The following is a 144,179-nucleotide window of genomic DNA, read 5'->3' on the forward strand; positions in this document are numbered from 1 at the left end:
ACTGTAAATTAAATCCCTGAGGTTTGGACCTCTGGATGGACGGACGGACGGACGGACGGACAGTCTTGGGCTCTGGGAGCATGTGACCAGCATTCTTCCTCATCTAGAGACATTTTAGAGACTAGAAATAATCAATTTATGAATTAACAAACTGTTAGCTGCAGCGCTGTTTGATCCGTCTTTGGACACGACACCTTCAGTCGGGCTGCACTGTAAGAAAACAGACCCTCTGTTGACTGGATGTCCTGGAATCAAGGCCGACAGACAAGAGCAATGGATCCTCCTCGTGTAATTTAATTACATAATCCTCGGGTAAGTTCTAAAATGAATTTCCCATTTGGAGATCAACTGAGTATTAAACTAAATTAAACTAAAATGTAATCAAGCCTCAATGTCACGCAGTTAAATTTAGAAGCACAGTGAGAATGAGAGTTCTCCCTGAACGTTGGGGTCATTGATCAGACACTAACTTTCAATGAGAAGTCAGAGAGCATTTTCACGAGAGCCAATCAGAGATCGTGTTTAATGAGTCTGAAGAGTTAGCCAACACATACTTGAAAATGGCATACAGGAGCCAGGCGGAAAGCATTTTATCATTTAATATAACAGCTTGGTACTCGAGCGCAAAGAGCAAAAACAAACTCTTGAAAACAGTTAACGCTGCAGGGAAGCTGACTGAAAGCCTCGACAACTACTTAGCAATGCATCTGACAGTGCTGGGCACAGAACAGCTAAACATAACGGCAGACACCGCACACCCACTGCACCCACTGCACCCTCTACACCCTCTACACCCACTGCACCCACTGCACCCACTGCACCCTCTACACCCTCTACACCCACTGCACCCACTGCACCCACTACACCCAGAGCCTGAACCGCTCCCGAATGGTCGTCAATTCGGGGTCCCAAGGGCCAGCCGGAGCATATACAAGAAGCCATTTACTCCCTCGGCCACACGGACACTGAACACCGAATGGATGCATCAGGGAACACGCGTTACTTTCTGTAACCTCTCCGCTGCCACCTGCACGTTCGCAGCATTGTATGTTTTTAATGGTGCTTTGTGCTGCGTGCAGCGTGTACTTCTGGGAGAAGCCAAAAAAGATGCTCAGTCCCTCCACGAAGACGTCCGGCTTCTTCCTTTGTACACATGATGGTCTGTTCACCTTCTGCCCAAAACCAGTCCCGCATTAACACCGTACAGACAGAGCGATTCTTCCATGTGCAGTATATAACAAGGTCACAGAGACTGGATGTTCCTGTTCCCTCTTCGTGTGCATCGAATGAAGCGATCATCAACCAAGCCAGCCAGGAAAAAAAAAAAAAAGGCTCTCTGCTATCAGGAATGTGTTCACCTTCAATCATTCAGCCTGCAGAGGAGGACAGTGTTTCTCAGTAAACGTGGCTTTTGTGTTGTTTTAAAATCAGCCCGCTGAGCTTCAAGTCAGCTCCTTTTTAGCCTTCATTCATTTGGTTCTGCAGAACAAAGATCTGCTGGAGAACATCCTCACATCCACACGGCCTCACATCAGCTGCAATCACGCACCGGGGGTTGATCGCCTCGCTAAAAGGTGTCTGTTGATTTATCTGACAGCCCACTGCTTCAAAGAGCGACAGAGCGTCCTGTTGTCACTGAGAGGGTTTACACCGAGCCACACCACGTTCATAAGATGTGCTGTCCGACCGCATCGGAAGTCAAGAGCATTTCTAGTTTTTCCAAACAGCCACGCTCAAAGAGAGAGAGGAGATGTGACGTCGTATTCCTCGTATTGTTTAAATGAGAAGTTATAGAAACGGTTGTGTGATGAATGGAAAAAAACAGAGCCCAGAGCCACTGGGCCTGAGCGATTCAACCACCCAACAAGCATCGTTTCATTATCCATCCATCGCTCAGTTATTCTTTTAATTCATCGTCTAACTTATGAGCCAGTTATCAAAAATACAGTCAAGCAATTTGCTGTCACTTAATTTGACTGATGGCTGTTCATCACTGGGCTCAGCAAGTCGAGCTTAAACGGCAGATTTCTCATTCACCAGCTTTCATTGCTGGTCTGTAATTCAAACTGATGATCCTGTTTATGCCACATCTCCACCTCTTTGGCTGTTAACGCTCCCGAGAGTTTTCATTGGTCAGGAGGCAGCCAGAGAGCATGTTGGGAGGAGAACGTGATGAATTGAAGAGACAAATTCTGACAGACTGAGGACTAAATGTCACCAGAGACAACAGGAGACGTGACCTTTAGTGAAGAGGGGACGGTCGGCAGACTGCTGGCATGACCGGAATGACAAAGGACGCACGCTGAGACGCACGTGAACACGCACATATTCAGACGCACGGCGACTCTCATTAATGCACACACACACACACACACACACACACACACACACACACACACACACACACACACGGAGCGATGTCCTTTAACTACACAAGAGAACAAATGAAAAGTCTATTTCATTATGGAGTCATGAGGTGCTTTTAATATTACTGCCTCGAGCTGCTCGTTTACGGTAAAAATCGATCCGTCCCAAACTGGTCCATCCTGAGATTACTGATTCTACGACTGTTCGCTGACATCACGCATTTATCGAACTTTAAAAAAACTTGACTTTTAAACAGTGGGTTTCCTTGACCTTTAAATATAATTACAACGTAACACAGACTTATTTAATATAAGATGTATTATAGTGTCACTTTTATGTGGTACATAAAATGTGAGCAAGGATTGCTGAAATGTGATTCTGTCGTCCTTTTTGGTTGCTCCAAGCACCCGTACCGCAACAGCGCAGATGCATGCTTTTGCACATGGAGGCTGGTTTGACAACACCTGTCTTTGGGAGGTGAAACTTGAAGTTCAACATTTATGCCCAATAGAGTACAAAGCATTGTTGGAACAAAGTACTTAAAAGCACTGGCCGACTGCATACAGTGAAATCACACAGTATTTGGGCCATGACACATTCTGTTATCAGCAGATACTGTGATAGTGACGCTGTGTCAGCCTGTGCTGCAGTTTCACTTCTCGCTCCTTTTGGGGGCTTTCTGTCTTCAGCCAGTAAACTGTGTTTACAATCCCGCACTGTTCTAAATCTGTAAAACTGTGAGTTAAACCTCTGTGAGTCCCCTGTTCATCGATCAAACACCCTGAAACTTTTAACAGAGACTGTTTTATTTTAAATTCTGCGCTGGAAGAAAGACAAAACAGTGAGACAGTGACTGGAAACATAAAGCCAGGGGTGTGGAGAGATGGTTCGAGAACATAAACGTTAATGTACTACAGTAGCCAAGACTTCAATACTGCAGTATTAGTGACAGGACTGACTGAAATCCTTTTAAGTGCTGCTGTGTCATCAAACTGATATCCTTTCACGTGTGGGACTGGAGTATTTGACAGTTTCTGTTTTCATGTTTTTAGATTGCAAAGTGCATATGAATGGCCTCATAACAGCTTAGCAGATGCTAAGACGGGCAAAGGATTGTGGGATTGTTATGGGAGATGAGAACGTGGCACTGAGATATTTTCTCTATTGTCGATTGGAAACCTTTCAGGGGGCAAAGAAGCCATAATGTCAAACATCAGCATAAGGAGCAGCGCGTGAGTAACATGAGACAAAGTTCTCCTGCAGGCTGCCTGCATCCTGACACGAGCTGTCAGTCGCTCTGGCTCGGCTGCTCATGCCTGAAATGTTTGTTGGCGGGGCTGATTATGGAGCGCTTCATAGCCTGGCTCTAGTGGCTGGCCCTGACTGATGGGGCTGCTAGCGGAGCCTGTCTGGGTCTAACTACCTCTGTTGACCTTTGAGAGAGGCAGAGTGCAGCCAGCATCTGTCACAGCAGCAGCAGGTAAGTTAGCCTCTCTCTGAGTCACATGTGTGGATGTTATACGCAACGATGCTGCAGGCGTTTATAAGATTCTGTGCTGTTGTGTGGAGGTTAGTAATGTATGCCTGCATCTGCAAGTGTAAACAAGGTAAAGCATGCATAAGAATTAAACAGCTATAAGAAAAACGTCCACAGACTGATCACTGTTCAGTGCCACCTACAGACGCTCAGTTGCCGGCTGCGGCATAAAATGACTGATGAGGTGACACCAGCGCTGCTCAATTGATGCTCCTCAAGCTTATCTTCAACATGAGAAATAAGCACAGCGACAGAGAGAATGTCATCCAAGGACACGGAGATAAAGGGCTAACTCAAAATCTCTCATTTTAAATTCTAGAAATCTATTTCAGGTGTCAGTAGACGTACTTCCAAACAGCGGATGTAGAGCTGAACTGGTACTTTCTGCAGTAAGAAGTACCAGCAGCATCTTTCCTGACCGAACAGACCAGGAGATGAATCGAATCCGGAGTCGTATGGTTAATGCTAAACATGCAAACCTATAAATACTGAACTGATCCACGTTGCAAAGAGAGAAACATCTTAGATCTCAGCATGAAACTTTAATTCGATGTCGGACTCTTCTCGCAAAGTCGAATCCAAGCATTCAGAATCCATCATCTAAATGAAGACGTGTCAGTCAAACGGTAACAAAGAGAGACACAAAAAACTGTCTGCAAAGAGAAAAGAGATTGTGTCAAGCTGTCACTCCCTTTAAATGTTATTTTGTATGTGATTCTCAACAAGAGAGAACATCATCCTGAATTTGCTGAAATGTTCCCAAAGGTTTTGTCTTTGACGCTGTCAGAAAGTGCAGTAACTTTGTCCTCGCTGAACTGAGATCAGTAGTTTTAACTTCATTTTTTGATTTCTCCTGCTCTCGTTTGTGCCATGAAAATGAACTAATGTACCTGCTGTCTGACATCTGCTCTCTCCTGCAGGTAACAACTGTGTTTTCGTTGGTTTGTTTTGATTTCTCCACGTCTGTCATGCATTCTAAATTGAATGCAATGGACAAATTGCTTTGTGGAGCCTTGAAATGCTTTAGTATTATCATCATTTTCCCTTCATGTCAATAAAGCGACGGCAAAAGAGAGAATAGACGGGGGGAGAGAGATTCATTAATTAATTTTCTTTGCTCTGCTTGCTGCCTGGCTGATGGATAAGGCAGTTCCCTGGCTGTATTTCTTTCAAACAACAACTAAGATGTTGTGCGGGAGGCTGTGAGGGCTGACACAATCTGTCAAACAACCTTTTATTTTTAACTATTTTCCTTAACCACGGAGAATAAAAGTAAACAAAGAAAACAAACATACGGGACATGGATGGAAAATAAATACGAAGATTGAACGACGTTCCCTCTCCTCGGGCTTAGTCGAGCTCTGCTCAACAAGCCACTATGTAAACACAGATATCTGCTCCCACCAGTGGATCCCTCATACAGTACACACACAGATATACAACCAAGACATAAAGAGGCAAGCAGCACACACACACACGCACACACACACACAGCCAGCAGGGCCTCGCCCACGCGCTGAGCAAACCGTCCACTTCATGAATATCAATACAAAACGTACAGGGCCACCTGCTGTACACAATACAAAGGCCATTTGCAAGGGAAAAGATGAGGAGCAGAGCCGCCGTGGAGTTCCTGACGACACACAGCGTGTCAGCAGCAGACCAAACCAAGCAACACCACATTACTCACCCTCCATTCCACTCAGACGTCCACGAGAGCCACCAACACGCGAGCAGGGCTGCTTCTCCTTTTCAGCAAAAGTGTCTTTGGCAAAGACGCAGCCAAAGTGAGATTCTGTCCCTCGTCCACCAGAAGTCCAGACTATGTCTCCAGTGGCTGTCCACATCCATGCAGCAGGCTCAGCAGCGGCTAGCTGTCTTTCACAGAGCACATTTACGAGTGGGGGGGCCCCCGGTCTGCTTTGTTTTTCTTGATTGGCCGCTGTCTGTGAGTGACAGCAGGCCGACACAATTGTCAGCCGGCTCTGTCCTGCTCTCCCGCTTGTAACCCAGCAGAAGAAGTACAGGAGGGGGGGTCTGTAGACACCGGTGCAGCCAATCAATAACATGGATTTTAATGAAAGGGGGCGGGAGCAAGTGCTCCTTAGCCTCCTCCTGCAGAGGTAACCATGACAACCCCTAAATGACCCTACAGCAGAATGGATGAAGCAGTGTCGGTGCAGATTTACAGATAGCCAAAGCTCAGGATTATTGTAGTGGAAATATTCTTTATTCGTCCGCAGAGCTTTCCGAGGAATCCGTCCTGCTTTTACGCAGCAGCTTGTTTGACGTTACACACATTAGCTCTACAATCAGCCCAGTATGGCTCCAGTCTTCCATATGGCCACTGACCGGCTTCAATGGGGTAATTGGGGCTTAAGTGCCTTGCTCTACAGCCCCTCAGCAGCAGTTGTTAGGGGAGGCTGAATCATTGTCATTAACTTTCACTGGACACAGAATTTCCCACTTGAGCCACTGATTAGATCCAGTGACCCTCTGGTCACAGGACACGTCCTTTCCATCTTTCTCCAGCCTGCTGACGTACTAGAGAGGGACGACGGAGGAGAGTCCAGTGAAATTAAATGGCTGACAAGGTTAGCCGCAGCTCTATGCTAGTGTTTCAACATGATGATGACAAATGCGGTGATTTCCTCTACGCGATCCCACTGAACCGATTCAATTATCACTGCGCTTCCTTGAAGATCAACCATGAAGAATTATCAGTCTTCAACCAACGGCCTCGTAATGAACCCTGTTCCTCCAGCGCACGAGCAACAATACCATTAACTAGAGCTGAGAGCACCTTTCTGATCATGAGGAGGATGCCAATTCACATTTTACAGTCCAATCAGGAATCAGAGGAGAGAGTGAAATGTTTCTTTTGTTTTTGATGGCAGGGCTCCCTTAAAGCTAAGAGATGTTAATTAATTGTGAGATTGATCATTACCCTGTTGTCAAATGTGAGATTTTCCCAGCATGTGCCAGTGACGAGTGTTTAAATCCAGGTGTGTACATTGAAAACTACACTAGAACACAGGCAGTGGCACAGCTGCTGCATTAACAGCTGATCGGTGGTTCAAACCGGACTCAGGACGTTAAAGGTGATGGATGTAATGACGTTTAGTGGACGGTCGGAGCCCAAGTGGCAGTGTGGAGTGGAGTGTTTCTCATTTGTGGCCTCGGTGGGAAGCAGCCCCGCTGAAATTCCAGAAATGGTTGTCCTATGCTTAATATGTTGAGCTTCTCAGAAATATTTAACAATTTCCACTGCAAGCGTGGTGAGCGTGCTGAGGCTGAGTTAAAGAGCCACGGAATGACCTCACCTCCCCTGGTTCTGGCCGAGCCTACGATCATTAAAACTCACGAGTCTGAGGTCTGTTGCTGTTGGCACGGCCCGCGGACCACGGACGTTATGGATGGCGGCAGCTAATGGCCTGGGAGCTGGTCCTGTTTGCTGAAGACTTTCACGACCAGCCTCGGGTCCGTATATGGAGATTCTGAATGGCAGTAAAATGACTGTAGATGACGTAAAAACGTTTCCAGGTTTTTCTATTAAATAGCTCAGATCTTGTTTGAACACTGGTGGTTGGATTGATTCTGCAGCACTGAACAGCCATGGATGATCGAGGCAAGAGACCACCTTCAGAACTGACCAACAAAACAATGACAACAATTATGAATCATGAAACAACACGAATGAAGCCCCAGCGCTGCTTCACTGTTCTTACAGTGACAAACAACGATGGTTTAAGGAAGCCTTGGGCAGAAATAATCCTCTTGTAAAGCAGCAGATAAACACTGTTCATGTCTTCTTGAGGACCTGATGGTCAGCTCAAGGATACATAAACCTAAGGTTCCTCTGAATCTGTGCAGTCATTTTAAGATGTGGAATGTTTATTATTACACAGTAAAGGCAAAAGGAAAAAATGTTTGCTGCAGTCAAACCTGGTGTAACTCCCAATTAATCATATTTTCAATGAATTTGGCAATAAATAAAAAACTGTGCAAAGCGACACCTTCCTTTTGGTGGATGCTTTCAAGAACATGCCACACAGAGCTGATATCTTTACCTCCAGTCAGAATGGAAACCCTGATCTGAGCAGCGGAGGTGACTGAGCCAGGTTTAAGTTTGCTCTCTTAAAATGCAATAACGCATGTGTAACAGAGCGCACAGCTTTCTGGACAGAGGCTTCCAGCTCTTTCATGTGTTGGGTGAGGATTCAGGGTCAGAGGTCATGATCCATGAGAATACATTAGTGTCTCTGAAGATCCTTTATCTAAATTAAGCCTCATTCTTGGCTAGTTCAACTTCCAGCCACTATATGAGCTCAAGAGACAAAAATAGCAGAAGTCAGCAGTTACCACAGAAACCCGATCGCTCTGCCGTTTTGCCGTTCTTACGGGGTTACCACAGCAACAGAGATAACTGGTTGCTGATAACTGAGTGCTGGTTGGCTTTCATCAAATGGCCATTTTCTGTAAGCACCTTATCCTGCTCATGGGCACCGACAGAGGAATACAACACGCAACCTGGAGCCACCTCAGCAAGTCTGCTCAAAGCCCATCAGTGGCTGATCACTGCATGGAAAGACGATGTGATCTCGCCAGGCAACAGGCAAAATAATATCCAGATGAAAAAAAAACAAAACATCGTGTCCGCTGATGAAAGAGCACTTACACAACGTTTGAGCGATATGACGACGGTATGGCCCGCAGCAATCCTCCCACAATCAAAACATGCCTCCATTTGCCAATTGCGTTCGCCTGAGCTCATCCTTATCAGAAGGCATACTGCTGGTGTTCTCACATTAATCTTACACAGGAATAGCCTGGTCTCCAGTTGGTGTAGAGTTCAGGTTTCTGCCAGATGTTGATCAGTGTCACTCTATTTCAGGTTATGGACACCGTAGAGGACTTTCAACATCCTCATTGATTTTGAATTTGCACTGCATCACACATGCAATGGTGCACATTACAGATCACTTATGCTCCAAACTGCGAATGTGCTCACACCAGATGATCAGGAAGTAAAGGTTTCACATACATAATGATGTAACTGATATAATCCTGCTGACGTCAGGACCTGTAATCACACAGGGAGTCACGCAAACCAGTGCAGATCAGTATTAATAATATGCAACGCAGCATGGTCATGGATTAATATGGACTGAGAAAAAGACAAGAGGAAAAACTGTTCATTACCTCTATAGAACAGGAGAAATATGACAAATACAGCAGTACTAGTTACAAGCTACAGAAGAGATAAAGGTAAACCTCCAATGCCGACATTTACTGCAGGACAGGAACTCAACTCTCCCTGCATTGTTATCGAATTCACACAGCCTGGCCAGCTCGCCTCGCTGCAAACTCCTATTTCCCAGACTTATGGGAGTCTTTGTTCTGTCATTTCATGGCATCTCCCTATTGCTACCTCCCTCATAAAACGTCCAAAAATACTTCAAATACGTCAGACGCACACAGTGAGTAAACGAATGTGGCTCAGGCACGAGCAGGGCGATGTGCTCTGATCAACAAACCATCAAATTAACAAGCCCTCTGAAGGAAAACCTTGAGTCTTCATTCATGTGTAGTGCTTTTTGAAGTGTGCTTAGACAGCTTACAATGCATGCTCCCTACATAAATGGCCAGTGTGCAATCATATACTCCGATCTGTGGTAGCAAAATAAACAAAGGAAGGAACTACAAGCTACGTTTCCATTCCAACAGCACTATAGGACCCCAATGGACCCCTCAACCTCAGCTTCTAAGAACTTATTAAACTGATCGTAATACTAACAGAAAGAGTGCTATGTCACCGTTGGTCCCTTCAGTTCACATCAATGGTAATAAGATCGTTGTTCCTCCAAGACAGGTTGACATCAGGCGATCAATAGCCCCGAGGCTGCAGGACTGATTGAATGGGCTGAGGTGCATCTTATTTAACTGCAAGTCACTGGTTTGAATCCGACCTTGAAGTTTTTGTAATAAGTTATTCACTTCCCCTCTCTCCTACTTTTTGTCACTGTTTGTTGTGTACTAATGATAAAGTTTAAATGACTTTAAAAGAAAAAAATCAATACCCCTTCAGGCAGGAATATAATGTTGTACCACCCAGGCAACTGCAAGTACTGACCTCCATTTCGAGAAAGTGCAGACTTATTTGCAGCTACTGAATCATCCACTTTTTCCTCATAACGTCTTATAACAGTCAGGCCAAAGGAGAGAGAGCAAGACAGAACGCGGTCGCCATTTACCGAAACCTCTGCTGAACTGGTTTGCTGAAAAGAGAGATGGGGGCAGGGAGGCGACAGCTGATGAGGTCAAACGTCTAGAAACGAGCTCTGTATATGTGTGTAACCAGGTAATTGCATTAACCCAGAAGTGTGTGCAGAGGATGATGTTTCTGCTCACACTGGTGTCACTGAGGTGCGTTTCAGTCCGGCTGGCTGTTGAAACAGAAGGAAATGACACGAGGGGCTGCTTTTTAAAGGCAGAATGAGCAGGATTTTCCTAAAAAAATATGGACTCATACAAAAGTAATCCCTCTAATTCATTACTTATGAGCCATGAGCAGTGTGTGGCAGTGTCTCTGTCTGCAGAGACTCTGCTCCCTGCCTGTATCTTCTTATTTTGCTGTGTTCGGGACATTTCTGGGCTTCAGCCTGTGGGCGGTGGGTGTGTAGCCCCCAGCCAATAACAGCAGGCACATCCAGATCGTCAGCTCGTCAGCAGAATCCAAGAGGAAGCGACTGTGTGCGCTTCTGGTGTGTTAGAGGCGGGGAGGAGAGGCCAACTTCGAATGTCGTGTTTATAACATCCAGTCCTGATTCACTTAATAATGCCTACAAAGACATCGCTTCCAAAGGCCTGAATAAAAGCTTCGTTTTAGGCCATTCAGTATCGCTGAAATAGAAAAACACTAAAGGTCGTGCTGGTCTGTCATCCATGGACTTTGGTTTTTGCAAGCACCACATTTAGTCTGTCATACTGTATCGACGTTTCACTTTGTTAAAACGGTAAAAAAACAAGGACGGGTCTGTTGATTGAGGATGATCAGTAGATATGTTTGGGGAACATATCTTAAGTGGATCAAACTCTCCTCTGTGTGCTGTCAGATCTGTGGTCGATATACGCAAACAGGATTTGCATTGTTTTGTCTTTGGTTGTACTGAAGAGGACAAACACGTTGGGAGTGATTTTCGTAGTTTTCCACTCCCTCTACCATCTGCCAATATGAGAAAAGGGGAACAGAGTCGTCCCTGCTCGATGCCAGGAAGCAATTCGGCACATTTCCCACCGAACCTGAACGCTGACCAACGATGTCGAGCGCAGCGCAGAGGTTGATAGAGGCTGACAATTTTTTTTCTCCGCCGACAGTTTGGCAGCAGAACATTCACAGTAATTACGCTAATGTCTCAGAAGTAATGTGGTTATGGCTTATTTTAAGACACTATGATAGAGGCAAATTTTTAGACTTTTAGATGATTGTATTATCCACAGTGCTGCAGAGCGAGGCCGAGCAGAAGGGCAGTGCTTGGGAACACCAGCCGTGAGTGCGAGCGCTCGCCAGGTTTTTGTTACTCTCAGTCTGGATATACTTGAGACTAAAGTTGGCTTATTAAAATCTGACGGTCCTGAGGTACAGGTTCAATGTCTTTCTCAATGAAACATAGTCTGCAGTGGTGGACCTGTGACCAGTGGGATTGTGATGACAGCAAAATATCAAGATTTGGATCATTGCTTTGGAAAAATCTTATTAAAAAAATAATTTAAGTTTCATATATTATGAAAAAAAAAAAGACAGCAGATAAGGTCAGTCGGAAGATTGCAGGAGATCAGCAGCTCATACAGTTTAAGACGTTTCACTTTGAGGAATCATTTTTAACATGGGCTCCATTTCCTGAGACGATTTCACCGTCTCCAGTGGAAAAAAACTTTCTAAATGTGTCCGAGTTCATTTCCCGTTGTAGTGTTTGGAGATGCAGTGTTTGCTGCTTGGAAATAAACCTGGACCCAAGCTGTTTCCTAGCAAAGCAATTCCAAGGAAATAGCCTGTAAAAGGGGCTCCACTTAAATCTGAGTGTTTCAACAAATGCTGCTGAGTTTATGACCTAAACCTGAAGAGTTGAACGGGTATTGTGATTTTGCCCCTTTCTGCCAGAGAAATCTCAAAAAGCTATGAATGAATTTGCACAAAGCTCCGTGGAAGGAAGAAACTGCTTATTTCCCATGAAAATCTGACATCAAACTGGCATATACTGACAAGACTGCTTGGTGGCTGCAATTGGTGGTAGCACCGACGAGTGTGATCTAGTTTAAACAAGCAACTGAGGGACTGACTGTGTTTCAGATACTACAGTACATGTACTGTACACACACAGTACATGTACTGTACACACACAGTACATGCACTGTACACACCTCTAATTGGTGCGGTTAAGTATACTGCTGTGGTCACACTGAAAGCACCACAATCAGCAAGTAAGTTTACTGCAGGGATGAATAATCATGGAAACACAGACATGTTGACAGTCAACAATCTAAACTGTAAAAAGTTCTTCATAGCTTGTGGCCATCTGCCATGAACAGCCAATCAAATTTCTCTATTTCTTTCTCAGTCACAGAAAACAGAAATAGGAAATAGGAAGGACTTTGGAACTGTTTTATAACACTCTCGCAAACTAAATCCTGTGAACGGTTACTCATTGGTTCACACATTAATCTTCTCTGTATGTTGCGTATGCACTGTGGCCATGGTGCTGCACCAATGCCATTTAGCTTTGCATTAAAATACTGCGCTGTCATGATTTTCTATCACATCTGTATCAAACTACACGCATGACGAAATGGAGAAACTTAAGAGCCATCCGCCAACATGAGAGGCCACTGCCACATGAAAAAAAGGTCACAGATCCATCTGATATGTCCACTAACAACTACACATCCTGTATATATAAACTTAACATCCCAGAAAATATACTGTATGAGCACAGAGGTGCAAATTAATGTCTACTTTGCAGGTGAAACAAAGAGAATGGGCTCACTCCCCACTTACAGTACTTTAAATCTCTCTGAATGCTTTAGGAGCAACATAATCCCATGCATTAATAAGTGCACAGGGTGAGCGCGTCTGCGTTTATTCTTATACTTTTCTTCCATTCAGTCTTCTATTATTCAATTCCAGTCTTTGCAAAAGCAACTGTCAGCTCAAACTGATGTTTTAAACATCTAAGAAAACTTTAAAATTGAGCTCACCCGACACTTACTGTTGACTGTGGCATCATTCATTCTCTGCTACAGAAAGACAACATGTAAAATAACAAGATCCCTACAATTCAAAGATTTCATCTAAAGAAAGCATGTTTCCAAAAACGCTCACTGAAAATGTACACATAGGACCCAAGAAGCTGAAAACACTGAGGACAAGCTGCTGTCAAACTGAGTAAAAGCATCAAGTTTGACCCTCAAATGACCTCAAATTTTGGCAAGAATTCAGAATCTCAGACCACAAGGACAAGACAACCTGAGCCAGGTGAAGCGTCTGATGTGATCTGTACGAGGCCAGACTTCCAGAACGCTCCACCGTGTCGTCCACTCAGCTGCACTTTTCATAAACAAAGACTACTGCTCAGAGGAGAGGTGGTGCATGACAGCTCTCCATCACAGTAAACAGCCAGGATGCTAGCACGCCACAGTCTGTGCTGCCGGTGTGCATGCTAGCTCTGAACCAACGTCAAAAATAAGTTACTTTTGGTGCTGACTTGGCAGCTGCGGCCGAATCAATCACATCAGCTCAGACTTCCTTGAGGAATCGAGCAGGTAGTGGAGTGAGGCATCGTGGTATTGATCAAAGTGAAAGGTGTTGTTGAGGGTGGGGTAGAAGGGGAGAAAGGGATTTGCCTGGAGACGTCGGCCCACCAACAGATCAGCACTACAACTCTTCTGAGGGAGATTAGAAGCTGCACGCTTCCCAAAGACGCACACGTGCACACACACATACACCACAGCAGGACGCTATGTTAGCTTTTGTAGCATCTATGGCTGGAAATGCTGCGTTCGCACCTTACAGCACTCGGACGGAGCCGGAGAACGAAGACACGGGAGGCTGATGCTTCTGGAGCGATGCAACTCCGGCGAAAGCATCCATCTTTTGACGTGCTCACTCACTCACACGCAAACATGCACAGAGACACGCTGTAACAGCATTCAACCGGCACGCCATTACACACGAGAGGACTGAAATACATACAGAGAGGAGGTGATCGCAAAAGCACACACAGACACACAGTAAGGCCACGAGCGAGAGGATGCAAGACAGGCGGTAAGCTCAGCGTGACCAGCTAGCTTGTAGTGCCGACCCTCCGTGCTAAAATGGTAGATCCCAGATTTCTCCCCATGCAGTCTGCCACCAGCAACCATGGAGGCAAAACAGGAAGAAGAGAGGATAGGAAAGGAGGGATGCAGGAGCAGAGGAAACCTAGTCATTTCCTCTTCCTCCTCTCCCGCTGATAAAACACACACACATAAACATAAAAAGGCACATAAACACAGACAAACACAGAGGAGGCGTGAGGATGTTGGTGGTACTTACATGAGGACTCTGTGCCGAACATGGCTGGGCCGGGAGCTGTGATGGAGAGGAGGAGGAGGAGGAGGAGGAGGAGGAGGAGAAGGAAAGAGAGGAGAGAGAAAGGGGAGGGTGACAGAGAGCGAGAGAGAGGGAGAGGGAGAGAGAGAGAGGGGAGGTTGATGAGCAGGCAGCTACACAGCGGGGGTCATCAAAGCAACACAATGCAGCCAGCCGGCCGTCGCTGCCTCCCAGACGGCCAGATGCCCCAGCTCCGCTATCCGTCGCTGCTTTAAAAGCCCTCCTCCACACACACACACACACACACACACACACACACACGCTCAGCTAGTCCGGCCGCAAAAAAACAAGAGGCCTTGTGGAGGATTACATCAATCAATAAATAAATAGAAGATAAAAACAAGTAGAATCCTTCACAGCCAGGGCAAACTGTGGTCAAATCCAGACACGGGGATGCGGTTGTGGCTAGCTATCGCATCTCTCCTCTCTCTGCAGTCTATATCCTGCTTCTCCTCCTCTCCTCTCCGTCACTCTCTCACTTCTCATTCCATTGTAGGATTTACTAATGGAGAGAGAGACGGGGGGGTGGGGGGAGGCTTTCCCGGGGAGAGGAGGGAGAAGGGGGGAGTGAAAGACTAAACTAAAAATCTGGTGAGGAGCCGCTGCCGCTGCAGCCGCTGTAAGACAATAGCTATGCAAACAGAGTGTGACGTCAGAGCAGAGGGGGAGAGAGGGAGAGAGGGAGAGAGAGCTGTAAAAAGACGGACTGACTACTGCTGCCAGATGGAGGGAGGAGGCAAGGAGGGAGAAGAGGAAAGAAACAAGGAGAAACAGGAGAAAAAGGAAGGGCAAGATGGAGAAGAGGGGAGTGAGAGACAGCAGAGGAGGAGAGATGGAAGGGCAGAAGCAGAACGGGGGGTGAATGAGGGAAGGAGGACAAGAGAAGGAGGAGATGTGAGAGAGGAGGTACAGTAAGGGAAGGAAGGAGGAGGTGAAAGCAAAGGTGACAAAAGAGAGGGAATGAACGAAAAAGAGAAAAGGGGGAGGGTAAGATGGAGAAGGGGGGGCAGATAAAGAGATAGAGAGGGGGAGGAGGAAGACAGCTGGGGCTGAGGGGGCACTGAAGAAAAAGAGAGGGAAGCAGGCCAATCAAAATGGTTTGTCTACTCAGGAGCTGACCGTCACACACACACACACACACACACACACGGGGGGGGGGGGGGGGGGGGGGGGGGGGGGCACGGGGCTGCACTCTGTCAGTTCGACAAATTGAAACGAGTATGAGGCAGAGCGCTGGAGAACGCTCGCTGTGTGTTTAACCGCTGTTAACGTAACACACACACACACACACACACACACACACACACACACACACCTGGCCATCAGGGAGGCCAGCAACAAACTCTCTGCTGGAATCACAACGTCATCAGTCAAACCTGCACAACGCCATGAAAAAACCACGGAAAACTATGGAATCACGTTCTGTCACACACGTCATATCGTCTCATCTTTGCTCTGTCTATCATAGAAAATCCATTGATAACATGAGGTGTTTTACACTAAGTAGAAATACGAAAGTGTCCCAGACTGCAACATCAGAATCATTTAACACCTCATGCATAAGCAAAATACACTTAATGCACTGTGATATATTTGAATATGTTTCCATCCACACGGTGCATACAGAATGACAGAGCACGTGACCGTCTCCTCAACCATTCATTCTCCATCATGCTGTGGCATCTGCAGGTTCCCGACAGCAAAATACATTAGGGCATTACGGCTCCACCGTTTGCATACGACCCCTCCACCAAGCGCAAATCAAAACAATCAACCAACTTAATGAGGAAGCTGTTTGTGCGCGTCGCGCTGCATTAAGCTCAGAGCGAACGAGAACGTAGACGTCAAACGGAAGCAAAAGTCAGGTAAAGGGAACAAAACACACCAAAACTAACTGCTGTCACTCGCCTCTTTAGATAAACCTACTGTAACTAACAATGACTTTATGATCTGCTCATCATTTTCTCCATTAATCTTTTAGTCTATGAAAGGTTAAATAGTGCCACGGTGATGTCTTCAGTTTGTCTGACTAACTGAAAATCTTAAGATATTCAATTTCCTGTCACATGTGACAAAGAAAATCAGAAAATGATCACACTTGAGAAGTTGGAACCAGAGGCATTCTGCCTGAGATGACTGATCGATTATCAAAATAACTGCTGACTAATCAGCTAATCACTGCAGCTCTACTGTACACAAATGGTGGTACGCTCCACAGCCGCTGTATTTAGGACATCTAAACCCTTTTAAGATTTCTAAATCTAAATGATTCAAGTTTTTCTGCCTCTTTGGGGATGCATGGATACCCTGATGCGCTTGTGGTGAACACGCTGCAAGTAATAAGTCTCATTATTGATGCACACTGTAAAACTTTAATGCCTGGAGCATGAAGCCGTTAAACGTAGTGAAGTGCACACATGACCCAGTAACTGTGCACCAGCGGTGCAGACGGGCCTGCTTCAAGCATATGATTGGGTACAGTGGAGAGTCTTTACAACAGCTTGCTAACCTAAATAGATGGGAGGTCAGCCGGACGTCCTTGTGTCCCCCACTGTGAATGGGTTGAAGCTAGCTAGCATGTGGATTAGCTCGGCCGCTGAAAAGAGGAGTGTGTACCGACGGAGGCCTCTGTTCTTTTGTGTCTCATACCCTCCTCCTCTTCTCCCCAAATCTTTGTCCCTCGAGCACAGACAAGAGACCCCTTCTGTACGCCTGCTACACTGCAAAACATTTTACAAAATCACTGTTAAAAAACATTTCAAATACATAAATTAGGGATGTTACCATCAGGGTTTTTTTGGCCCCAGTCCCAATTCAGGTCCTTTAATATTGGTTATCTGCTTATATTTGACATATATTTCATGAGTTGATCCAAATATTGAAGGTCCTGGTTCAAAAATCTTACATTTATAAGCTTAAATTATTGATATAAGATATGAATTCAAGATTCACAGAGGGAGAATCTACTGAAATTGGCGTGACGTGATCAGCTGGGCAGAAGACGTCTCACTCTGATAAGAGCTGAAGGAATAACAGAGACACTCGCCATTGTGCTGTACAGTACACGGTACACAGTACACAGTACACAGTACACAGTACACAGTATACAGTACACAGTACACAGTACACAGTACACAGTACACAGTACATTTTTGCCAACCAAGTTGCTGATGGAGTCGACATTAGTTAGTGACAGCTGGTGTGATCTGCCACTGGGGATGTTTAACCTGCAAGTGTGATGGTCTGTGCTGGCAAATTCTTATTACTAGCAGCTGGATAAACACACTGAAAAACAGGGATGGAATAGAGAAGATGTTATGGTTACCAATGCCATTATCAATGCTGCTTAGTCTGCATCGATTCTTGTATTGATTCCTATCGATCTTGTTTGTGGAAAAAAGTGAGCCTGCCTGCCTGGTGCAGATGTTATTATAACAGGATATTTTCGTGAAATGAAGCCACGCTTTAGACCCTTCCTTCCTCTCTGCCATGACTCCTTGTTGCAAGTTTCCAACGTTGATGCATGAGTTTGACTAACTTGATTAAAGGAACCAATAAGCTGGTTGGCATGAGATTCTGACAGCTCGGGCAATTTGGATCTGACTGTCAACTGGAACTGCTTCTCCATCCCCATCTCTATTGAAAAATGTACCAAAATGTCACACTCTATGTTTGTACTGCTGCTACTCTACCTGTCAGTGGTGTTTCTGCCAAAACACCACATGCTTCCCCGAGGAAACACATGCAACCTGTGTAACAACCTGTGCTCACAACTGTTCTAATTACTCAACTTAATTCACAAATTTTAGGGCTGAACAAGCGCCCACACGGCACCACGTTTTGACAGAAGACTTTTTCTGATTTAAACTAATTTGGTAACTGAATAAACTAATTGGACATCTGGCAGCACAGAGTGTGCTTCCCACTTCAGAGCATTGGGCGGTTTGAGCATGCAAGCAGTGGCGTAACGTAGTTTCAACAGGCCTCAGTGCACGCTATTATGACACTCTACTGGACGCCAGTTAGTAGTTATGAAGCGCTCACATATCGTCTCATCACATGATCAAATAGAGACACTGGACAACACCAACATGCAAATTAGTGTATTTTAGATCTGCCCGGTCTTTACTGTTGGAGGGTCCACTGCACCTCAGTGCAATCCCACTGCCTGCACTGCCTGTATTTACACCCCTGTAGTTGTTTTTGGCTGAGATATCACATGTCCTGCATCAACATCACCTAAAATTCCTTGTATGTTTATTGTATTTGTTCCATAAAACATTTGTGAGATCTGTCGTACAGAACGAGAACAGAGGAAGCATCTTCTGAAGACTGAGGAGAGTGAAGAGCTCCTCGCTGTCAGCTTCAGCCTCTTCCTCTTCGGTCAAAGTGTGGTTGAGTCACACATTACCTATGGTTACACACCCTGGCAACTGATAATTAGGATGCAGACCCATTGCCATAACAGCAGTGAAGCCCAGGTGAATGGAGGTGCTAATTGAGTCAGACACTGAGTAATGGAATAATGCTGTCGTTCAATAAATGCTTCACTTGAAACAGTGCTCCTCACCGCCTCTCCTCGGTGGAAGTGCATTCATGAGCCGTTTATTCCCGAACAATGCACACCTCACCCCGCCCCCGCTTCCATCACAAAGTACCACCCCGAAAAAGCATCTCCTCCTGGTTGCTAGGAAACTGAAAATAAGCGTGAGAGGAGTGCGGCCATCCTTCACCAAGAGGAAAAATGAAAAAGGATGAAAGAGGAGGAGGTAGGAGGCAAGGGAGAGTCTATTAGAGCGGGCCAAGCTGAGGTACTCCGCAAGACCTGATGTTGGCACAAGTGTGTTGATAATGAGGTGAGTGGAGGTGCGAGCCATGAAAGCAGAACATCACAAAAAACTATTCAAGACTGAAATATGCTATTTGGCCAGTGTGCCATCCCATCCTTGACTTAGGTTACGAAGACTGAGGACTGTTTAGCATCGCTCACAGACATTCTGAAGGAAAGCTAACAAATGGGTGTATATGCAAACATATTCAGTGGAAGAAGAGAGAGGGAGGAAGAGCCCTTTGGCCCTCAGACCACTGTGTCTTGCACCTCCTAAAATTCACAAGCCAACCTCAACATTTCCCAGCTGAACAGATTTTCGTTGTCAGAGATTTTTGAGCTCAAAAAATATGTTTTCACTGTGGACGGTATTACAGAAGTACATAATGACCCTTAAAGGAATGAACACAGAAGCTTTCTGGGGGGTTGAACAAACTTTACTATAATCTCACAATTGATTCTGTTCTGACATACATGAACTTGATCTAAAAAGAAATCGATGCTGGAGGTGAGCAAATCTACGTGTATGATAACCATCAGTTTTCACAGCACGGTACGCTGCTGCAACCCTATTTTAGGGGAAGGCCAGGATCTCAAAATTGTGGCAGGTTTCCCACCAGTGTTTCTGTTCGAGCTGACAAACCACCCAGCCGGAGGCATATTTGCTGCCGGTCAGATTTGCATTTAACTGGTGGTCATTTCCTGATCTGATGAGAATGAATTTACAGCACTCAAAGCCAGCTGGTGTGAAAAATGGACTGTGCTCACAAAATCCACTGTGCAGACAACAGCGGGGATTGGTGGTCTTTTGATAAGCAGACAATCATCCCCCCCGTTTCCCTTTCAGAGGAACCAGAGTCTACCACAAAAGGAAGGTCGGCGAGGCTTTGATTACCTCCACTGGGTCACAATCATTCAGCTAACTGGGTCAGGAACGCTGCTGCCGTCACTGCTGACACCAACTGGTCAAAATGGGGAATTGTGCATCTTCAGCTACCAGAGCTGCTATTACTACTCCACCGGTGCATGGACGACCAGTGAGATCAATTGAATTACAGTCTACTGGTCTGCTACAGAGACATTTCAGCATGAATGTTACAACAATAAACCAACACAACCCTATTATATCTGAAACTGAAGACCAAAGCTCCTTTATAAAAACGTGCTTTAACAGCAGCAGAATTGCATTAGTGTGTGTCGCGCTTGAGCAGCACTGCCTGCACCGTCAATAAAAGGCTTCAAAGACAGAAACCCACTGAAGTGAATGCACAAGAAAAAGAATAGTTGATAAGTGGCAGGAGCAGTGGGCTGTCACTTCTTCTTCATCAGTTCCTTTGAATGGTAGAGCTAATCTGAATAGTTCCAGACAAGCTCAGCTCAGTCAGATGCAGGAGGGATGAATTCATTTCTTCTCGTTTTCTATCCAGGATACATTCGATGAAACAAACATCGTCTTTCTTCCCCACAGTGTCCTGCTTCATAGTCACACAGATAAGCAGTAATACTTTAATCCACACTGAACAAGGATTGCTCAGGTTTAACTAACATAGAGCCTGAACAAAAAGGCCACCCGCTCTGACTGGAATGAGGTAAAATTACCCAACAAATGGACACAAAATGACATGCACTAAAAAGACTGGTCACCACTGGTCTCAGTATAAAAGACACAGTACCAGCAAGTGTAAACCACCAGCTACACCAAACACAACGTCAAGGCCAGAAACAGAACAAGCCTGATGAGTGCTTGAGGACTGTGTGAGGTATTACACACATTCTGGTTAATTTCATTATACAGTTTGCATAGATGCAAATATGTGCAGGCAGTCAAATCTGGAGAAATGCATTTAAATACAAGCCGGTGGACATGTCATCCATCAAACTGTCTCCGTATGCAAAGCAGGAAGCTGCGATGAGGAACACAGAGTGGGGAAGTAACATCACCTGACTGGCTGTTAGCCTTGTCTGATTAACTAATCTTTTTGGCATGTAACCAACCAGTACGCAGCGTTCACTTTCCATTGTGCTACTGGGGCCAACACCAAGTCAGAGTTCTGCTGTGGCGAAACCACACAGGTTACGCTTTCATTATTTAGCAAAACTGCATTCTTCATTAGGCCAAAAGTCCCGTATTAACTTACATATGGGGAAAGAAACTTGCACGACCACATACGTCTGTAAAATGTAAGATATAAGCTGCTGGACAATTTAGTAGCAAGACATCATCATCCTCTGAAAGTCACAACCACTGTGAAACACATTGTGGCCTTGGTGGATGAACTGGTGTATCTGACAGGGTAAAACACATTCAGATACATATTGTACAAGATATAACAAATCTTCCTCTAACTTATCCACAGCTCCCTTCTGCAAATCCCACATCTTAACATTGTCCAAGCTTTAAATAAGTCCTTTCATGTTTGTGAGTCTCAAAGCTTCTCCCCGTCACCCTCTCATCCATACATGTTTAGTGAGGGGAGTCCATATTGGATAGTGGCTTTTACCTGGATTCACCTCAGCGCTGTGTGTTTGACATACTGTACAGTCAGAGTGCCGACGTAGCAGCCGTGACCTTTGCCTCACTTGGCCTGAGCCCTCTCTGGCATGGCGGGTTAGATATTAGAGAGCCAGCTGTGAGGGCTTTGGAGTGTTTGCCTTGAATTACCACTTTGGGGGCTTCAAGGTGCAAAAGCCTGAAGAGTGATCCAGGATTTCTGATGTGGATGTTCTCAATTGGTTCAGCCAATGAAATGCGGACAGAAAGTGGACAGAAAGCAGACATTGATTTCAGAGTTTTTCTAGGCAGGGCAGGGCAGGCTGCCCTGTCAAAGGTAGGGCAAACATTTCTGGCTGAGATCACGTTACCAAAGCTGTGTACAGGTTCTAAATAAAGGTTCCTGACCGGTCTGATCTGGCTTTGTGGTGAATGAGTGCTGTGTCTGCGTGTGTCACATCATTCAGCTAACTCAGAGGGTTCCTTCATGTTCCTCACTTTTGTACAGCACCTGGATTTTGGATTGGCTTATGCCAGACTTCAGTGTGCTGGATGAAAATGTTTGTCTTACTGCACTGAGACATGTCAAGAAAATCCTTTCCTGGCTTATTTGTGTATTCAAAGACCATCCAGTGGAAAGACCTTGTTCATAGCACCGAGGCATCGCTGGCCCATCCCGGGCTGACAATGCTGGAATTTTTTAGCAGTAAAAATTCTGTAGAAAAAAAAATCCACTCTTCAAAGGGATTTTATTTCTGGTGCATGAATTCATTCTCTGGGGGATATCGAGGCTGGGAAACATGCCCTGCAGGGTCTGTCTGAACCCAGATACAAGTTATCATCAGCAGTCTTCCAGGCAGAGCTGCCAGCATTCTCCAGAAAAGCATAAAGACGTGTCATATGCCATTTCTTCAATTACAGCACTGCTCCGATGGTCACGGAGGGCTACTCGCAGTTGGAATGGGACAACAAAATGGATCATAAATCTCTCTTTACGCTCTGACCTTTCAGTCTTGTGGCTACGCGTCAAATCATAATGCTAATTCCAGCGTCCAGGACCACTCATTCATTTTCGGCTGAGCTGAGTTCAGTCTCCACCTCGGAAATTCAAAGTGATCTTCAGGTGAAGAGATGCAAATGCTGGTGTGAGACTTTGCTAGATGGGTGATCATTAATGCAAAACAGCCTCTGCTTGTGAGCGTACAGGATGCAGATGTCTTGTTGTAGCCAATCTGATGACGACGGTGGGTAATGGTTTAAGAATACACACACGGAGATGTGCGGGCCGTGTGATCTTGAGTCCATCAAAATGAAGACATGCCTCACAGCTCTTCATCAGTACACCGTGCTTTACTCATCAAATATTTTTGGCAATTTCATCTTTATCAGAGCAGTGTCTGAAGCTGTTCCCGGTTTTCTTTTATGCAGTCCAGCAATTAGTCATGGGACTTATAGACGCAGTAATACATTTGGTACTCTCTGTAATCTGTGACTCACGTGACTCATCGATGGTCTGTATAAACGGAGACCGGAAACGACCTCAAACACCGCTCTGATAAAGGTGAGATAGTTGAAAACGCTTGGTGAGTGTAGCCTGGTGTGCTTGATCAGATGTTGTGCAACACTTGTCTATTTTTCTGTTAATGATTATGCAGAAAAAATGCAAAACAGAGTGTGATCACTTGCCAATCCTTTGTGACACATACTCGATTGAAAACAGCCCAAAGACAGTTTTTTTTTTAATGTTTGGCCTCATCAGTTTCTTTGATATCGATATGCTTATTCTGAATTTGATGCAGCAGCATGTTTCAAATAAGTTAGGACAGGAGCAACAAAAGCGACCTCAACATTGACCAAAATAATTGTGATTCTGATTTTTGCCATTGTCGGGCAGCCCTAACAGTAGCCTCAATATTTTGGTCGCATAACATGATGCAAGTAAAGGACACAAGTGTTGCTTTATTCCCCAAAGAGGGTCTGTCTCCCTCCTGCTCTTAATTAAAGCTATCCATATCGCCACCTCAGGTGTTTGGCTGCAACAAGAACAGGCAAGTTCTCTGGGGGATGCCAAAAGTCATTCTGGGAAATGCACAAAACCACTAACTAAACCAGAATTAGAGGGAAGTTGAGAGAAAGTGTCTTATGAAATAAACTGCAAAGAGCTTTGCGGGGGAATCCAGCAGCTCAAAGATCATCTTAACAGCAAAGGTTGAGAGGGGAACTGAGAAAAAACGGAGGAGGAAGTGGAAGCATGTTATCAGTGTGAGTCACGCTGAGTTTAAGGTCTATCACATCAGGTCAGTCAGGGTCCAAGAATAGCTGTGGCTTTTCAGTTACATCCAAAATTGCCACTATGAAGTTACCTGCAATAATATCAGCAGCAGAGAGCGACTGTCTGTAAGTCAGTAGTCAAATCATCAGCCATGCTGAAACTACACACAGCCAAGGACAAAAACCGTCTTCTGCTTTAATGGCGTGGCATCATAGAAATAACGCAGCACACTCCTAATGCATATTTATCCTCATCAACATACACATTACATGGTACAGAAGTGCAAGATTTTGCCTATCAGCAGTGCTGCACAGTTCATTTGATTAGGAAAATCTGCTGTTGGTGTACAGTCTCAAATATTTACATACTGCAAACCAGATTTTGACATGCAAGATAAATTTCTCGACCTGCTTTAACACCTGATCTATGTTTTCGAAAGAACACAATCTATTCTATTCTATCTCTCAATTCATCATAAACTAAAGAGGAAATGAGCTGAGCTGAAGGTGATTTCAGACCCTGCTGGGTTGTGTAGGTAGTATTAAGGCTGTGCAAGGGTAACTGCCAGGAAATGGCTAATGATAATAATGATGTATGCTGCAAGCGATAATATTTATCAAAAAAAAGATCAAAATCACCTTCCACACATTTCCAGACCTGTGTAGGAGGTCTGGGGTTTGTCAGACTGCCAGTTCAGAAGGCTACAGTAGCATGAACGCTGTACATCAACACCTGTCTGGGCAAGAGGTGCCAAGGTGAGAGTCAGCAGCTCGAGTGCCACATTAACGCTGACACATTTAAACCTCCAACGCCCATGCTTTTTGGTTATGACTGTTCAGCTCCAACACACACACACACACACACACACGCAGACACACTAGCATTAAGACTCCTCCACCAGCCTGCGTGCACAAGGCTCTCCTGCCCTCTCCAGCTGGAGCCAGCTGGCTTTCTGAAAGAGCACATTCTTCCATCTGCTGCTCGGCACACAGTCACAGGAGACTCATCACTGGCTGCATGGAGACGAATAATGCCAACTGAACCACAGAGCCCACATTGACTGCCCAGCAGAGGTAAACACATGAGGTCCACAAGGCTAACAAGCACTGGGAAACATGGGATCTAAGTCACAAACGTTGCTTAAAATGCATCCCTAACAGAGGCAGCTTCCCTGTGTTCACCGGGACACGACTGACATAAACTCTGGAGTACCGAATAAGAGATGTACTGATCCATGATGGAGACTTTTAAAAACAATCCAACGCTCTGCTCTTTTGAGTTGGCTTATGGTGCCTGGCAAGGACAACTAATTACACCGTAGCTCGGAACATCCTATCGATGACCTACTGTGCATTTAACATTAGCCACGCACGTTTCCAGCCCATGACAGATTTCCATTTAAACTTGGCTAAGGGTTAGCCGCTCACCCTGCTAGCTAACTGCTAGCTGGCTAACGTTTGCAAAACATCAAAAACTTTTTAAAAGTGGAGGCGCCGTGAATGGCGGGGAGCCGTTAAAGGGACGTGTGTGAGAGAGCTTACCTCAGTTAGCGTACGTGCGGAAGCCGGTTAAATCCTTATCCGTAGGTAGCATTTCTTCCACCAGCAGTTCAACATGTGTCTGGTGTTATCCAGCAGCGGCGGACTGTGTAGACGTGTCTGCAGACTGAGCTGGCTGGCTAGCGTTAGCTAACAGTTACCAGTTAGCCACCGGCTCGCTAACCTGGACGGTTAGCTCCCGCCGCCTCAAGATGTCGCTGTCACCGGTTTACCTGTAGCTTAAAGCAAGTTTTAACCAACAGCGACTCAAAATGGATCATGTAATAAAATATCATGATTTTTAGCCGAATGAAAATGAAAAAAGAGAACATGACTACAAGTCCGTTAATATTACGTCACATTAAGACGAGCATTAGCGTCTGGACAACTGTTCAAACTTCCTCGTACTGCGCAGGCGCAGACCAGACTTTCCTTCTTACACCTGTACAGGTTTTGCTTCTGTAATATCATCACGATGTCACCCAGGTACTTAAACAATTCTGTAAAATCTGACAAGGAAACACTGGAGGGAGATCTTATTTACACCTCACCGATAAATCCAAGAAATCTTTGACACTGCACAGGGAACTTGTTTTAAATTGCCCTGACATGTGATGCCAGTTATCAAGCTTTTGGACTCTCAGGTGTAATATGGAGACTTTTCAGACAGGCAAATGAATGAATGGCAGAGACATCTCTCTTCCCACTTGGGATCATTTTTCTCAGCCACACCAAGAGCGGCTCATTACTCTGAAGTGGCTTATTTCACACTGGTCTGTGTGGGTGTAGCTCTGCTGTCATGAACAGAATTCTTCATCAGTCCAATAAAGGTGTGTCAAAGGGCAGATTTTACACAAAAACTAATGTTATGACCTGTTTTGAAAGCAATGACATTATGATGCTCCTAAAATAGCACCTTACATGCACATGGTCCTCATTATTGTAACGATGCATGAACATATAAAACTCCTCAAAGTCACGTTTTCTACAATTTCTCATCAAGATATTTTTACAATGTTCTATGTACTAATTTTAGCCAGTCCTAAGTCCAAAGTCCATACTTAAATGGCTTTGATAACATTAACATTTGTTGCTGGTAAATTACAAACCGCTGATTTGATTATGTGTTCAGTTATATGAAAGTCAAAGTGTAGACTGTAATCATCCTAATTAGTTCCCAGTGTGGTTCAAGACCTTTCACCATCAGGGGGATATTTTAACTCCACCTCTGATGCTCTTCATTAATATCATCTTAATGCTTCTGTGCGATGAGTTTACGCTCATAGTGTAATGCCTCATTTTAAAATCTTCAGCGTGACTCATTTTTTCATTCCTGTATCACAATAAACAGTATTAGAAATTAGGAGTGAGTCAGTAAATAGAAAATTTGTCATTTAATGCAACATAATTGTGACTGAATTACAATTAATCTCATGGAAATAAATCACCAAACTGACAGACAGGATGTTTCATACAGGTATATATTACAATGTGCCTTGTTATATAATACAGTCAGGTTCTGTTTTTAATAAAAATAAGCACTGGAGGAGAAAGTGATACGTTCTGATTTTATTGTAAATTGGACATTATGCACATTACTTAGCGACTGATGACTGTTAATTAAGCTTGTTAAGTGGTCTCAGAACTCCCTGCGCTGAGTGAGAGTTCAGACGAAGTCAAGCCAAAAAGGCAATTTAGCCAGGAGCACTGCGAGCGTGAGAGCTCGCGTACAGGACAGACGGTGAGGGCAGTACCAAAATGAGGGAACAAGAACATTGAGTGGCCGACAGTGGTGACTGCTTGTGCCAGAGATACCAGTCAATGAACACGAAGAAATGTTTTTGTTAAATCGTGGACCGTATGGGACATTAACCGTGAGGTGACGGGAGGCGTTCTTTTCAGCCAAACGTCTGAGCTCTTTAGCAAACGCAGACAAAAACTCTCCCAAAAATGATTCATTTCACCGTCGTCGCGAATTCAAACTGTTTTTTCAGCAGGTCAAATAGAAGGCGTGGTCTCACTGACACAATAAATACTGCACACGTGATATTGTACTTCATAAAGATGTCTTTGCATACAGGTGTTTGCTCCCTTTCCTATGTCTTGTATTATTTCCTCAAACACGATGATGTTTATCTTAGATTCAATATACAGAGTGTCTGTATAAAAACTAAATAACCGACATCCAATGTGTAACGTGACATCGCGCTGTGAGACCAAACCTCTTTGTCCCTGTTTCTCTAATTTCTGTACAAAGACGATACAACTATCCAGTCATGCAACGTTGTTTGGGAGGGGGTGGGGGGGGGAGTTGTCTGTTATGTTCTCTGTCGTTTTTTTTTTTTTTTTTTAGGCGTTCTGCATCTCCTTGCCGATCTTGTAGCTCAGGATCTTGTTCCAATCGATCTTGGTGCGTGTCACAGGAAGCTGGCGGCGTAAGGCTTTGAAGGTAGTGTCCGACATGGTCTGGTAATTCTCGTTGATGGCCGTCTGAAAGGACAGAAGGGTGAGATGGGGGAGTATGAGAAGCGCATTTCAATTATCTGCAGCCAAAATCTATGTGTGACAGTGTTTGAGGTGAGTTTTGGGGAGTCAAATAAGGGCTTTAGTTTCTCTAAATGAACGGTTAGCATCCAGATTCATCATCTGTCGTCGCCTGAAGACTTGACACCCTGAGGAAAACATCCCTGTGACGGACGCTCACAGTGTCAAAGTGAAGGATTTCATCATTTAATCCTGCCAAGAGTGAAACATGAGCTCTTGGTGATGTCTCATTTTTAGCCACTTGCATGTCTGACGCCAAACATTTCAATCAATAGAGGAGTCAAAGTTTTGGATCAGTGAGAGTAAACTCGTGTTGTCATTAATCTGTGTACAGAGGTCAAAGCAGTTCAGACAGTTCAGTTTCCCTCCAACAATCAGCCCGTAATCATCACATTTAACAAACGATATCACATTTCTACACACCTGATAGTTGTTCTCTGCAGCCTCCATGAGCTTAACGAACTCCTTTGCAGTTGAAGCCTCGCTCTGAAAGATGACACGACATGTGTTTTAAGAGCAGAGGAAAAAAGACAGTACGAGGGATGTCAATGGTTAACCGTCGATCAGTTAAGAGTATTCTTGACCTGTGGGTTCATTTGCATACACACACACATGACTGAGACCCATATGCTGCCGGTCAGTGTGGCTAGTTCAGTACCGCGAAGCTGAGTACGTCACGCCACTGAGCGCACTTAAAAAGGATGAGCTAAAAGCGATGCTAGCCAAAGCAGACGAGCTAACTCCGACCGGTGAGCAGAAAGCGAGTTAGAGTTATGAAAATGATCCGGCTCTACATGCTCGTGTTTTTGAAGTCCGCCCTCTCTCTCGCCAAGGGTCTATTTCAACCAAACCAGAGCTGGTGGTGATTGGTGGCGCAGTGGAAAGGTGAACCACGAAGGTTTGAATGAAGTGTGCTTTATGCTGATGACTGAAATCATGTGTCTGTGTGCTGAGTTCTACTCACAGAAACTGACATGGACTCCTGGACCTCTTTGTGGCTCACCAGCTGAACGTTGCCATCTTCATAGTAATGAACCTGGAATGATTACAGGTTTAATTTCGCTTCATTGCAGAGATAAAATTCACACTGCAACTCTGAACAATTAAGAATGTAGAAAAGGAGGTCAGGAGGTCAAACTCTGTCGAATCAGGTACCAGAAACCCCCCAAAAAGTCTCTGTGCTCAGATTGAGACAGAAAGTATTATAAAACCTGTCCGTTACTCCACAGAGTGGAAGATTTAAACAAAATACCTGGATTTTCATGATTCCTGCCACTTGAGTGGTGGAGGGGGAGATGGTAAACTTCCATTCTGACCTCCAGCGTCCATTCCTGTGCAGAGAGGAAGAGTAAAAGCACACTTCAGTCTCTCATTGCATCTCTTCCTACCATCACTTATAACAATATCACACAAGCATGAGGGCAGTAAGTCTCCTTGCTTCACATTAGATCAAACTGAACCTGCTGCTGTGCGCTGTGCTTTGTTAAAAAGCTCCGTCTGCTTCAGGAAACGAGTGTTTACCAAAGTACCAAAATACACAGACATGTGACAAATTTAAGAAAACCTGTAGAGCAACATGACAGAAGTTGTCACTGCGTGATGAGTGTGAATCACGAGTCAGCATGGCGTCGACCCAACTTAAAGCCCCAAATGAAGGGACAGCTTTGAATGGTGTTTCATGCCTCCAGCAGACACTTCGCAGTCTATGACAGGCGGGGGCTCATTTTGGCCCGTGTTGGTTTCTCACTCATCTATAATCACCATCACAGAGCACCGTGTCAGCGGTGATATGAATTCAGACCTTTAAGAGCTTCTCATGGCAGATTCATCGAGTCTCACCTCATAAGATAATCTAAAGAATATCGCCATCCTGCTAACATGCTAATAAATTAGCATCAAGACTATTAAATGCCTCCTTGAAGCTAGCACCGCCTGAAATAAAACAGACGCGCTTCTGGATTTAGTTTTCCTCTGCAGCCCCTCAAGGTAGGCGGGATTCTTCGCTGCTCGTCGTAGTGATGCCATGTGACATCATCAATGCAACACAAACACGCAGGAAGAATGGAGGACATCCTTTCCTCTGCAGCCAAACACAGGAACTTTTTTTTATACATGGTGCCTCTGTCAATTTCAGTTTCATAAATCTGATCTGACTTTTATTCCAAATCTGCTGTTCGGGTCCTCATTACTCAAACATGGCAGATAACGACGGCAATCACATACAAGGAGCTGTGGGATCATTACACCCGACAACCCATAAGCCCAGTAAAAGCCAGCAGCAAAGAGGATTGGTGCAGTTCTTATCCAATTAGATTAACCCGATCAGAAACAGCTCAGAAACTCTTATGAGGGCCAACAGTCTAACGCTCCACAGTGAAGTGCCAATTACAGTAATGCCTCAGAAGCGTCTTGTACATATCAAACAACATTTAAGGCGTTTTTAGGCTTATTCAGTATTTAAACATCAAGGTTAATGTTGATACGATGGCTGGAAATTCTACAAGCTCTGTCAATCTTTTTGAAAGAGAAGGAAATCTTGTCTTTAAGTAAAGATTCAGTTTACTCCATCCTAAACCTGGAGAAGCCCGTCTGCACTCAAACAGCGTGTCGCTCTGTGATGCCTTTCCCGAGAGAAAAGTCCAAAAATGTCATAAATCCCAGTGGTACAAAATGCAAAGAGAAGGAATTAAAATTCACATTTAATATCATGGAAGCGCCTCAAACATACCAGAAGTTTTTTGGTTGAAACTGATGGCACTCGATGCACACGATGATCGTTTGATGTCCGTCGATGGTTTTCCCATAAATCTGAAGGGAGAAGAAAAAACATTTCACACGCAAAGAACTTCTGGTTCTACTTTAGTGCTGCACATGTGAAGCAAACGAATTGAGACAAGTGGTTTGTGGCTAACAGCTCCAAAATTAAGCTCATGCTGACCTGCAACTGAGACACTTATAGATATGTATGAATATGCAGATATTTAGGAAACCACACAACAAGTTTGCAGCTGTGAACTCTTCTGTGTCTGCAACAGAACTGTACTGTCTACTTTGATTAATAGGATAAGCAGCACAACACAAGCTGTAGAAAGATAAATGACACGATGATCTGAATGCCACCACTTCCTGCTCTTTACCGGCTGAACTGAAATAATCACTCATTCTCGCTGCCTCTCAGTCTCTGCTCACAGTCAACGGTCACATTAGATCAATAAACGGGAGATGCTGCTGACTGGTATGTTGAGGTGTTGTTCCAAAGAAGCTCAAAGTCAAGCAGTCGTCACACCAAACACTATACTTATTTTGTGAAATTTAAAGAATCTATGGCTAAATTGTCCTTTTCCTGCAGGACTTAAGTGCTCAGGATCTGGAGACGCTTCACCGCTGATGGATGCTCGGTGGGCCAGTTCATGCACCATCCCGCCTTCCACTACCGCGGTAGTAAAATCACTGAGCTTTGACCAGCTGACAGGGTTTTCACTTTTGGAGGAGAATTTGTCCTCTAATTGGCTGAATGTACATCCTGGTTATGGAGCAGGCTGGAACGTACCGTGCAGACTCCATTGGGATAATGCTCCTTGACGTAGGCCCTGACGGCAGAGTCCACGGCGCTCCTCCAGCCCTCCAGGGAGCCGTCGACGTCATGGGGCCGGGGGTCGCTGGCCTCCTTCCTCAGGTGGTCGAACTTGAAGGAGGTCTTGTTCTTGGGGTCCAGGACTCGGCCGTTCCCAAGGTCACCATGCTCTGTGATTAAGACCTGAGAGGAGTGAAAAGAGAGGGAGAAGGAAGGAGACAGGAGGTATCAGGAGAGACCGGGAAGGAAGTAAGGAACAGATTTTGAATGAACAGGGAGAGTAAGACAGAGTAGAGGGAAAGAGCAGATGGCAGAAGGCAGGAGTTTTTGTTGGAAAGGGAGAGAAAAACCAAGAAATTAATTACAGAGATGACAAAAAAAAGGGGTGTGGACAAAGTAAGACAGGAACACAGACGTCAGCCGGAACTTTCCATCTACCGCCTTCCTCCTCGACGCTCGGCTCAGCCTGCTGGGTATCAGACGGGGGAATTTCAACCCGTGATGTGGGAACAGAGGGACATGATGACATCTTTGCACAAGACAGTGCAATCGTTACTGAAGCGAACACACAGCCACATTCATTCAGCGGCGCCGCGTTCAGCCTGCACAGACGCACACAGCCGGCGAGCAGCGACACTAACATAAAAGCCAGTTTGTGATCTTGTTTCCTGTGGAGGCAAAGGAGAACGCTGGGACTCGTTTGATGGTTTAATTCAATCCCCTTTCTCTGATTTAAAGCCCATGAGACATAATATTAGTGCAGTAACAATGAAAAGTGAAGAGCCTGTTGCTGTCCCTGCTTCCGTGTACCTTCATGAGTCACGTCTTTTTCTATTATTGGCTCCTCTTTCAACATTTGGAAAGCACATTTGCTTACTTAAAAATCTTTGACTTTCATCTTTGGTTCATTTTCAGATAAACGGTGGTTTACATTACTGGTTAGTACTTTAGTTTTCATGTTGTGGTGCTGCACTACTGCTGAACGAGTACAAATACACACTGCAGCTCTCCATAAAACTGTAGTTTGCACAGTGACACATGTGACTGTTAAATCAATATGGATGCAGTTTATAATGACACAGTTATCTCAGACAGAGCTTCACTTTCCTCTGAAGTGCATCAGCTATAATATTCAATCATAACTGAAATGATGTGTTTGAAGTTAAAATATGAGTCATTTCAATCTGCGTCAGTGGTTAGCAAGAACATTTTTGACCGGTTAAGCCTGTTAGCCTATATCTTCATTTGCATACAGACAGCGTGATGCAGGCTGGTCTGAGGCCATCACCCAGTTGGTGTATCTAATGATTGAGACCCACATGCTGCCAATCAGTGTGGATTCAAAGAGCTCGTTTGGTACCTGGAGCCCGAGTACGTTATGTCACGGAGAGCTGCTGTGACTAAACGCATTTAAAAACACTTTGAAGAGAAGAAGGATGAGTTAAAAGTGAAGCTAGCCAGAGCAGACAAGCTAGCTCTGACCACGACTGGGAGCAGGGCTCCCTTATCTGTTTTTTTATGGGGAATATCTGCTGAAGTGGGACATATTCAAATCTCTCCGCTCATAATGTCCAGTGAAAATAACTCCAGATACAGATCTGAAAGTACTCTGGCTCTGCACGCTGCTTCTCTGATGTCTCTCCTCTTCAAATGGTGACTTACAGGTTAATTTGGACCAGACCAGAGCTGGAGGTGACTGTTGGAACATTGTGAAGAAGTTTTAGGGAGTTTTAATTTGTTTCTGTTCAGTTTGAATTAAGTGTGCGCGCGATGATAAATGACTGTTTCTGTAGATGGAGTCTGGTGGTGTTGGCGAGAGCGACGCTGTTTCTGGTTAAACAAAAAGGATGAGCTGCACGAACAACACGTTCAACAGCTGAACGGCGTGATGAGTGTGGGGAGGAGCATGAAAAGTGGGAGAATTTCAACAGTCAGCACGTTCAGATGAGCGGCAGCATCAACTCACCTGTTCTTCGTAGCCCTCAACTTTCACCGGGGTAAACTGGTCCAAGTTGTACTGTGCAAATGCACTGCAGAGAGAGAGAGAGAGAGAGAGAGAGAGAGAGAGAGAGAGAGAGAGAGAGAGAGAGAGGGAGAACGTCACTTCACACACTTTAAACTCCGGATTTAAAGATTTCTGACTAGATAATACATGCTGACAGCGTCTGGACACCATGGATGCAGACTAAAGACATAGTAAATCTGTAACTGAGGACTCATCTGATCTGATTTTCACTGACTGTGAGATTAACTTCTCCGTCCAGCTGAAAACCAGCTGTGTTCTGAGACACAATATGGCAAAACAACCGTGGATCTGCTTGTTGAATTGTGACAAACGTTGCTCTTCACACTTCAATGTCTTCTTGCAAATTCAAAAAACGTTATTGGAGACCTGGAAATAGCACAAGACTTACTGCGCAGCACCTTCCCTGAGAAGATTGTCATTGTTGAGCAGCAATCGCACATCTGAGGAGAGAAATGGTGAGATAATGAGCGAGGGAGAGGGGAGAAATAAGACAGGTACAGCAGATTAGCAGCATGACACACGCACCAGCACAAAAGACAAAGCCGCCTGCAGTCAGTCTTTGCAGCATTTATGCCAGGGGAGTGCGGCAGACATGGTAAATTAGCTCAGTGGAAAAGGCTGTAAAATCACGCGCAGATGAAAGGGGACAAAGTGGCGAGAGGGGACTGTGTTTCAGCGTGTGTGGCTGTCAGGCCGTGATAAGAGGCGGGCAGGCCGAGAGCCCGCCGGCGCTCCTCTGAGGTGACGGCATTGACTGAGGCAGGACGAGGCTTTAACGATGCCAAAACACGCACACACACACTCCCTCAAGGGACACTCCTTTAACAGCGTGGTGTCAGCGCTGGCGCTGCAGGGTGAGCTATAATTTGGCCAAAACATCACAGTCTCATTTCGCTCTATGAGCGGCCACAGCGGTGCGATGAGTAACAGATGAACCCAAACGGTTTTCATTTCAGCTCCTGTTAAGAAACTATTTCAGAGCGAGCGCTGTGGGAGCAACGTGAAGAATAATAATGAAGACAGAGCGTTGTTAAAATGTGAAAACAATGTATTTTATATTTAGATTTGTGAGTTAACACCACCCTCCCTTTGGCAGTATCACATACAACTCTGTGGCAGACAGCAATACATGCTGTACTACTGCAGTAATCAGTGCGTTCCTGACCAGGACAGGGTAATTCTTCCTTGCTTATTTAATTTCAGCTCAGAAACTTGAAGAGGTGAAACGTTTGTTTCCACAAGGCAGACGTGGGATCAGTGTGAATCACCCCCCAACCTCTCGTGTGCTCGAAGCTGCAGCCGTCAGTGCGTCTATTTCTGTACGCCTCCAGTAACGAAAATAAACTTCTGGTTTAACTTCCAAGGGTCACTGAACTTAAAAATAAATAGATAAATAAAAATAATAGCCGACCCTATTCTCAAAATGCTCCATATATACAATCAGGTTCTGCGTTAATTCAACAAGCGCTCACTTTAAGTGCAACTGGAAACAATCACAACTGCTCGATGGGCTCTCATTAGAAAAGATGACTAGTCACTGCAGGAAAAGCGCAAGTGTAAATAAAACACTGACAATGGCTTCGTTCCATTTCGAGTCATGCCATGAGGTGGCGCGATGCTATCAGGGTCCTGGAACTGGACTGCAGCCACTATCAACATCATTAGTTCCACCTATGTTTGACAAGTCCATTCCTCTGATTCACTCTGCTGCACTGGTGTCAGGCTGTTTACTCTGCAGACACACACACACACACACACACACACACACACACACACACACACACACACACACACACACACACACACACACACACACACACCTCTGAAAACTCCAGCTTACAACAAAAAAGTATTTCAGGTTAGGAAAAGTTAACAAAGCTAAAAAAAAAAAAAAAAAAGCTGCTTGTTTCCATGTTTCCGACTGTTCCTCCAGAGGGAGGCTGGGAGATTAAACCCTATATTCATATACTCAATTTAATGAGAAAACAATTAACAACATCAAACTTTTGACACCGCAGCGTCCCCACAGATGAAGTCTTGCTGATTTCTGACAGCATCATAATCACCCGAGTGGTGCAGAGAATCCCGGAGTAATCAAGTTGCAAAACTAATTAAATCCCCAAAATTAAAAATTGCTTCTCTCAAGTGGCCAAATGGAAAATATGCTATGGTCATATACATTCTGTGTACACAGCCTGGGTCGAAAAACAAACCAAACCAAAACATATTTATCTTACGCACATAATGAAACACGTGATCGGCTGCCTGAGTCACACAGTTGACGTTGATTTGCTAATTTAACAAAGCTAAGTGCACATAAGACATTTTCTGTTACCTGCAGGATGTTTTAAAGGGCTTCCTATGAAACCATTCACGTCCTGGGTGAGTCACATCATCCAGTTACACGTGTTCAAATCATTTCATACATCTCCAAACCGAGCCACTTGTTTTTTTTAATGTAGATGACGATGTTTAGATAACGGTCAGCAGAAAGATGACAGTTCATGAAGGGAGGTGGAGGACAGGTGACAGACACCTGAGCAGAGGCCATTCTGATAATAACGTCACCTTTTACACACCGAGCACCACCAAGCCCACACACATCACACAGAGGAAGAGAAACAGAATACTCACCATTGAAAACTTCATTGAACTCTCCTGGCGGGGCATGGATGACAAAGTTAGCTGCTATGCGTACCTGCAAACACAAAAAAAAGGTGCATGTTCAGTCACTGATCTGACAAAACCAGCAACATGATGAATCTATCTAAAAATCTGAGATGACATTTAAGTTGTTTTTTATAACATACTTTTCTTTTTGACAACGTGTGATGAAGATTTCTCACTATTCCCACTCAGAAAGATGGTGTTTTCAACCACTTTTGGCTCCTTTCAAAGTCTGCCAAAGTTTTAGCTCACCCTAGTGCTGAGCTCACTGTAAACACACCAGTTCAATGCTCCAAACTCGCAGCGTAAACGCAGAGTATGTGTGCGTGAAGTGGCCAACAGAGGGTGTGATGAGACTGTGTCACTGCTGTGAGGGCGGACTGATGCGCTTCAGCGTCTCTCTCAGTCTACAGTTCATCTCAACAGTCATTTTTCCCCTTCCTCACTTCTCTTCTGCTGCTGCATCACAACACTTCCTGTTTCCAGGTCACATGTCAAACAGACAGCGAGACAGCGGCCCCTCCCTCCCCCGCTTGGTTTACAACCATATAAGGACATAAAAATGTGCTGAGGACTCTCATGCAGATTCTCTCTCTCGCCCTACCTCTACACTTCTCCACCTCTCTCTATCACTGGCAGGGTACAGTGGCTCAGCCTGGTCCCCCCCACACCAAGCTGGTGTGTCAGGGAAGGTGTTCATATTTGCATGTGTGTGAGTGTTGTGTGTGTGCTGTGCATCCCCCGGGCCCTTATTAGCTGTGTGTGTATACAAGTGCTCTGGAGCTGGCGCAGAGCTGCAGATTGATTCTCGCTAATGAGCCGCTGAGAGAAAGCAAGACACTCGGGGAGGAACGTGTGATGTTGAGATCAAAGTTTATCTGCATTAGTTTAATCCTCTGTCACGAGATCATCATGACCCACTTGTGCTGAACAACCTACAATTCATAACAAAAAGGAGGAGCTGGCGCTGGTGCGAGTGCACCACACATGCGTGCACTTTGTTAAACAGCTAGCGGGGACTGTGTTTGTTTGTGTTTATGACTGGAAATCCCTGCGGGAGGAGCCATTTGCATTGGGTATCCCTCGTTACACTGGACGGCAGCGTAAACAGACTTTCCATATGCACAGCACATCTCCCAGGCCTGTTCCAGGAGGCAGGTTTACGCATTAGTGAAGCAAAGATTTCCAGATCAGTTATCTGATCACTCGCTGAGTGAACCCTCTTTGGGTTTGTTTGTCTGTAGCTCACTTACTTGCAAGATAGTAATAATACGAATACTAATACTAATACTAATACGTAGAATAATAATAATAATAAACTTTATTTGTATCGCACCTTTCACACAAGAATTGCAGCTCAAGGTTCTTTACAAGAGAGAAATCACATGCACCAAGTGAGTGCTTTACATAGAAAAAACTGAACGGACATGAAAAAAGATAAAAAAATGAATGGAAAATATTTAGCTGCAATAAAGTCCAACAAGCCCCAGCTGCTGTTTTTAATGGAGAAAACAAAGTTAAAACTGAGGTTAGCTGTAGTTTTGTCTTCTGCAGATGAAATGCCGCCTTTCTCTTGATCTGAGCTCAGCTGATTCACAACAATCAATACATCTCGACTTCATCCACCTTGGACCTCGTACACAGCACAGATTTTTTGCTGTTATATCACTGTAAACAGAATATATCTGGATTTTCATCACAACTATCACATGGTAGCTGGAGACGTCTTAATCAGTTGGTAACTGTGAGAACTGCTGCATTACTTCAGTCTTAAGCTTTAGTTCAAATAAGTGGCACAAAACTGAACTTCCTCTATGCCGAGATCTGGTTTCAATAAAGTCTATTAAGAGAGTTTACGTTCAGCAGGACCACTGTAATCACTGCTGGACATCAGGAAATGACATTACACTGTGCTTTTCTGTGTGTCTTCTCGTGCTGTCTGAATGTAATGTGATACTGTAATAACATCAATAAATCCTTTTTTCAACCTCTTATTCCATTCAGGGTCACTGAGGGCAAACCCAGGCCTTTGGGGAGAGGCGGGGCACACCTTTTACAGGTATCCAGTCAGGGCTAACAAACAGAAAACACATGTACATTCACAACCAGAGGGAGTTTAGTTTCTGATTCACCTGCCTAAAGACAGGCAGATCATGGAAATAATCTGAGCGGGACACTGCGATGACATTTCAGATACTTTTGTCCATCCACGAGTGAATGAAGGTCTCGGTGAAATGCTGAATTTCCACGAACAGTTTGAGTGTTTGGCATAAAAACTGATTTGGAGACAATGATTAAATAAAGCTGATCACAGACACTTTAATCCTACCATGGACAACTGTGTGAACTTACACTACAGGGAGCGACCAGTGACGACTGCAAAGGGATAGACGGGACCGGTGGTTTTAAGGGGCACGGAGAGGAAGAGGAGGAGAGAGGAAGAGGAGGTGAAGCCAAGGGAATGTGATGGGCTTTAAAATGAATCACTGACAGCAGGAGGAGGAGGAGGAGGAGGAGAGGGATGCTCCATTAGCAGATTATGAGAGAGGCACTGACTGTTTAAAGTTAGTTAAGAACAGGCTAATATTTCCTCTTCATCTAAGTACCTCAAACCACTTCTACTAATGCACTGAGACGTCAGCGTGCATCCTCCTGTTACAGTACATGAAACAATGGATAACAAAAAATTGATCCACGCTTCTACCTTTTCTTACAGGTTATATAAATGTTAAATATTAACCATTTTTCTTCCAGGGGAATTAAATATTATTCTAGTGATTCTGGGACATGTCACTCAATAATACTGATATAATTTTGAATATGGTTACAAAAAATTCAGATTGTGATAATGGCAGCGTCATTTCATTATGTGCAGCAACAGCAAGTATGGCTGAATGAGGAAGTAACATCCCTACTGGCTCCGCGGTGGGGAGGCTAGCTCCAAAAAGGGGAATGACTTCAGTGTGGAAGTGGTTTGGTTATGAAAGATCAGATTGACAACAAACCACAGTAATGTGAGAGGAGTGCACGAAGAGTGTGATAACAAACGGGGGGTAACACATCACCACCTGAAGTGAAGGCACCTGGCTGAGTGCCAGGTGAGCCAAAAATCCCCCCGAGTGATGATAAGATGCTGCTGGATAGCATGATGGTACAGCGAGCGGTGAAACCACAAACCCATGGTGCCGACAGGAAGTAGTCTGCTTCTAATCAACACAGAGCTTTAAACCAAACTTAACTTAAATCCATGAAATCTTTTTAACTAGCAGACGAACTGAACCAAAGTCAATGAGGTAATTACTTTAGCGCTGCAGTTTGAATGTTGAGCTAAACGTTCCTTCCTATGGCGGTCTGCTACGCCGGGACACAGGCGACTGGGACACTTCGGAGCTCTGAGACCTAGTTTTGAGCACCGACTGCCACCGTGGCACATGAAAGGCCGAGCTCGAGGCGAAGAGTCTCTGGTGGCAATCTTTTACTGACTGACTCCGAGTTCTTCACGCGTGCTGTGCTATCAGAGAACATCCTGAGAAGTCTGAGCTAAGGCTGATTAACTGCACCGAGCCCACAAACATTTTATGACAACTTGTCAAATCATTATTACCTCCACCACTGAAGCTGGCTATTTTCTCAAAATGAGACACATTTCCTTTGGCCCTGGCATTTAATTGATTAGCTCATCAACTGAAAATGAACAGACAGCAACTTTGATTACCTTTTTAATGACTTACATTAGCAAACTGGTTCTAGATTCTACAATGTGAAGATTTACTGCTGTTTATTCTGTTATACAAATGTAGGTTAAACAGTTTATAGTTGTTTACTATTGTTTGGACAGCATATATTATATGAGGAAGAAGATGTAACTTGGTCTCTTTTTTGCCACAGCCATTGTGTTGTCTGAGTGTTTGTAGTCAAAGTCTTTCAAGTGAACGTAATGAGATTTGTGTTTGGGTGAAATTTTCACAGAACTCACACATGGAAGAGAAAAAACGACCTGCATCTGACGGAGGGTGCACCTTTGGAGGATTGCACTGCTGCTGAGCTCTGTTAATAAACGCATCGAACATCCACGAAGCTTTGTGCAGCTAAGGGGGAAACACAAGGACTGAGTGCAGTTCAGACGTTTCACAGGAACACAGAGACAGCGAGCGAGGCTGACAACTGCTGCTGTATGTGAGCGAGTGCTGCCTAAACGTGACTCAGACGTGGACAAAGTCTTTCTTTTGCTGGAAATAAGATTGTTTAGGAGTCTGGGGAGCTGGCATGCAGGCAGGAGCTAACCAAAGAGCTAATAGACACAAACAGAAAGAACATGCCCCCCCCCCCCGGTAGTGTGAGATACTTAAGTCTTTGTGCACTCTTGGCCTGGATACCAGCTGGTCTCTTTTCTTTCAACTTGCTCACTGTATATTCATCCTCATATTACCCAGCAACCCCTCCTTTCCTCGCAACACACACTATCCCAACACAAATTCCCCCCTCTTAGCGAGCATCCTTTCTTAATCCCAAACGACACTCACTGACACCAAAACCACATTTACCCTAATCCAGGCATCAGAATCGCCTTATCATGCCAATCCAGATGCATGAAAATAATGTTAATAGTAAAAAGGCACAGCAGGAACAAACTGAGGCAATATTTCGGCCCGCGGGCATTTTAAGCTGCATCATCTCCCTGAGTTTGATCCTCTTCTCTGGCATGCTTCCATTTCAATATCCTAGACAGAGAGGAAGAAGAGGGCCTCGGCGCCTTGAAATGCTGAAGCAGACACAGGGCCAAGTTCAGAGGAAAACTAGTCTGATGTGGGTGAATACTGGAGGGTTGGGTGACGGGCTGGGGTGCAATAATTTATGAATATTAAGTCTACAGCGTGATGGCAGAGGGAGGAGAGGACTGCCGGGCAGCCGTAGGCTAACTAGAAATGTTCCTCTGCTAATGAAAATGAGGAGGAGGTGGCGGCTGGTCGGCTCGGGATGAAGCTGAAGAAATAAGGGCCAATTTCTGTGATGTTGGACGCTGGCAGAGGCAGACGGCTGTGGCTGTATTGAAGGGGGTTTCCTAACCCAACACTGTGCTTCATGTTCACTCAGGCTGACATAACACCGCCTCCTCTACTGCATATCACAGCAGTGATTGTGCATGTTGGTCAAAATGGCATTTCTAAGAAGCAGTTCAAGTTTTCAGATTGATTTCCTTCCTTCCAGGCAGCCACCAGCGTCATTAAAATCAGTCGAGCGTTAATGTCAATATGTGGAGACTTTCTTGTCAAATGCATGTGAACATTTTGAGGTAATTCGACAGATGCCCATCAAAAAATATAAGCAGCAAGTGTTGAATCATCTAACAAAATGAAACACACATGCTGGATACTCAGGCAGGGATCAAACTCGTGACCTTGCTGTTACTGCACAGACTTGGTGTCCTGAACCTGCCGGTAAAAGTAGTGTCAATTTACCCCCAGCAGCCAGCTATGCAATATATGGAATATCACCGGCTTGCATTCCCAGCTCCAGTATGCAGACACCACAGCGTAAAGCCAACGGTCTTAACAAATCATTTAGCATTGTACAAGCAATTTCTGAGCCAAACAGGTCGTAATGCGGTTCAGCAAAGAGGCTCCAGCTTGTCCAAAATCTTAAACAGGGCACCATGTTTGTATTTCTCAAGGTGGGGAAGTCTAGCTGAGTGCACATGCAGGAAAACAAGCATAGCTCTTTCCTCATCTCCAGATCTCTTGTACTGCTGCAGCAGGCACGTACAGACAGAGCTCCTCTATCTTTGCATTCTTCAGCTGAAGTGAGATGCCGCTAAGTTTTCAGTATTCGACTATGTTATGAGGCAATGGAGACAGCTGTGCACAAGCTGAGCTCAGGGACTCGCAGAGCTGTTCGGAGTTTCCGATGACTGCCCACTTAAAAGAGGGAGGAGGGAGGTTTCTTTATGACCCCTCTCGCCCAGACAGCAATAAAACTTAGAAACTGGAAAAATTGAGATAAACCTTTATCAAATGAGGAGCTGTGGTCTCAGGCGTCATGAAGCAACTTGGTCTATCGCAGAATGTATATTTTCTATCTCCCATCTGGAGAGGAGAGCATTTTTATCTCGGTTTCCGTAAGTTATTGTATTAAGGAAATCACTCACTGTATTTCAGCTGTGCATGAAGGGTAATCTGCAGTATATCTAAAGGTTAATTTGTTTGACACATTTTTTTCTGCCATCCTAATCTTTGTACAGATCCAGCTGGATATGTAGCCGAAATACCTGAGAAAGCTTTTTTCTATTCATGGGATGTAGTGGATGCTTTCACGTATCACGCCTTGCTGCACCGTGACTACACGCATTATTTACACTGGAGCAAAGGAACAATCAAGCCACAATCCCTGGTACTGTGAGCAGAGCTGCAATTCATCTGCAGCTGCTTGGACATTGACATTTTCTAGACGGATAAACTAACTGATAATGGTTAGTTGCAGCCCTGACTGTCAGCACTATGCTGTGTTGACCTTCTGCGACAGTTAAATAAGGTACCTGACTTAGGCAAACTTCACCAACGCCACTCTTAAACTTATGCAGGAAACATTCAAATGCTTCACTGAACAACGTTATGTGCCGCTTCGCTCAAAGAGCTGTCTAAGGTAACCGCCTTATCACGCTCGTGTCAGCAACACGCAGACCTCAGCTGTTGTTTTTCCTGTATAATGACCACAAGTAATCAACACTCTGGATCAGGCAAACATGCACACACACAGCACAAGCTAACCCTTCCTCCCTCCAAGTGTTGGTGATCAACAAGTGATATGCTCACATGCAATTTCCAGTTCAGAGCTAAAATCGTTGTATTAAGTGTTGTTTGTTTATCATATATATGTAAGAAAAGTGATTCCACCAAACATAATCTCACTCTATTCAGAAAAGGTGAAGCACACTGATACCTCTGTGCTGAATTCACAACCAACCAATCTACACGTCAGCATGACTATGACTGGGTATCATCGACAGTGCTTCAACACCGTCACATCAATCAAGGCTGGGAGACACAAGACTATAAAGACACCATCTAACTTCCCCTCTCAAATATAAGCCTTTTTCGACGAGATTATGCATTCTTAGCAGACCACTTTTCACTGACTGAAGGGTCTGCCCTTTTCTGAAACAGGAACTGCAGCAGACACCTCAGTTTTTCTTCTAACATACTCGTAGACTGCCGAATGGAAGTGCAAGCTACAGCATTTCAAGAAGGGCAGCTGCCACTTTTAGGCTGTGGGTAGTGTGTTTGTCTACTCTGTGGATCATTTTACCATATACCACATCCATATTTCAGGTCTTTTCTTCCAGTGGTCAACAATCATGTTGACAGGTAATAAATGCTTGGTTTCTGGTCCTGGTACCTGCCTGGCCACTTAAATAACAGACAAAGGAAACGACTGCAAACACATTGAGTAAGAGCAGTTTCCTGTAATACCGTGTGTGGTTTCTGCGCTGTAATCAGGAAGCTGGCAGGACCGTTCCCAAATGACTCAAAAAGACAACGAGCTGTACTTGGTATCTGTGGCAGAGACAAGACTCTTCATGCTGTTTAATCATTTACAAATGGAAGAGACTCGAGTAATTCCCGATTAGGGAGCAGTCGGGTCTTTTTTTGGAACAGCAAAGTGACGCTGACATCCACAACAGCAGCAGGGCAGAAATGTCTCAATCCCCTGGGACACATTTAGGAAGTGCTTCACAGAGACAAACTCAAAGCTGTTTATTGCATTCGACACAGACACAGTCCTCCTATCAAAAATAAATGTCCTGGGTTCACTTTTCCAAGGCTACCTATCAAAACAGTGTCTCCGAGATGCTTCTTCCAAAACAGATTAAACAGCCATCACGGCAACATCAGCTCAAGCAACTTAGAAGCAAGTTTGCAGGTTTGTTGTTCAATGTGGGACAGTACCATCAGCTGAGTGCGAGGAGATTCTGGCTGAGGCTGATGGTTTCACCCACTCTACCAGTACCTGGCAGGCCACCAAACATCATTTGGAGTTTTCCTTTTATTCTGCAGACCGACCAGTGAAAGAGTTATTCAAATTAACGAGCGAATTTTGGAAACTATTACCTACTCTCACTGTGTTAGCAAATGAAAATACTCATTTCCTCCCTTTGCAGTCTCCTCTGAGCTGCACAGAACAGGCTGAGAGGCCAGAGCAGATGGCTGACTGCTCTGAGCTAATGCACCGGCCTTCAAAGTGCAAAATGCAACTGCAGTGCATTCGTGGAAATGCTGTGCTTTTAACAGCGCAACATACAGTCGATGGATGCATAATGTAACTCCTGCACCGATCATATTCAAAGAAGGAAATGAACAGCTTCCATCAGCTGAACGCTGCATATTGGCTGCGCCTGGTTCTCTACCAGTCAGCCTGGCAGGTCACAAACCTATGAAATGAAACTGTCGGTCAAACAGTGAAACTGTAGAAACCCATGTGGTTAACAGATGAAAACAGCTCCGTCCTCTTCACAGCACCAACATGTAACGTTGTGACCTGTTTTACCACAGCTTCACTTTAAAAGCATGTACCTGCAAACCTGATGCACAGTCAGCCTAACATATTACAAAGTCACAATATGGCCACAGTCTTCATCACAACCTAGCCCTGTAATGAAACAGCTGATGCCTGGGTGTTGATATGCATGACGCAGTCACACCCGCGGGTCAATGAGCTGCCTCAACTCTACAAAACTTCTGACTCAGGCTGATGTGGAACAGAACAAAATAAAACCAGGCCTTGTTCTAACTCTGAATGGTGCATTACATAACCTACAGGGTGGCAACTGAAGAGTTCACAACTGCGTATGAGGAAGAATGCTCATAATGGTTTACTGTGATATTAACAAGCGTGGCAGGGCCTTTGACTGCTCGGTTAGGATGGACGCCACACACGGTATCAGGTACACATGTATAAACATAGCTCCATGTATGTAAACCCCTTCAGAATGATAGAAAGGCCGCGACCATGGCTTGTATTCACTATTTGTTCATCTACTAACTGCTTTTGTAATTGTTGAGTCATTCAATTAGCAAAAAAAACAACAACAAATAAAGTATAAAAAACACCTGAAAAGTCACCAGAGCTCAGAGAGATTTCTGAAATTTGTTTCCAAAGTCTGACCAACAGTGACAAAACCAAGTATTAGATTTACAATGACTAGAAATTAATAAACTTATAAATCTTCACAGCTGTACAACTGAGTACCCACGACCGAAACTATAAGAAAAACAGTCAGCAATAGTGCTTCAAGCAGCAGCTATCACACTGTCACACCTCTCTCAAATCTGTGCTGAACCACAAGGAATACAAGGTGTCGTAGAGACTAAAATGTGAAATGAATCTAAGTTTGCAAAAATAAAATCAGGCCATTTGACAGGACATTGAAATGAAGTGCAAGTAGGATTCCTGCAGACAGTTCAGATGCAGTTGAACACTCATGTTGTCTTAGGGTGCTGGCCGTGTGTGCTTGAGTGTGTGTGTGCGTGCGTGTGTGTGTGTGTGTGCGCGTGCGTGCGTGCGTGTGTAAGTGTGTACATGCTCTTTTAAGGAAATGAGGAAATGAACAGTGCTTGTACAGCCACACACTAACAGGGGTGTAATGGGGTATAAAACCTCCTCAGAGTATGAGTTCGACTGCCTAATTTGCATACCAGTGTTCGGTTACACCGCTTTAAAAAGAATAAGTGTTGGTATGAGACCTTTAGAGTTGTAGATGCGGACTTTTAAAGTCCGAAGTGCACATAAGAATACAGATTGTTAACTACAGCTAACTGCTTAGTGTACATGTTGAGGAGTCAACTGGCGCTAACAGTCCCCGCATCTCTTTACTGACCGAAACGCAATTTATTAGAGCTACAGCGGTTAGCAAGCTAGCTTGTAAATGTTTACGGTTGCTGTCATACGGTGAATTAAATCTTCCTCGGTATGAAATAATATGACAATCAATAATCTTCCATTATTTTAGAGCAACGACAGAAAAGCGGCATCGCACAGAGAAAAGGGCGTGTTAGTAAGTCAAGCTACACGTTAGCATGCTGCGGCTATGCTAAAGTAACTAGCTAGCGATGTTTGGTGTGTGAAAACTTCCATAACACAAGCGAACAGAGACACGGGACAAAAAGCACGTCCACAACACGAAAACGGTGTGGGAGCTACGCTTAGGTGAATTTATCATATGTACACGGCTCCTATTTTGAGTCAGGACCGTACAAGGAGCCTCCGTTTGAGATTCGGAAATGAACGGAAGTTGAGCTAAAAATAATAAGAGCCGAAGCAGCAGCGGCTGAACTGAGGCCTGCTTTTTCTCCTCTTTTCATAACGCCGGTCGACCCCGGGACGCACCGACACACCGACTCAAATGCAACTCGAAATGCGAGCGCTAACGTCCCCCGCCGGACTTTATTCGGTGATTTAAGTGGCATCTTACCTTTTCCTCGTCGGATAGGGGCTCCTCATGATCCGCCATCTTTTCTTCCGGCACCACTAGCTTGTCAGAGCGCCGTGACGTCAGCGCCTGGGTGGATTCCCGGCGCGGTTCAGCTCAGATGTGACTGATGCTCAGCGGTTATTCTGGGCCACATGGAGCTAATGTGTCTGCACAGTTCACCAATGAATGCAAACCTGTGCATCTCTTCTCTTTGGCATTTAACTAACTACTAATTGGTTCCTGATGCAGGTCTAAAACTTGTGCTTTGCCTCGTGTTTTCCTTACTTTTATCTATTGTATTTTTATTTTCATCCATATTCTGCTCTATTTTTACCTAGATTTTAATACTTTATTGCGTGGTTTCTGCATTGTCTTTATTTTTATTTTCATCCTTATTATCATTACATCATTTTTTAAAAAAAATCTGTTTTCATGTCCGTTCTGTCTTTTGGTCTGTCACTTGGTGCATGTGATTTATTTCTTGTAAAACACTTTGAGCTGCAATTCCTGAATGAAAGGTACTATATAAATAAAGTTTATTCTTATTCTTGAAAAATGAATAACTTCACCGTTGTATCTGAACTTTTATTAAATGTATGAATACTGAATAATAACTATCTTGCAGTGAGTACATGTGAGGTTCATACTGGCAACTGTTCTACTTCCTCATGGAAGTAACTTCTACTTTTTGTACAGCTTTTAGATATAAGATAAGGAACATTTCCCTCTGTTGCTTCTCGTTTGTAGTATTTAGTTAACTGTCATTCTAATAGAGTTACAGAGCATGTGGGGGATCCAGTCCTTCACCTTACAGACTCCCTCCACACATGGATGGCTGTGAGCTGACAGATGTTCCTCCCTAATAAGTTTTACAGAATAATCAATGAAAATGAACTATTCCTTCTTTTACATATCCAGTCTGACTAAGCATGAATGCTCTGACACAGCAATATCTTTCTGATTTGTTGATTTTCTGATTTGATTTGTTAGTGTAATCCCTCACATTTGCACCTGATCTTAAGTGCCTTGCTCAAGGGCACCTTGACATTTGATGTACCCGACAAGAGCTGTTGAAATAAAGTCCATGTCTTCCATCCATGAAGTCTTCTTTTTCTTCATCATCTTCACTGAATCCTGGATAAACTCTATGATTACCCACAGATGCTGTCACATTGTGCAGGCCATGTTTTCCACCACTAGATGGCGAGCTAAACTAATTTCTAAAGCTGAGGGTTTGTTTAGGACCCCTCTGCTTGTTAAGAGGCATGAGATCAGTTTCACTGTGTGACTCATTCTCTTTCACAGTGCCAGCAAAGAAAAAAAGTGACATGTAACTAAACACCCAATACAAAAAGCCCAAAGCCACAGAGAGACAGGGGTGAGAGGGTGAGGCAGGGAGAGAGGATCGTTGAACATTATCACAGGTGGTGAAATTATGGTTCCCTTCAGGAGGTTCAGTGAATTCAGCCTGAGCACAGTGGAGAAGGAAGTCTGGCTGAAAGGACGCTCTTGGTCGCTGAAGTTTTGGTCATTGCATGACACGTCTACACGTGCAGAAACACACATTTTGGATTGGACAAGTAAAAGTCCTTCCTCCCTTTACTCAGTGAGAGTAATGTCATTGAGTAAAGAACGTAGTTGCTGTTTACCTCAGGTTGGTTTATTGCCCACTGGCTGCTTAGCTGTTTAGCATACTGGCTAACGAGCTTGTTACCTGAGTTGAGTTATTCTCGAGGAATAATTCAGACGTGCTGTAACACAGTGACCTTTTTGCAAAAGCCCCCTTATTAAACTATCCTCCTCTACTGTAACATTACTAAAGCTCATTATTCACAGGTAGATTTGTGAGGTAAAAGGTATTTAAGAGCCGCTGAGCTACAAAATGAACACTTCAGACTAAATGACTGCCTCACGGCTGTTCTTCCTCAATGCCTTGTCCTTTCCCTCTCCCTCCAAGACTGTAATTTATCCCTCCTTTGAAAAGATTCAGCCTTCGTGTGATGCCAACAGTGCAGCTCACTGCTTGTTTAGGTGGGGTCACCTCAGTACTCATGCTGTCACTGTGTTACTCCTGCGTGGTAACAGCGGTGAAATGGTCAAAACAACATCTTAGGACAAGCCTGACTCTGTTCATCCTTCACCTTCTCTTTCATCACGAGTCCTCTAACAGATGATTGTTGATCATTACAGATCAGAGTCTGACACTTCCAACCTTTTCACCACCTTATCTTCTGTGTTTGTAGCATCAGGCTGTTTTTACTCTTCATTTCATTTAACACAAAAGCCCGTTAAACACAGCTCCTGGCAGTCTTTGTTGAGACTCTGTGACTCTATGCTTAACATACCTTTACTTTTCACAGCGGAGCTTAAATTATGATTGATGAAGTCTTTATCTCCCCCCTTGGTGTGGCCCCACCATCAGCACAAGTGGCTGAATTATTGTGCAGATTTGGGATGATGAGGCACGCTGGAGGATCAAACCAGGAGATTTTAAAAGCCCTGTAATCTTGCAGTGCAGCCATTGTGTCGACACTGGAGCTACTCATCACCTCTGGGGACCAAAGCGGGCACTGAGAACTCAGATTCTCTGCTTCTGAATAGGGGGCCGCTCTGTTACTCACCCCCAGCCACTGATTAGTCACCTCGGATACTCATTACACTGTTCCCGCTTAGACAATAATCACCCAGAAGACTCAAAAGACATTAAACCGTTGAGGTATTAAAGACGCAGAATGTTGAAAGTGTTCAGATAAAGAAAGAAGCAGAACTTTTGTGTGCGAGTATGATTTTGCTGATACCACGCTGAGTGATCGTGTCCCTCTCTGTTCTCCAGCCATCTGAGTATCAGTGTGAGAAATGTCTCCTTGGCAGTGCATCAAAGTCGAAGGAGGCCATGCCATGGGGACGAGCGAGACTGTATTTCCACACCTCCTGACGGTATCTAGTGTAGTCTGCTTTGTGCCAGTTCAATAGCTGCTGTGTTGAAATGCAGGCGGCAGCAATGCAGATGGATGAGGGTGTGCACAGTCGAGCTAAAGCGGGGGTCTAAACCTGCAGGTAGGAACCTCCGGGTGAAGTCAGGGTGTGGTTTTGGGAACTGTGAAATGATATTTACAAGCTGGTTTCTAGCCAGTGTGTCCATCTGTCCATTACTTTGGTCCAGACTAAAATATTTTGTGCAGACTTCATGATTCCCAGAAGATGAGTTCAACGGTTTTTAAGTAAATGTTTCAACAGCTATTGGATTGAATGCTTTAAATCTGCTGCAGATATTCACTGTTCCCAGAGGACAAACCTTTAAAATTTTGATCATTGCCTCAGTTTTCCCACAGGACCACCAGAAATTTCACATTTCAACACGTGCATTACTTTCTGTTGAATGCTGATTAGCAGATGTTAGCATCAGTATGTTAGCATTGTCATTGGGGCTATATTGCCATGTCGCCTGTAGCTCACTTTTAGTATTTCTTAGTTCTTGGCTCCCTTTGAAGATCTGCCACGTGTGGCTACAAAGGGCCTTGAATCTTGTTGAGCCCCGCTGGTTTTCAGGAATACCACCTCCACCTCAGACACTCCACGTGGCCTTCTGGGACTTTGGTGCCCCTCTAAGCCACAGATATGGGCTTTCAACGCCAGTCTGGCTGTGATCACACTCCCCTGGAATTCCTCGGTACACCAGAACTCCCAGTCCTGATTACTGGTCCTTTCACAGCGATTACGTTTCTGTCTGAGTGATTGTGGAGTTATTCTGGTGTGGAGGCTTCAAACCAGAGGGGTTAGTCAGTGAGAAATTTGAGGATTTTAGCTTACATTTCCTAGATTAACTTCTCAGAAACTTGCAAACCACGATAAAACTGGCGCTTTGATGCTCAACTCCTCCTGCGTCTGATACTGCATGCATTTGTTTTCCCCTCTCACCTGTAAGAATGTGACATTGCAAAAGACACAAAGTCTCAGCAAGTGAAAGAGAAAGATCTTCAACTCATCTGCAGGGTCTCACGGTAAGGTCTGCTGACCTTGGAGGAGGCTGGATGCTGGAATGAACATCCTCAGCCAACAAGTTATAGGTCTGAATTTAAGACAAGTACCTGGGCCGCATGTTGAATTGTGGATTCGGGCCTGGCTCACACACACATGCTGCAGCTGAAGGTGAAAAATGTGAGACATAGCTCACATTTGAGTTGTTAAAAGCAGAAAGAAGCCAGTCTGTGATAAATAGCGTCTAGCAAGGAAAGTAGAAATGTACCAAAGTGAGATGTTCATCAGCTGGAGGCACACATTGAGATGATTCACCGTGAAGGAAAATACAGAAATCATGTTGTTTTTAACACAACTCCAGCATTTGGTTGGAGCACTTAAATCTGCTTCATCTTTCTCCAGAAAAATTGACATATACTTCAGATTTTTTTTCACAAAATCTCGATCACGTGGGAGAAAACCGCACAGGTCAAACGGTCGTGGGTCACAACTGGCTGCTATTATTCTTCTTCTTCTGCACTCAAAGGACATAATAAGGAAAATACCTGCGCCGAGCCTTCGGAAAAGCTTCAGTTTTTCTTCAAATGTTATCATACCGCTCTTGAAGTGCATCATGGATCTTCAGGAGGAACATTTTCGAGTTGTGGGAAGGCAGGAATCCACACATGTTGCTCCAGTTGTTTCCATAATAGCTCCGTGATGTTCAGATCTTTTATTGAAGGCATTTGATTCAATGTGAGTGTCCACGCAGCAGATCTTACATTGTTTATCCATGTGTTTGAGGGACGTTATCGTCATCTGGTACATGGAAACATAATGGCGGAGAAGTCTAACAGTTGACAGGCGTAATGGGCTGAACGCGTCCAGCGGCCTTATCCCAGTGTAAACGTGTCCATAAAGATGCTGAAGGATGAATCATCAGACGTTCCTCCATTGCTCAAGGCCCCAGTTTTCGTGCTCTTTACACCATGTTACACGTCTCTGTGTGTTGTACTTGGAGAGAAGTGGTTTCCAAATGGCAGCCCTGCCATAAATTCAAGCTCTGTGTTCACCATGTTAAGCTTTTATGGGGTTTTTATGATTCACAGAGGTGCTGATCCAATCCTGTCATGATTACTGAGGCTTCTGTGGCATTTAGAAATAATCTTGTTAGCAGTCTGTCGTATCCCTGTCAGTGAGCTTTGATTTGCAGCTACCTTTTTTTTTTTTTTGTTAGAGCACTTTATGTGGCTTATTCTGCCCTGATTTAAAGAACGTTCCTCTTTTACATTTAATCATTTTGCAGCTCATGGGATTAATGCTCCTGCAGATAGATGCAGCATTTCCATTCTGAGTAGAAGCGTCAGATTGTGACATTTTGATGCATCAAGGAGTGTTGTTTGACACTGCACCAGCAAGTCAGTCACTTACTGGCCAGTTTAAAACCCAGTAGAGACAGTGCTGCAGTGCTTAGATCTGACAGCAGAATAACAAAGCAGGTGCTCCTAAAATGGACATCCACAAGAAAAGAGGAACAAAGATTTTCCTCGCTTTTGAACAGTGACCTCTGGCTCTTTACCCTGTAATTTGCCCTCTCTTGTCTTATGAACTCACATATATATATATAGTGAAGTACTAATTGTAATAGTCTATAACTGATCAGTGCTGCTAGCTGGCAGCCGATCCATGACTCACTGTCGCAGCTGCAGTGCAGCAGCAGAACTTCAAAGTTAAATTGCTTCTCTTTCATGTGGTGTTCACATTATTTTGTCCAGCGCCAGTGCCCATGTGCTAGGTGGAGCGTGCATGTAGGTGCAGAAACAATGCAGCATCAATAGGGGGTGCCAACAATCTAAAAAACCTAAAAAAAACCCCTCTGCTGTCTTAAAGTTTCAGTTCGATAGATTCAGTGGAAACTACAGCAAATCATATCTGATGAGAATCCTTAATGAAGCCAGCCAGTTTATCTGTGTGTGTGTGTGTGTGTGTGTGTGTGTCTTTAGGGGGTATACTTTACCACTCGGTACCATCTACCTCCCTGGTTTCTCATGGGCCAAATCTCATTAACAGTTAAATGAGGGTGAGTTGACTCAGCAGGTCAAAGCGGTGCTGACTGGCTTTAGTTGCTTTATCAGATGATAAGGCTGTGTGTGTGCGCTTGTGTGTGTGTGTGTGTGTGTGTGTGTGTGTGTGTTTGTGTGCCTCTATGTTACAATGACACTCTCAAAGTCCTTTAAGTATCACACACTCACCTCCTGCAGGCTTGAAAGGTTTGCAGTTCACTCCTGAGGTCTCGACTGCCCGTCTGTACCCTCAGCATGCAGTGAAGGAGAGATCCATCACTGAAGATCGTGTGCAGAAGAAGAAGTAGCAGCACCACAATGTGAAACAGCCTCATTCAATACAACCCTGATAGTAAAAAAGTGGGGTGCTGTGTAAAACAGAAATAAAATAGAATGTTTATGCTAATCCTTGTTCACATAACTGAAAACAGCACAGGGACAATATATTTAATGTCTGAGCTCATCAGCTTCATTGATTTTTGTAAATATCTGCTTATTCTGAACCTGATACAGCAACACGTTTCAAACAATTTGAGGCAAGAGCAACAGCAGACTGGGAAGGATGTGGAACGCTCAAAAACACCTGTTTGGATCATTCGACAGGTAAACAGGTTGATTGTTAACAGGTGAGAGGATCATGAAAGTGAAGAAATATAATCATCAAACTGTACTTAGAATATATAAAGCAAGTCATACTGTGACAATGGACTGTTATTAATGATAATGAAGGCTGAGGTGAAGCATATTTTAACTGGGCACTAATTAAAGGGGAACTCCACCAGTGTTACACTGAGTTCAGTTTACTCATCAGGAGGAGCTCTGATCAGCCTGTGAAAACAGCTGCATGATATCATCCCTGGCTCTGGAGGAAGCTTTCCAAATTAAAAAAAAAAAGCCCTGATGGCATCTTAATTTGGACTTGGAGACGACTCATTCGTGACAGAAAGCCTTTGTTACAAACTGGAGATGTGGAGTTTAAATAATCTTGGCATTTGTTTGCCAGGAAGGGTCCAACAAAAGATGCTTTTGAGTTCCATTTTGGAAATGTGGGACGTTTTTGGAGCAACAGAATGCAGTGAGGTTATTTCAGCCTCTGATTTTGAGACTTCTCTCACATGATCTCCATCTTTCCTTTCCTGGAATATCCAGAGTGACTTCTCACCACATCTGTCAGATAAAAGCAGTGAAATAAAATCTCCTGTCTCCCTCTGAATGTGGTGGAGCAGAGGAATAAGGTGGCACACTGCTGCTGTGTGTGTTGTGATAACAAGTTCTGATTTGTTTGCTGTTCAAACATTTTCTGAATGTGAGTTTTGATCCTTTCGTCCACTGTGAGACTAAATTCAAGCTGCTGTTCTCCATCGAGGAGGAAACGTTTAACAGCCACCTTTCAAACCTGCAGCGCGTCAACGTTTGCTCCTCAGAAAGCTCATTTTCAGGCTCTTTAACATGTGCTAATACATACTTCCATACATACAGATGTGTGTGTGTGCTGACATGCATGTGTGTAATGTGAGTCCAGGAGGTGTGTGTTCGGGTTAGCAGTCCCTCTGACATGCATACCAACGCTGCTGAATCACCTGATGACTCCCATGGAGAAACTGTAACGCTTAACTTTTCACTGAGATCCCATCAAGAGCCGCACCTGTCCTCTCTTTGAACGCGCGTGTGGTCATGTTTTCAGTATCTATCACTTACAACAAGAGGCGTGCAAACACACAGAGACGCACACCAGCGCAGGCAGAGGAGGATGGAGGCATTAAAGGCTGCTGGTGTTGACTTTAGAGGGGATTAGGAACAGGGAGTGGAGAGGCTGACTCCAGACTGTTTATGTGTTTGTGTTACCATGTAATGAATACACAGATTACATTAACTTCATCCATTCATTTTTGAAATGACAATGTTGTTTTTTCATATAGTCTCATGTGTTTTTAGAACAGTTAGAGAATAAAAAGAGTAAAAACACATACGTCTTGAGCTGCATCTCCTTTTTTTGCAGCGTTGTTTTTAAGCCGAAACTCCGTTTTAGTTACTAAAGTAACTAAAACCGACTTTGTCGGGTAATGAAAAATGTCTGCTGTGGACATTTCAGAGCTTTCACATGCATGCGTACGGCTTTAATGTGTCAAAACACAATCTTAAACTCCTAATCAGAGGAGACCGGTGGCAGTGGAGGCAGCTGAGTGAAGGATGAAAGGTGGGGATGAAAGACAAGACAAGCCTGGTGTGGCAGGCGAGATGGATGCTTGGAGTGAGACACAAAGACAGACATGCCTCATGCTCGTGTTAGCCGGGGCTTAACATGGATTTTACTGGAATAATTTAAGCCTTCGGACAAAGATGCTTCAGCGAGGTGGAAGATAACTGCGCCTGATAGTCCATGTTGTCCTGACGGGCTGGAAAATTCCACCTCAGCCTCCTTATCGACAGGACGTCTGTTCCCTCGCTCACAGGACCCTCAGGTCAGAGAATAACTCATTCAAAGGTCAAAGACAGCTAACAACAAACGCTCTGAAACTATCAGTGCACAGTTTGTGTGGAGGAGCTTCTCTCAGGTACACAGGTGGTGTTGCTTTCTGCTGATTGGTAAATACGTGACGTGTCCTTTCAGACGAGAGCTGATTTGCTGTCCTGCATGCTCTGATGAGGACTTCATGTCAAAACAAATCAGCAGATGTTGTCAGCCTGTTGATGTTGAATAAAATTTGACAGAAAAAATCAAAACATGAGGTGACTCGCTGCTGTTTTTGGCCTGTGGCCACGTTTCTTCCCGCCTTTGTTTCTGCAGAATACAGATGTTTCTCCAGCGGACTGTTTGACTCACCGTGTGAAGATCGACACGGTGGGCGACGCCCTGTGCATCGCTGCAGGCCTTCAGAAAGTGTTTCTCTGGATTTAAGAAAATCATCTCAACCCTCCCAGATATTCCCACAATTGTTAAAGCCCCTGGCTGTGATGATATTTAACATTTAGCACGTCAAAGATCTTTAGGTTCAACCCAGATGAAGCACGTGTTGCTGCTTCTTCTTCAGCGTTGTATTTTTGGTCCTAGCTCACCTTTGAGTGATCAGACTGGTCGTTGAATTCTGCTTGATTGCAGTGCTTGGTTATATGGATTTTTCACTTCATTCTAGAATTACTGATCTTTGAGAAACTAAGCTGCGAAGCTAAAAACATCTTTAAAACATTCATTAAAACCAGTTTTCTTTTCTTGGTATAATTTGCAACCGTTATCGATGTTTTTCCAGAACAACAGAATTCAGATTTCTACCTTAAAGAATTTGCCTCCGTGCTACAAAGGAACCACACAGTGTGTTGGCACACAGTTTGAGAGTGGGTGGCAAGTTTGATCTTTTATATTTTCCTCTTCACGTTGGAATGATTTATAGTTGACAACATGCTACACGTAGCATCTTTAAAGTGTCTTTTTCACAACAGCTCAGGAGGGTCAACGAAAACCTTCAGAGTTCAGACTTCAGAGAGAAACTGAGGCCACGCACAAGCAGTTAATACTCGACTGAGACTGTTTGAGTATAAATGGCTGATTTGAACATGTCCCAGTCCATTTAATTTAAATCACTAGCCGTGCAATATCCAAGATTTATGCAATTCATGCATTTGGCAGCGCAGCAAGATAAAATCTTTTTGGGAGGAGGTTAGAAAAGCAGAAAAAGTCCAGTGGACTCTGAATAGTCCAGAAGTGAACAAATAATGACAGATATGTGTCCTGCACAACAAAAGAAGTGTTACACATTGGGTTAGACATGCTCGTAACTTTTCCTTCAGAAGACTGAAGCATGTATGAAAAGTGAAACAAGACTAAAGGTTTGGGGACCGTTTCCTAATTTATGTATGTAGAAAAGACGGTTTTACGTTTGAGAAGTTGTGATTTTGCGCCTCAGTGTGCGCTTTCATTGACGAGGTGTGTTTGCTGTTGTACACGAGCATGTTAAAGGAACATTTTTAACAAACATACTGTTAAAAACATCTGAGCCTGACTTCTCTGATGTCTTTATAGACGAGTAGGTGAGACCACACACTGTATGTTGTGACTTTAAAACTCCTGGGTCGCCAAGCAACTGCAAAAGGACAAGCTGTCCTGAAAGCCACGTTCATGGCTCAGTTGGGGGGGGGGGGGAGTCTAGACCAGAGCACTTATAGGCTTCAAAGGAAGAGAGGGGAGCTGGAGGTGAAGGGTCAGAGGTCAGCGCCAACCAATGGGAACAAAAAAGGTTGAATTTCTGTTCACAAAGGCCGACACAAAAGACGAGGACTCACAGTGTTGTGCGAGCGTGGAGTGTGTTGATCCAGCGAAGGACACAATCATCATCTTTGTCTAAATGATGAGGGTTTTTCTGGCCTTTAAACCTTTCAGAGGCTGAAGGTACAAAAGCATTTTAGAGTGTCATCGCGTCCACGGCGTCTGGCCTCACCGTCACTGTGACACTGATGCACAACACAACACTGAAAGTATGATGCAAGAATAAACTGAGAGCAGGCAGCGAGTCAAACAACGGGAACTTGTAATAGCAGGTCTGCTGTACGCCTGCCTCTGGGGCAGGTTTGTTCAATGCAGAGGATTAACACGCAGCTACAGCTGTTTGTCTTGTAAAACAAAGCGCGTGACAGACTTCTGATAGTATAGCTTTATTACGCTGACAAAGTTGATTTGACATTACATCGGAACATGTACCTTCAGGATTTCTTTATGGACAGCGAATCATACATATATCAACACACAGAACAGACAGTGTAAAGCACAGACGAAGTGGTCACATGATCAAAGTGACAGCAGTCTTTGAGTATCGTGTGGGATGTGAGGTGTTTGCACGACGATCCAGCAGGAATGATCACAGGCCGAATGAGCGTCCAATCACCGTGCGGCTCCGCAGGCTGCAAACCCACACAGATCCCGTCTATTTACACAGCGGCAGTGGTTCGTCTTGAAAACAGAGGATCGATTTGGCGGCTTCGCTCACTGTTCGGGGCACCGTTCGCTCACCGCTGGTCTTCCAATTGGACCAGATTTAAAGAAGAGGCTCATCATCAATACAAAAATATAGTACAGCAATTCTCTTGTCATAGCAAACATTCATACCTGTCCGTCAATGGCCCAGTCACATCAGCAGCCATTCAGATTAAAAACAACACAAAGCAAAGGTAAAAGGGGGCACTGACCACCTCAGTGGGTTGAAAAGTTCAGCCCATGAACAACACATTTGTTTACTTTATTTCCTGTTTTTGAGGTTCCGCTGAATATGAAAATCCCTCTTGAAACTTGCTTATGTTGTGCAAAACATCAAAGAATATCACATATAGAAAACACGCTGAAGGAAGCAGACGTCAGTCATCTACTTTACAATAGGTGTAATGTAGTACACTTAAAAGAGAATTATCTGCACTTTGACAATGACTGATCACTGACAAAACTTTACGGAGACTAAACATCGAATACACAACTCAAGCAGGTTTCAATCTGATTTTCATACTTTTACAGAAATGAGTGGAAGCCTGGAAAAACCGACCAGAACTGTACAGCATGCCTTTGAACATTTCTTCATGATGACTTAACGCACAGTCGTCATAAGACGCAGGGACACGCAGCTGTCCCTGATCCTCACATGATAATAACACCCTGCTGGATGAACGCAGGGAACAAGAAGCTTTGTTCATCTCGAAAAACAGAAATCTGCATAGGAATGCACAATCTGTAAGCAAGGGACAAGATTTTGGGATCCGCCGTGTTCTGGTTTCTGCTTGTAGTCCGAGCTGTATTGACCAATCACATTTGAGCGGGCTTTGGTTGCATGCAAGGAGAGCAAAAGAAAAGTCAATCCCAGAGTCCACCGGCCATCATCTGATGAAGATTCTGCTTTTTAAGAAATGCATCTGCATTCATAAGCAGGTCACTCTTTATAAGAGATTTTCTTCTATTCTCACGTCTCAAGTTGCTAATCGGTCTAAACAAAGACCGAAGCCCTGAAACACCGGCCGCTGCCTCCAGAGGCTAAACTGTCATCAGACGTTAGCTGAGGGGTTCAAAGATTGGACCGAAGGTTGTTCCATTAATAAAACGTTGCAGAGTAACTTTCAGGTCTCTGCTTAAACGAACCAACCAGGAGTTAAAAACCTCCAGGCTGCAAACCTTCAGGTCCTTTATCAAGGTGTCTTTTATCAGCATGTTCTCCGTCAATAAAATGGAAGTTACACAAAACAGACACAGAGCTGACACACAGTGAGCGACTTGAAGAGCTCACCAGCCGACAGAAAACCTCAGGCTATGGTTCTCATTTGTTCTCCTTCTTCTTTCCAAGAAAACCTCAGAGCTGTCAAGCATGTGCATGTTAGAGTTGGACTGTTTTGACATGAAGGGACGATTCAGGTTTAAAAAAAAAAGGGGGGGGGAATAAAAGACGCTTCTAACCCTTTTCACTTGGAAACATCTGGGCCTTTCACACCGGCGAGGCTGCACATCAAAAGCTAATCGTCCGAGGATAATTACACAAATAAAGCATCCAGTGAACTGCACACAGGCAGCAGGGTTTTTTTTCCACGTCCCACCTCACACCTACACCGTCCTTCCCCTGTTACCAGGAGAGCCTTGGTTTACTTACCGGAGGCGCCACAAGCGATCAAACCCGGGCCTCGTTCAGGCGCAGGGCGCCATGCGAGGGTGGCATGCAGTCTTGTTTACGGTGTGCGGAGGTGGGACATTTTCTACACGACACAATACACGGCCATTTGTCAAACATTCACATTACAGACAGCGAAAAGGGTCTGAGCCACATCTGCGTATCGAAGCACATGCCACCCAGAGGAGAGCGGAAAGAGAATATCGAGCCTCTGGCTGTGTGGGCGCAGCGGTCGGTGAGACTCTGTGGGTGTTTGACGAATAGCGTTGTGCTTCTGTGACAGTGGCTCTGTCTGCTGGGAGTCTTCGAGGAGGAGCTCCTGGGCCTAATTGTCTCGTAGAGGACGCAGGAAGGTTGCCTGCTCCTCAGGGTCGATGAGAGGTCGGAAAGGTCGGCCGAGGTCGATGAGGTCGGCCCTGTAGCTCGTGGTGGACCCTGTCGTTCAGGGATGCTTGAGAAGGTCAAAGGTGGATGATCTATGTACATTGTGTTTTTTCCTCAGCATACAGTGTCCAGTGTTTGGCGAGTACATACAGTAGTTCTTCATCACCTCGCTGCTTTCTTCCTTCCTCTTTCTCATTTCTGAGTCTTTTCCCGCCTGCCTTTCATCCCTCCATCGTCCCCTCTCAGGTGCAGCAGTCGCGCTCCACGTGGCAGAAGAGGGAGGACTGGGTGGGCAGGGACGTGGAGGTGGAGGGGTCAGACGAGGAAGACGAGGCGGAGGAAGGGGCGGAGGAGGAGGCGAGGAGGGAGGGGTAAGGGCTCATCTTGTCGATGTTGACGTAGGTGGTGTTGAGGAGGACGTAGTGCTCCCCGCTGAAGCTGGAGAAGATGGCGGAGATGCGAGACACCAGCTCGGAGAAGGAGGGCCGCCGCTCCGGCTTTGGATGCCAGCACTCGATCATCACCGTGTAGCTGGAGGAAGAGGAGGACAGAGGAGTCAGACGGAGCCAGGGTGGACACATCGAAGGAGCAAGCGACTGTCAGAGTGTGGCTAAAGCTATTAGCTTTAGCATATTTCAATAATTAGACCTGGTAAAGAAGTAACAGCTGTACTGATGACCGTTCATCTTATAAAGTGCATTTTACTGGGAAATTTGGACACTGTGGGTCTCATCTCTACATGAAAGGTGCTGTATCAACCAAGTTATTATTATTATTAATATTAGAACCTTTACACTTCATGTATTCAACTTTATCAGAAGAGCTTCATTCTAAAATGCTGTAATAGATATTAATAGTTCATCTTGTCACTCATTAGTCCTGCAGGTTTTCACTGGTGTTTTTCATCTGAAATGATGAACTCTCACGTCTGCTAATTATTTCACTGTGTCTCAAAGATAAGTTTGCCTATATACCAACAATCCATCACTTTTATCATTGTGCAGCAAAATGTTTTTACCCTCTCAGCCGCTGACATCTCTGATATTGCCACTATTATTTTCCTGTTCCTGACTTGGCAGAGCCACCCTACCGTTGTTGGAAATGAAGAAAAATGGCCCTATTACCACACATCCAAGCTATCTGCCAGTGGCCGCTATCACCACAGCAGCCAGCGAGCGATCGGGAGGGAAGAATTGTGGGAATGTTTGCAGACGTGCATCACCTCCCGATGTCTCTGTTTAACTTACAGCTCGGGAACGTCGGGCCTCTGCCTCCCTCACCTGAACACTCCCACTCCCCTGTAATCCCACACACACTATGGACGTGCAGCGTACCTCGTGATGCTATCGGCGCGGGATGAGATCACGCTTGGCATCCGTTCCACCGGACCAGCGGGTCAGAGTTTAAGGACAGCTCAGATACTGCAGCGTTATGTGTGATGTGACGTTTTTATATACAGAACTGCATATTTTGCTTCTCTATATCACTCACTGCTCACAGAACAGAGGTTGCTTTTAGGCTTGTCAGGAAGTGGCGGGATTTATCAGCATTTTTCTGAAGATTGTGACTAAAGTTCAGTGCAAAGCTAACGCCAAGTTCACCTGAAACAGTTAAACAGTCTGCTTTCACCACAGCATGTCAGCAGATCTGCCTGGCAAACCCTGATGTGAACACGTCCAAGAAAAACTAAAAAAACTCTGTTGACAGCCTCAGCCCTGCCAGCACGGGTCTGTATGATGGGTGCTCTTTAGGAGCAGCAGCAACAAGTGCCTAGCAACAAACGAGACAAATAAAAAAGAAATACAATACCAGCTTTGGATTTCCATTTAAAACCCGCTTTGTGTTTTGTGGTGAAGCAAGAAAAGTGACTTTTATTTGACCCGCAGCTGTGATGAGGTGCAACGCTCGACCGAGGAGACTGAGGAGCTGTGAGTGTGTTTGAGACTCACGCTGAGGCAGATGATGGATGGTCTAAACCTGAGTGGGTTTTATTTACGACTTATGCAGCTCTCTCACCTGCGCTCCTCTCCCCTGCTGCTCTCTCCAGATTTCAGGCTCTCCTCGAGACATATTTAAGTGCAGCTTCACAGTATATCACTCACACTAACTGAGCCATGGCACTTTGCTCGAGGAGGTGAATGAAAAGTATGTATATATATGTGTGTGTGTGAGCTTACAGGGCGTCGGGGCAGAACTCGGGCTGCAGCAGCCTCCTCCCCTGCAGGAGGAACACGGTGATGTCGAAGGAGTTCACGTCAGAATACGGTGGGGCTCCACGGGTCATCAGTTCCCACAGCAGCACGCCAAACGACCACTACAGGAAAAAAAAAATAAGAAAATTAACTCTTTGAAGCAAACGCTAATGAAGCGGTGAAAGAACTGAGGAGAGGTGTTCAAATATCAGTTTCCTCACCACGTCCGACTTGGTGGTGAACTTGTGCGTCTGCAGACTCTCCAGGGCCATCCATTTGACGGGCAGCTTGACTCCACTCTTGTTGTGGACGCTGTAATATTCCTTGTCATAAACGTCTCTGGCCAGGCCGAAGTCTGCCACCTTCACCGTGTAGCTCTCATCCAGCCTGCCAGCGCAAAGGAAGAAGGAACGACTTTCTGTTGGACTGTTCTGCTCTCTTTCGTTTTCTTTTCACCTCAACAGTGAAAATCTCACTTTCTCACCTTCATCTTGCTCTTTAACTTCTTTCTACTTGACTGTTACTACTTGCTCGTTGCTGTTGCTGCTTTTCCTGCTCCCCCTCAGCTGTATTTAATCCTACTTTACTCTGACGCTTAATGAATAAACATGAACTCACATGCAGTTTCTGGCTGCTAGGTCCCGATGGACAAACTTCTTGCTGGCCAGATACTCCATCCCTCTGGCCACCTGCAGTCCGAAGCCCATCAGGTCCTTCACAGTCGGGTTCTGCAGGAAACAGGATCAGACAACTGTGAGACCGAAATGCTGACTTGCTTTGAAAGCATGTACACAATATGTACTGTTGTGGATAAATAACAGATGTAGTTTGAGCGGGCTCGTACATGTCCCTCATCGCGGATGAAGTTGCGCAGGTCGCCGTGCTTCATGTAGGGCAGAACCACCAGTGGCGAGCCCTCTGGTGGCAGGCAGATTCCCAGCAGAGAGAGAACGTTGGGGTGGCTGAAGTCCTTCATGATGATCCCCTCCTTCAGGAACTGGGACACCTCTTCCAGATCTGTGATGCCTTTACAGAAAGAGAAAAAAAAGGTGAAGGTGAAGAAACAGATTCAGGTTCAAGAGCAAGTGAAGGGCAGGGCGAGCGGGCGATGTGGGTTTTTTCCAGCCAATGGCAGGCTTGCAGCAACATCTCACTTCCTGTGAGTCAGACTGTCCTCACCCAGACCTGACCTAAGCCGAACTCCCATTTGCCAATTGCCTCCCTGCCTCTGACGTCCCGCACTTTGGCCCCAGTGACTCTGCTGTAATCTGGTTAAAGATGGAAGCTCTTTACGTCTGGAGGAACCAGCTGACTGGTCTTTAACTGAGGTTAGACCCCACAGACGGAGAGAGACGACATTTGGTTTAAAGAAGAAAATGTCGTTACTGTTGTGTGGAGGATGGATTTTCCTTTCTCCATCACCCACTGATCATTCTGGTCTTCATCAGAAAGTGTCCAGCTCCTCTGCTTTCAGCTCCTTGTCTTAGTAATAGCTGTATTAGGACGCCAAGCCAAGCTCTCAAATATAACAAAAGAGCATAAAAACAATGACATGGTGCCCTGAGAAATCACTAAACGTAATAAAGGCTTCAAATCCCAGAGGACCGAGCCCCAGCAGGCCGAGCTCATCCCGCCCCTGTGTGGTCGGTGGCTCCTGGTGACTGCTCTGAGCTTTCCTCCATATTACTCCAGCATCAATCTCTCTGGTCCAACTGACAGGTTACACGATTAGGGGGGACCCTAATGCCGTCCTCACCATCAGACGCTCGTTCATCACCATCATCTCAGCCGAAAAGGATTCAGGGCTCTGATGAGATGAGGTCCTTAATGCTATTGGAGCGCTGTGATATCATGCAATAAGTATGCAACATAAGAAGATGTAGGATAGAATAATTGTGATTGGATGTGTGTGTGTGCGCGCTCTGAGGTGGAAAGTGCAGCATTTGCATCCAGACATCTGGAGGTCAGGTACATTGTGTGAAACCTTAGCTCATGACAGTCCATAAACATGGCTTCCCAAGTCAACAGTCAACAAACGTACGTTTACCAAGACTGCACGTGATTGGAAACACTTTTAAGTTGGATTTTTAGCAAGGCGTGATTTAAAAAAATTACATTTATCTGATATCAGATTAGCTGGTTACATTAAAAATGTGTTATTGGATGTTTCTGGAGCTTTTCAGCAGTAGCTTGATGCTACGTAAAAAAAGTCACTTCAGCCGGACCCTTCACCCCGAAACCTCTCCAGAAAAGCTGCTGAAGCTGCAGCTGTACGGGGAAAATGGTTTGAATGAGTGTGCAAAGATGTATACATGAGAGGCAGCTTTCATGCTCAGCAAACCGTTCCTGGATCAGCTGAGAGGGAAACTTGTACGGGTGTTTGCACTTACGGTTCAGGGACTTGACGGCACAGTGCTGCTTCTGGCCATCTGGCTCCAGCAGAGTTCCGTGGAAAACACAGCCGAAGTGACCTGCAGGAACAACACGGTGAATGAAAAGCTCCCGCTCAGACCTGTGAAGTCCTTCCAAATAACACGTCTTTAACCCACTCGAGGTGAGCCTCCCTGAAAGAGCTCAGGTGCACCTGCGCGGCAGGTGAACGATGTGGCCAGGCCCGTGCCAGCTGAATTCCACCATGACGAGGAAACAGCGATAAGGCTTCGTTTAAGTTACCAACTCAACTTGCGGGAAGACATTGCAGGCCATTTTTAGACTTTGTGCAACCAGCATCGTTCATTTCTATCTTGGCTTGTCGAAGCCTTCTTCTCGATAAAGCCCTGTGATTAAGAACGTACGAGCTGCCAGTTGGCTCCGCGATCGCAGCAGTTCCACAAATCAGATGGAAATATCTCCGTCCACTGCTGACACATACGAATTAAAGTCTGGAACAGAGGGATCAAGGTGATTTCATTCAGTGTGTGCGGCTTTATTGTTCCCCAGAAAACAGCTGGCTGGTTCTGAAAACATTTCGACGTGTGTTTTCACACCTTTAACAGCTAATTCTGATTATCTTAAGTTACCGTCACTCTCACAGTAAATCTGCCCCCTCCAGTAACCCAGTATGAGGCTTTATTCATCAATACCCCCACAAGCTAATAGGCTATGCCAAACCCCCTTGAGTTATTGTGCATTTTATTGAATTATATCTTTTAAGACACGAGGGCTTGGCCCAGACAGGGAGGGGCGCAGGAATAAAATGAGCGCGGCGTTCTCCTATCACGTCCCCGCAGATGGTCGAGGGTGTTGGATTACGGCTCCCAACAATGGACCCTGGGAATACTAGCTGTGAACAAATCATCCTACGCCACTTTAAAACTCCTGCCTCGAAATCCAGGCTCTTTTCTTCAGGGGATAATTCAGCTGAGGGGGCAGAGGGCTGTTTTCTGTGACATGGAGGGGTTTGGGGTCTTTCTTCTCTTGATGTTAAATTTGATCTGTGGGACCGACCCGCCTACTTAAACGGCACAATATGAGGCGATTTTGCGTCTCCGTGTCGAGCTTGCGGTTTGATAAAGCAGGCAATTAAGCTCTTTGAGGGCGACTTAGGCTTTTGTATAGCTTTACATAAATCCCAAATCTAATCTAAGATGGCTGGATAATAGTTTCACTCTGCATCAGTTATAATCCCATCATGAACTGTTTGCAAAGAAATACGTTTTTGTTCTTATTTCTCTTTGTTAGCACGTCAGAAGTCACAAAGAAATTATTTTTTTTAACACTCTGGATGTTAAATGTATTGGATGTAAAGCTGAGGATCAAATGAAAATACATGTAATGAAATCAGTGATTTTCAGATCTATTCATTCTGCAGTGCTTTTTGTATCAGCCATTTAACATTTGGAGCGTGTTAGCCGATCGGCTGTAGCTGCAAACGCAGTGCACGAACACGCTGATGGTGCCTTTGTGCAGGAACAGCTTTTAGGCTGACACTGATTGGTCAGGCACACTTTCATGCTTTAATGAATTATCTCTCTTTTATTTTTCATTGTTATTTATGATTATGCACATCCATTTGTAGCTGCTATAAAAAGCCACGATCCCCCTCATGAGGCTCTTTAATGCGTTCTGCAGTGATAACAGAGCATCAGAAGCACTGCACCCCCCATGCATGAGTAGGCTGTGGCGTTGTGCTTTAACAGCTTTGACACAGCGGTTTGTATTGAGTGGATCTTTATATATAACATTTTCAACTACATAAAAGTGTCCTTGCTTTTTTATTTTGCACATTAGCTCCTTCCTGGAAAAAAATCCTTTTTTTTGCATGAAAATGCAGAGGAAATGATGCTTTTTACATTTCTCCTTGTTTAGAGCACGCAGAAGAAGACCAGCACCATCTACAATCTACATCTACAATAAAATAAATGACTTCATCAGCAGAAAATATGATGAGAAACACAGAACTGAACAGTTTGAGCAACAAGTGATCTATAAAAAACACTAGATGACCAGAGGAGAGATGAAATGATGGATTGTGACAGTAAAGACAGGACTTGTGGGACTGACCTCTGCCGATGACCTGGTTGAGGTGGAGCAGCAGCTGCTCCCTGGCGATCACCACGTGCTGCACCTCGGTCAGCAGATCCGGGTGGAGGCAGGACGGGTCGATGTGGACCGGGGCCATCAGCAGGGGTGACACCAGCTCGCCCTCCATTCCCAGACCCATCCCACCTCCCAGCGCCCCCAGTCTGGGAGACAGCAGCTCCCCGTTGCCCCCGTAGATGGGAGGAGCAGCACGGCATGTCTCCGGCCTGTCGGTGCCCTGATCTGCAGAAGCAAACGAGATGGAGGGGGTCAAAGGTCAGCCACTGTATCATCGGCGGCCTCCAGAGGTCAAGGTGTGTTGCATGATCAGAAAGGGACGGTTACAAAGGCAGAGAGCAACTGGCGAGCTGAGCTGGAAAAACAAAGTTTCTGATTTCCCTGCTGATGCTGCAAGCGGAAGGAAAATAAATGCAAGCAGAAACATCTAAATTTCGTCCAGAACAGCAGACAGAGAGGACGTAGACATAACGGGTGAGCTCAGATATGGACTGTATGTGCATTTGCAGCCGTTGATCCTGCTCAACTCTCCCTGAGGACAAGCATTAGCTCATTAGTAAGTCTACCTTCTCAGATTTTAAGCCTTTCAAGTCACTTTTTAGCAGCAGGAAAATTGCTTTGCCCATCACACTCAGGATCATAATACATGGAGCCCCTCTCAGGCCCTCAGGATCCAAGCTTAGAAACCAAAACCACAGGTGCCTCCAAAGATTCCATCAAAGTTTGGTTGGTCAACGCCAAAATCATCCATGTCTCACCTGCAGATTTTAGGCCGTGCTGACACTTGAGGACATAAATACATCATGATAGTTGAACAACAGGAATGCTTTTCCTTTGAATTTTCCACAGGAGGTGAAGTGAGACCAACTCAGTCTGCAGCAGACGAATCCACTGAGGGGAGGTAAAGACATTCGGAGTCTGAGAGCTTGAGCCAACAGGCCACGCTGTGCAAAACGCAGCCGTTATTTGGTTGCTTTGGATCATTTCTGTAAAGTTCCACTTGTTACTATTTCTCTAATAATTTATCAAACCACAGAATTTGATACGTAAGACTTCTCTCACAGTGTCAAACACACAGAAATGTTTCAGTCTCATGGCCTGATAGCTGCGCTCTTAGATGAAGTGGTTTACTTTAGTGTATTAAAAACATTAAAAACAAAAGTCACTACAAGTACACTTTTACTTTTTGTGCTTAATTTAAAGTATGTTTGATAATAATATATAAATTGTACTAAAGCGTACTTTTAAAAGTGTACTAAATTAGTGCGTAGTAATACAATGTACTTGTGTAACATGTATACTTATTTTGAAGTCCTCCGTTGTACACTATGAGCATGCTTAATTAAAGTGTGCTTTAAATGAAACGTTACGACGGTCGACGCTGAGCACGTGGATGATTTTGATCAGCTGATTCGAAAAGCACCAAAATGATTGAGGATCTTTTAAAAACTTACATTTCCTGCGGGTGTTAGTTCAGAACATGTAAGGCATGCACCGCCAGCACAGCGTTCAGCCCCACAGGGAGCGAAGCAGGTAGATGGGAGGGAGGGAGCGAGCGAGGGAGGGAGGGAGGGAGGTGGGATGTGGGGAGGAAGACGTCAGGCAGGGGTAGGGAGGGGCTTATCTGGTTGACGTACCCTCCAGCAGGGTTGTTCTATAGTCGACTGACTCGTGGGAGACCATTTCGTTAGTGGGGCTGACGCTCCTCGCGTTAGCCAGCCTGTCCAGATGCTGGATGTGACCCCGGCCATCATACCACACCTCAGACAGATCTAGAAGTAGAGGGAAGGGGAGGGGGGGGTGAAGAAGGAACGACAGAGACATCAGGGGATAAGAAGCGCGTAGATGAGACAGAGAGGAAGTGAGGGTGATGAAGAACGAGATAAAAGATAAAGGGGAGGGGGAGAGATGAGAGAATTACTAAGGAAGGCAAAGCGGTTCACCAGTGCGCCCCACGCACAGACGTCCTGTAAACCCACCAGGCAAAACAAACCCAGCAGACACACATGCACACAGGTTAGAAAAGACACTGAACCTCAGGAGCACCACACACGCACGCACACACTGACACACACGCACACACAGGCTAACACACCAGGGCTGAGGTCAATTCACTTTTAATTCAACTTCAAAATACAAACTACTCGCAACTATGACTCATTAACTCATTAACATTAGAGGATCAACGCCAGTCGGTCGCTGTCTAAGATTAAAGCTGAGTTCAGGATGTCAGAAGCCGCGACCTTTGACCCTCCCGCTCCCCGACATCGCTGCTCTTACCATCGATGTGTTTGTTCCTCCTCCACATGAGCAGCGTTCCCAGCAGCAGCAGCAGCAGGCTGACGCACACGCAGCCCACGATGAGGCCCGTGTAGTCCTGCTCCTGAGCCAGCGTCACCTTGCCCAGGTGCCTGATGGAGTCCGCCTGGCGCCACTGCAAGAGGCCGAGAGGTTTGAGGTGTCACAGAGTGAAGGAAGTGAATCTTAACACCAATCATTACTACTGAACCCTGCTCCATCCGTAGGGAGGTCAGAGGTCAGCTGGCTGTAAAGACTCAGATTCAGAGGTCTCAGCTGCACTGCACCACTGCCTACAGGACACACACAGCACGCTCGGCACGGCGCATACGGTGCACATGCAAGCATTTAGAAGGCATGCAACTGGCATTCAGACATACGGTATGCAATAACACACGCACATCCACACACATGCGCGCACACACACGGCTTGTTGCCACAGTCTGCAGGCAGATTACATCAGTGATATTGCTTCTGCCATTATTAGGTTTAGTGGAAATGAGGTTTCTGCTGCTGCAGACGCCGTGTGTGTGTTTGTGTGTGAGAGTGTATCTGGGCATGTCTGCAGGAAGGGGATGTATGAATGTGTGTGTGTGTGTGTGCAGGATGGGGGAGCTGAGGGATATTGGCTGACCATCCCCTGAGATAAAGGCTTTCCTCTGAAGGCCAGTTCACAAGTCAACAGCGATGAGGCTGATAGCGTCTGGTCTGGAGCACGCCGCTGTTTCACCAGGAGGCGGCAGATGTTATCTTTAAGGACGACACGAGGACGCCTCCAGCTCAGCTTCTGATATTAGTTTGCATCATAAAGGTTAGACGCTGCTCTTATCAAACCTCGTGCAACCTCCAAGGGTGTTTGGAGGCTGATTCTCGCAAATGACAGCGCAAAATTTCTTGAGGAACTCCCAGAACGCCAGATGTGAACCGCATTTTGGTTCAAGATGAGACTGAATGTGTGATGTTCAAGGCGCTGAGAGACGACACGTCCAAGAAAACCTTTTCACAACCCCCATTCAAACCCACCCTCAACCTCCGCCTCATAACACAGCTAGTTTTGCCTTTGCAATGCATTCTGGTCCATTCTGGGTATAGAAATGAGTCTTTCTACCTCGTCTATGTTGGATTTCTCTCCGTTTCTCTTGAAGGCCTCGCTCTTTTTCTGACACCACAACCTGATATTCACTGTTGACGTTGTGGATCACTGAAACATTTCCTGCTGTCAAACTTAAGCTGCTGGAAATATGCGGTATGTACATTTTGGCCAGTTATCCACAAAAAGAAGTGAAACACAGCAAACAAAGAAATGGACCTGAGGGAGAAAGGCAAAGCTCTGGTGGTTTTTCCTCCTGAACTGGACTTTCTCTGCGGCGCCACAGGCGATAACGCCGTCATATAAAGTGAGTTTATGTGTATTTACTGATGAAAATAAAGGTTATAATGAGACGTTTAACACCAGGCTGACACGCTCTCACTGCCCTCTCTGGTTGAGAGATGTAAATCTGTTTTCACCTCTGACCACACAGGTAAGAGTGCGGTCAGAGGTGCTTTGTTGCACCTGTGACCACACCCAACAGTGATGTCACAGGGCCCTGGAGCACACCTGCACATCACTGCAGCAAGGTGAGAAGTGAAAGCGCTGGAGAGAGTCTCAGGGGGTGTTAAGTTCATAGATATCTGTATTTTTAATAAAATCTGAATGTTTTATGATCGTTGATATCTTCTTTTGAGTCACAGGAGTCAAATCTGTCCTGCTTAAACGGCTGAGTGAGGCGGTTTCCTCCAACATTTCCATACTGTGCGCCTCCTTCACACGACTCACTGGATGCTTGACTTATATTCAAGTGACAAGACAGCTGGATGCTGAGCCCTTTCACTCAACACACTGTGCAATAAATTCTCCCAGAGCTGTTTTATAAGGGGCTGCATTAGGACAGGAGAGTTACTGGAGTCTCCTGTAAATGATCTGGAACGCTGGAGGAATGTGGTGTTTTCCGTGAAGATCCCAGAGCGCAGGATGAAGAGCTCAGTGTGGCCGATGGCAGAACGATCCTGTTACTGCCTTCAGGAAACTCACACAGTGAAGTCTGCACTTTGTTTTATTACTGTCAGCCTGCAACTACATGAATGAAAAACAGGAGGCTAATGGAATAAAACCTGACGCAACAAGATGTTATTACTTCAAGGAAATACTCTGAAAAATACTGACATCTGTTAAAAAACTAAACGTCTTGCACATACTTTGCTCATCTATCATCACTGAGTGTGATGTTGCTGTGCGGTGAGTCAGCCTCTTCCAGCAGCAGGTGCTGCGATATGATGATGCCTTTTATTGCTAAAATTCCTTCCATGAGCCTGATAATACTAACAAAGGGGGATTTTCATATGAATGCATTACAAGTGGCTTTATGGGTCTCTGCTGTGCTGTATCCGATGCTGGATGGAGAACATCAGTTTAGCCTCTCGGTCAGACGTGATCAGTGTGAGCTCTGAGGAGTTCACAGCAGGTAAACGCAGAAATCTGCCATTAAAAGACTCTCTGAAATAAAGAGAGTGAGAGATTTCCACTCGTTCCCTTTGCTTTCAGGAATTTTCCAGACGGGATGAGGCCGATCTGTGCGCTGGTTTAAAGAAATTAACTCTATTCAGTGTTTGAGCTAACGCGCTAACATGAAGCAGGCTAACAAGGGAAAGCATAAAAGTTAATTAATGGAGTTATTTTTACATACAGATGAGTCACTAACATGCAAATGAATTTAATCTGGGCATCAGTAAGTTAAACACACCCTGACACACACACACACACACACACACACACACACACACACACACACACACACACACACACACACACACACCATCCAAACACCACTTCAAACACTGAAGCTTTTCTCTGCTGTCAGCATGCAGGGAAGCTGGAACAAGTCCTCTATTGAGCGGAGTGAAGAGGATGTGTGTGTGTGTGTGTGTGTGTGTGTGTGTGTGTGTGTGTGTGTGGTTGGGTGTGGATGTGTATTTGTGGTGAGCTGGGTGTTTCTATAAACAAAAGGCTGTCTTAATTAAAGAAAGTCTTGTTGACCCACTGGAGGTGTGCGCACCTGCGTGTGAATCTTCATATATTGGCCTGCAGTCTGTTTTTGTGAATATGTTTGCGTGTGCGTGTTCGTGTTCGTGTGTGGCCATCAAGAGCAGAGCTTAATCTAAGTAGAAAAATAAAAAATAATGTAGGAAATAAGGCCTGTAAGGCCACAAAGTGCTGCAGAGGAACGAAACAGGAGTTCTTCTGTCCTACATGCAAACTGAAAAGCAAACTGCAGGTGTGTCTCACCTCCACCTGCAGCTCCTTGGAGGAGGCGGCCTGCAGCTCGGTGGGAACGGTGCACTCCAGAGTGTTTCCAATCAGAGTCAGACTCTCACAGCTGTGGTTGGAAACGGTCAGAACCTGACACTTCATCGCCTCCCTGTCCATCCGGTCGCCCTGCAGCGGAGGGAAGGGTGAGGAAGAGGGAGACGGGGGAGACAGAAATGAGAGTGACATGTGAGAGTCAGCTTACAGGTCTGCAGCGTTACGAGCGACTATTGACAAAGGTCAAAGGTCAATGCATCCAGATAAAAGATGGAACAAACAAAACTTCATGTGAATGTAAGGTGGCAACAAGCTGCTTGATGACTGACACATTAAACCTCTCTCCTGGCAGGTATGTTCACTGGGAATCTGCCCAATAAGAACAGAATGAGAGCTGCTTTTGGGGGGGGGGGGCTCTGTGTCATTGGCCTTGAGCCCCCGTTATGTGATGGACCCATTTAAAGATTAAGGTCCTCATCATACAGATGCTTCGGCTGCATGGAGCACATTCCTGAAAAGATTTGCATTTAATCAAATGAGCAGAAGCTGATTGGCAGAAAAGAAATCTGAGCCCAAATCCATCACGAGGCACTTCAGGGTGGACGAAGCAGAGTGTGGGGGCTCTTTGGGGACCTGGGGGGGGGGGGCAAAGGTCCCCCTGGGAGCTGACTCTGCCCTCAATCCGAGGCCACAAAGTGTGTCCTTTCAGTCCTCAACCTTCACAGCTTTTAAATGTTTATGGGACTTTTAAAAGGGCAGTGAGTGAGATGTGTGCCGGCTGACAAAAGTTTTACGCTCTGAAGCCGTGGCCTGTTTAGGACATGCTGGAATTTGTAAACAGAAGGCTTCAACCGTGCTGGAAGAGCATCCCGAGTGAAGCAAATGAGGTGCAGGTTTCTGTTCTTGGCGGAGCGGGTCATGATTCATGGTGAACGAAAGGACCGAGGCCGAGCCGCTTGCTGCTGCTGATATGAGTAAGACAGAGCGGCTTATTCTATTCGCGTGAGCTCTGGTGGGATGACAGCGAACGCCCCCTCTGAGATCTGACTGGAAGCTCACACAGCGACCGTCCACGTGAGTGTGCGCTGTCTGACGGGAAGCTGCGAAAGCACAACGCAGCCTCATTATCTTCCTCTTCTCCTCTGCGGGACTCGCTCTCGCTCGCTTGTTTTCTCTTCTGCTTCACTTTTGTTCCTCTGACTCCATCTCTCTCTCTCTCTCTCTCTCTCTCTCTCTCTCTCTCTCTCTCTCTCTCTCTCACATAAACACACTTGTCTGAGTGCAGCAGAAGGCAATAAAGAGAATGATCACATTCCTTGCGTGACAGCTTGGGATTTTCCAATTTGACACAGAGTGGAGGCTCGCACCTGTTCCTGCACTCTCACACACACACACACACACACACACACACACACACACACGCACACACACACACACGCACACACACAGAGAGTCCACAAAGCAACACAAACCACTAATTCACCCACTTGCTTGCATTTAGGACACACACAAAGACAACATTTTGTAACAAGATCGTCCAACACAATCGGTATTCAGCGTGTTTTCCAGCTGCAGGCGTGGCGATAGTTTTCAGAGTTACTCAAATGATTTAAAAGCCGTCTCAGTGAAAGCGCTCACTCCACATAAACTCTTAGGACGATAATTGAAAGTGAGATGTTTCTCAGTCTCCCGTGACGTTATCGGCAGCGATAAGAGCCTGGCCGCGTTCCAAACTCAACGGCCTGGTTCCTTCATGTGCTGCCGTACTGGTGCGGAGTTGTCAGTCACAGCTAAATATTCCTTCATTTGCCAGTTTGGAGCTAGAGTTATCAGATGGCACTAAATGAGCCCAGCATTCGCCCCTCACTGGAGGCCACTGCAGGGCAGGGTTATCAGATGGCGTTAAATGTGGCCTGTTTCGGTGCAGTGACTGGTACCATCCCCCCCGGGTACAAACTGGGGGTTTGTCTGGGCTGAAGGGAGGGATGAAGGGGGGGTAGAGTTTGGGTCGGTGGTGGATTTAGCACCGGGGCCAAGGTCACGTCTGGGAAAAGAGCGAGAAGAAGGAAAAAAACGCAGCCAGGATCCCCTGCGAGAGTTTCTGCACAGCTGCCACAAACCGTCGAGCTGCAGTCAACAAAAAATGAGAGAAAGAAAAGAGGAGAAAAATGTATTTCATTGTGTTCCTAAAACGGGCTCTGGGGAATGTGGTGGCTCGCTTGAAAAGCGGCATTAATATGTCAAGAGCTTTGACCTCGGCAGCCAGAACAATGCGAGCCGACAGAGAGAATACATGGAGAGGTATAGAGGTGGAGACGCTGGGATGGGGATGTAAACGATGGGAAACAGACTCCACTTCCTGTTTTTCTTTCAGTATTGTTTCCTTCCCAACTTGACCTGGACCGTGGAGGGCTGTACGTGTGAATGTGTGGACTGGGAGGCGACCAGCAGCGTGAACTGTGCAGACCTGTGGCAGCGCTGGTTGTTTGTTGGCAGAGCGGTGCAGGGCTCAGCATTTCCTGTATTCTGGATTCTCATTTGACTCTTTGACTCTTGCTGTTCTGTGAAGAACCTCTTAAGAACGCATAAATATTAATTTCCCGACTTAACAACCTTAAACTGGGCTGTTAGAGGTTCTGCAGGTGTCTTGAGTTTCTGCACCTGTTTCTGCAGGTGTCTGCCCTGCTGGAGTTCTCAGGGGAGCGGCTCACATCTCTGACCTCTGACCTCTGCTGTTAGAACTAGAGCTGAGCCTGTTTTGGCCTTACGGAGGAGCTGAGGGTGTAAACTGTTCTCTGACCTTGAGCTCCACAATGCTCTTGTTGTCCTTTGAGGTGAGCTTGGGGTCCTGGAAGAGGGGGTCCTCCACGTAGATCAGGTCCCACTGGTCCGTGGAGTAGCCGTCCAGGACGAACGCCACCTTGGTGACCACGGGCGGCTGCAGGGCCAGTTTGGCCAGAGAGGGGGTGGTGCACTGGATGGAGGTCCGGTTCTCACCATAGACGCAGCTCTGGAGGAGAGAGGCGACACAGACGGACAAAACGTATCGGTTAGAAAAACTGCACAACCAGCCTGCAGGTAAACACACGTTTGGAGCGAAGCTCAGGGGCTGGAGGCTGGGGTTTGGTTCAGGTGTGTACCATCCATTTTTAGAAATCATTTTGAACCTTTAAAGTGTAATCTAACCAGCACACTCTCATTAACTCTCAGCTTGGCAGCTTCGTTCACGCTCAACACGTCGTACGAGACAGCGCCTGTTTTCAGCCGCTGCTGCGTTTCCACACGTGGCCTGCAGGCACAACACAGTTTCATCCCATGTTGGATTCAGCCCACAAAGGCCTCCCAGCTTCTGTGCTCATTAAGACCGCCCAGTGAGAGGCAGAGAGCTCAGGAAACACCCTAAGCCCTTTTTTATTGAGGCGTGGCAGAGTTTCATCTTGTCTGAGGAGAGCATGGGTATCTAACAGGGACAGAGCTGGTGAGGCTGACATGGCAAAGATCTAAAACTCCTCCATTACGGTCTGAACTGGCCTTGTATCGGCTGCTCAAGGATAAACTCTCTTTGAGAGCTTTCCTTATTTAATTTTTTTGCCATATGCAGTTATTTGGGAAATGCAGCATTGTGCTGATAAGGTGGCACAGAGCCACAGACTCACATAAGGGAAATGAAGTTGTGCAGAAGAAAGCACGGCAGAGGTCACGTAAGCACTAACCAAATATAGGCAGAACACTCAGATACCAGCTGGATACCTGCAAGCAGCTCATTTAAATGTTTAGTCAGAAACTTTCTGCTTTGTTTATTATGATGGAACGAACCAAACTGGCTCATCGTCAAATAAATCTTTGAAATTATCTGCATTTTCTTTCCCTTTGGCACTATTTTCCCTGGTTGAGCCATATATAGTCAGCCTCAGCTGGAGGGTGGAACATTTGCTGTAAATCAACATCAGCTCAAACGTCAAATACAAACCAGTTAGTGTTTGAAACCTGCCAAACTGTAAGTTGTGGCTCATCTTTCACTGTTGTCAGGAGTTGATAGAGACACACGCGAGTGCAAAATCCAGCGCTGATAAAGTGTTGTAGAAGTCACACAGTTGCACCGTGCAGTAAACAGTGAAGTCACTGAGCCGTCCACAGCTTTACAAACAGAGTGGGAGGGAATCTGGAGACGGAGCCATCTTGGAAGGGAACAGCATCCAAACGGGGGTGTTACTGGGATCCAGATCTGGGGCAACGTTCCCAGAAACAAGAACTCAGACAGACTGAAAGGGGTATGGAAAATAAATGGGTGCACTAATCCGAGAGCTGTTGTTTATGTGACTTGACATGCAACAGTAATTGGAGCAGTTAAGAAGCCAGCGGTGATAATAAAATGATCTATTATTCCCTTCTCTGCCTGTCAATATGCCGTCTGATTCTCAGCTCCAGGACTTAGCTTCCATATTCCTGTGGGAGAACTGAGGTGGAGATGAAGGGCGGATGTGATCTATCGCTGCAGAGATTGTGGTTTATTCATTACGCAGAGCAAATATCAGCGTGACACACGGATGCAGGAGCCGTTGAAGTGTGATGGCATGATATTCCTTCTCACTGGTGCGCTCGGGACAAACCAAACTCGTCCGCATGCTGAGAGATCAATGTTGATATTTGCACTGCGGTGGCCAATGATACAGTGTGTTTATCTTCAGGGCTACAAAGGTAGACGTGTCCTTGAGTCCATGTCCCACACGAGGACGAGAGAGAAAAAAAAAAAGAGGCTCAGATCAACGCAGCTAACCTTTGAACACAACAAACGCCACATTTGCACTGTTGTTTGGTGAGTGGGCGCTTGTTGCTGTGGTCGTTTAATTGACTCATTCGCAGTGACTGATACTGACAGAGCGGGGGGGGGGGCTGAGGATCCTTCTGGACATACCGACCTCAGTGCAGATTGACAAAGACTCACACTCAGAGGAATGCACACATATGTAGGCCGTTTTGTTAAACTGAAAAACTAAAACTGAAAACTCTTCTGCTCCAAAGCATCTTTGTTAGCCTTCTAAAACGCTGTTATAGAAGGCGGAATAAGGCCTTTTCCCCAATTCCTGTAGCTTCCTATTACTTAGCTTACCGAGAGCGACATGAACACGACTTTCTGCCAAGTTCGGTTACTTCACGAGATATTTTTCTCTTGTCTAAGCTCTGGTCACAGGTTGCACTTTTTCTGCAGCACTGGTCATTTCATCAGGTTTAACCCCAGTTTTTTGAGTTCAAACAGACGTGCTGCCAACCTACGTGGACCAGGACTCGATGACAAAGACGAAACTGAGGCTGGACCAGTTGGGAGCCACTGCGCTGTGAACTATGGTCTGTAAAGTTCGTTATGCTCCAGAAAAAAAAAAAAAAGCTCAACAAACTGGTTGAAATCTGACTTCCAGCACATTGATTGATATCTGAGTCCCTGTGGAGTCGCTGTGAGTCCAGTAGCAGCAGCTCTGTCGAAGTATTGCCGAAACTTCCTCATCCACTTCCCAACCTGCCTCCCCAGTGAGCTATAGCAGACCAGATGGACACACACGAACACACACTCGAAGTTCCAGGCATCCGCACACGCTCGAACACAAGCAAGAACACATTCAAACACACACACACGCAGCCGTATAGAATGCGTGTGTGCGCGAGGGTAACACTGGGTCGCCTAACAAAAGCAATCCAATTAACCTCCCTCCTCCACAGACCAATGAGGAGCGAGTGGAGCGGGGCTGCAGGGTAAAACCCCGTCTCCAGCGCCCTCCCAGGGGTGCAGCCAAAGGAAAAATATCCTGTGAATTAGTGGAAACCTCAGTCAGTTTCATTGTTCAGTAGATGTCTCCTCTTATTTAAGGGAGAGGAGGCGAAGGGCTGGAGGTTGGGAGCAGCTGTAAATACAATCGCTCGCGGAGCTGGGCGGCGAGCGGGCCGAGAGGTTTACTGTGGGGTGATGAGAGAAGCAGCGATCCCGAAACCTCCGCCGTCCCCGGAGGATCATTAGTGTAACAGCCTGCGAAAAAGCCAAGTCATAACGGAGCTCCCACGGACTAAAGTGCTTGTCAAATCTAGAGTGATTTATACCCGCCGACTTTTCTGCTCTTTCCTATCACGCTGTGTTGTGCTGTTATTTACTCTGGATGTAAGGGCTCCAGTTCAGACGCGTCTGTGCTGATTATCTCAGATCTTCAGGTGTAGATTTCACTCTCTCCTCTCACAGATCAGATGTTTCTGTCACTGCACTTAACGTGTTTTTGCATCTCGCTCTTTTTTTGTTTGCACCTGAACGCCTCCTTTGTTTGTTTTTTAAGACCATTGTGCATTATTGTCGTTTTCTGAGCCACAGACTCTCACATGTGGATGCAAAATCTGCAAAATCTCCAAGATGTAATTCAGTCGTTGGCCCAAGTTCGACCACATGCAGCCTCATTTTTCCAAAACCCATTAGGACTTCACATGACATACACATAACAAACCCACATGGCACGAGAGGCTTGGGTGAAGTTTGTCAGTTTTGCTGTGATGCCCACACTGAGATCTCTCTTTTCCATTGTGAACAATGTTGAGTTGTGTGCCAGCATTGGACTCAGAAGAAGAAGAAACTCTGGGATGCAGCCTTTGTCAATTATGCAGCAAAGCTCTGGAACACTCTGCCTGTAGATATCAGGGAAGCAGCTCGTTAAATATTTTAAAAACACATCTTTTCAATTTAGCCGGTAACTAGCTACGACTTTCCTGAAACCTTGGAGCTCTTATGCGCTGCTGCGCCTCATTTAAAATGTTGTATTTTACTTGATTTTATGCATGCAATGTGATCTATCCCTAACTTTATGTTTCCAATTATTATTCACTGAGACCTTATTCTATTTTCATCCTTGTTTTTATTTTGCTCTTATTATCCAGTGGGTTTTATTTTCCATCTTATTTTCCATCTTCAATCCTTCAACTGAGGCCAAAACATGAAAACACTTCTTGTTTGACGTGTTCATATGACAGCCGATACCTGCTCCCAGGTCCTGTTTTATATCGATAAAGCGACACGTTGCTCATCCACTCGCCCCAGCTGTGGGGGGTATGGGAAAGGAAAGAGGCTTCATGAGGCATTCAGGTGTCAGCTGGAGGGATTTAGCCCGCTGGGATGAGAGAGGAAGAGGAGTCTTACAAGAAACAAGCCGATGTGTGAATGGAGGCGACAGGTGTCTGGCTCCGGTGAAGCCTCCAGTGGAACTGAACTATCTGTGATGGTGCAGAGCTTCGCTGGTATGAACTCCCCGAGTTTCACCGGCGACCTGTGAAGCACTTTTCCTTTGCTGTTTTTTTGTGTACGCGAAGCCCTCTTTAGCTCGGCGACCATGCCAGCTCTTCATGACGGATCGTAAAAAAAAGTCTCTTTCATGTTTGTGGGAAAGCTGAGATTGGCTGAGACCAGGCTTTACTGGAGATCTGAGAGGCAGATATCAAGTCAACACTGGACCTTTTCTTCTTTTTCATGCTCCGGCTCCAGCTGAGAGCCCTGAACCTCTGCCGTCTTGGTTGCTTCCTCTTTCCAACCTGCCTCAGCGTGAAGATCTCACAGATTCTTGTCTGACCGGAGAACAGATTTCACCAACCCAACCGAACATCTCTGGGCGGCGACGGCTTCCTGCCAGAGACTGAACCGATCGCACGCCCGTCGTTTAGGTTTATGAACGCAGCTCTGGAGGCATGAGGCCTGGCTCACGTTACCCAGAGGGCCATTCCACTGGCGATGGAAACCTCTGGGATGTGCGCTTGTGAACGATCCTTGACTCTATTTTCAGGGGTTAAGACAATAAGACACTTATACTGTCCCTTCCCAGGCTGAGCCTTAACTCATCCCGTTTACTGGAAGGAATTTAACAGGCGACAGCTGGAGCCCTACGGGCCATGATCCCATCCTAAATCATTAGTAATGATAGCCTTATTTTATACAGGCTGCTCGCTTCATGCTCTCTCTTTCCCTCATTTGGGGAAGCTTGAAATTTGTTTTTGCCGTTCCTCTCTGGTCTGTTACTGCAGTTTAACCCATCAGGTCAGGTTGGCTTCAGCCATTCATTCTTCACGTCTTAACAGAGAGGGTTTCAAAAACTTTTCAAAGTAAAAGACTCCCAGCTTGCCTGGTTTTAAAGCCGGTCACAGCCTGTGCGACTGACTGGAGAGTGAACTGAACCCTGTCTACTGCTGTGGCTGCAGCACCAGGTGACACATAAAGAGCATTTGAACTTGCTGAAGGACCCTGTTGGTGTAAGATTACAGGTGAGGTTACAGCCGCTTAACTTTCAAGCAGAGTTCAGAATCAACCGAACAGTTTGGGCGTTTTTTTATGGGCAATAGAAATTTAAATTTTTGTCATTTCCATCTGTAAAAAATGTTTGTTAAATATTATACCTGGCAGGCAGGTGACACCTGAAACACAGATGCAGTCTGTTAACTGGTGTTCTAAATGACTGAGCACAGTATAATAAACTGCAGGTAACCAAAGCAGCAGTGCTTCTGCTTTGTGTTGCTCACAGGCGAAACAGACCAACGGTGAGTTAAACTGACTGATTCACAGTTTCAGCACAGCTTCGCTTTTTGCCCAAGTAAGAAATACAGGAAGTAATAAAATAAGGGCATTGTGTGTAATAAGCAACTGTTTACGTCCTTAAAATGTGCAGTTTTCCTGGCCTTTTTTTCTGTATCCATCATGAGAGTTGACCAATCACACTGCGTCAATGCATGCAGATGCACATATTCACACCTGGATCCGTGTGCAGCGACAATCACCTGCTGAAAGGTACTTCAATAGCAACCGGCGAGGGACGGGGACGGTGGTAGAAGCACGTCCAAATACTTGCCAGGTGAATCGAGGATTCAAACCAGCAGTTTCTGGATCACAGGCCTGATTTCAGAGGCCTGAAGCTGCATCTGTTCGCACTGTTTGTGCGTAACGAAGCCTGAGCTCCCCAGAGACCCATCAACCACTGACCTGAACACAGGTCAGTGACCAGGGAAGGGAAAACTGAAAGATGAGACACTGCAGGGAGTGTGTGTGTGTGTGTGTGTGTGTGTGTGTGTGTGTGTGTGTGTGTGCGTGAGTGTGTGAAAAAGAGAGACAGAAAGACAAACAGAGGAGGAGAGACAGATCAGAGATAAAGGGATATTGTGTCACTAAGGTTTGAGATGGAAGTCTTATTCCATGAGTGTACGCATTCTGTATCGGTGTGTGTGTGTGTGTGTGTGTGTGTGTATGTGTGTGTGTGCGTGTGTGTGTGTGTGTGTGTGTATTTACTGAATGTATTATTATCTCCTGACTGAACCTGCAGCAGCGTGTGCCTCAGGATGACAGATAACATCATTACAAAGCACTGCTTGTCCTCAAACCGCCTCCCAAAGGCAAACATCACGCACACACACACACACACACACACACACACACACACACACACAGAACAACGCACCTTCATGTTAACAAAAGGGCTGTTTGTTTGTTATGACTCACAATATGTCACCTTCACTCAGAAATACGCACTGCTGAGATGCGACTTCAGTCGACTCTTCCCGTTACATATACTTTGTTTCAGTCCAGCTAACGTAAAGCGGGACCGATAAAAAAGGTGCTCCGTTTCTCTCCTCTCTTTCAAAGGCTGCGGGATCATTTCAGCAACAACTGCAATGAAACCCAAGCTGTTAGCTGTTATCCAAGCGCACTATAAGAGCGGATCAGACGGTCAGTAAGTTCACGTAGAGGGAGGCCACGGTGGGCAGCTTCTGTGGTCAGTATCATTACTGCAGACAGCTCTGACTCTTTTCTGGCCGCAGTTCTGGAAGTACTGCACAACACTGGCCAAAGGAACATTGTTTTTCTTCCTGGATGTTGTGTGTTATAAAGTGAAGGTCGGCGTCTTCCCGTAGAGGCTTGTGTGCAGTTGTTGATATTCCATCAAAAAACACCAAATTCCACTTTCTTGGACAATCTGGCAATGCTTTCAGGATAATTCGACATAATTCCAGTCTAAATCAACTTGTTTGAACATTTTTCTCGAATTGGAAAAGAAAGGAGATCTCTGCACTAGATTAGAGAAAAACATCACTTTTTCAATAAGCTTGTTTTAACAAATAAAAACTCAAACACAGGTGGGAACAAGCGCATTTAGCCAGAAAGATGACCTGACAGTCCTTCTCCTGTTCACCTCTCATCCTGCTGTTTGACACAATACAGAAGCTAAAGGAGTCATTTGTCCAGGTTGTCGCACTAATGAAACCTCTAAATGCCGTCATGACTAAACACAGCGAGTCCTGCTGCCTCTGACTTATGACCTGGATGAGTGAGAATCTGCACAGACTCATAAATGCCATGTTATATACATTTAACACCTTTTTTAAGACCCTTATAATTAAGCTACATCATTTGGAGACATTTTAAGGGCCTGCAGACAGCGTGGTGAAAGCCTGGTGAGCGTCAGGGTCGGATAATTTAAAACACCTTCAGGCCATCGCTGCAGAGGCTGGCCTGGCTAATGGAGCGGTGACGTGCTTCAAGCATGTGTGTGTGTGTGTGTGTGTGTGTATGTGTGTGTGTGTGTGTGTATGTGTGTGTGTGTGTGTGCGCATGATATTCCTGCAGTAAGTAGAATAAAGTGTGACGGAGGCGAGGAGAGCCAGAGCATCCTAAAGGCCTCACTGCTGCTGCGCCTGAGTCAGAGGTGACAGCTGGATCCTCCAGATCAGACTGTGGGTTTTCCATTTCCTGTATTCTCATGTTTGTCTGACACTTTAGCTCTTTTCCATCTTCTCGATGGGTTTTGGGGGGCGTTAGTATGTATAATGACAATACCATGCACGTCACAGCGAGGTAGAAGAACTAGTCAAGTTTGCCTGCTGCTCATCTCGTGCTTCGCTGACGTTTTTAAACCAAATAGATGAAGGATATAAGGAGCCACAGGAGCTAAACTAAGGAGCTAAATCAGGAAGTTGCTTGGGCACGTTCATGTTTGCGTTTGCACTGCAAAGACTAAAACAATGGTTTTATTGACGATGTCAGTTCAACGTTTGAACAGGTGCTGAAAAGGAGACGTACGGAGGTGCAAAAGGGGAAAATGGAGTTTCAGCGTTAACAGCATTAAAAGAAATTCCCACCCAAAGTGCTAATATTAAGTTGGTGGAGTGTGTTTGCACAGTGCTGCTAGAAAACATTCCCTCAGGAGCTGGTTTCAAGTTTTCAAGGGCCTGCACTCACATCTTGCAGTCAAGTGCATAAAAGCATCTGCTAAACAAATATGAAGTCATGAGAAATCTAATGCATGAAAAGTACCCTCAAATATTCCTGAGTTCCAGGAATCCTCTGCTCAAAATGGGCACAAGGGAACATTTCTCAGAGAAGAGCTACACTGTAGATGGGCCTTTTTTTTGCCTAAGGCTTAAACTTAGATGGTGCAATCCTTTATTTTGGGCGATGAAACCCTTCTTGTACTCACCACATGAAACACCTCAGCATCCTGGCCGGTGGTGAGGACCATCTGGGGCTGGAGGCCGGACTGGAGGAAGAAGCCATGAGCCGCCACCGTGCAGCCTCCGCTACAGTGAGGGGGATGAGAACGGATGTTAGCATCAGCCTCAGACAGAGACACAGTAGATCCCCACAGGGAGGGACCTGCTGTTAGCATTAGCAGTTTAGCCACTCATCACCTCCTACTCGTTTCCTCCTGCTGTAAAACTAAAGCTTTAATCTGTCTCGCCTCATCCACAGATATTCTCAGCTAAACTCGCCCTCGCTTTCTCGCTCCGTGTCCTCCTTCTAGGCGAGGAAACAAACAAGAGCACAACTTTAAAGGAAATTTGTCGAGATCTCAAATCCATTTCTGAAAAGCAGTTCAGTGCAGAAGAGGAGAAGAGCAACTCTGAGGTCTGACCTGACGAAGGAGCGCGACGGCTGGATGCTGTTGATGATGGGGTCTTGGTTGTAGGTGAACAGCACAGGGGCGTGCCGCTCCACCGAATCCACCGTCAGCTTCACGGGCTGTTTGGAGGGCACGGCGTGCGGAGGGGTCTTACAAGTCAGCATGCTCGACGACAAGCTGATGGTGGTGGAGGTTGGGGTGGGGGTTGAGGGGAATGAGTAAACACACAGGATATATTCTTGTGTTAGCATGTACAATGGTGGCCATTGTTCAAGCCCCCATTCATGCATTTCTCTCGCATTAGTCTGGCAGATAACTCCCGATGATTCCCGCTTGAGCGGGAAACGAGACAGCATGAGGAAAAGACAGAGGAGAAGAAGACAACAAAAACCACTCACAAGACTCCAGACTAAACTTTTTTCAGTGGAATTACAGTAACGTCAAGGGACACTGGAGTATGTGTAACAAACAATTCGTCTACAGTATGTCCAAATTCCTCTCCAGGAATGAAAGAAAAAGGCTTGAGACTTGAGATGCAAACTTTTGAAGAGCTTTTCCTGAGGAAAAGAAAAGCTGCAAAAAGGAAAGCAAAGAAAAAGGCGACTGACCTTTGGATCTTACAGGCTGCTTTCCCTATCGTCACCTCTCGCTTGTTTCCAGTGTCCAGGAAGGCTCCTCTGATGGTCAGCATGGTGTTCCCGGACTTTGGCCCGAATGTGGGGAAGATTTCGTGGATCACAGGGTCCTGAACGTAGAGACCACCAGACAAGATGAATAACTGTTCGGATACTATTACTAAAGGAAGACTGAACCAATGCATCGTGTTGTTTTCGTGTCTTTTGAACATCATGTTGGACAGACTGGTCCATAAACTTCTTGAAACACACATAGATTTTTCAAAAGGTGATATTAAAAGACATCCGTCTTACCACAAAGGTGAAGCCCTCCATCTTGGCTACCTTGTGGCCACTGGTGACCTTCACTGTGTGACCTGATGGGGTGAAGTTCCCACTGAACACCGGGGAACACTGAATCTCAGTCCACCTAGACACAAACCCCCCAAACACAACACAGAGCCGGCATTATACCCCGAGCCACATGGCATTTATCCTAATTCAATGATGATCTCCTGCCCCGCAGTAACGCACAAAGAGGCCATCTTCATGTGGGATTGGGAGGTAGTGTTTTTATTTTTTTGCCCAGTTCGTAATGAGGTTGTTTGTAGCGAAAGGGCCTTTTGAATGGGACATGGCCCCAGTGGATTTGGGAGAGTGGAAAGTCTGGATGCAGCCATTTTTCCCAGCAATTTTTCAGTTAGAGGAGTCATGGGTTGAATGTGGCCGGCGGGGAGGGGGGGGGGGGCTTCTTAACATTCTTTCTTCAACACAATAACCCCTATTAAACCTGCTCTGCCCCTATAGGACGCCAGCGTATGGGTGCCTTTATCTCGTAAACACCCACCACTTAACACACACTCTCTGCCTCTCAAAGATGGCTTTTCAGAAGCCGTGCAGCGTTTCAGAAAGCACGGACAGCGTTCAACTTTCCACGAAACGCACGCAGGCCTGGGATGTGCTTAGCAAGACGTGGACGCTGTTTGCTTCCCGAACCACAACACATGCACACACACACCTGTTGACGTTGTCTTGTCTGGTAAGTTTGCAGGGAGCTCCCACCACCTCCACGGTTACCAGAGAGGACTTGAAGCTCTCCGTCTTGTCGAAGCCGAAGTTGTTGCCGCACATTGTCACCGTCGTAGACCCTCGTATTGGTCCAGATGTTGGGTAAACCTAAAGCGCGCACAAGGAGCATCATACTACTACAGCATAACTGCCGTCATCATTTAAGACCACGGTCATCATGTTTCTTTTGCCATAAATTCTTTTCTTCCTGTTTTGAAGAGGATGTAGTTGCTGCTCCACCTGCCTGGTGTTGTTCCAGGTGTATTTGTTTACTCATCTTTACTGAGAGGTTAAACTTTATGGGTGGTGTTTCCCTGAGCCTTAGCCCACCAGCTGCCATTGTAAGGATCTCTGAACCTGATCTGAAACATCAGTGTCTACAGGCTGTAAATGAGGGCGCTGACTGACGGTGAGTCTGGCAGAACGTCTTCCAACGGAGCTTCATTCCTTCTACAGATTGACAGCTGCTATTATCAATATATCTGATCATGCAGCTTTGAGGTGGGCTTAGATTTAGTCTCTGGAAGGCGTTTCTTCTAAATTCTTCTCTTGTGTACCTAAGAGGCTTTATTTCACCTTCATTTAGGCATTTAACTGATTTATCTGTTAGATCAACAAGACTGCAAGTCAGCGCAGTAAAAGCTTGAGATTTAAGAGAAGTAAACTGACACTTGGAAGATCCACTAGCTGAGTGTTGTGTAAGACGCGACCATACAACCTTTCTGCAGTGAGTTACAGCTCTTTTCATAATCCTGCCTGTTAAAACAGCCCCAGAGGAAGAGGCTCTTTTACAGGTTCTTGTCCTATTAACCCGTTTTGTTGCGTTCAGGGCAGTGGAGGTAGCTTGTTTTGTTCTTATATGGAGACAACCTAACAGTATGGGGTGCAGCATTAAAGTCATAAAGAATGAATACCACCCACACTGGGCTCCGTAAAGCCTCACAGTGCGGCTGTGTCGGGAAGGACCACAAACGCCACACTGCACAGACAAATACGCCGCAGACGTGCATTCACAGGAGGGAGGCAGAGACGGAATAAAGTTTGATTTGATCACATGATCAGTGTCCAGGTGAACTGAAGCGGCGGCGAAAAAGTGAGCTCACCTTAGTGATGACAGGTGTGCAGTAGTCCTGGGTCCAGATGGAGGAGGAGGGACACTGGCTGGCTCTGGTGCAGCGTCCGTCACACCAGCCGCATTCAGTAACACGCGACGACAGCAAGCAGGAAGTACAGGTGGTCAGCTGACCACAGCCGGGGCCAATCAGAGGGACCTTAGTGATCTGGGAGGAGGACAGAAAAGATAATGTAAACCTTTCTTCGTTCCCGTCTGATGCACGAATGATTCTCCAGGAACGTTATTCTCTCTTATTTACTAGCTCTGCTCTGCTGTTGTTTATTTGCTTTGAGTGAAAGACTGTTTTTCTCACCAATGCAAGAAATTCATCAGGATTACGCTGTGTTTAAGGCTCAGAGACGAGCACAGGACCATCTTAATCTACTGAATGTGTAGAACAGCAGTATGTTCTCTACATGGCACAACTGTTTTCTCAAACCTCTTCCCAGTTTGCAAAGGATATAACCACATGGCCCAGATTCTGCATCTACAGCTGCTTTTAGTGGAATCAAACAGTCCTAACGTGCACATTTGCATATCTTTATGTCCGTGGTAATGGCAAAGGTATGTCTTTGTGAAACCTTGATGTTTCTTGTAATCAAATAACCATAATCAAAGAAATGTTTGCAGTTCACAGCGTAATCAGGCATGATTAAAGGCAATATTATATCATTGTTTCTGATGTTTATATGTGTGTAATTTGTATAATGTCCTTGTTTAGGCCTGTATTTGGAAACTAGACTATGAACTCTGAACATGATTCACAGATGAGTGATGCATAAAACAAACAAATGATCTCATTTGCAATAATCCTTACGACTACGCATTATTCTGCCTGCTAAATCATAACCAGTCCAGTCATTCTGGCACGACACCCACCTTGTTTCCTGTAGCCATTAGCAGGGCTCCTCCTGAGTGGTCAGCGTCCAGCAGCGCTACACTGGCGGAGACGGGTCTCGAGTCCAGACGGACGTTTACGTGAGGAGACGCAAATCTGGAGAACAGGACCTGAAAGACAGAGGACACATTAATGCAAGCGTCTTAAAGGGGAATTCATTAATGTCGCAGCTGACAGTATCATCAGCTGAGAACGACTGTACCTGAGAAGAACAGTGAAGTCAGATAACAGAGCAAGACGATGAGAGCCAATGGAAACAAGCACGTGGGTAACAAGACACCATTCAAAATTTGGGTGATTCAAGTATCAAGTTATTCTATTCCTTCTGGACATTTTTTATAGTAAATTTTCAATTATTCAGTCTCCAAAACATCTTCAGAGAACACTCAACATATCCTGAAGAAGAAGAAGAATCGGGGGAGACATTCCCCTTTATTGTCACACACACATGCGAGCACGGCACACGGAGGTGAAATTTGACTTCCGGCTTTAACCCATCCTGGTCGTCCCTCCTCCGCGGCAGACCAGGAGCGGTGGGCAGCCAGACCGGCGCCCGGGGACCCATTCTTCTGCGTCACCATTGGTCAGGTGGTGATCTTCTTGCATGTTTTTTTTTTTAGTGGGGGTATATTTTTACGGAGGATACCCCAGGTGAACACGGGGAGAACATGTAAACTCCACACAGAAAGGCCCTCCTCGAGCAGCAGGCACCGAAGCATGGTGGAGGACACACTTGGTGCCCGCAGCGAGATTCGAACCCAGGACCTTCTTGCTGTGAGGCGACAGTGTTGCCACTGTGCCACCGTGCCACCTTTTTTCTTTTTTTTTTCTTTTTTTTTTTATATACTAGTAGAAATAACATAATACCTGCTTTATATAAACATGATCTGTGGTGAATTTGGAGCAGATGCCCCCTAAGAAAAGCCACCTCAATCTGTTTGTTCTTTACTGGATGGCCAGCTACAGTCAATCCTGTTGAATTTCTCATTAATAATCTTAGTTTTTCCCATGAAGTGGCTCCATTTGTTGCTAAAGATACAGCATAACCGCCTCAAATCACAGAGTCGTGCTGTGTGCCATGGTTTTTAAAACAGCAGCCAGCGTGCAGGTCAGCTGAGGACGCCTGGCTTCAGCGTGGGATTTTGTTCACTCGTCACCACAGATTTTCATTGTTGCTATGTTTACTGTTGTGCACTGATACACACCATGAATTAAGTGAGAGGGAAACATGATCAGGAGTCTGGAACGTACAACAATAGATCCACAGCATCACCTGAAGACAGATGGAGCCATGAGGATGAAAAAAAATGGCCGACACGCCTTGACCGGGAGCTGGTGAAGGAAAGCGATCCAGGTTGTGTGATCTAGTCCTGTCAGAGGTCTGATGCTGGTTAAGAAGAAACCCTGATTATGCGTCATTCAGCAGGAAATGATGTTCAGAAAACTAAACCTGAACACATTTGAACTCCTGTCATGTTTTTAGTGCTTTTAGAAGAACCTTTCTGTTATTTGTCTAATATTATTTCTGCCTCTTACGATGGGTAAACAAAGTTATACTCAACGTTTTGGGAAACTCCGTCTTTTGCTATCTCTTGGAGACTTCGATAAAAAAGAACGATATCAATTTCATCTGTGTGTGTTCAGTAAACAAACTGGTCCAGGACCTGCAAAGCCTCGCTTAGCAAACACCGGAAGAAGAAACAGCGAGCTAGCCGTCAAATGTGACCTCAAACAACTCCAAAACTGCTTTTTAAACATATTTCTACCAAGGGAACATCACACTTCATGCATCTACCTTTTAAACACAGACAAAATGTGATGTTTTCCCTCTAACTTTTACTAAGACAGCAAATAAGGATATTTGAGAAACGGGTATTTCTCTAATTACAAGCACAAACTCTATTCTGTTTGTTTGACAGCTGTAAAGCTTCAGCCTTCACACAGTCTTGAATTAAACACATTTTATCTGAAAGACATCACAGTCTGTTTTCCTCAGAAGCAGTAAACATCTTTTGTTAAGAGCGAACTTTTAAGAGAGACTCTAAAACTGACTTCTAACATGGATGAGAGGGAACTGGCACTCTGGATTCAGAGCAAAGAACAAGAAGATGCAGGCGGCGGGAGGAAACATTGTGTTCTCTGACATGTTGGGAGGTATTTCACACACACACACACACACACACACACACACACACAGATGCATGTACACACGAGTCTGCACATATGCAACACACACTCCATCACACACAAACACTTTCTCACACTCTGCTTGTCTCTGCAATGTCACACATACGCACTCACACACACTTGAACGTAAACACAGGTACCCACACGCACACATGCATGCACACATGCATGCCCACACACACACACAAACACACACACACACACACACACACACTCACACAAACTCACACACACACGCGCACACACACACACAGTCAACACACCTGGAACAGCATTTATCATTTGCGGTTTTGCTGCAATTACAGGCCTGAGAGCAAAGAGAACAGAACTGGGTCTCTAATGGGGTGTGTGGTTGCTCCAGTTACATGAAGCCCTCTAAATTATACCATTCCCTCCATCACACACATACACACACACACACACACACACACACACACACACACACACACGCACGCACGCACGCACGCAAATAGATAGAGTCCATGGACAGACACAATCTTTCTGCCATGTCAAGATGGAGTTACAATGCGACGTATCCTCCATAAACAAAGCACTGCATTTATATTGTCAGCAAAAGAGATCTCTCTCTCTCACACACACACACACACACACACACACACACACACACACACACACACACACACACACACACACACACACACACACACACACACCTGGCTGCCTGTAACACACCGATGAGACGCTGCAGGGATGGGAGTTATGACGTGTGTGTATGATTTATGACTAAACAAAACGCCGCACAATGCACTTCAAGATTTTTCCATCCACTTAGTGTAAGTTAGTGTGTGTCGGAGCGTCCAGTAAATACCTCCGACGGTCTGCGATGTAAATCTGAAATGTGATTTTGTTGTTCGGCTGATATACTGCTTGCCCTCTCCTCACCCTCACAAATGCCTTGTTTTCCAGCGTCATTCCTCCCTCTGTTTGAGCCGCATGATCAACGTTAGCTTTGTAACAGCGAGCATAATGGGTGGCTTTCCGCTGGGGACGAGGCCATACAACAGGCATCTCTCTGGAGGTAATAGCGGTGTAAATTACAGCTTATTGTATTAAGCAGGCGGGGGGAAGTTTGGCCTATAAACACGACCACTGTGTTATTCCCACAGTGGTCCGACTGAAGCCGAGGGAAACACTTCCTGAGCCAGAATGGAGTCCGCTGGGGGGAACAACGCTCTTTTTCTTTCACTGCCTCGACTCCATGTTCCCTCTAGTCGAGTCCGCTGGGAGCGACCAGGAAACTGAAATACATGAAAAGTTGACAAGCTCTTTTTATCGTTCTAACAATGAAATGAGCTGCCGGAGCAAAGGCGGCCATCCCTCACACAGATTCTTTTTGTGGCTTCGCTTTGGGAGAGGGCAGGTGGCCGGAGGGTCGTCAGTTCAGACGCACGCTTTGGAAAGTCAAGGCTGGGAAAGTGAAGGAGACGCTGAAGTCACAGCCGTGCGTCTCAGAGTGGGAGGCTTCGTGCGTGTTTGTCGCAACTCGGGCCTTCTGTTGGAAGCATTTCTGTCAGATACGATACAATTTTACTGAAAAACAGAAGTTTGGGAACGAGGTGACATCTTTACATAGAAGCACAGAGCAAATAAAACTGGGTAAAACTCCGTTTCACAGGAAAACTGTGAGAACAGCAGGTGAGAGTTGAACCAGGGAGTCATGTTTGGCTAACATGGGGCTACAGTTACAACCTGCACCGTCATGTAGTGACTTCAGAGCTCATTATCATTTCATGACCGTGTCTCGGTGAGTGCGGAGTGATTATGACTGTTAGAAAAGTTGTACTGTGTTCTGCAAAGTATTCCTGTTGTACTCATTGTTCCTGTGATTTGATGTTGTCCTGTTATGTGTTTGATGCTGCACGGCCTCCCTCGTGAAAGAGGCTTTAATCTCAACACGACTTCTTTATGAAATAAAGGTCACATATATGAACGAGAAGCTGGTTTTCACTGAAAATGGGACAGAAGATTAAAAACAAAATCCCAGCTGACTGTTCGCTCATTCATCCTTTCTCTTGCTCGGTAGATTTCTTTTGGTTTCTTGCTTTACGCTTCTTCTGTCTGGTCTCTCTCTCTGCCTCGATGCAACACTTAGAGGTATGATAGCTAATGAAAGCTAACGAATATCCGTCCTGTCAGAGCCTTCTGCCTCTCCGTCTCCGTGACGGCAGAAAACACTTGATAAAATGGAGTTCTGCAGTGCAGGACAGCTGCTCTGCTCTTCAGACCGTCTTAAACCCTTCAGCTAAAACAATGAAATTCAGCCAATTCAGCCCACCACAAAAAACAAAACAGAACGAGGAGGAAGAAACTGAAGGAGGGCTCTGTGTGTGTGTGTGTGTGTGTGTGTGTGTGTGTGTGTGTGTGTGTGTGTGTGTGTGTAGGGGGGGTGCACGGTGGTAGAGAAAACACACAGCAACAGCTGCTCCGTGAGCAGAAAATGCCGTGCGAGGGAACGTGTCAGCGAAGCCCGCCGTTCACCATTAACGTGCCGTTCGGCTCGTAAGCCCCCTCGTACCCCACTACCACCGTCTCGACCCCCCCCCTCCATCCGCCCCTCCCTTTCCGTGCAGCTGTCGAGCCTTTTTTCCACGTCTCTCTTGCCTTTTTTTTTTTTTTCCAGGCCTGTCTTTTCATTCTTGTGTTTCAAAAACACGTGAGGTAATTCAGCGTTTACTTCATGTGTTTCATTCCACTCGTTGTAGCTGTTGGTCGAGCGCCGCAGCGATGCACCAACAGAGCGTCGCTCGCCGTGCTTCACGCCGCAGCTGTAACCATAGCATACACAGAGCTGCACTGTTAGAGCAGATGGACAAAAAACACCACATGGAAAGTGACTACAGTGAGTCACAGTCTGATACGCAGCTACGCCGGCTCGTCATACTGAGTTAATTACACTGAATGCCAAAATGTTTTATCTTACCTTGATGATCAGCACTTGTATGACTCTTCAGAACAAAATAAGGCAACTAACAGACCTCCAACAGGCCAAATCCACTTTTGAACTGCAGGTGCACCGGCACTAAAAGCAACAAAAATCATTTCACGTGCCAGGTCTTAGTCTGGGAAGTTATGAAAACATATTCTCGCTCAGCACTCATTGGACGCTTTGCATGTTTAGATGTAAAACTCAGCTAAAATTGGTTGAAAAGAGAAAGTTGACATCTTAGTTACATACAACCATTGTTTCAAAAGTAATTTACAACTTTCAAAATCAGCGCTTACTTGGAAACCACTAACTTGCAATCAATGCTCAAAGATGCATATCTCAGAGTAAAAGCGCATTTAGAGAAGATGGAGGAGAAATGGAAGATAGTTAACAGGCGGCCTCTTCTTCAGACCTTGACAAGTGTTTCCATTATTCTGTCCATGTTACAAAGCAGCGTCATGTGCTGTCAGCTCTGAATGTGAGGTCTTGGTCCCTGAATCACACGTGAAACTCTCACTTTCACTCCACGGGTGTCGCCAAGGAGAAATGCCTGCATACCGATGACAGTCGCGGTGAGTCAGATTCTAGTTTATGATGGATTTATATGCAAATACAAGCGAAATGGCTCAAAGCAAATTCTAATCATTGCTCCACATGATGCAAACTCCCAAAACTAAACCCCTCCCGTGAGCAGTTGAACTGTGACAGCCACAGGTCTGACCTTATTTTCTCAGACTGTCCTGAATTTATGCAAAAGTGCAAAAATGTGGATCTTAGCACCCTCTAGTTGCTGTCCTGCCATAATTCAATCTATCCCCTGACTGAAATCCTCTACGAGGTGCATTGGAAGGTCACGTATGAGATGCTGGAAGCAGCTAACGACCGATCAGGAGGTGGAATCAATGGTTGGTTTGTACAATGATGGAAAAAGGACTGTTTGCTCAGACGGCAGACTGGAACGTGGGCTTTTTGGAGGCTCGCTGAGCAAAGGTTAAAGGTAAGCAAATTGTGCAAACAGAAAGGTCCTGCTGCTTGGTCACAGTCTCTGGCAGAGACACCTGTGGCTCACTGTGTGTTGTGTCTCCAGCAGGGCGCTTTCACTCCTCGCGTACCAACATCCTGCTGCATTTACATGAACAATGACCGCGGGAAACCACACTGGCCACTGCAGCCTCGGGGTTTCGGTTTGTGCCTAACTGCTAGTATTTTCCATGCAAATGAAGCCCTGACTCCTCACCTGTATGTGGCGTCCGTCGGCGGTGCCCAGGTATGCCACTGCACGACCGTGGACTGGCACCACTTTGATGGAGGTCACCAAGGTGTTTGTCAGCTCTTTCTGCCAGTACTCCAGCCTCTGGACAAACTGGGTCACCTGCAGGCGGTACTTGCCCTCTTTGCCTTCATGGATTCCCTCATGTGGGTCGCAGTCGTCCGATGAACTCTGCGAAGAAACCAAAGGCATGGGTTAGACAGATCTCCCTGCAGCTCGCGCCGAGAATAACAAAATGCACAGCGATAATAACAGTGGAGAGAGGGCTTCTGACTGTGGTTACAGGCATGACACTGATATGACATAAAGTGCAGCCGAGGACTGTCAGCACCATCAGTGTGGTCATGTTTAACACTGAAGAACATCCACTTCAAACGAGTTGACTAAATCTGGAACAAGCTGTAAAGACCGCTGATTGCCTCGAACATTAGATCATGCGTTGTTAACCATACTTTCTGGGAAACGTCAGCAAGACTGGATCATTTTATCCAAACAGACTGCTCTCCTAAAAACTTCTCATCCTATGATATCATGTTGAACTATCTTCTTTCATATCAGGCCCGATGGGGGAGGGTTAAGAGCCAAACCTCCTAAGCCCCCCTTAGCTACTCTTTCATCAGGCTGTGCTCGTAATGGAGGTCTCGGCGTGATAGCACCTCCAGGGCGAGTCCACGCTTTGTTGAATAGAAGTTTTTGGACGGCAGGATTTCATGGGAAACAGCGAGGAGACTTTCACGCTGTTTTTCATTCCATCAACTGCTTTTTCTCTCTCCAACTGGGCAACCCCACTTTTTTTTTTTTTTTTTGCCCCTCTTTCTCCACCCTCCTCTTTTCTCTACTTCCGCCTCCTCGCTGGAGTTTTGAACCAAAAGCTGGCACTCCAGCTCCCCTCTTTGGTTTTCAAACGTCGCTGGGTTGTGCAGATTGTTGTGTCTGGAGCCTTTGGAGCATACAGTGAAAGCACAGACTGTAGCCAGAGCTGGATTCACGGCCTTTTCTCTCTCAAACACCCCCCTCCCTTACTGCCCAGCCCTGTTCTCTCACTGCGCCGGTTCTTTTTGTGTTTAGTCATGGCCTCCTGTCCCAGCCTCAGGTTTCATTAATTATTGATGACCCAGGGGGTGGCGGGCCTCTTGTGACTCTTAAGGTCCTTGACCCTGCTGCCTGACCAGGCCTGAGCTTTCTGTTGTTTTCTCAGCTTCAGTGGATGGTGACCTCTTCACTGGAGTCACAAGGAGAGTGGAGGGAGCACAGGTAGGACGACCGTGACGACGCCTGTGTGTACAGGTTTAGCAACAAACTCCAAACTCTGAACGTCTTCATCTCCTCATGTACAAGTTGCTGACCTTTGTTTTGACCTTTCCTTGTGACTTACGGGATAAAAGCTGATCTAGCTGAATCAAGCAAAGTTGCTTTTAATCACTTACAGACTCATGATCGCTTTCTGCCCGTACCTAAAGCGCTGCCTGGGTCACAAGGCCATTATTTGTGGTTTGCGTAATACATGTTGCATCATTTGTTCAGCGTAGATCCCAAAGGAAAGCTTTGAAGATGAGGAGAACAATGGTGGAGTAATAAATCAGGAAAGTTGCCTTCTTGGTGACATTACAAAGCCGAGACGAACGGGACGGCACGAAGAGGAGAGCCACGGAAAGCAGAGAACCCTGGCTATCTGACAAGCATGCAGAAACGAACCTTGGTTAAATTAAATGTCCTCAAGGCCAGTGGCTGCAGTTAGAGAGACAATGGTTAAGTCAAACTCAGGGAAAATGTGGAGGAAATTGAAAGCTGGCAGAGAGGTTGGATGTTTTTGTGCCAAACGCACAGCTGTGAGTTGGTGCAGCCAGCTGATCTGCACTGAATTACTCGGCGTGAAAGAGCGGAGAAATAGTGCGAACCGGATAAGAAATGACAGTTTGTGACTGAAACTGATTTGAACTTGGATAAAGATGTGACCACGTAGCAAGCGATGATGGTTTGATGAAGTCCGAGAGCTGAGCCAGAAGAAGCATCTCTACTTCTTCAAACGCGATGGGCAGCTTTTATTTGATGTGCGAACCTGTGCGTGCACCTTTACAATGTCGACCATTAACCAGAAATTCAGTCTGTGATCATCCTGACAGACCGGCTGCCACGGAGCGAATATGAAAAACATGGGAATCGGCCAAAACGTCTCAAACTTAGAGCAGATGGAGACGTCATCGCTGTCGATTTTAAGCCACGCGGCTCAGAAAACAGGGCCTGGGCTGATTATTTTCAGAGCAAACAAACAGGACTTTGGGGTGTTTGTTGAAGCGGAGCGGGGCGATGGGAGGGAGGGCTGGAAGGGCCTGCGAGGCATTCCTCTGCCTCTGTAAGGTATTCCTGAGGATCAAGCCAATGAAATTGGACAGTGGAAAGACTGTTTTGACAAGCTTCGTTTGAAGCTCCGCCGCTGTTATCCATGGCTGCCTCTTGGCTTGGAGACAGAGACTTTCAGAGGACGTCACACTGACACTGCCATGGAGGCAAACAGGTTCCTCAAGACAGTGTTACGCAAAGTTCAAAGAGGAACTTAAATACATATACTTTTAACTGAAGAAGAATTCATTTATGACACGTTTAAACCAACCTGTTGATGACCGTCAGAGCTGAAAAGCTTTCAGACTTTCACAATAAGCTTTTGAGCTAATTAGATGAGAAATACGACAAAAAGCAAAGAGCCAGGAAAACAAATTTCCTTTTACTAACCTTGTTATGGTGGTTTTACAACACTGGCAGCAGTTTCTCAACCAGAACACAAACTACAAGAGTTTCAAAAGGTCGACACGTATCTTGATTTTTCTTCAGAATTTGTAGCTGGAAGCAAATGCTTGAAATGCCATTGAAATAAAAGTTATAATCTTGTCAACTTTAATGAAATGCAGTCCAGTTTTCGTAGCTGGCAAGTCATCTTTTCACCTGCAAGTCACCAAAACCACATGGACTCGACTGTGCTGGTATCAGCTGCCTCAACAAAACATCAACTTTGGAAAAAAGTCAGAGAGGAAAATCAATCAGTCTGTGTTTAGGACGGTTGCCTGCAGTCTGCATGATTCAAGGTCATAGCTGCACTTGTACAACTTCACACGGCGCAGGTCGGACTGAAGCACACTAATGTTGTTTTTGACTCAAAGCTTGTGTCACAATCACATCAGTGGCTGCTCTCTGCTTTCACCATCAGTGACAACGTGTCCAGTAAAGGTGCCATCGCTGGAGCTCAACACATAAATCATCTGGCAGATTAGTTTATACTTGCTGGGTTTTAGTACCCACACCAAAGCGAGCAAGCGTTCTGTGCAAGCTGTCATGAGTCGAGTTTGAAGCTAAATCTTCACCCTTCTCTTACGTTCAACTTTTGGAAGATTTATGTGTCGGCAAGCGCTCCTGATGTTCTACATCTTTCGGCCCATTTTGTGAACGTGTCTCTCAGCCGTAGAACAGGCACCGTGGGGCAGACATGTGAAATACTGTACACCTTTCGCTCCATACTTAACCAGCAGCCATTGTCCCCAAAACAACGGCACGGCGATAAGGTTTCGGTGCCGTGGAGCTCCTGAACCCTCCGGCTCTGCTCAGGAGAGTCAAGAGGGGGGTGAAAGGTGATCCGCGTGGTCTAATGTCGTTTTCATACTCTCACTGTGGCCCCTGGGTCCTGTGTGAATAGACTCACTAATGCCTGAGTTATAAACCACGGACTGGGTTACTGGCAGGAGAGGATTTGGACATAAACATTGTCAGTGCCGTGTAAAAATAGGGTAAAGGCACTCTTGCTAATGTACAAAAATACACACTGTGTTGCAGAGGCTTAGCCCGAGTTAGCACACTTGCACAAACTCGTGGAGTCAGTCCCGTTGCCGGCCGCTCAGCTGGCCCTCGCACTGGAATAACAGACCTTTGACCTCTGGACTGCATGTGCAATTGTGCGCTCCAGACAGTGGAGAGGTTTGGTTGTCGTCGGGGAGTGTGGAAACGCATTTCCAAGAGAAAGTGAAATGCAAAGGAATGTGGAGTGCACACATAGCTCTGTGTGCATTGTTGCAGCAATGTTGGGACACATTACTGTACTCCACCAGGACTGAGGGTGCACGCTGTTCCGCAACCTGACCCTCTGTAGCTGTAACGACCGTGACGTGTGTGTGTGTCTGCACAACACACAGGTGGCTGGTGGCACCGAGCATATGCTGTCATGTGTTAATGTGTGTGTGTGTGTGTGTGTGTGTTGCTTTAGGGGACTGTCAGGGTGTTGGGGACAGTTAAGGGAGCGAGGGAAGCCGACAATAAGCCGAGGACAGACCCTGGCGCTCACAGCACAGCTGGCCTCGCCCTCGAGCGGCCCCCCAGACGCCAGGCAGCAGCACAGCTTTGTTTATAATGGGGCCCTGAGGTGGACAGAAAATGGCCTCACACATAAACAGGTCCAACAGAAGACAGAGGATAATACGCGGAGATCACAGTGAAACTAGACGTGCTGTTTTTCGGAAACGTGAAACAACATAGGAACCTAGAATCATGTGTCTCCGCCAACCAGTCAAGTTGCATTTGCGTCCATGTCTGTCCAGACTCATCTAATATAAGACTCTGAAGGAATTTAATAAAAGGTATTAAGTGTATTTTTTGGCAAAATGGAAGTTCTCACTATATTGACATGTGTGCTTTCCAGGGAGAAACATGCTGTCTTCACTTAGAGACTGTTTTTCCAGAGGAGTCCTGAGGACTGATCGAGAGCTTCATCACACGGAGCAGCGACAACCACCTGAAGATCAACATCAGCAGAACCAACCAGTTCGTGGTGGACAGCAATGCTTCACATATGGATGCTGCTGAGAGGAAGCTAGAAGCTGAAAAACTTCACACGCATGTTCAACTCTGCAGCACAGAAGATCTAAACAATGAGCACAGTTTCAAGGTGGACGTCCTGACCGAATGTGAAATATGGCCACAATCCACCTTCTGTTCCTGAGTAATGTCCAGAAAAGTGTTTCTGCAGAACATTTTGATGTCACAGTGAAGCTGACCTTTGACATTCGGGATATAAAATGTCATCACTTCATCGTTTTATCCTCTGAGACATGTGTGTGAACCTCTTTCATAATTAGTCCATGAATTCTTGACTTATGGCCAAAAGCGTGTTTTGTGAGGTCACAGCGACCTTTGACCGACAGAGTCTAAATACTTCATCCTCGAGTCCGAGTGGACGTTCGTGCCAAATCTGAAGCAATTCCCAAATTCTCTGAGATAATCCCATTTATGAGAATGTGAGGGACAGATGGACGACCCCAAAACATCATAATGACCTTGTATTTTATGAAATCTGGACATGCATGTCTGTCTCTTTGTGGTGAAGCAGTGCAGATAAGACTGATATAAGATGTTGTCTTCATTGTTTTCAGCTGCAGGTTCATTCAGTCTATCAGACAAAGACTGCAGACGAGACACTTCTTTCAGGTTGACGGTTTGGGATGCTGTGATATTTAGTTAACTTCCCGTTTCCTCCGACGCTCCGCAGCACACAGCCTGTTATATCCACAGATAATTGACGCTCTGTGCGCTCTGGAAATGACAGTCATCATTATGTCACTCGCTGTGGCTGTCTCGGTGCAGCGATGCAGCGAACTGGAACTTTCTAAAATCACTGGTTTCCAAAAGACATCCTTCACGTAAAATTCCACAAATGTCATTTTTCCAGCATCTGGGGCTTCAAGTAGCGACTGCTGAAAGCTCTTCGCTCTGTGCATGAAGGGTGAGATAAACATGTGCGTCTGTGGAACGATGTGCACACTCTCCATATCAACCATAGCCGAGGCTGAAAGTAAGGACAACTCAGCCCCTGCTGCAACCATTTCTGCTTTTTTTTCCCTAAAATGAGATCCGTCTCTCACGAGTCGTCCAACTTTACAGAAGTGCGCTGCATGGCTGGAATACTCTTTAACCAAAGATATTCAAGTTGCCCATCCTTAACCATTAGCTGACCTTTGCACAGAGAGGAAAATTATGGTGTCCGTGATGTGATATTGTATCCTTTCCTCTGAAGGAATGCAGCCTTTACATTATTCATGCTCCCAACATGTAATTTGAATTTCAGACTTCACGCTTGCTTCAAGAAAACGTTTGAGCCTGTGTTGCGAAAGCCTTTCCCAGCAAAGAAACAGGAGAGAGCTGCCTTTAATTGCTTAATTTTGCTGTATCGGTTGCCCACAATGATGCCACTACCCACTAACTACAACCATCCACAATAGCTCACAGATCATTTTCTTAATTCTTCTAATGGGCAGAACAAATCACTTCCTGTGCAAAAGCTTTCCATGACCAAAGGCAGAGGGATATTCTCTTGTTTATCCCAGAAACTGAAAATAAATAAGTGTTGAATGTCAAACCGAGTGTCTTACAGCCTCTGTCCCTCCTCCAGCCAGTTGGATTTTGCACCATCACCCACCTTCTTTCCTGACTCCCCTTCAATTCTTCTCTCGACTAACTGCCTTCCTCTCTTTTTTCTATTTCCTTTACCTCCCTGCACACACACACACACACACACACACATGCACGGTCCATTCTAAGTGCTAAATAATCTGCTGGTGTGTGTGTATACTTGTGTGTGTTCTCCAGGCTCCCACAGAGGAACAATGTAGCTTCCAGCCTCTCAGCGCCACTAAATCACCCAAGCTGTATGAAACCTGGCTGGATGAGTGATGATCCCGCATCCTCTCCCTCCTCTGCCTCCAATAAGAGACTCAAATATCATCTCTGAGAACACAGTTAGGGATGATTTTTCATCGCTGCCTGACACAGCAACGTCTTTTCCTGCATGTATCAACATATTTTTCTCCTCTTCATCTGGGATTTATGCAATTCAAAACAAGGGGAACAGTGATGGACTGCTGAGTTGGGTGACCGGGGGCCAAAAGACACTATTTCTGCTCCGGCTGAGAAACTCCTTGATTCCACTTCTACCAAACAGCACATTCTTCAGATGAGCTTTCCAGAGTTGCCCTGCAAATCCACGTTTCGGTCAGACTGACACAGCAGCTGAGGCTACGGTCAGCAGATCAAAGGGAACTTGGAGAGGTCAGCTCCTTAAAGCCTTCGTACGCTCACAGATTGAGAGGAGATACTGAGAGAGAGGAGATTCTTTTTTAAAATTGCTCAATAAGGCCTATTTCAGGGGTATTTGCATCACCGATGATTGATATTAGGTTACATCCACGCAGCTCTTATCCAAGGTGTTTCATAAAGGCTACTGACATATGAGATACGTTGCACCATATAAAGCCAGGCTTGTCATGCTTGGCTTGCACTTTCTGCATGAAACATTCCCAGCAGACTCACACTTTCCTCTCTGACTTTTATTTGTTTAAATACTGAGGCCACGTCGATATTTGTCACATCTGCTGCGGTCATGGTTATTACCAGCTGCTTGCAGTGTAAGTGAGACAGGACGGTGAGCTTCTTCTGTAATAGGTTAGTGTATTAAAGTGCCCAGAAGCCCCAGTTAAATTCTGTTTGCACAATCATAAATTCTGTTTGGTTTTGGCTTTATTTTGTAGCAAACAGCCATTTTTTCCTCATTGTTGACTGCTTTTATATTGAGTTTTTGGGACGCCGAGTTGGGGTGTGGTTGGCGGTGATGGGTGGGGGGGTATCACAACTGAAGAAAGCGTTAGACTGTAATTATGGAAGCCAAACAGTCATTTTACCTCCTCTGCCTCCTGTGAATAAAAAAATACTTTTTCCATTTGTACAACCTTGTACATTCATGACCTCTTGTAGATTAAAATCTGCATCCTGCTGCTGCGGGTGTGAAATAGTTCAAGGTGCACAAATGGCCTAAAATTGCTTTTAAAGCTCCTTTTGTGCTGAAACGTATCATTTCTTCCAGTAGTGCTGGCAGGCCGTGACCCCGGCGTTTGGGAACCGCCACTCTAACAGACTGAATAAGAAATTTAACAGCGACTTTCAGGTTGAAGTGCTGCTTTTTAGCTTTCGAGAGTCAGGACACAGAGAAAAGCTCATATCCTCTCACTTACAGTGGTATTCAGCCCTGCTCACAGACTTGGTGAAATTCGTCCACATTTATAGACATAAGTCTCTGACATTTCTGCCTAAATAATCCACTGCCCTCGCCGTGAGAAGATCTCCTGGTAGGAAGCAGCCCCAAAGAGACACTGCTGCTGACTTTTACAGTTCACCTCCAGTGAATTGACTATGTGAGAAAGTATGTTTTATGTTTTTTATGAGTGAGAGTTGAGGGAGTTTGCACTGACCACAGATGAATGGTGAAGGTCTTGCACAGTGCTTTATATATAGTCCCAAAGGGTAAAAAGGGCTACAAGTACGAAGTGGACAAATAAGGACGTGAGCACCTCCAAGCACCCTGTCCTAATAGTTTTACTCTGACTGCACTGGGACTAAATGAGTAATGGCACGTGGGTAATTTTCAGGGTGCAAACGAGCGCCACATCATGCTTTGCTTTTTCAGCCTGCATATTACTCACTCAGGACCATTATTTTAGAGCATTAATGTCTTTCTGAGGTGAGATCAATCTCCAATCTGACAGCTAAGTGGAGCGATCAGTCGTATTTACTAAAGCAGCTGCCGTTCCCCCATGTGCTCTTCATTACAGACACACATGAACGTAAGGGGGGTGATTTAGAGTGAGGGTGCTCCAGAGAGTTAGCACCAATAATCTACTCAGAGGGACTTTATTAGCATTCGCGTTACCCTCTCCTATTGATTACAGCAGTGGGGGGGGGGGGGGGGTCCAAAGTACAGCTGTTCTGCTGTGTGTAACAGCTTCAACGTCGAAATGATTGGGCCTTTACGCCGAGGAGGACCACATTCGATTCGAAGTGAATATATGCACACGAGTTGGACGATTCAAACTGACATTTTTTAGAGTTATTCAGCCAAAGCTCTTTTTTTCCCAGAATTCCTGCTTCCTAGCAGTCTGGAATAATCAAATCCATCCACCGGTGCAGACACTTGGCAGAATCTTCACAGCGAAGATTTTACTGTGAGCAGAAATTGCCAAAAACAGCTCCTCAGGCCTTCTCGCTACCATTTAAAGCATACTGCCTTCATGACTATAAGTGGCTCTCTCTGCTTCTCATTTTTTCAGATCTGAGAAGTGATTTTCTAACTCGGAGACAGACTGAAGTGCGGGGGCTCGTACATGAGGTAAGGCAGGGAAACAGCAGCTGGAGAGCTGCGGCCCAACAGCAGCCGTTGAGGAGCAGCCAGATAACCTCAGGTTGTAAACAGCACTGGCCCGCGCCTCGGCAGCGAAGCAGCTTATCAACTGAGGGTCAACATGAGGTCTGAACACGCGGGCCTCCTCGTCTCAGCACGGTCCTGCATGGGATGAGATCACTGGCAGGCGCTGCGCTGGCAGTAAGACTGCGCTCGTATTCATAGTAGATGTCAGATCAGAGCCAGATGAAGAAACACAAACAATAACAAGTGCAGGGCGCCGGCAACAGCACGAGAGCGGGAATCTGAAATGTGGCGGCGTGGAAGGAGCTCTTCTTCACAGGGAATGAACTTTTTATTGCTCGGCTGCACGACCTTTCATATTTGTCCCTTTTCGGGCCGGTGACACATAAGCAAATGTAATATTCCAGCAGCTTTGCGTGGAAGCCGGCGGAGCTAAAAATAACGGCGAAAATCCCGCGGAAACACAAACAGCCAGAAACCTCATCAAAAAACTTCAGCAAACAGCCGCGGTTTCCACAGACGCAGATCTTTATGAAGTCACCATAAAATATTTCACTGCATGTCGTGACAGCTTGCAGGTGGCAGCCGTTCGTGTGCTGCAGAGACTCTAAATACAGCGCGATGAAGCAAACAAGAGACAAACCGGACAGCTCGCCACGACTGCACAATGCCTCATTGTGCTGCTCCTTCACACTTGTAAAACTCCTGGAAGTTGGCATCTGGCTCTGCAGTGTTGCTCAACCCCCTTCTCACACACTTGTACACATATATCAAAGATCTTCAGGGATCGGGCTCGGAATAATTCTGCTGCATCTGCTCGCGCTCCCTCATTGAGCCACCTGGCCTGGAGCCAGAATCGTTAATGTTCAGGACCGGAGGATCTCAGTGTGCCGACTCCATGACGAGGGCTTGATTCCATGTTTCTCTTTGAAAAATGTGCAGGCTGGAAGGTGTGTGATGCAACCTCACAATAACAATGGTTTCTTGACCTGAAAGCAGACTGGTAATCACCCCCCCCCCCAAAGAAAAGACAATAAAAACAATTGAGAAAGGTCTGCAAACCTAACAACAACTAATTCTATATTCCCATAAAACTAAAAATAGTCAATAGCTGTTTTGGGAAAACATGTTTTAAGTTATTTTTAAGACTTTCTTCTCGCTCCTTAAACCAAACAATCTCAGCAGAGTCCAGCTGCTGCAGAAATCAGACTTTTAACCGTAAAACGCGCCGCGCGATTCCCAGAAAAGCTACTCAGCCCTCTCAGGTGTGAGCTTGCCTTCCTCCTGCAATATGATTCAGGCCACGGATGAGGAGGATAAGATCAAAGCCTGCGGGAGACAATATGTGCGGTGTCCCAGGGATTGACTTGATAGCGTCTCTGTTTGTGGTGCATTGTTTGGGAGCGCAGCAGGGTGATAAAAGCCATACAAGTGTGCGGACAGAGAGGCGGGGACGAGGGTTTCTTCTCTGTTTGCCTCCATTACCAGAGTACACATCCAGACACAATCCTCTGCTTGCATTGTGTGAGGATTACTGGCTGAATGGAACGGGCAGGGATTAGTCCTCGTCCAAGGCGAGACCTTCCTCTGGAATGGCATGCTGTCCACTTCCATTTGGTTAAAAAATGTCGGCTGCTTCACTGGTTATCTGCGTATTCAGGAAGTACGCTGAATTGGTTGATAGAGGGATGCAGGTCAAATTAAGAAGACCGTCCTCATCAATGGAGACTTAAAGGGTCCGTTCTCTCTTAGCTCTGGTGGTTTGAGACCATGCAGATGATCTGCCTCTGAGATTTCTGCTTCAACGCAACACATTGCACTGAAAAGTAGATTTATTGTAAAGCACTGGAGGACAAATACATTCTCTCTGTGAAATCTCAAGCAATATCTGTTGATTGTTGAGCAACAAAGACAGTTCCATGCAGCCGATTCCACTGAAATCAATCGGCAGATGAAAAACACCCACACTGTTACATACCACACGGGGTAAGTAAGAAATTGTCAGTGAAGCGGCCATTTAAGGACTCAGAGTCTTTGGCTGCACATGTGGCTGATGATGAAGGTGACTTGTCCCCCGCACGGCCTCAGTTTGGTGGTAAATGAAACTGTATGTGCTGTATGTCAGTGACTATGGGATGGCTGAGGCTCGGGGGGGTCTATAACTTGGAGCTCCATCTGCAGCTCCTCCATGTCTACTTGTCAAAGTGTCTGACTGTCTGATGTCCAGGCCAGTGCCGCCTCAGTTCGCCGCTTCGCTCTAAAATCTGAGTTCAGATGCATTTACGGGATAAAGTGGCCAAAAGCTTCTGTCCATGTTTCTTCATCTTATCAAGCAGACTCATAAATAACACACACACTCTTTTTCATGTCCTCCTTAAGCTGAAGAAATATGCAGATGAGATTCCACTCGGAACAATTTGCTGCTCTGGTGGCCTTTGTGATTATGAGCGTTCCGATTGGACGGACTCAGACCTGATGACAAAGCTCGATGGATCCAGAGCCAAGGAAATGAGAGCGGCGTGGGGTCAAGGTGAGGCTGCGGCTCAGGACAGTGGCAGGAGAGACGGAGATTGCTTTTGGTCCTTCACTGAGAGAGCGGGGGCTGACAGATAAGCATCCGCACGCCTCATTTCAGCAGAGAGCAGGATATCACCATGTGGTGAAACAGAAGAGTAGGAGGCATGCCACTGATTAGGAAATAGCTCGGGGGGCTTGACTCATAAGCTCAGCAGAGCAAAGCTCCTCCATATTTGACACTAAATGAGTGTATCACTGCTGGCACTGCTGGCAAACGACTTCGTGCTGCTGAAGGAAGCATTTGAGAAATCCAATCAAAGGTGAATCTGTCGGCAGTACGCCATTTAAAGGAAGTAAGAAGGTGTCAAAACAGAGAGGTGACATGACTCCGCCACAATGATTTCTATCTGTCAGGAAACCGCAGTGAGGTTTAAAATACACCAGCTTCGCTTGAAGGCTCGCGGTGGAGTTTCAGCTGATGATTATTTTGGACAAATGATTAATCAATTGGTCTGTGAAATCTAAAAGAATAACAGAAAAAGTGTAAGAATTGGAAAAATGGGGAGAAAAATAAGAAGAATCACGTCTCAGATGTCAAACTTGACCTTGTTAAAGTGCTTGTTTTGTACCACTAACGCTCCAAAACCCAAAGATATTCACTTTACAACAATATGAAACAGAGAAAAGCAGCAAAATGTCACATTTGAGAAGCTGAACAAGTGACAAGAGAAGCAAGAAATAACAACAAATGACGGCTGTTTATCTTACAGAGCGGCAGCAGCACTAAAAATCTTATCAGCCGTGGCCTAAATTTAACAGTATTTGGCTGATGGTAATTTCCCACCCACCCTGCTCAGTGGAAGACAGCTTGCAGGCACTGACGGTTTGCATATTTACTACTCTGCTCTTTATCTAGGGAACAAAGATAAGATGTGCATACAAAAGCCAAAGCAAAAGGATTAACACACACTTTCAGCTTTCCAGCAAAACAAGAACCCAAACTCCTGGGCTAATAATTAACCCTGCGGACTCAAAACTAAACACTGACATGGAGCGAATGTGAAATCATGTAGAAAACAGTCCAGGAAATGCCTGCAGACGCGAACAGGCTCGCGCTGACCCCGCACGGCCGACGCGGACTGGCGGTGTTGAAATAACGTCGCCGCAATGTATGCATGACAGTTTTTATCTTTTACTGTTGAAGGATGATGAAATCTGTCGGTGAGGTGATCATTAGTAACAAAATCAATGAGGTTAATGATCCATTGGAGCACAAATCAACATGTGGCTCATCACGGCTGGCACGGCTTCAAGCTAAGGTCGTTTCAAAGGGAAGCTTTTGTGTTTTAGCATTACACTGGATCAAGTGCGTGTTTTTCTGCTCTTTCGCTGATGTGCTGTGCAGCTGGATGTGGGCGCTGACCAAGCCTCTGCTCACGTAGAGGGACCTGCCTGGACTCGGCTGCCAGGTGACGCAACAGCCCACCTGAGGGTGGAGGGGCGGAGGGCGGGCAGCTGCCAGCTCTCACTGAAAGCACATCGCCATATGGCCAATCAGAGTCTGCCGGGACAGACCGCAGACCATTTTTCATGATGTTATGACACAGAAACAGCAGCTCGCACCAGCTTGAACCTTGCTTTGCACCCACTGATGTGGCTGAGTGTCATTACTGTATTCTTATTTTAACTCCTTTACTTGCTTTTTTCAACACTAAAACTCTCATTTTCTCAATCAATGCATCGATTGGTCTATAAATTGTCCAATCACGATTTCCCAAAGCCCAAGTTGGCATTCAATAATTCAAAAACCACAGATATTTAGGGTGTTGTCATGGAAAATCAGCAAATATTCACCTCGGAGAAGCCTGAAACTGTGAAATTTTGACATTTTTGATTGAGCATCACAAACGTTTTCAATCAACGGACTAAAGATTAATGGACTAATTGTTTCAGCTCCAAAAGAGCTGAAGATATTCAAACCAGGTGCATTAAACACGCGATTATTTTGCAGTTAGCTGTTCTCACAGATGTGGTCAGCTGATCCGACACTTTGCTGCGTAAAGTGTGTGTTCTGAGATAGATGCAGGTTAGCAAAACACGGCAGATCTAATCTCATCCTCATTACAAACACACACACAGAGTTCTTTATCAAAACGGAGGCTTACAGGGAGTAAAAGGAGAGGGACAGGACAGGACAAGAACGCAGTATTTTCATTCTTTTGTAGATTCCCGTACGCTGTTGGAGACGCGCCCGCCCGCCGAGAGCACCGCCGGGTTCTGCACCCAGCTTAGCGATGGCGTGGACAGGCTCGGGCATGCGGGACGCAATCTGTGACATCGGCGGCAAAAAACCTCGGAAAGGGCAGCTGCATCTCTGCGCCAGTTTTTCTACCGCGCCATAGGAAGGATTAGCTTATGGTCTGAAGCACAGAGGGTGCCGTGCACTGTGCAGACTGCACAGCCTCTTGAGGCAAATTGGTGATGTCGTACATAAAGGTGATGTGACTTCTTGTGTGGCATAAAATCTGGCAAATGATTTCCCCTTATCACACAAAACAGAACAAAACTGCGTCCATCAACAGCGACGCCTGCTCGCTTCCAAATCAGGAAATCAGACATGCTTACCACACCACTCAAAAACACACATTTACATGTCAAGATTTAGATTTTTTTTTAAGTGTCTAAGTGCTTCTAAGATCATATGTGACAAAGTTTGTAAAATTTGGGGGTTTCTCTCTGATCCATGGTTCTCACTGTATTTACTAAATATTGTAATTATGCTTCTCCGTGCAGATCTACGGTACTCCTGTCGCCTGCTGCACGTCTGTCTACCCTGGAAGTGAAATGGAAAACAGTTTGAGAGAAGCAGTAGATTTCCAGAGAATGGTGATGCATTTACAGGCTGCCAATAGTGCTGTTTGCATATTGCGTTTCGTCATCTCGGTGCCAACTGTCTTGTCTCATAGTGCCTCGTAAAAAAGTACGTCAGGACAAAATGTCAATTACAGATTTCCAAAGTAAGACTAAAAGATCGAAGAACATAAAAATCTCATTATTCGTCGTATGGATCTTTTCTACACGATGGTAACGCTGATGCTGTGTGTGCCAGCCGAGCACTGCTGCTCTGTGCATGTGGCTCATGCAGAGGGAGAGTTCAAACAAACAAATACCAGCTTAGTGATGGCATGAGCAGGCTCGGGCATGCGGGGCTAAAACAGCGACATCCACAGCAGAACCCATTGAATCAGTTGCATTACTGAGAGCTTCGCAGCATTAAGTCCATCCATTATCAGGCTGCTGCGGGTCTCATCATCCGTCACTGGAAAACTACAAAGAACGCATCAGATATCAGGGCCACTTCAACTGATGATCCACTGAGCAGGAGACGTAGATTTTAAAGCTCCGACATACAGTTTGCAGTGTTTTCGCTGTAAGGCAACTGATGCAAACTGTCTGAGAAAGTCAATAATACACTTCAGTTTCATGTCAAAGCTCACAGTCAAACTAGATCAGCAGCAGGGTGAGGTGGGCTGAATGTTCCTGCATGCTTCCTACACAGCATTCTTACTGATAACTATATGCTGAGTAGATTCAGCTTGTTATCACGCAGATCATCTCTTCCTCTTCTTTTCTCGCTTATTTGCGGTTCTTGCTTTGAAAAGTGTGATGTGATTCACATTTACTCGCTTATGATATCACAGAAATCTAAATTTAGGAAGTGACGCAACGATTTCCAGATGTGATTCTGAGGCTTTTGGGGTAAGTTTGGTTTCAAGGCTTTTTCCAGGTAAGAACGTCAAGTCTTTCATAAAGTGACTCAAGTCCCCATTTTTGTCTCAATAATCTGGCTGCATTTCTTCCTCTTGCATCATCCTCAATCTGACCAATGTGAAACTCCACAAAAACAACCTAAATTTTAAAAAAGGAAAAACATCAAGGACGGACACACATGCAATGTGTACTATATATACTGAGTGGACAGAAGAAGCAGTAATTACACGACGAAGACACATAATAACAAGTCAAAGCAAAAAGAGTAAAAACAGCAGACAGTATTTACACACTTAATTCTCCACCGAGTCACCAGCTGTGGCTTTTACAGATTTATAACTACAGACTCCATATGCACGCTGTGCGTCCTGTCATGCTCTATGAGGTCTGTATTGTCCTGATGATGACCCACAATAAGAAAAACCTCTGCTCTACATGCTTATACTCTGAGTTTCTTATGTGCAAATAAACTGAAATCCCTTCTTATTGAGTGACCAAACAACTGACCTTCAAAGCCAAAGACAAGTTAAACGTCACAAAACGGGATCTTTGTTCTATTTCATGATCAAGAAATTTTACGGAGTTCCTTAATAGCAGAATAACATGAAATCAGTGGAGCTCTGCGGCTGCTTGTTTGGCCGTTTGTCAAGGCAGCGCTTAAAGCTTGTTCATTAAAACAGCTAATTAAAATGACTGTCGGTCAAAAGCGTCTCCCAGCTGGAATTATATTACACACACTATAATCAATCAGACCAAAGATTCAATTTAAAAGCAATCAGCATTTGGTGGGTTTTCTTGAATCAATAGTAATCTGATGATAATTTTGACCCGTGGCTGTTCTTTATTTTTAGTCTCAAATGTTCCTGCTCCCTCAATAGACTTATGGGAACGGGTGCCAGGCATGCTGGGGATGCTCCAAATCGCTGCCATGGCTCTGCACACTACATTACCCAACAAAATGGCCTTACATGTCCTTTTTTAAAGCCATGATGTCAGGCAGCAGCGCATTCTGGGGTCAGATCAGGCTTTAAGACTGCTTCTGATATGAGAGATAGAGCGTGACATGCCTGGGAATTAATTAGTTAAAAGCATCCAGCAAAGCGTGCAACAGACCCGCTGATCCAATAGAGGCTTTCACACATGTAGGTGACGTACCAGCAGGGGGCGATAATGACGGCAGTAAAGCACGAACGTCCGCACAAAGAGGAGGTGAGGGAGGACGGATGTGTCCAAAACCAAAACTCAGCGTTAACTTATTTTAACTTTTGTAGTGAGTTAAGTTACGTACATAATATAGGTCACGTGAACTTGTCACTACACCAACTGATGTGCTTATTTTAACCCAAACCAGGATCTTTTCTTCAAGCTAACAGGTAGTTTTGGCGTCTCAACCTGAAACCAAACTGCAACCGTCACCTGGAATGACGGACCTTACATATTCATTATAGCTAACTTGACGCGGCATGAGAACGCGTTCTTTTCGAGCCTCTGTGAGGCAAAACATGATCCTGACACGGTGGACTGGTGGGTCCATCACATGCTGATGATACTGGGTTGCACACAGACTCAGAACAAAGAACTCATTTCCATGTGGCTTTTGTAAATAACACAATGCAATCAGCACAACCATTTAACGGATCGGAACTGCTGTTAATTTCTTAACTGCACCGGAGAGGTGGCACAATCAAACAAATGGGCTAAAACTCAGTAATCACTTCTGCGTCACACTCACCGTCTCGTGGTGAAGAACAGTAATTATTCCCTCAGTTTCATGCTGTCAACGTCTCTGAGAGCAGACAGAAATGGCCCCGCAGAAACAATAAGAACAGCAGATCTGCTCCTTCACATAGACAGCTGAGCAGGGAGCCACTCATCATTACAACATTTATCATATCTTGCTCTAAACTGGATTTAAGAGGTAGGTCTGAGCTGACAACCGCCACTTAAAAACTTCAAACATGCTCTTACACTGAGCTTTAAACCTCATCCAAATCCCTACTGGGAGTTTTCCACCAGAAATGCACAGTTTGGTGGCCCAACGACAAAAATAACCTCCTGTGTGCTTAAATATGCCTCCTCTGAGTGTTTATACCTTTTATGAATTTATGGCAGCGCTTATCTCTCCCAAACCTCATGATAACAGTCTACCTGCCATATGCCACTGAATACAAGTCATAAATCTATTAAGTAGTGCTATGATTAGATCATTCTCCAGGCTCGGAGCGCGAGCATCAGATGGGCAGTTGTTCAATGGTCTTTTGTCGTTACAGCTTGTTTCTTAACCTGGCAGCTGAGGACAAGAGAATTCAGAGGCTGTCAGCAGTAAAAGAGAAGCTGGAAAACATTCCCAGTTGCACGGAGATAAAAGCTCTTTTGGCTGCAACGATTCAACACTTGACCTGCTGCGTCCGCGCGTTTGGAGGCTCAAACTCAAACAGATTTTGAAACAGCAGATTCTTGTGCCGTTCGTCTCTGCTGAGTCCTGCGGAGAAGAAAGTCAATGCTCTGGTTTTGAGTGCGCATGTGTTTGGGTTGGGGGAACTAAAAAGGGATCACAGAGCGAGGACGCTGTTGCAGCTGTGAGAGAATGAAGTCAGCATGAATTCAACTTTTAAGTCACATGTTTGCAGATAGATCAAAACTACAGCGAGTGCAAAGCAGAGTTAGAAGCAGAACGATCCTCTGATAATTACACAGCACAGAGATGCTCCTGCACCTCTCGCACAACTGATGTCATGCCTCACGTCGACCCAGTAATCAAGTGAGTCAAGAGGAAAGAATGTCTAATAATGGAATAGTACACTCTCGCTCAGAGTGATCAAAACAGCAGTTTTCATACCGACAGTCGCTGTCAAGAGGTGGAAACAGACAATTACTGTTTGGGGTTTCGGGTAAGAAAGGTTTTTCTCAGCGCTCGTCAACTTGGCACAATGCAACACTTGTTAAATAGTCTGAAGCCGGAGAAGCACGAGGTGTTAGCCGTTCGATTTGCAACGGGATGATGTCTGCTTTGATCCTGCACACAGTAGCTGAACAGGCTCTGTGAGTTCTGAGCTTACAGCTGACGACGGCTTCTCAGTTTTGCACAAAACCAAAACCAGAGGTTCTGCCGAAGGTCTTCAAATGTCGAACCACTTTCAACTTTTCCCGTCAAAAATCACTCTAAAGCGTGTCGAGGTTTCCCGAGTTGTGTGTGATCGCACTAAATGTTCAGCCATGAAGACATCGTCCCAGTTGAAAAGCCTCTTTAGTGTTACTGATGCGACTCCCACTTTCCCACAGGTGCTGGTGACAGGTGGGGGTTGAGGGGAGTGGGGAAGAGGCCTCGCCAGCGTGGCCGGCTGCCACAGCGGGTCAGGGGATCATCTTCCGCCCAGCTGCTGATGCCCCGTTATCCCCGAGCCATTCATCACGGCTCGCTGAGAGTCAGATATGTGCTGCCCCCCGAACCCTCCAGCTCCCAGCATTCCTCACTCTCCCCTGTGGCTCTCCGCCGCTGATAGCTGTCAGGGCTGGGCTGATGTACCCAAGCACCCACCCACCCACCCACCATGTATTTGCATGTATTTGCAAAGCTGCTTTGAATCTGTTTTAAGAACTTAACCACATGTCACTCTTCATGTCTGTCTGTCTGATGTCTTCACTGCAGCTCGAGTCTTTAAAATGACTGCATGCAGCACTGAACTTAAAGGACCAGACAGTGTGATTGCAAGTTATAACTCTAAGTATAAATCATGGATACTTTATTCCTTTGCCAACCATTTTGTAATGCATGCTGTACACTTTTAGATTTTCTTTAATCTTTCCATGCAACTGTTGGCTTCCATTATTTTTCTGTATGAGAATCAGTTAGCAGACCCTTGAGTCAGCAGGAGTTGCGTAATCCATCACTGTGATCATCAAGTCTGCATTTAGTGGCAGTAACTCGCCAAGAAATGAAGCAATGCATCAGACAAAGGCAGGAAAGAAGAAGACAACAAGCTGATATAAACATGGATACAAACAATGAAGAGTAGAAAACAGTGACAGAACCAACCTGAGATGCTTTTAACCCACAGCGTTAAGGTGCACGGTTGTTAGAATAAATGTCCCTCCTATGAAGGTGCATGCGGAGACGTTAAAACTAGCTCACAGTGCAACAACATAGCGTGCACAGTAACACACGCAGCTAATGTTTTGACAGAAGTCTTCCTCAGAAGCGTGCTGCGTGTTTGCACATAACTCTCCTGCATGTGCCCTTTGGCAACTTATTTAGTGCAGAACATATCAGGGAAGCTGAAGTAACCCACCGCCTGACTGCAGACGCACAGCGCTGAGCGATGCTGAGGTTAAGCAAAGATGAAGTCAGAGAGGGGGCAGCGCCAGCACACATATTGACAGACCCTTAGGCAGGCGGACGGCAGTTAACTTCATGTCATATTGATCAGGTGATTCGGCTGATTGATTGAGTCAATGCTGATGGATTGGAGGTGAGTTAGTACAAGCAAGGTAACAACTGGCCTGCAGGAGCGTGGGGGTGGGTTACTTATGGCTACGATGTTTCAGGACCGCTGAAGGAGCTGTAGATTTTTTTTTTTTTTATACATAGTCGCTCAGTTTTGTAGACTAAGAATAAACTCTCTCAAGTCTCCAACCAAAATGCATCAGCACATACGTCCCCGGTGATGTTCTGCCAGGCCAGCGGTTCAGTCACCTTCACTTTTTGCATGTTTAACTGCCTTTTTACCTTCTGTGAAATCAAACACATCGTGATCAGTAGGGTGGAGGTCAGGTGACTGAACCCAACCAATCAAGACGTTTCCACTGCTCTTGTCTGTATGTTTAGATCACTGTCCTGACGGTTTGCTCAGAGTCTCACAGTGTTCACCAAATATGGACGTAAACAGCCTAAAATTAAAGTGGAAAAGTCGACTCTTTAACCTCAGTTATTGTTTCATTTCAAATCCAACAGAGCGAAAACAATGAAACACATGCTGCTTTGCTGTAACCAACCCATAAACATGAACGATAATGTAAAACAGGCATGAAAGAATCTTACAACACCCCAAACATACACTCTGATCAGAGAGACCAGGTCAGGGGGACAAGTCAGGAGCAGGTCATGCTTCAGCGTCTTGCTCAAGGACACTTGAACACAATGACACAAGGACAGAGATGTGTAGACGCACTGGCTGCCTGAACCCGAGACCACCCAGTTACTGAGACAGTCTGTGCAGCCGACAAGCTAACCTGCCGCCGGTGAATAAACAGCCGAGATCTACGACTCTGACAGATAAGCCACACATGTACAACAGATGACTGATAAAGGCTTATTTGATGTGTCTAAAAGACGTCGTAAAACATCGTGATGATGCTCAAACACGGCTGCTGATCTGCAGAGACTGTAATTTATAGTTCAGTCAGCATCACTCTGGATTAAAGGTTAAAACACTGTTGTTGAGAACAGAATTTTACAAAACACTGTTGATGTTGGAGTTTGGCATCAACAGTCTTCAAATGCATCGTAAATTAATTAACATTTTCTCTGTTGAGAAATAAAAAGTGTCGAAGATTTGCATTTTAATACAGCAGCAGCCACCGTAGAGAACTGCAGCCACCCCAGGCTGTTCAAGAGTTACAACTGAATAGATATAATCTGGCCTAATTAGAGTTTTAATAAAAAGAAAGAACTTATCAGAGTGCAATGATACAGTTTAAGTCAATCTAGTCTTTTTTGTAAAGAATTTGGTTATTTTTGTGAACAAAACTGGTGAATATCTGTAAAAACCTGAGCAGGAATGTTGAAACTTGCGGGACAAATGCCGTCTTTCATCTTTCCTAAATGAAGCTGTGGCTTTAAAATTCATTGTGCTTTTCTGACAGTTGAGAAAGGTGCAGCATTTGCATTTCCCTCCAAAAAATACAAATGCAAAGTAGCAGTTCAATGGCTGCCCCTCCACAGCCAGCCCAGCCCCCTCCCAGCTCTTACCACATTGTAGCAGGACTTCTTGTCTGATCCAGTGAAGTGGTACGGGTCCACCGTGTTGCACCTCTGCATGTACATCTTGAACATGTTGTTGATGTGTTTCAGGGACATGATGCAGACGGCTGAGTTCGGGGTCGGCTCCGGAGAGTTCGGCTTTCCACGGGCGAAGGCGGCGAACAGCACGTCGTCGCCTTCCTCCACTTTCAGCTGCCTCTGCAGTTCGGCGTCGCTGCCCACCTTGGTGACGTGTGCTGCCTGGAGGATGTTGAACACCTTCACGTCTTCCGTGGAGCGTCGTCGCCTTTTGTCGGTGCTGATGCATTCAAGGGGCATCTCCACGTAACGGCGGATCACGAGGTCCGAGGAGCACATACGGACTATGCGGGTGTGGTAGGCCTGGGAGTCCCTGTTCACCCGCTGCACGGTGAGGAAGTAGGTGAACGGTCCGCTGTGGAAGGAGTAAACGTATCGCAGGTAGTAGTTTCCACGTAGCGATGGAATCAGGTCCATGAATGAGCGGTTGGAGAAGAAAGTGAAGCCGTTCTGGCTCGTCTTCATCTTCCGCAGGGAAATGGTATGGGAATGTGGAGCGCTGCCCGTTAGGTTTCCGACGCCTGGGATCTCAGAGTTCCCCACAAAAAACTTGATGACGTTGCTCTCCACATTGAGCACCTGAGAGCCTGAAGGGCTGACCACAACATCCGAGTCGCTGGGTTGGCCCTTGCCTTGCCTCGCCTTGTCGGTGAAGCAGTAGACCTGTTCGTCTACGGTTTTCGGGCTAAGGTCGTCATCCAGGACGTGACGGCGGCAAATGCCATTGTCTGCCGAGCCGCAGCTGTACAAGCCCTTGTCGTAAATGTTCTCCACCACCAAGGCGATGTTGTGATTGTCCACCCTTCCACCGCCGCTCATGCTGGTCATCTTCTGGCCGCAAGTCTGGTTTGCAAGCAGAGGCCCGGTGTGGTACTCTGACAGCTTGGTGAGGTTCGGGGCCAGGGCGTAGATTCTGTTTACAGCCCCAACGTAGATGATCCCATCCAGCGTCACCATGTTCTGGATGGGGAAGTCTGCAGTGAACGTCGGGAGCTCGTATGTGACTGACAGGTTGAGTTTGTTGGTGTCGGGTGATTTATCACACTGGCTCTGCGCACTGGGGCACAAGGCCCACAGCAGCACGAAGGCATGAAGCGAGCGGAGATTCATCCTGTTCCAGAAATAAGAGACATGAGAAATGAGTTGGTAAAACATCCCTGCTGGAACACAAAGAACTTAAACATTCATCACGGATATCTTTGAATAGGTGGCCTCAATTGTTTGGAGCATGAATGTGTGGAAAAAGGCGCAATCTGTGCTGAATAGAAACCACTGAGGAGAAACGAGGGACATCAAAGTCCCTTTTTAGACTCATAAATGGAGCAGTGTCAGGGTGTAAAACCAGGGTTTACTCACTTCACCACAAGCAGTGAAATCATTCCTACTGAAGTGACTGGAGGCTTCATAGGGACACAAAGCTTTAATATCAGCCTCCTCATCATCAGCACTTACACTTCTGACTCCACTGACCCCAGACAAGCCAGCAGTGAGACCTGGTGAGCACTTCTGCGGTGCTCAGCTCCGTTCCCAAGTGACCACAGCGAGAGTCAAAGCAGTGAATCACCCAGAGAGCAGCCCACTCTGCAGGGAGACGCAACCACGGGCCTAAGTTTAGACGGCATGGGCCCGAGGGAGCGGAGATAAACTCAATTAAAACAAACGAGGCTGGAGGGAGACGGCAAGGGGGACCATCGTGCAAAATGATAAATAACCCCAGCAACTAAATGGCAGTCCACTGGGAGATGCTTTTAGTGTGGGGAGGGAGGGAGGAGGGAGAGCAACACCAAAGAATTTGTGAAACGAGCATTTGCATGTTCCCTATCTGGATGTGGTTTTGACACGATCCCCAGATGTAAACCAAAACAAGGCAATAACAACCAGCACAGCAGGTTTGGTTTTCATATCCATGCCCACAGTGATGCATAGACTCACTGACATTCCTTGTGTGCAGATTTTGACGGATTTATGACTGATGTCTCACTGTTTGCAGCTCGTTTGTTTTTAGAGCAAGTGGTGAGTTTGTTATCACAGCGTTCAAGGGAGACGCTTTTAAGACAGAACAAACAGGTGCTTGTAGAAAAACTCCTTTGAAAGTTCAGAATAAAATATAAGTAATAAGTGCCAAAGACATAATATAAGAGTCTGAGGCAACACTGTAGGAGGACAACAGTGATATAGTAGAAAATAAAGATGAAAGGAGCCATAAATGCAGAACATGAAACGCACTTTAAGATTCTCATCACACAGTATTAGAGGCAGTTTTGTTTTAGTAAAGCTATGGTGAGATGAATATCGTCTTGTTTTGGTCTAAAATTATGAGTAATAGTGAGCACATTATCGCACACCTGCACCAAACACAATGAATTTACTGCCTCGCCGCACGGCTGCTTCTTAAAGGACAAAAGGCGGTGGGAAACAGTGAAAATGTTTTCATTCTGAGAGGAAAGTGACTCATGGCGAAAGGTCTCAGAAAACACAAATGGGAAGTTGGTAAAATGGTGTGAGGAGCCAGAAAAAACATTTCAAAACTGGCTGTGATATCCAGAGGAGGAGGAGAAGGGGGTCAGGAGTTCCAGGGTCACAATCTCTGCGTTTTTACGCATGAAAATACAGTTTGGGTAAAAAGAAAAGCGCGAGGTCAAGAAAGTGGGAGGAAATCTGAACAGACTGAACTCACCTGTAAGCGAGCAGCAGTGGCGTCTTTCCCTTGATTCAAATCATATTCCACTGGTGTCTCCAAGAGCGGGACTTCTTGACTTTCTCATCAAGTCCGAATTTGATCGCTGTGGATTTTCTGCTCGCTTCTCCGCGAACCGACGCTCAGAAAAAAGTAATGAGGTTTATTTCTCAGAGTGACTTTGACTGTTTTCCAGCAGTTCGGCTCCAGTTCGTGGCGCTCCGACTGAAACCTGCGAGACTCAACACTGACTAACTGACTGCATCCAGCAGAACACGCGCTGCTGCTGCTGCCGCCGCTCAGCTCCTCTCGTGGCGCGCAAAGCTCCGCCTCCTCCTCTCCAAACTGTGTGACGCGTCCAGGTGCCTCCGCGGCCCCTCGGTCTGTGGGGCTCAGGTGAGACGGGCCCGCAGGTAAGAAAGCAGAGCTGAACAACAGCAAATAGCAGATGATGACCTCTAATTGGTGATTATCATGTGGCACAGAACCACCAATTATTCGACAACAAAGTCAGACTTTCACAGAACTATTTTCATTTTTATGGAGATTTAATAATTTTATGTATAATAGCCTCATAGAACTTTGATTTGTCTTTTTTTGTTTGATATTAGCTTTTATCTACTACAGCAGTACATATTAGATGTAAATTTCTTACTACCTGAAGTAAAACTACTTGATTAAGAAGGATTCATCTACCAGATCCAATTATTCTTGACACAAGCTCTGAAGAGGGGGTTTTACACTAACAATAAAGCATATTTTACAGCCCAGCAATTTGGCCTTGGCTTACCTTTAAAACTCCCTAAATGTTCAGATTAAACAAAACCCACAGAAAGGTCACCTATAGGCCAAATGAGGGAAGGTCTGCCTTCCTTCTCCAGCGTCCACCTGACTCCTCCAGCTCCTCTGTGAGTCAGACTTGGTTGTCATGTTAAAACGGCTCACTCAGCCATAAATAATGAGCTAAGTTATAAAGGCTAAACCAACTGTATGTGTGTGTGTGCCTCAGCCATGAATCACAGCAGCCAGCACAAAAAAATCCTTTGTCCCACTTCCTGAATGGAGGGCAGTTGCAGCGAAGACTGGAAACCCTGATAACAGAGTGTGGATGGAGAATTAATAGGTGCAGAGCTGCACGGCGGCTGTTTGCGCTCACTGTCTGTCAGACGCTGTGACATGAGAGGGTTTAATGAGACGGACAGACAGCGAACGAGTGTGTTCAAGTGGGAAGTCGAGTGATGTGATGGAATCTGTGACATCTTGAAACTAGGCATATCACTCTGTATGTGAATTTAATAAGTGTTTCAATGAGCCGAAGTGTCATTACGGAGTAATGGTTTCCTTTCTTCTCTTTTTCCAGCTTTTAATGACAGGAAGGCTCAGCTGGTTTTAAACGTCTGCTTCATTCATTCTCAGGATTGAAAGTCATCGTCTTTGATTTCACGTGGAGACGTTTTCTGGACAAGCCCCCAAATTCATCAACCTCTCTGCTGCTGATTTCCCAGAGGACAGCACTGTTACCTCTGGCATCACTCCAGAGAGCCCTTAAACTGCCACCGTGCGTCGTTCATCTCAAAGGAATCTTCATTTACAGGAGTTTAACTGGCGTAATAATGAAGAAAGACGTTTAATTTGAAAGTGAAACCCTGAGTAAAGAAACCAGACAGACAGAGGACATTTCTGGGTTCAAAAACAGGGAGAAACAGCAAACCTGGTTCTGTCCTAAGGTAACAAAATCTACCCACCAGCACCTCTAAAGCTCACTGATTAACACACTGTATTGTGTTTGTTTAATCTGCACAAAAACTGAAATGTAAAAACATTCATTTGTGGTTTAGCGTTGGCTTATGTGCTGAACCGTGTGAGTTAGGCAGAGACTCCAGGGATGAGCGCCTTTCCCCAAATGTAAAATTACTCCTTTAGGTTCACACACTTTTCAAATTTCTGCTCAGAAATCAAGGTTTTACTGGATGCAGCCACTTTGTCCAAGACCGACACAGAACCCCTGTTTGTACCTGCCCACTTATCTGAATGAAATCTGGCTGCAGGCGTCAACTAAAGGCCCCAAGTGTGATTCAATCCAAGGCTGTTCTTGCAAAAAAAGCGTTTCAATATCCTTTTACTTCTTACTGATGAGCCAGAAGTTTCACAACACCCCCCGTCGCCCGTTGGAGTCTGTGTTGGACAGAGGAACTTAGTTTTGCTTTACCTCAGGGCGTTTCTGACGCAGATGCCGAGGGGTGTGTCTGAAACAGGGCGTGTGTCTGACTGTAGACCCTCGGGGTGTGTCTGTGTGGCTCCTGTGGTAGTGAACCATTTTGGTTTGGGCCTGTATCTTGGCCGGGAGTGAAAGAAGAAGAAGAAGTAGAAGAAGAAGGAGGAGGAGGTTGGTTCGGTGGTGAACCTCACACTGCTGGCATGCAGGCTGAGGAAACCCTGAAGTATGACACAAGCAGCAGGAATGATCTGCATCTGTCAGCCACGAACACCTGCAGCACAACAACCATGCACTTCCTATTTTCTGTGTATATTTTGGTTGAGGCTGCACAGTAGCAGAGATAAAAAAAAACATGAGGGAGGAGATTTGGCTGTGTAGTTTATCAGCGTGTGAAGAGGCATTAAAGGGTCAGTTCACCCAAATATAAAAAAAGGGGGCGCCGTTACTGGAAATGAAAGTCGCTGTTGATTTTTTAAAGAATCAAGAAACAAAAGAGTGGACGCTGTTAAGGCTGTGGCTTAAAGCCCGTGGTGCTGGAATGAGAGCACATTCAGATATGGATTATGCTGTTCACCGTCCACATACTTTTGGCCATGTAGTGTGTCTCCAAGCCTGTTCAAGCAAAACCAAAACAGCTTGACTAAAAACCGCTTAGGGTAAGTGAGAAAATCTGTTTTTCTTTGGTCATTTGGACGGATCGACCTTATAAATCCTACTGCAGCTGCAGGCATCTGTCTTAGCATGGCGCCATCTGCTGGTGCTCCAGGTGAACAGGCATTTTTGGTCCCCAGAGACCTGAAGGGAGCTTCAGGTCAGGCTAATTTCCGAGCTCCTGAATAGAAAGTGAGGAGAGTAATCGCAGAGACAAAAGGGAGTGATTATCGGGGGGAGGAGGGCTGCACTCAGTCTTGATTTTACCGTTTCTGTCAACTCTTCCTGTGCACCTAAACTTAGTCCAACAGAGGTTATTTATCACCTGCAGGGTCAATACAAACCCTGGTTAACTGCTGACCAGGACAGTAAACTCTGATTGATGCTCTTGACCCACCAGAGGCCCCGGCTGCTTCATTCTGCAGATGGACTCTTTTACCTCTCACAGATCCTTTAGCGTTGATTAAGTGCCTCCATCCCTCAGCTGCGTATCTGCACAGACGGCTTCTTCACTTCATGACAGATGACGACAGAGCGATTCATAAAAGGTTCGATGACAGCTGCAGATCAAGGCAGGATTTTTAGCTGATTCTCTCGTCTGTACTGCAGCAACCAGAGAGCAGTTCAGAGTTTAGATGTTATTTCAGTTAATGTATCTGCAGTTTGGTGAAAATTGCTAAAAATGCTGTGATTTGATTTTTCTGTTCTGGGAAAAGCTGCATCAGATATTCACCTGTCCTGCAGCTGCATTGAATTCTGTTTATCTTCTGCAACTCTGCAGGTGGAATCAGGTGTCTCTGACTGTTTTGTTGATAAAATTAAGCCAAAAATGAAAATGAAATTAGTTCTTTGTGCCGTGTTGACTGCTAACACGTTTAACGCATGTCCTGCTCACTGGTGCTCATAGTGTTTCCTGCCTCGTCTGAACCTTTTTGCTGGTCATCAGACCGCCGCTCTGGAGGGCCAGACTCCATGTTTTCATGTCTGCACACACAGATCGGTGCTCTCATCTTGCATTACCTGTGTGAGATAAAAGCACTCCTAATGAAAAAGGAAATCAAAAGATTACAATCTCATACATTACAGGAAATGGTTACTGCAGCAGACAGGCAAGAAAACTGACAGTCAATAAGTTGCTGCTGCGTCTGTATCTGCCCGTCTGTCACTGATGGCTCACAACCACCCAGCTATCAGGACCATCAGCGGAGGAAGAAGTATAATAAAGAAGACGCAGTATCAGCTCAGGAAAGTACACACATGGCCTCATAGTGCATCCGTATCCCTGTGATGAGATGTTTTACAGAGATACAGCTCAGAAGTTTCAGTTTATTAGACAGCTCTTAATATTCACGAGTCTCAGAGTGACTGAGAACGACAAAACCTGGTAGACGAAGATCTTTGTGAGCACACTGTAAAAATATCCTCTGCTCAAGTAGCTGAAATAACTCAGCTACAGATTTACAGGACAAATGTCTTTGCTCTTTGACCCCAGTTTTTAAAAAATCCTCCTCGTCCTCATTCCTTTTTCAACAAACTGTTTCCGTAATGTCATCAACTTAAAAATATAAAAGAAAAATCTTTTTTATTTCATTTTATTTAAGTCTTTATTGCATTCAGTGTGGCTGATTGCTCCATTTCCATTTCCCTCTGCCGTGTCATTCTCATCTTAAACTGTTTATGGGAAGCCTTCAAGAGCTCTTAAAGCCGTCCTGGCTGTTTATCTGAAGAAGCTTTGACTAAAATAAACCACATTCAAGTGCCAGTGAAACACAGCGTGACATCTGGGCTTCGTGCATTTCCCTTTTCCCTCCACACTGTACGTATACATTCATGCTTACTCTCCTCTTCTTGCTCATCTCCTCCCTGCTGTTTTAAAGCAAACAGTATCTGCTGTAACGTTTAATATTTATTTGACACTGTTTGATAGAGTTCTTGTTATTTTCAGTTTGCGATCTGACTGAATCTTCACACTTTCACCAGAAAACAATACGATCTAAAGGCTTTTTTCTGCAGATCTTTGAGGATGTTGTCTTGCTGATTTAGTGGCCGACCTTGTGTCTTTGCACTTCCTGCTTGTTTTTGTTCTGGAGTCTGTGAATTAACAAAAGGTGCATCAGTCATCTTTAACCACATCTGGAGGGGAGGGCAGCACATATAAGGGGCAGTTTTCAGAACAAAAGAGTTCTGTGAAGCAATGCAGCAGCCAGCGCTCAACACGACGCAGATGATTAAACCTTTTCAGTAATTATCCAGCAACAAGCCCCAACATCCTGGTTAACAGAAGAAGAACGTGAAGAAAACAGCGCCACCCAGGGAAAAGCTAAAGTCATCAAGTGGAAAAAGTGTCGTCACAAAGGTTGACTAACGGGTGATCTCAGGGAAGAGCAGCAAAATCAACAAGATCTGAGACAGAATCAACAGAGGAAGACGTGACAGTTTCCCTCTTTATTACAGCGTCTCAAACAGATGTGGTTAAGTGACGTATCCGTTCAAAGAGTGCAGGCTGACTTATGGAGGACCAGGTGTGCTGGAGGGGAGGAACATCTGTAAAGGGCTGGTGTGGTGGACGCCGAGCCTGAGGGGATGGATCCGTGCCAGCCTTCCTCTTGCTTGATGTCATAGCACGCTTCATCATATTCACTATTCACTGCAGTAACAGCTGAGAGAGCGTGAGGCCAAAACCAATTCAGACTGCTCCTCTGAAAATGTGGGATTTTCCCTTTGTGTGTCTCCAGTCTTGTTTCCATGACAGGTCTGGTTAAAAAGGAGCTTCTGTAAATTTAGTGACAGCCAGAACAGAATGTAAGACACTGTAAAAATAAGGCATAAATCATTACAAATGTGGTGCAGATGTGCATAAAAAACAAAAGTCTTTCTGCTCAGCAGGAAGCCTCAGATCATCAGAGGTTTCATTTAAACAAATTAAGATTTATTCTTTAAGTACATGGCTTCTTTATCTTTTGTGGTTTCTTATGTATTGATGTGCATTTGTTCCGCTGGAAGGTTAATGTCCAAGAAGCTGTAAAGAAATTAATTCAAGTCAGTCAGAAATGCATCTGGAATTGTGTTTAGTGTATCTGAAAAATCACATTTAGCTGACAGCAAATCCAGATACAATAAGCAAAATGTACTCTGAGACGAGTCAGTGTGCAGTAAGATAAGATAAAGATTATGACCTGCATTGATTTCTGTGTGAATTCAGACACGAGACCCTGCAGGAAAACCGTCTGAGAGCTTATTGTGTGTGAGGTCAGGCCAAACCAGGACAGCAGCAGCTTCCCTGAGGGTTTGTTTGTTGAAATCAAACAAAGAGGCCACGCTGGAGAACACAGAGGGCAGCGTGCACCATCTGACCCGAGAAACTGGCTTCGTGAAAGCAGTCAGAGATGTGTTCAGCTGCAGACGTCCGTCAGCAGATCACGACGGCCGGATCTCCTCTGGACTGCAGATGAGCGTGCGGTCAGTCTGCGCCCACCAACAGGCCGCACGCTGCACAACAAATCCACGTCTGCACAGCCAATGAAAAAACAGATCTCATTCAGCCATTTCTTGAAAACAATCCGAGGGGTTCTAGTCTAAAAGTGCCGTTTTTTCAGGCCTCTAAATGAAGACTAATGAAAGTTATTGGCCTTTAAATCTTTAGATTCAGCTCATTTTCAGTGTTAACACAACATGAAAACATCATTATTCTGCTTCTGAACACTGACAGCGAGGAACATCCAAGGGATTTTCAGCGTGATGTGGAAATATTAAAAAAATATATACTGTGACAATCTGTTGACTGTCAAAGGTTTTATTGGAAAAATCGTGATAAAATATATCATGATATACAGTATGTGTGATAAATGACATATTGTGAGAGATGATTTTATCCACATCGCCCCCTAGAGGACGTAACAAACGAGGAATTGTTCTGAATGACTGCTCTGAACATCCTCATGTTAAACTTGAGATTTGAACCAAAGGGCAAGAAAGCTAAATTGTTGTTTGAGCCTTGCTTGTTTTAAAGTTGTCTTGTGATAAGTGAAGCCTTCCAGCTCTGAAAATTGATGTGGAAACGATGCAATCAACAGTTTTTAGTCAGCTCTGGCTGAGAAATAGATCGAAAGCTCGGTTAGACAAATCACAGCTAATTAAAACAAGTTTAATCAACCGTGAAATGGTGCTTTACATGATTTCTTTCCTGGGTAAGAAAAAAGGATTTAATTATTCTGAATTATATGACTTTCCTGAATTGCCCTTGTTGCAGTCTATGCTGATTATAGCAGTAAGTGGAGGCCAAATGGAAAAACAGGACAAATTAAACATGTAAACAAAATGAGATTAGAAATATCTCTTCTTTTTTTTTGACCTGTCCACGACAGCAGTATAAAAGGCAGGACACACACAGCACCTGAGCGAGGTCTAAAGGAGGCTTCCTCCTGAGCACCGTCGTCAGAGAAGGTGAGTGTCTCCACTTGATGTATTTTGACAGCAACAAATCACAGAATCACCGATTCTCTCTAATCACTGCTGTGTCTGCTGCGAGGGGAAACAGCTGCTGATCCTGCAGCCTTCCAGGTGCTTCGAAGCCACAGTGTTTATGTCACCTGGACTCAGACTTTCCACTGACGAACTCCACTGAGTCAACGTCACGTCTGCCTTATGTTTGTTACATCTGTGAGCTGCTACCTGCCTCTGTTACCACAGGACGCAGTGCTGCACACCCTGGAGATGAGTTATCTGCCCGACATGTCATAAATCACCTGAGGAGGGCAGATAAAGCACTCAGCACTCACTGTAGACCGCGCTCTCATAAAAATACCCACACTGATTTAGTGATGCAGCTCAGTGTTTTGTGATAAACCACAGCAAAATTAAAGCAAACAAAATTATGACTTTGCACTTTTAGTGGTCTGGTACGTTCTGTTGTTACAAAATATTACGACCTGTTGACATCAAACATTAAGACAGAAACATGAATAAGAAATTACAGATGACAACAGGGTAGAATTTCTTTCTTTTCTTTTCAGCTTTAGACCTACATGACCCACGGCATGAGGAACTCATACGCTTGTGTACTTGTCTAAGGGAAATCTAAATGCTGCAGCACACAATGATATTTTAAACAATAGTGTGCTTGCAGCCCTCTCAACAACAGTTTGGTCCTTTCCTGTTTCAACACGACGACGCCCCTCTGCACAAAACCAGGTCCTAAAGAAATGCTTTTCCCAGTTTGGTGTGGAAGATGTGGACAGGCCGACACAGAGCGCCAGACTTTTGGCTGAATGGGAGCAAATTCCTCCAGCCAGGTTCCAGAATGTGGTGGACAGTCAGAAACCAGAAGACTGGAGGCTCTTTTTGATGAATATAACGTTTGGGTGTCCACATAGTTTTGGTGATATGCATTTCTTAATTTATCCCACTAGAGGGAGCTGTTGCACTGTAAAAGCTGAGGTTAGACTCAATAGACATCATAACACAGATCAAAACACCACCCCTGACAATGATCTGTTTAGTGATGGTCACAGGATACTGATGTTTTTCCCAGCATGCATTTATCAAAAAAAAAAACAAAACAAAACATGCATTGGCTGTGTTTGATGCAGCTGGCCTGTGGAGGGCAGTGGGCTCGCACAAAGCCCAGGAAACATGTTCCATGCTGCTGTTTTACGTTCAGTTATTTCAGCATGTTATTGAAAATAAACATGCAGACTCCTGAAGGTTGATCCAGTTAATTACTGTTCATTTGAATTGTACATGGTTTATGGAAAACGTGCAAAATCAATGCTGTAGTTTAATTCGAGACCCCAGTTTCACAATTTCATGGTACAGGTAGGTTTGTGGTAAAGATGAGAACCAAATATTATCTGATGAACGGGCAAACTTACCACCACACAGAGGAGCGCTGAGTTAGCTCAGCTTCTCAGGTCACTGCCATTAGCTCATGAGTGCCACTGTCCAAACCTGTCGTCTGCATGGAGGCAACAGAGCCGCCTCTGTCTCCTCTCATCCTGCTGTTATGTCTGCTGTGGTCCTGCAGCGCGAAACACTGTAAACTTTCCCCTCTGGAGAGAGCAGGTTTTAGTTCACCAGGACTTTCTGCATCCTGCCCGGGAGTTTCCTGTCGCAGCTCAGCTTGAGTGCAGACCGTTGAGTTGGTCTGCAAAGTTTATGTGTTTTGGGCGCTCAGTTGATTCCACACGCTTGCATGTTTTCTCTCAGGCTGAACTTTACATCATTGGTTAGATTTTGCTGGATAGGCAACGTCCTGCCACCAGTTTGAGCATCAAAAATCTTCCTTCAGCTGCACAATAAAGAAGATTTCAACCTGAAGCTGTTTAGCAGAGAGTGAAGGCTCTGTGAACAGAGCTGGTGTTCAAGTCTTCACTGTGCCTTTATCCTGTGAGAGTTTTTAGAGTTTCTATCGTAAATAATCACAAATAATTATCTCATCTTTAAAATTAATTTCATTTACTTTCCTTCTCAGAAACCATTAGGATACACATTTGGAGTGGAGAAGTTTTATTACACCTTTAAAACGGAAAAAAGGCTTTTCTGAAGCTTTGGTGACCCCTAGTGGAGGTCAGGACCCTCCGGTTGGGAACCAGAGTTTATGACAATGTGCTTCCAAACTTCTAAAAACCATCATTTTGGAGAAGACTGTGCACAAATCCAGCTTCAGATGATGTGAAGATGTGATTTTCCCAGTTTGAGGTGGAAGACCCTGACTGGCCCTCAAGGACCCTGACCTCAGCCCCTTTCATCACCTTCGGGTTGAACTGGAACTCTGAATGTGAACCACACCAGTACCTCACCTGACTGCACTCTTGTGGCTGATCTCTGCAAAGTGTCAGACAGAAGTCAGACAAGTGAGGGCTGTTATAAAAGCAGATTAATGCACATGACTTTTGAAAATGTACACTTGGTTGTACTGTAATGTTTGCCTGTCCACATATTTTTGGCTCTTTCATGTAGCTCTGTAACTCTACTGTATGTTAATATATGAGAGGCTCCGACTCCTGCTTGGCTCCAACCGGTTTCTGCTCCATAAACTGAGAGGCAGCATTGTATCGTGCCCATTGCATCCTTGAAAATCACCCTCTTAAGATTAAAACAATGAAGCACTGTTAAGCCGACTTATTCTCAACATGCTGCTGTTGAACAATATAGCTCACAATAAGAGTCCAGGCTTGCCTCAGGCTGGATAATTATGTGGCTGCTTTTGGTGTAAATTAACTTGAATACAGTCAAGAGACTTGACTCCAGTCTCATGAGCATTGCCCAACGCTTTTATTTGTTTCTCGAGTATCCATGGAAATGTTGTGCCAGGCTTGGAAAAACAAGCCTGTGAGCAGCACTGCAGGCTTTTGACCGTGCTGACACAGACTCGGATACAAATACTACAGAGGGTTTGGAGGGCACCGCTGCTGGAAATTATTTTTCAGCTTCTCCGGCTTCATTCTTATGTATATTTTCCACAGATAGCTTCGCTTCAACTGGCTGGTTCCTGCAGTACAGATGAATGAAACCAGTCACTGAGTATCTGCTGTGGATCATTACACAATTAGATTTGCTATGACTCACTATCACAAGAAAAAGAACAAAAAATCCACTGTTAATATCTGACTTTGATGCAGAGGCACATGCTCCTGATCACTTTATCCATCCCGATAAATAAACTGCAGATAAAGAACCAAACAAATGGACACTGGATTATATTAAATTTTAATGTGCACAGCGTGATATTGTACAGTAAAAGCAAGGGAGGGGAAAAAAAAACAAAAACATGTTTCTTATAAAAATATCACCTTTCGAGCTTAAAAACACTCAATTCAAAGATCAGATATTATCATCCCTGTGAGAAGACAGCAGGTAGACTGAAGGTGACGGAGTCAAAGCGAGTTTAATGTCCCAATAAAACATAATCCCCCACCCCATCCCAGAACCCCCCCCAGCTATATCTCTCCTCATCCACCTCTGCGGTGGGAGGCATCAGTTTGATGCTTTTCAGCACCGTCTCCACAGTCAAGAAGCAGGGCAGCAGAACAAACTAATCAGGGAGAGTTAAAAGAAAAAGAGGACAAAAAAGGGGTAGGGTGCAAAATTATGACCAGGTAACACATAAAAATGCATTTAAAATCACACGTTTCACCTCACATTGTCCAATTCCAATGCAGTAACCTGTGTAAGTACCACAGTGTGTAAAACAATCTCCACACAAGCTTGTAACTCCACATCCTAAGTGTAGAAAAGTAACTGCTAGTATTGTACTACCTTTGCAATACAGAAAGGAGATCTTCACTAATGATACTTATCCACAGTTAGTGCACTGGACTGAGGCCATAGCCTGAAAAGTCTCATTTTCTTGCATAAAAACCCATACAGTACATACAGGATATTAAAACAACAGACTGAAGCTAACCCCTCGAAGTTCTTCATTTTCATAGTGTAGAAAAACAAGCATTCATGGAACTATGGTGATGTGCATTTAAAGGCACTGAGCTTCACTGAAAACTGAAAAGCTAAATTGTTCAGAAAACCTACGTTGGAGTAAAAAAAAAAAGTTCATGTAAGATTCAAATGCTAACATTCTCTGTCACACACTCCCGTCATAAAGAGGACAATGGTGATGGAGGTGGGGGTGGAGTAGGAAGCTGGCGCGCAGAGCGAGTGAGCCGAGATGCACCGTTTCTGCATCACAGGGCTGCGTGGCAGGCGTGGCGGTGGCGGACGGCGAGTTGCTGGCGAGGCGGTGCGGGTGCATGCAGGAACGAGGGCAGGTTCAGTGTGTGAGACTGCTGGAAAGCCGGGGAAGGGGGGCGCGGGTGGTTGGTTTTGGTGGGCTGGAGGTCACGGGGGGCAGCGAGCGGCGTGCTGCTGTGCTGTTTGGTCCGTGCGGTTGTTTTGCTTTTGCTGAGTCAGATAGAATTTGGCAGCGCTCACTCTTTCTCTCTGCTTTGACCTTCCCCGACCCCCGACGTCCCACCATCCTGCCCTGCCCAACGGCTCCCAAAAACAAACAGAAATAAGCGCGAGAGAAGACAGTGATACACCCTGACATCCCCTCTTCACATGAGTCAGTCGAAGTGATAAAGCTCTCCACAGAATGGAAGGAATTTACATGGTGTGGTGACGCTAACAGAAAACAGATACGGAGCTTGACAGCGAGGACTGAAAACAAAACAAAACCAGAGAACACAAACAACAACAAAAACAAAAACCCCGGAGAATGACCCTTTGATTTCCTGTGCCCACCCGTTTGGTTACACCAACACTGGAGAGAAAAAGCAGCCAATGGAAAAAGGCGGGGTCAGGTGCCACGTGACCACGCCCCTTCGCTCGCTCTGGAAAAGTCTCTCTTCTCGTTTTCCAGAGGTCCATTTTTTCTTCGTCTTCTTCTGTTCTGACTTTTCCCTCCATCTGTGTGGCTCTAGCCCTCCCATCCTCCCTCCCCTCTTTCCGTGAATCCTCCTCCTCCTCTTCGTGGATGCTACACCTCCTTGGTCATGCGGATTCGGATGCTGCTGAGGCACTTGCCCATGGCCTCGAACAGCGGGTCGCAGAAGGTGTGCACGCAGATGGAGTAGACGCGACTGACGCAGTGGATCTCGATCAGGTAGCTCTTGACGCACGGCACCACGGCCCAGATGTGTATGAAGGACAGGATGGCGAAGAAGATTCCCCAGATCAGCGCCAGGGGGATGCCGACCAGCGCCGTCAGCAGCCGGTAGCACCAGTACTTGGTGACGGTGAAGGTGGTGAAGCTGGCTTTCCACACGCCGTCGAAGCTGTAGGTCCCTGCAGGCTCGGCGATCACGTCCTCAAAGTCTACCTGAGGAGGCAGGAAGAGGAAGAGTGAGAAAATGTTGGCATGAAGACTTATTATAGATGTAAAAATATCCGTGTTTATTGCTTATCTTTTAAGTTATTACCTTAAATCAGACAAAAGAGAGAGAAATGCACTGAGCAGTAGACTAATGACTTCATCAACGACCAAATAGAAAAGATAAAATCAACAAAAAGGATTCTTTGTAACCTAAAACCCCAAAATCGCCTCTTATCAATGCTCTATCCCTAATTAAAGGTTAATTCATTCATCATTCTACATAAAAAGCAGGGTTGACAAAGGCCTGGCTGTGCGACGAAATGCAAACTGTCGTCCCTTTACGCTACACGAGAAAGAAAAATTATTCATTATTGAGTAATTATGGTGATGCAAGGCGGGAAAACATAAAGACATAACGAGGAGGTCGGGGTGTGGAAGGAGCTGCAGCAGCAAACGGCGTCCAGCACACTGGTAAAGTAAAAGTGACAAATGGCTGTGCTGTACACCTGCATGAATATGATTGGATGCTACCATCAGCTGGTAGCCCAGCAGCTGATAAATGAGCCAACGATGGTGACGCTCAAGTAAAACAGCTGATGCCAATCGGTTAGTGCAAGCATTAGCCGATCAACGCTTCGCCAAACATTGTCATATTAGACTGAACCTACAATGGATCAATTACGCTAGTAAGTAAATATCTTTAAAGTATTGAACGTGAAAACAAAATGTTAGTTACCATCACACGCTAAAGTGATTTGCACTGTCCAGCATACAGAGATACATTCACATCATTAAGACTCCAATACCTCCACCCATCGCCAGCAGTATTTCACAACAGCCCTGCTAATGAAACCATCACACAAACGTATTAATCCTTCAAATGTGAACTCATTATTTCCACACAAATCAGCCGCTTCCCTCCCTGTTACATACTGTGCATGTCAGTTAGCTAAGACGCAGGGTGGGAGATTTACGCCTCCCCTCGCAGCGACTGGTACACAGTCTAACCACCAACAAACTGCCCCGCCCAAACGATGATTGCTACACACACTATCTCTGGCATCTGCTTCGAATTCTCCAAACCAGCAATCCAACTCTGGGATTTTTGTCTCCGGAGCGTCTTCAAAACATCCAACTCGACTGCACAGACAGATAGATAGACAGATAGACAGATAGATGATAGCTAACGGGATAAAACAGATGTTATTCTGAGGTTAAATTTGGACCAAAATGGACAGAGCGTCATATTTTCAGCAGCTCTGAAGTTAAACGATGGCTGCAGATGGAAAAGATGCAGCCTATAAAACCCTGTCAGGCCTTCGTCTGGCTTAAAGACGCCATGCCACTGTTTGCTACTGTCGAATCTGATCTTTTCTTCAATATCAGGCTTTAGCATCTGCTACGTCTTCATTTTCTTTCGTGGAATAAACAGAAGGAAAGCTGCACAGTCAGTGTGACCGGTGGTGGTCAGCATGATTGGACGACCAACAGAAAGAGCGCCACCTACAGGAGCTGGCAAGACATCCTGTACCGTCCACAGTGTTTGATTGACAGGTGATCGGTGGCTCCCCTCCTCCACCTCTCATTAACATGACTTACTGAGTTACTGTAAACAGGCCTCTAAATGAGACAATACCTGAAAGTGTGCATGAGGAGGGAGAAGTGGCGGCCGCGGTGACGACAATGCAGCCTCTCCCTCGCTCTCTCACCCTCTCCACCGGCTTCTGGGCGCAGAGTCAATATTTATCTTAGAGTTACTTGGAGACTGTGTGTCATCTAACAGAACAGTTGGGTCACTGAGGACTAATGGCTGCAATATCAATAAGTCACGCAGATATTATCCAGTGTCGCACTGACTGAGGACGCGATGCCCACTTACACACGCTGACTGCTGACTTCAAACAATGGGATCAAATTCTATCGTGATGCCTTATATCCATGTTTGAATAGAGATATTTATTTATATGAAGACTGTAAAACATTCTCAGCGTTTTGCTTTCTTGCCCAAAGTTAGACGGGGAGGCTGAAACCACTCTCATATCTGCTAATTAGCTTAGCATACAGTAGCTTGAAGGCTGGGAACATGAGGAAAAGGCTAGCCGTGCTGCCTGAAGGTTAGCGGCTGCTCTGGAGCTCACTAATTAACAAGCTGTGTCTAATTTGTTGTTTGAGGAGCTGGTAGGCCAGTTTCTCCTCCTCTGGTTCCAGTCTATAAGTGAACTGTCTCCAGTCTATATGTGAACTGTCTCCAGCTCCTGCTTAACAACAGACAGATATGAAAGCAACAATGATCCTCTTATCTAACTTGGCAAGAAAGTGAACAAGCACATTTCTCAAAAAGGTAAAAATCGCTTTAATTACATGTAAAAAATTTGCAAAGGTGGTCAGAATAATGTGACTTGTTTTAAAAGAAATCACATTGTTGGAAGAATTTTCGAGGTGAGCGTCTGCGCCTTGAAACGAGGAAGAATGAGACAGAAAAATGTAACTTATTGATGAAAAGACTTTGAATTTGTGTTCTAAAAAAATGTTAGATGTGTAAACTTTACATTCTATTCACAAATACTTTGTATAATGCAAATCAGCCGCATTAATAATTCAATATAAACCCCAAACTCACACAATAACCTTTGTATACTGTCATTGATAAAACACACATATCATTCTCTGAAGTTCACAATTCAAATGCTTTAAAGTGTCGTGAGTGCTGACTATGAAACACATCTCAGGGCTTGATTACGTAAGAATAATTGTCATGTTTTTCAGTCCTGGATGTGTTATTTTTGCTCGTCGGGTTCCTTCTTTCTGTCTTGAAACAGCAGCTTCAGTCGAGCTCTTTCACTCCGAGCAGCAGCGTCAAACCTCTCACACGGCACCAACTGGCAGAGCTCACTGCAGCCTTATAATATACTAAATCTGACTGCAACCACAAAACCAGTGCGGCGTCCATTTAATTTTTCCACAGCTACAAATTTTAGTGGACCCACTCTGCTGCAGTTTCCAGAACTTTGATTGAGACTAAATGAGGGCCTTCTGCAGAGAGGCACAAACACAACCGCAGCAGGACGCTGCAGCTTTGACTTCATACAGTGAAGCTGTTTCTTTCCACAGTTTTCTAAACACTCTTCTGTTTGCAGCATTAGGAGGAGAATCATCTCCGCTACCTGAGGTTTGCCACTTAAGTGTCTGGTCTATAAACAATACGCAGCTTCAACAGTGATTTTTATACTCTATTGTTAATTAGGATTTGGGCAAGAAAGGGACAAATATCACCCAGAAAGTTTCTTTACTCCAATGGTGTATGAAGACTTTTGTCCAAAGGAAACAGATATTCACTGTTTGCAACATGATGATGGACACAATGTGCTCAATAGGGAGGATTTTTGATCAAACTAAGAATGTTTTTTAAGAAGAAGGTCACGATTTATGGCTCAGTCCTGAAGACGCAGCAGCTGTTGAATAAAGAAATTCAATAATAATGACCAACTATAAGCATCTGCAGTATAAAAGCATTTAAAACATAAAAACTTGTACTTTTACTGCAGCAGCCACAGTTATGTCAAAGCGTGGACCTCTGCGGCCCAATCAGAGTTTCACATGAAACAATGGACTCTCGGGGTCAGCATGTGACCAGTCACCAAGGCAACTGTATTATTGAGTAAATAAGGCAATGTGCTATTTCCAGAGCTCTATCTTCAGGCTGTCAGCTATGCTTGAACAGACAGAGTGGGAGAAGGTCAGAGCATAGCACAGTAATGGGCTTCGGTAGTCAGGGGAAATGTTTGGTTTGCTTCAGGAGAGAGATTAGGATGATTGGCAGCAGAGACTCGCTGAAGGTGACCAGCAGACAGGCTCAAAAATACACAAAAAACTGTTTGATTCTTTGATTCAGACATCGTCTTCACAAATTAGCTCATATTAAAGCTCTGAATTCAAATTAGCCACATAATTCAGGCCTGTTAGCTGAACGTTTTTGCAGAATCTGATGTTTTTTCCCTGATATCTCAAAACTCCTTCAGTTGAACACATCAATAAAAATGGATCCTAAATCTAACTTTTAGCAATAACTAGTCAAATATCTATTCAATTTTAATGAATCTGTGAAAAAACAACACTTTCTTGGACACTTTTTTTGTGTGATGCAGCTCCTCTTTTGCATGTATTTTTGTGGCGCGTCCTTAGTTTTGTCAGATCTGCATGACATTTGCATGAAAGCAAATCCCACTGCTCTGAGCTTGAGAGAGTTTTGTGAGCTTCGTGGACGTCTCACTCCACGCAGGAGTTAAGTTGTGATAAAACCACACAGACTGGAGGTTTTCACACAACACCCCACAATGAGGTGGCCAAGTATGATCCAGAATCCACCGATCATAGGCTTTGCCGTCCAGAGGGAGTGTTTCATTCCTTTCAATCTGACCTTCAGGATTGTGGATCTGCTGTCGGAGTTCAAGCTTCTCACAGCTCCCTCTCAAAATTGTCTCCAGTGTGGGCATTTTAACCCCACTGACCCCCCCCTCTGCAGAGGCAGAAACTGTCTTCGCGGGGCAAACTCCACATGCATATCAGTCATGGAACCTATTTGATGTAGCCGGGTTATTGAGGCCAGCTGCAGCAGCTACAGGAGAGCAGCTTGTGTTCCTTTGATTACAAGATTACAGCGAGTGTGTGTGTGCATGCCTCTGTGCGTGCATGTACACCACATACAGTATGTCTGCTTGCAGGAACGCACATTACGTGTGAGTACCGTATATGGGGGCGTGTGTGGTCATGGTGGATTGCAGGATGAGGGTTGCTGGAAGGGATTCCCTGCTTGTGCTTTTCATTGTGGCACACCAAACACACGCTTCCACTTGGCAGAACTGTTTCACTGGCCTCAAAGCACCTCTGAGCCGCTGTATATAGCACACTGTAAAAACTACAGGATCATGGGAGTTTATTCTGAAATCCAGAGGGAGGCAGTGAGCAGCTTTGGGCTCCTCACAGTAGAAAATAAACCAAGTTATTCTCTACATGCGTCACAGCTTCCTTGAAACATTGCCGGAGTTCGTTGGGTCTCTATGAAGGGATTTCGTCTGTTTTTCCGGTTATTCAGAGCCTTTACTTAAGTAAAAGTACCAATACCACAATGCAAAAATGCATCATTAAGAGTAAAGTTCCTGCTAAAGTATTGTACCAAAGACGTACTTAAAGTATCCAAAGTGAAAGCGTCATCATGTGAGTTTGCAGTGTTATATTGTCATCTATGATAACACTGTGATGCATTATGATCGAAGCATTTAAATGTTGTAGTTGGCCGACGTGCAGCTCATTGAAAGTATTAAACATACTCTCAGGTGGTGAGTAAAAGAATGTATTGTATTTTAAATGTGGTTATTATACTTTAAATCCTTGGATTCGAGTAGATGTACTAAACTAAACTCAAGCAGCATAACATTAAAATACTTAAATTCTGTAAAAGTACATCAGAATTGTACTTAGATACTTTCCACCACTGGTCACTGTTCCTCCCAGCAGTTTAAAAGCTTACAGTGTGGACTCATGTGATTTCAGATAATTTCACCAGTGTCTGTTGAGTTGATTGGAGGGGGGCGGGACGGTCGTAAAAATGCATTCTATTCTGAGCCTGGAAGGAGACTCTGACTCACTGTCACAATGGAGGAGACTCGGGAGGCAGAGAAAGCAGTGAGTGGTGGAAGAAGTGGACACAGAAAAAAAACAGAGAAAGAATGAAATTCGTTTTCTTAAAGAACACTTTGTCACTGAATCCATTCATGGAACCACCAAACAGTAGGAGATCTATTACTATTATTAAGGATAATCTTTCTAATGACGAAAACCAATAATATCAAACTGTCAGTAATCATTTGGAATCTGACAGCAGCCGATAAAAAGCAACACATGGACATTTGCTCCTCTGACGCAACTACAGGCATGTGGGGAGGGAGGGAGGGAGGGAGGAAGAGAGGACTAGAATGGGAGGAAAGAAGGGAGGAGAGATGGGGAGTGGTGAGGGATATCCCCTCAGATTAAGCAGCTACTTGGGTGTTTCCCTGTTTTAACAAGGCAGAGTTGAGGCATTTCAAAGCGCTGACCCCTCCTGTCCCACGCAGCGAGCCGTTTGACCCCACTCTTTTGGAACAAACGGGCCCAGCTGGAGGGAGGGCGGCCGGGCTCAGGCAGCCGCTGCTCCCCGCTACCATGCAGACGCGTCAGGTGGCTTTCAGCGCGCCACTCCTCTGCTGCTACAAGCTCTCTCCCTCTGCTAACTCCTTTAAACAAAATAAACGCTCGCCATTTATGCGGTCAGGCTGCTCTCTTATGGAAAGAATTCCACTTTCCAAACAGCAAGGCGTGTGCAATAAGGACTGTGGGAAATGTGTGTTCCAACAACAGGAAACTCGTAATGTTTCCTCTGCTGGAGCGAGGATGTTCAAGTCCGCTGCTTGTGCGGACGCGCAGATATTTACACATGACAGCAGGACAGCTTGCCATTGTGTGGCATGAATGAGCCGTACTACCTCTGCAAAGCCTCTTCCTAATAGGGGAAAGTCACCGAGGGGGAACCCTGCTGGAACCACAGCGCGCAATGCAGTGCGCAAAAGAACTGCCGTGCGCCTCTGACGCGCACATCCACACACTACACCAGTCTGACAGCTCCGGCACTTCGGCACAGTTTCCCACAGTTTATTTCAGTTTACAGTGATTTTCAGACGGCTTCACTGAGGAGAAGCAAAGCGCAAACTCTGCTACAGGTATTCTGGTGAAGGTGTGGTTTCAGTGGCCAGGAAATAAAAGGAGCAGCTGCACGTTTAACCACAGACATAAAGCTCAAAAATGAACAGCCCTTCAGGTTCGACTCACCTTGACCACGTCGTCGTTTATGCGCTTTGGGTCCCGGTTGACCAGGTCGATCTCTTTGGTGTGGACATCCTCCATCGTCTTCTCGTTCAGACTGTCGTTGTCCATGTCTTTGTTGTTAGGTTTGTATATGTTCCCTTGTTTTCGGATGAACGGCGAATGCAGAAACTCCTGTCAGGATCCAGAGGAGGCAGAGAAAGAAGAGAGTGAAGAGGAGGAGGGATAGTGTGCAGTGCGCCGAGAGTGGGAGCGACTGGAGCTGCGCGTTACCAGCCTGCCCCACAAACAGGGATGGGTTTAAATGAATAGAAAGTGAAGCACCACACCCCTCGATCCAGCCGCAAGGGGTCCTCACCACCCGGACAGAAACCTAACACCCTGACCTGACATACAGTTGATTCAACATGCGCTTGTGACCATGGCAACATTTTTAAGATATGCGTAAAAGCGCACATTCAAACTGTTCTCTTAGGCTTGTTCTTAAAAGATTTAGGATATTCTTTAGCAAACACGGGTTATCAACTATGTTTGTAATATGACTTGTTGATATTCGTGAATATACTGACGCATTTAAAACATGCTGGCCTTAAAAAATGTAAATATGCGTAAATATCCATTTGGTCCCCACTGTGATACGCTGCCCGGGAATCTTCCAAGCACATTCATTTATACTCAAAATCATATTCATTAGCTTCATTAGCAAGTGTTAAAGCATGTGCATGATATAAGTTTGGCATCTTGTGTTTGAAAACGGCCGTGGCTTTACTCTCTTTTGCGCTTTTACGCACGAAATTCTAAACTTTCAATGCGTAAAAACAACAACCAGTTCTGTTAATGAAGGTTTTAGCTGGTAAAATCTCACACCAGCACACTAATGTATACTCAATGGTCTGTCAGATTCCCTCTGCGTGTGTGGGAGAAGCGTTCATGACTAGGTGCCAGAAAAAAAGGATAATCATCGAGGCACAGCGCTTTGGAGTTGGAAAAACATCCAAATTTACTATATGAATGCAAATTTTGAGCGATAATAATCACTTCCTTGATGAAAAAAACTCCGTGTCAGCTAAAAAACTTTAAACTCCAAACAGTGGCAGCTGTTAATGAGAGCCATACTGTACCTCTTCTGTTTCGCCGTCCTTCAGTCCTCCTGTCATGCTGTCCTCAAGTTTGGAAGGATTAGCGCGGTGAAACAGACAAGAAGACAGTGTAGGAAGTCGAGTGGGAGGCGTGGAGACAAACTGAGAGGACTGGGGCTCTTCTCGGGGACCTGTATAGTGATCTAATGCCAGCCCTTTTCGTGAACGTGACGAGAATTAAATGCCAGAGTTGTGAGGGAAACCTCCGGTGTTTCCTCGGATCCCGCAGAGCGCGTCTTCGCAGCCCCGGAGTCACCTGTGGGCAGAGGCAGGAGAGCCACCGTGTAACGTGCCCGGCAGGAGGAGAGACTGACTTGATCTCTTACGAAAGGGATGTTGTAATTGGAGTGGAATTACTTTATTTGGGGCTCGGGGCACAGTATAATAACGTTTTTGTTCAGTGAAACGTGGGCGTTAATTGGGAATGGCAAGGTGTGGATATTTGCCATACCTTAGCCTCAGGGAGACCAAATCCAGCGGTTATGGAAGAGAGCAAGAAGAGTTAGAGAGGAGACCAAGAAACATATTCTGGAAAAAGAAATGAATAAATAAGAAAATTAGAGGAGTTTTCAGAACTAATCAGAAATCACTCAGCTGTTCCAGGATATATAGAGCCCTGTCTGTCATCACTTGCTTCATCTACCCGCAGAAAATATACTGACATTTACAGCTTTGATGAAGCAGAATTTGGTGATTTGACACTCTGCAGTTGTTGGAAGCCGTGCCGGTCACTCTGGTTTGCTTACATTCTTGCATCAGCTCACCTTGGAGTGTCACCAGCAGACACACTCAGCTGTTTTCAGCCTGAAGTTGTGACAGGAGCAGTGTTTGGGTGTGTCTGATGGGATGGATACTGAAACAAACTAAGCTGGCTCTCCAGAGCACCTGGTTTCCACCTCTTTTAGCCTTTGGATGTGTGTTTTTCAGAGCAACATGCAGATTCAGTTGAACATTGCATTTGTTAACGAGTCTGGGCTGGTTGCTGAGACAGTCGATAACAGATTTAGAAGTTTTAACCAATGCTTTTAATGATGGTTGATTATTACTTCACTTAAGTTTAACAGATTGTTTATAATCCATTGCTACGGGCTGGTGTTCATGCCGTATATTTGGTAATAACACACTTATATAAAGTTTCAACTGGACTCTACATGGTTGCCACATTAATGGCTGTGTAATCATAACTCCCCTCATGCTGTTTTCAGTTTCTAATAAGCCATCAAGTCTGCGATTATACATGTTAAATCATCTTAAAAATATAAAAATAACAAAGATAATCCAACAAACTTGCAGCTGTTAATGTCAGTTTAAGTTGGGAAGTGTGAATATCTGTTAAAGGGATTTTTGATAAACTGGGAACTCCAGCTTGTTCTCATTAATGGCTCACAACCAAACTCAACATTAGGAAATGTAAGTTAATAATATTACAGTATGTATGAAGTCTAGTAAATTTATTGACCTTTAATAAAGCCAATAGTTAAGACTAATGAGGGTGCGTTCACAGAAAGATTTTTCATGATGACCGCAGCTTTGTTTCCCTGCTGCTCTGACAGTCTTTGTTTTCAATTGTCAGCATTCTGCCTCTTAATTTACGAGCTCAGTTTCTTCGTGAACCAGTTTGCCTCCGCTTCGACGTGACTGAGTCTGCTGGTTTTGGTGTTTTGATGCAGCCACTGTGACACCTGCTCTGGAAAGATGCTCTGCTTCACAGGGTGTGGCGCTGAACACAGATCAAAAGAACCAAATGAAAAGCTGTTTCAGACGAAGACGTTATGCTGCTGTGGACTCACAGAGGATGCTGCATCAGCAGTTTTACATGTTATGAACCACTCTGTGTCCGAAAACAGTTGTACAGTATGAGAAAGGTTGATGAACAGCTTCCGGGAGACCAAGTAAAGATTATCATTTAATTTCAAAGTTCATTTGACATCAATCCAGGATATGAAGAGTGGTGTCAACGTGTGACTTCTCCTCCAGCGACACAACATCCCTGTATATCGAGTGAATTAGGGCTCCATGGCAGAGCAGGATCTGCGGGAACTTTTTCACTGAGTCTGTTTCATGGTCAGATGATCAAAACATGGAAATGTGTCAGTCAAAGCAGATCCAGAGCAGCATGTTAAACAGCCGATTCTGTCTGAGAGTCAGCGGTCAGTCTGGAGGATGTCGCTGGGAAAGCTGTGAACCCTCAACATCCGGATGACCTCTCTGACCTTGAAACAGTGATGAAGGCTCTTTAAAACAACTAGCAGCTCAAGAGTGACATAAATTTAAAGGCATGATAATGAGTTACATCTGAGTGCTTTCGTTGCCTGAACCTGGCCACAGGCTGGAGTCTGGACATGAATCCTGGATCCTGGTGCCGCACTCCTGCACTTTGTTTGCTCCATCCATCCACCTCATGAGTCCAGCGCGGAGCATAAATAAGTGTTTCATTCACTCAAAGAAACATTGTCTCTGATCATAATCCAGGCAGAAATTACATTTATCAGTCATTATATTAGTAATACTTGCGTATACTTTAAGTGTAAATAGTTGCTAAATTGGCACAACTTTTTTACAAACTTTAAGTGTACTGAAGTACAATTTCTAATACAATTACAATAAACAGCATTTTTTTATAAGTACTCTGAAATACCACTTTAAGCACTGCAGAATTACTATATTACTTTTTAATACATTTAAGTTGAACTTAATAACATTATTTAGAAGTAAACTTTTTAAAAGTACATATCAAACGTACTTTAAATGAAGCACAAAAAGTAAAAGTGTCCTTGTACTGAGTTTTCTGTACTTCTATTAGGTAGATATGGTGTAACTAGCACAGGCTGAGCTTTGTTCAGCTCAGTGGACACGAGACTGATCGGAATCCATGACTATCGTGGAGGAAATGTTTTTTATTAGCAGCATTAACGAAGCTACAAAGGCAACAGTGAGTAAAGTAGTACAGTGCAATGACAGGAGTAATGTTTGAGTCAGAAACCAGCAGGATGACGTCATTCACCTCATGTAACCACAGCTGGAGCGGTAGCAGCTAAATACCATTACTACAGCAGCAAAACAGTATAGATACTATTAATAGCAGCAGCAGCAACAGCTGGAGCAACAGCGGTGACAGTTGTTGTAACAGCTGGAGCGTCAGCTGCAATACAGCTCACAAAGCAGTGACAGTGGTACAATGTACAGCAGCAGCAGCAGTGTTGAAGGACGTGGCAGCAGGGTAATAGTTGTGGTAAATAGCAGTATCAGTGGTAGTAGTATCACGGCACTACTCGGCCGATAAAGCGTGGAGCATCACGAGCTTAAAGAAATATACAAAACCCTCCTGCTGAATGAATATGCTGTGCAGTGTAACAGGTAGAAATGCTGTGCAGGCCTGCAGGTCCATCAGCAAAGCCTCAGGTCATGTTCCATCGACCCACAGCTCATCTTTGTATAGGAAAGTGTCTTATGCAATCTCAGTAAAGTGATTTATGAGACCTCTCTGGCAGTCAGCTGCATATCCCAACCACACTCATCTCTTGTGACAGAGGAAGAAACCACACACAGAAAAATGGCCTGGAGGAAAAAAATGTCTTTATTTTGGTCATGAAGAACACAAAAGTTCTCAAAAGAGTAGTAACAGTAAGAGATGATTGAAAAAATAAAACGCAAACAAATAAAAGTAGTATTTTTTATTGGCAGATGCATGTAAAGTTAGGATGCATGTGTCTAAGATGGATATATAACTGCAGAGGATTAGCTGGGCTGAGGTTGATTAGTGTTCTACATGGTATGGCTGCAGAGAGAAAAAGCTTTCGCCACACACCTGTGCCTTCCACTATTGCACAACCCTACTTTGAACTGAGTTGAAAAACTAAACACAAGCATATCGTCTGGCAGCTCGTCAGCAGTCTAACATCAGCGAAAGGATTAAAAGAAGCTCTGAGAGGACCGCTGGCCTTCAGTTGTCAGCTGGGAACAAGACATTGCGTCACACAGCATCGTTGTCTGAGGACAAATCTGTGGCGCGCTCTCATTCTCTGCGCTCTGGTTTAGGAGTCCAGCAGGTTAGCTTGCTAGCTGGCAGTGCAATGTTGAGTTGGAGCTGTTGAAAATGCAAATATAAGTGTTATTACAGCGATGTGCGTCTATTTTTCAGGATGAACAGACTGTATTCAGCAGGCTCATCGGTTCATAGGGCCACTTTGTGATAATCTGTATTTCAGCACAGAGATAATTTCATCTTTACGTCCTGAAATGCTCAAGTTTGTCCACCTAATGTTGGAAGAACACTTCACCATGGCAGCACTGCTTCACTAACCAATATTGTTTTTAGCAATGATTGCTATATGCAAAAGGTGTTCCACCAAACTGCAGTCATAGTTAGTGAGTAATACTGCTGGAAACAGCCAGATGCTTTTTTTTCAGGTGTAAAAATGGATGACAGAAACGGATGAAAGCTAACGTTGATCTGTGTCTGCTGGATGTGAAAAAGTCAGCTGTTTGCTAACGTGTGTCCTTAACTTGCACATTAAATCACCTTCTAAATTTTGAATTGTACATCTCATAGTGGAAACTGAGCGGACTTGTACCTAAAACTCAACTTTATCTCTTCCACTGCAAAAAAACAGTGCAGACAAAATGCAGCTGATTAGCGCCGCTGTAGCAAACAACGAGCGCCTCTAGATTAAACATGCGCGTACCGGAGTCTCAGCTCAACTGCGGCTTCATCCTACCTCAGTAGGAAAGGTGCTACGCCTTCAACGCACTGCTGTTAGTGAAGTCCTCTTCTGTCAGATGCTGCCAAATGCCAATCAAGGAAAGGTTGCAGCATAAATAATAAATTAGAAAGCCTCTCTGATCACATCCAATCCTGTTTTCAGTAACACGTTAAATTTAATCTACTGC

General features: G+C 45.3%; 5 protein-coding genes across 18 annotated transcripts in view; all 5 read right to left on the reverse strand.

The window, feature by feature from the left end:
* LOC143322139 (suppressor of tumorigenicity 7 protein homolog) overlaps positions 1-25,833 on the reverse strand; it is a 44,368-nt gene extending 18,535 nt beyond the window's left edge. The window contains exons 1-2 of one of the 12 annotated variants that reach the window (XM_076733090.1): positions 25,685-25,833; positions 14,496-14,531 (exon numbers count right to left, since the gene is read on the reverse strand). In XM_076733090.1, the coding sequence (XP_076589205.1) occupies positions 14,496-14,517 (22 nt within the window). In that variant the 5' untranslated portion in view covers positions 14,518-14,531; positions 25,685-25,833. Of the gene's footprint in view, positions 1-5,594; positions 5,906-13,966; positions 14,310-14,495; positions 15,193-25,684 lie in introns of those variants that run through there. The other 11 variants (XM_076733092.1, XM_076733094.1, XM_076733096.1 and 8 more) reach the window with 11 other exon arrangements.
* A 1,227-nt stretch (positions 25,834-27,060) lies between these two features.
* On the reverse strand, positions 27,061-47,094 carry LOC143322142 (F-actin-capping protein subunit alpha-2). Its single transcript, XM_076733098.1, has 10 exons — positions 46,958-47,094; positions 36,460-36,523; positions 34,214-34,265; positions 33,766-33,829; positions 31,776-31,982; positions 30,954-31,033; positions 29,478-29,556; positions 29,190-29,261; positions 28,649-28,711; positions 27,061-28,171 (listed from the first exon to the last, which is right to left on the reverse strand). The coding sequence occupies exons 1-10, from the start codon at positions 46,994-46,996 to the stop codon at positions 28,031-28,033; spliced, it is 861 nt and encodes a 286-aa protein (XP_076589213.1). The 5' UTR covers positions 46,997-47,094; the 3' UTR covers positions 27,061-28,030.
* A 10,516-nt stretch (positions 47,095-57,610) lies between these two features.
* met (MET proto-oncogene, receptor tyrosine kinase) lies at positions 57,611-118,855 on the reverse strand. 2 transcript variants are annotated; one of them, XM_076733082.1, is made up of 21 exons: positions 118,619-118,855; positions 115,852-117,052; positions 94,334-94,537; positions 87,944-88,072; positions 87,054-87,230; positions 85,901-86,058; positions 85,198-85,312; positions 84,877-85,013; positions 84,281-84,445; positions 83,846-83,945; positions 75,166-75,375; positions 72,348-72,497; positions 69,005-69,158; positions 68,362-68,496; positions 66,689-66,949; positions 64,576-64,656; positions 63,030-63,211; positions 62,804-62,913; positions 62,407-62,572; positions 62,171-62,307; positions 57,611-60,524 (listed from the first exon to the last, which is right to left on the reverse strand). In XM_076733082.1, exons 2-21 carry the CDS (start codon positions 117,049-117,051, stop codon positions 60,236-60,238), a joined length of 4,260 nt encoding a protein of 1,419 aa, XP_076589197.1. In that variant the 5' UTR covers position 117,052; positions 118,619-118,855; the 3' UTR covers positions 57,611-60,235. The 2 variants fall into 2 exon arrangements, with proteins under 2 accessions (XP_076589197.1, XP_076589198.1); XM_076733083.1 differs by lacking the exon at positions 68,362-68,496.
* Positions 118,856-129,182: 10,327 nt separating this feature from the next.
* Positions 129,183-139,554, reverse strand: cav1 (caveolin 1). 2 transcript variants are annotated; one of them, XM_076734171.1, is made up of 3 exons: positions 139,272-139,554; positions 138,153-138,324; positions 129,183-131,297 (listed from the first exon to the last, which is right to left on the reverse strand). In XM_076734171.1, the coding sequence occupies exons 1-3, from the start codon at positions 139,305-139,307 to the stop codon at positions 130,960-130,962; spliced, it is 546 nt and encodes a 181-aa protein (XP_076590286.1). In that variant the 5' UTR covers positions 139,308-139,554; the 3' UTR covers positions 129,183-130,959. The 2 variants fall into 2 exon arrangements, with proteins under 2 accessions (XP_076590286.1, XP_076590285.1); XM_076734170.1 differs by having other exon boundaries at positions 129,183-131,301; positions 138,157-138,324; positions 139,272-139,545.
* A 3,296-nt stretch (positions 139,555-142,850) lies between these two features.
* Positions 142,851-144,179, reverse strand: part of cav2 (caveolin 2) — a 4,864-nt gene continuing 3,535 nt past the window's right edge. Inside the window, exon 3 of the mRNA XM_076732016.1 lies at positions 142,851-144,179. This exon is cut by the window's right edge and continues 908 nt beyond it. The gene's annotated coding sequence lies outside the window, so the exon portion shown is untranslated.

Source organism: Chaetodon auriga, chromosome 6 (assembly GCF_051107435.1).
Source record: "Chaetodon auriga isolate fChaAug3 chromosome 6, fChaAug3.hap1, whole genome shotgun sequence".
Taxonomy (NCBI): domain Eukaryota; kingdom Metazoa; phylum Chordata; class Actinopteri; order Chaetodontiformes; family Chaetodontidae; genus Chaetodon; species Chaetodon auriga.

Excerpts from the sequence above, each read along its gene's own strand:
- met (XM_076733082.1), bottom strand. The coding sequence starts at position 117,051 with ATGAATCTCCGCTCGCTTCATGCCTTCGTGCTGCTGTGGGCCTTGTGC. Across the intron at positions 87,231-87,943 it reads TAATGGCTACAGGAAACAAG|ATCACTAAGGTCCCTCTGAT; the intron begins GTGGGTGTCGTG and ends TCCTCCTCCCAG. Across the intron at positions 62,573-62,803 it reads CTAGCAGCCAGAAACTGCAT|GCTGGATGAGAGCTACACGG; the intron begins GTGAGTTCATGT and ends TTGCGCTGGCAG.
- cav1 (XM_076734171.1), bottom strand. The coding sequence starts at position 139,307 with ATGACAGGAGGACTGAAGGACGGCGAAACAGAAGAG. Across the intron at positions 138,325-139,271 it reads AGGACGGCGAAACAGAAGAG|GAGTTTCTGCATTCGCCGTT; the intron begins GTACAGTATGGC and ends GGATCCTGACAG. Across the intron at positions 131,298-138,152 it reads CGACGACGTGGTCAAGGTGA|ACTTTGAGGACGTGATCGCC; the intron begins GTCGAACCTGAA and ends CTCCTCAGGTAG.
- LOC143322142 (XM_076733098.1), bottom strand. The coding sequence starts at position 46,996 with ATGGCGGATCATGAGGAGCCCCTATCCGACGAGGAAAAG. Across the intron at positions 36,524-46,957 it reads CCCTATCCGACGAGGAAAAG|GTACGCATAGCAGCTAACTT; the intron begins GTAAGATGCCAC and ends TTGTGTTTGCAG. Across the intron at positions 28,712-29,189 it reads AGGAGTCCATGTCAGTTTCT|AGCGAGGCTTCAACTGCAAA; the intron begins GTGAGTAGAACT and ends GTCATCTTTCAG.